We start from the raw sequence: 143,104 nt of genomic DNA, 5'->3' as shown, positions 1-143,104 counted from the left end.
TGTCAGAGTAACGCGCGACAATTTTCATTGCTAAATGGAGTTTATAGATGAACTCGGGACATGAAAGACGCCGGAAATTTTCTTTGCCCAAGAAAAATCATAGTACGCTACTTGAAGAAAGCTGCATGACCTCAGTTTAAATCTAAAAGACCAAATCCGCTCAGGTAAATTGAAGGACCCTTAACTTCCACGCGCAGCTCTTCCTTAGAAGTTAGTGTTACTCAACTAAACCTGATTGAGCCAAACAAAAGGTGACTCCTGTGTAAAGCGCACTGAAAAGAAGGGTTAGACAGCTGAAGAAAGGAACGACAGCTCGGAGCGTTTTGGTGCCAGCTTCTTTGCCTTTCAACCTTCCTATAGTCAGCACAGACATTCTTCTCTGATTTTTTTTCCCACGTGTTTTCTGATTTTTCTGAAGTGAAGTTTCGTTCGAGCACTCGTTTTGAAAAAAAGAACTTCGTCGTACTAGCAGACTTGTGGCGACAAGTCCCTTTTCTTATATACACTCTGTGCTGCGCAAATTAAGAAAGTGTGTTTCATTATAATGCTGGTATGAACTTCCCTGCATGACCGGAGGCGCCTGCCCCAATAACCAGCCACGGAAGGCGTGAGCAGGCATAAGCCTAACTCACGGCAACATTGTCATCAGAGGATGAAAAATCTTAAAAATACGTTAGACACCAAGTTTAACATTATGTATTTTCGTGCGTGTGACTTTATTGAATTTTCGTGTCGGCGAAAATTATTATGCAAAATACGAGGAACATTCCCACTGACGCGTTGTGCGTTAATGTGTATGCAACGCATCAGATGCCAGAAGCTTTTGTGCGCAGAGTCGCTAATTTCTCAAACAAGATCACGTGGGATGAACCACTGCGTTATGCTTGAAAAAAATTTCGTAATAATGTATTTTACAACTGCGCAATTAATGTTTTTTTCTCGGCGTGGATGATACCCCCATCGATGTCCTCGCTTTCAGTGTGCTTTTTGCAACTGCATAATAGACGATGTAATTTTATCTGCCAAGTGTATATAGCATTTCGTAAAGCCCGGTAGTGGGCTAGAATTGGTTCCCGAAAATATATTCACATTATTTTTTAGTGAACATGCTTTCGGTTACGACCGTGAGCAACTGTAAGTCTGCGTTTACCCTTCCATCTCTGGCAAAGGTTTAACCAGCACCATCCCCATGTCTACTGCTAACTTTTCGAACTTTAAGAAACTTTTTTGTTACTGGTTGCACTTCCTTGCACCGGTGAAAATCCATTTACGTTTATTTCGCAAACGTCGCTACAGTTTTTCAAGGTGTCAAAAGATGCAGTCACCAAGGATAAAACAAAAAATTAGAAAACGACGTTTCGGGTCCCGTACGGATACATTGATCATAATGAAGATGTACGCGTGTGCGCGCAACACGGGCATGGGCGTGCCGTGCTTACATTTTCATTGTCATCAAGGGACACGTACGGGGCCCGAAATCTCATGTTTTACTTTTAGTTTAATTTTATCCATGGCGAGTGCATGTTCTTTTTATTTTTTTGCAGAAGTGTGTTTCCTCGCCAGACGAGTTTTCGTCGAACACTGGACTATACAGTTTAGCAGAATAGTCGCTACCTGGGTCAGTTCGTACATATTCTTGAAAGTTAAACCAGTCAAACGATGAAGAACAAAGCAGAGACGTGCAACACATAACGACTGGTGTCGTTGTGTGTGCTCAAGTATATAGTTTACATTCCTTATATTTTGAAAGTTGGCGAAGCAAGTTTTGCTTTGTCCTAACCTCTCTCTTCGTTGATGTCTTTTGTGCGCTAAAACAGTTTTCAAGGAGCAAGCTTTGCTTGTTTACGGGAACTATTTCTTTTTTTTAATTTTTTTGACAGTACTTGGTAATGCTGGCTCAAATGTTCTCGGAGGCGAAAAGCTGCGAATTGAAGCAGCGTCAGCAACTGCTTTTGTCAAGCGGCACAAATCTGTACTTTGCGAATGTAGCCAAGGGTTCGTCAAAACATCGTCTGGTCATGTAGCGTGTTAGAAAAAAAACACAAAGGCGTCCCGTCGCCGACTAAGTCAAAAGTTATTGGACCTTTCGTAGCCAATACGGTTTAAACTGAGAAGTGTGGAATCTCGGGTGAGTTTGTACGACTTCAGCATGTAGCTGCACTGTGCGAAAGAACATGGACACAGATGAAGCAAAACGGGACGAGAGGTGGTTTTAAACTAACGTTTATTACGCACTCGAAAGGAAAAGAAAAAAAAACAGTTATCAAAATTGCCAAAGCGCATACGCGCGCAATTTGCGCGCACGATAAGGCTCCGGAGAGCAGAAACACCGAATTTTTTTTTTCACCAGATTATCTTCGTCCTGTCTTTTCTTCGTCGGTTTGAATTATTTTCTCCACTGTACAGCTGCGTCATGAAACCATGCCGTTTCCTAGTTCACAATTCCTTTCCTGCTTTTCTTTTTTAAACGATACGTGTGCGAGCTTGCTGCCGTTGTTGCAAGAATGACAGCAAAAAGAAAAAAAACGGCAAACGCATCGTGTTTCCTTTGTGTCAAATCGTGGAATAAGAAATATACGAAGCCCTTTGAACACGAACACCACGCGTTCAGGCAAAACCTACGGTGAACCACCAAGGCACAAACACACCCGTAAGGTAAAGTGGCCCCGGAACACGCTTTTTTCGCGTTCTGTGAGCTTCTGCATATTGCATGAGCTGTCTTACAGTCCGCTTTCCACGAGCATCATTTGCACGGCGAGGATCAGTGCATGTCCTCGTAAGTCTTTCTTTCTTTCAAAAAAGACAAAAGGAGGGTCACACAGTCGGAGTTTCCCGGAGCACCCCGGCCACAGAAGAAACCGTTCCCGTGAGAGCAAAACCAAAACAAAAACATAATGAGTAGTAAAGAACCGACGGCGCACATTGGTTTCACCGCAGTCGTCACTTTGTGTAGTAGCCGTCTGTGTGTGTCTGTACGTGTGTGTTTTGTGTCGTGTCGTGCCGTGACGTAGTGGATGTCATCCGCCACGCCCTTTAACCTCACCTTCCGCTGTTTGGCGAGTCGTTGTCCGTCCTTAGAGAGTGTGCTTTCGTTGTGTCGTCTCTCCGCTTTGTCTGTCTGTAATTCTTGCCTTTTCTAACGGATTGTCCTTGCCAGAACGAGTGACAAATTCGCTTTCCAAAGTGCGCCAACGGAAGCGGGACTGGTGATCTAGCTTCCGTTTGAGCGGAGACGAAAAGTATGGAGCTTACCCTCAGTTAGTGCCGCGCGTTTTATAGACTACGACAATTGATGAATGGTAAGAAAGTAAGCTCTCCGTTCTTAAAAAAAAAAAATTCACTGTGACTGCACGTTTTGCTCTCTACCTTGTACTTGCCATATGTATCCATATATTACCATCATGAAGTACTGCTGCAGAACAAAGAGACGCAAAGGTGGTCTCCTCTTACGCTCGCATTTAGCGTAACGTGAAGTCGTACATGAATGTTCAGTCGAAAACACAAGTCCAGAGACCAGAGGATGGACCAAGAAAAATTTAATTTCTTCTGGCATGGCCCTTCAACGTGGATTTAAAAACTAAATTATGGGGGTTTTACGTGCCAAAACCACTTTCTAATTATGAGGCACGCTGTAGTGGAGGACTCCGGAGCTTTCGGCCACCTGGGGTTCTTTAACGTGCGCCTAAATCTAAGCACACGGGTGTTTTTCGCCCCCAGCGAAGTGCGGCCGCCGTGGCCGGGATTCGAAACCGCGACCTCGTGCTCAGCAGCCCAACACCATAGCCACTGAGCAACCACGGTGGGTAACGTGGATTTGTCTCGGTGCATTAAATTGGCCGAACACGTGCATCGTAGGCTGTTTCACTGGATTTCAGCGTACATGCCTACGCTGCAAAAAAATATCTGTTCACGCCATCTGTGGTCTCAAGACTTCTAGTTGTGACGGTACATGATCATATTACTCTCAGTTAGCGCATATAACCGCCTTAATAGAATGGGGGTAAAATTCAGATCAAGCTGACGTGCAACATGCTGCTTTTTACCTCACTTTACCGTGACGTAGCTAGCGCAGTAGCACTGCATCTGAATGGCTTAACACCTGAAGGTGTTCAAAGAAAACAGGATTTCGTTGCGTAGCACATTCAGCTATAGCTAGATCTAACCTAACTGCAGCGTGTTTTTCACGAGCTGTTATTGGCGCCGCTGGATGAAATCAGCTCCTTCGCCAAGTTTTCTTCTTTTTCGTGGATTTTCATTCAAGGATTTCACGCTGACACCCAGTGAGGGTAACCTCCGTACATTCTCGTAACTTGAACGTGGTTCTTGCATGGACAAGCCTTGAGCACAAGTGCTTTTTGACGCATTCGTTGTACGAGTGATTCAAACACTGAGCGCGATTTCGATGACTTTGTTTACAGCCTGACCGGAAATCCGAGCGGTTTGTTACACATAACGCGCTTAAGCAATCAGAGAAGTGTCGGAGTGCCGACGTGCAGCGTCATTCATAGGATGCACAATATTAGAAAGAAGTTTCAGCTTGCAAAAAAAAGGATCCTGGTACTCGGAAAGCATAAATGAACGCTTGTCCATATAACTAGGGCATGATTCTCGTGCATCTCAAGTACTGCTCAGATATGGTAACATATAGAAATCCGTTCAAAGCAGCGCCACTAGCACGACATCACTGTGTCAATGGTTTTCAGTTTGCATATTTACCTACGAGAACACTCGAAGCAATTTTCGGGTTAAAACCTTTACCATAATCAAAGCTGGTGGCCCATCCGTCATGGCTCATGCTTACAGGCCAGAGATTGTCGCAGCTGCTATGATTTGTAGCTAGAAACAGCACTCCAGATCACGTGCTCACTTTGTCAAACCTGCAGTCATAAACGCATTAAAATAATTATGCGCGATAGTGTCATCCATTGCAACGCAGTAATCGTTTCTGTTCAGTTGTACCTTGCATTAAAGCAAGCTTAAACGACGTACATCGCAGTCTTTGCACTTCATTGCAGGTAGGGTAGTTGTCTTAGTTGTTTCTTTGTCAGCATAAACTGCTCTATGTTGCTGGCTGATTCTTTACTCAAGGTAAATGTACATACGCGTTGCCAGCATTGTCCTAATGCTTCAGGTTTTCTGGTGTTCCCATATTTCTCTTGTTATTCTTTTGTCTTTATGAACCTGCGTGTAATCCATTCGCACAGCGTGCATTTGCAGTACGGATAGTCAAACCGTTTTTTTTTTCTATTTTAAACCACCCAGCATAGCTCTTTATCTGCAGCGGCTATATTGCCTTATTTAGCACGGAGTTGTTTAGATCCATTTTGTTATCGTGAGACGAATCGGTGCATCGTTCCTCCTAAATTCCCACGGCACTTTCTAACACGTGACACTGTTCCCACGCTCTTGGTTGGGTCGCATATCGCTTTCGACTCGATCATTGAAGCTTTGTTTCTATTGGTTTAAATCGTGTCTTCTGCTTTAAACCTCCGTTTTCAAAAATGGTCGTTTTAATTAAACAAGTAAACGAATTGGAAGATCACCGTATATGCGAAGGGAAATTTTTTTCTTCGATTACCTTTCGCGGGATGACATCGCAAATTTTAATCGCAAAGGAAACAAGAAAAGGGAGCAGCATAACATCACGCCGCAGTAAACATCATAATGCAACCCAGAACGTCCCAGCAAAGGTATCTTTGGGCATCGAACGAGGCACGCTTTCACAGCCCATCGATATCGCAGCGCGGCGGCACCGAACGTGTTCCTGTTAGAGGCAAATCCGTTAGTCAACACACTGTTGTCATTTCTAAGCGGTTACGCCGTCTGCAGGCCTAGCTACGCCGTCTGCACAGCTTGTTCTAAGCCTAGACGATCCTGAGCAAACTTGCTGCGTCAGAGTGTTTGTGTTTGACGAATGACTTAGCGAACCTCATCGATTTCACAAACAGTCTTATCCAAGCCGCACAGAAACACGATACTCTGTACTTCGACTGACAAAGGTGTTCTTCTTTTTTCTCCCACATTCCCTTTATTTTTTTTTTCGCTCGCAAAACCTTCGCTGGCTTAACAGGAAAACAAGCTGGGTGACATCTGCTTCTCACTCCGCTACGTTCCCACGGCCGGCAAACTGACTGTAGTTATCCTGGAAGCCAAGAACCTGAAGAAGATGGATGTTGGAGGACTCTCCGGTAAGCAGCACCCCCGTTTTACTGCAGAGATGTTTATGGCTAGGATTCTGTGGATTTTTCATGTCTGTCAACAAATCTGTGTGTGCAAAAACTCAGCTCCCGAGCTTGATGCAAAATCGCTTCACTGGATTCGTTATCAATAGGCACCACTTTCAAGATCACTACGCTCTCAAAAAGAAGAAATTTATTGAAGAATGGACCGACAGTTTTTGTTGTGGTGGCCTCAGGTGGCGGCTCGAAGTCCTTGGACTCGGGCGGCATCTTCGGCTTGCCGGACGGCCCAAAGCAGATAATCTTTTTTGTTTTTGCTTCCTTACGGAGGTATCAGCCATTCATTCTCTTACGTCACGTACAAATTTCTCGTTAGGTAGGCAGAGAAATGCTTACGCATTTAATGACAGAGGTGATACAAGAATGGGTGTGCGTACCTATCACCACGGTGACCACCGATCAGGACAAAGAATAAATGCATATCCAAGTTATGAGACATGTAAGCTTTGGCATACAAAGAAGCGAATGACTGTCTTACAAAGACCACCGGCTAAGGCACAGCGATCAAGGAAATGTGTGAATGTGTGTGTGCCGCCGATCAAGACGCGCCGATCAAATAAATATGTGGGTGCGTATGTCTTTCTTCGGGAGGACCGCCGTCACCGCTGAAGAGAAAAAAAGATTTGCTCATACGTTTGATCGAAATTCCGTGCCACTTCTACCTCGCGTGCTAAACAGCTTCGCTGATAATCCACCATCACAGCAGTGAAACGGCTCACCAGTTTCTTTTTTTTTATTATTATTCGCGTCGCTGGCAGCGCTTTCTTGTGCCCAGCGAAATACGTCGTGCTCGACTTCGTCAAAAGTTCCTTCACGACTTGCATCACCCGACGTTAACAATAGCGGGGATGTATGCTAGGATTCTGATTATTGTTGCAAACTACGTAAGAAGAGATACTATTACCGGGGAATGAAGCCGGTTGCTCTTTAACGCCTTCGAAATTTTGAAATGTCGCACATGCTCGGGCAAATAATTGATCAGACGCAGTGCACTAAGCAAAAGTTGCACGCACTGAATGATGCGTAGAACGTAACAAATGGGCAAACGGAAACATGAGACGATATGTCAACAAGAAGAAAGCCAAGAGAGCTAAATATTTATGGAGCAATCATTTTCAAAATATAAAAAGAAAAACACAAAGCTGCGTTCGCTTATAGCAGTTTTAATTCTCGCGTGTATTAACTCATGTATACCTCAGTTTCTTGATGTCGAGAGATCTTTGTCGTAGTATTTTACCGATAGGAGCCCTAAATTTCAAGCTTCAGAGTAGGCATAAGAAAAGAAAAACGCGTTGATTGCCTTTAGTAGTGTACTCTATAGATCCCTTATCAAATGAACGCATCAAACAATCCGCATAGTTTTTTCCCCCAATATGACACACTCATTTATGCAATATTCATTGGACCCATTGAAAGCAACACTTCAACCTCTCCACAGACCCTACGCGTGAGCTTTTCTTTTTCATTTTTGCGCGAAGCTGGCATTCCTTTATTGAACTAGCTGAACTAGTTAAAATATAGTGCATTGGCATTAAAGTGAGCACATTAAGTACAGAAACCTGCATCTATAGTAGCGTGGTCTGCGCAAATTAGAAATATTCAGGATTGTGATACAACCACAGTAATCATTTTCTTTGGCATTTCAGCGCGTACGATCAACAAAGCCACAAAATATACACTACTGTATAATATTGGACAAAGGGGCGCATTAATAACTAAAAAACAGCAACTCATTCTGACTGCTGCGTTATTGGGAATAGTATTTCGGGTTTTTTTTTTTCTTGAAAGATTAATATACATCTTAAAAACGGCGTTTTGTGAAAGTTGAACTGGTCAATAGCTCTTCACACAGGGCCTCCAAAAATTGTATTTATTCTGCGACAATATGGAATGAAAATGATGCCAGCATGCTTTATTCAACAAACTTTCGCGGCATCAATGCCACTTCAGTATGACAGACTCATTATCGGCGTTGTACTCTGACAATGACTATATGGGCGGAGTTCTTCCCTCACAATGTGTTCTGCACCGCTCCGTTTCGCAGACCCGTACGTGAAGATTGCACTGATGATGAACGGCAAGAGGCTGAAGAAGAAGAAGACCAGCATCAAGAAGTGCACCCTGAACCCTTATTACAACGAGTCCTTCACTTTCGAAGTCCCGTTCGAACAAATACAGGCAAGTCCTCAGCGCCTGTCATGTTACCGTGAAAGATTGGTCTAGTGATTTAAATATCGTTTGAAATAACGTGACGTTGTGTGATTTTGTGCGCTTTAACAACGATTTAAGGCTAAATGTAAGTAAATTAGCACCACCTAAAGGGTGCCCCAAGGAAGTGCTTTACACCCATTTATCTTCCTGAAGTTCCGCCTAGTTATTAAACGAGCAGAAAAAGAAGCTCTTGAACCACAAGTACAGTGGTAAATATGTACCTGATTCAGCATTCTTTATTTTGCTAGTTGACTGAAGAAAGCTTTCACAGAGTAATCACTTCCTTTGCTTTATATGTGCATGTAACTTTTGTAGGAATTGGCATGAGTACAACACGGGTCTCTCAACTGTGGTATTTAGCATCCCCTTTATATATCGTTTGAGATAACGTGACGTTGTGTGATTTTGTGCGCTTTAACAACGATTTAAGGCTAAATTAAGTAAATTAGCACCACCTAAAGGGTGCCCCAAAGAAGTGCTTTACACCCATTTATCTTCCTGAAGTTCCGCCTAGCTATTAAACGAGCAGAAAAAGAAGCTCTTGAACCACAAGTACAGTGGTAAATATGTACCTGATTCAGCATTCTTTATTTTGCTAGTTGGCTGAACAATGCTTTCACACAGTAATCACTTCCTTTGCTTTATATGTGCATGTAACGTTTGTAGCGATTGGCATGAATACAACACGGGACTTTCAATTGTGGTATTTAGCATCCTCAAAGCAACTCAAAAGACAGCAAGTACGCCGAATTGAAGAGCTTCGGATTAATTACGACCGCACGGGGTTCTCTAGCATGCGCCCACGGCATGACACGCGATCGTTTTTGCAGACCGTCCCCATCAGAATGAGGCGGTCGTCGCCGGGAACGGAACGTGCAACCTCAAACTCAGTGGTACAACACCATAGCTACTAACTTCAACAATTTTAAGCCACGACAATCGGCAGAATATCTGTACCTGTGTAATCTGTTCGTGTTACAAATAAATAAAGATTAAGTGAAATCCACGAGTTTTACGTATGAAAATCACCATCTGTTAATGAGGCACGCCTCAGTTGGGACTCCGAAAATTTTGACCACCTGGGGACCACCAGCAAAGCACATGTACTTCAACGTGAACATTAGAATTTCGTGAGGTGCTGAGGAACATTACTTTTTTTCTGTATTTATGTTGAATGTGTTGTGTTCTTGTGTGCATGAACATTAGAATTGTCTCTATTCTTTTTTTATTGATTGTTTGAAGTCTTTTCCGGGCAGATGCAGGAATTATGAGAACTATTTGGCGCCGTATAACAGGCACCAACATCTTTTTCAACATGCGTATTAACCAAAAAGCAGTGTGAAACAATAAATGAAATGAATCAAAGTTGTCGTTTCCGTTGAATTTCCCTTTACCGCAAGCATTTCGGTGACTTTCTCCTTCTCTGCGTCTCCCTCCCCACCCCCGCCCCCTGAGTGCAGAAGGTGCAGTTGGTTGTCACGGTGGTCGACTACGACCGCATCGGGACGTCGGAACCCATCGGGAAGGTTGTGCTGGGCTGCAACGCTACGGGCACCGAGCTACGTCACTGGATGGACATGTTGGCCTCTCCACGCCGACCCATCGCGCAGTGGCACTCGCTCAAGGAGCCCACGGACGGACAGGACAACTGAGCCAATGCAGGTGCGACTGGGTAACACGGACTCGTCAATACCACTTGGTGTAGCAAGTGGTTCTAACGTCAAAGTCGCCACACTGGTGCCTACTGTCGTTTAAAAGCAACTGCAGTGTGTGGAAGCCTAAGAATAGAAGATCATATGTAAGCTGTCCAACTCAAGCACAATTTGCATAGGTGCGCTAGTAAAAGGAAAGGTTTACTCTACACATAACTTCTACCGACAGTAGATAAAGAAACCACGTGTGCTTCACACTGCGTATTACACTGCGTATCCACAAGCACACAAAATTCGTGAGGACGCTAGAAACCGAAGTTGATTGGTTTCCATACTGAAGATGGTCACATGTATGCAGAAGGGGCTGGTTAGGGGTCGTGGAGGTTGTACACAAAGCATTTTCTACGCACCAGCCAATTAGGTTTCGCTTGTTTTCGTAATGTCAAGCGGTCTTGCGTGTTGAAAACTACTCCGTTCTCCGCTCACATCTGTCGTTGGGTGACTAGTTTTAGGACAGAATCTGAACGTTTTGGCAAATGTTATGGCTGATCCTGATATCAATGCTCAGCCAAAGCTAATACTTTAGCTTGAAATAGCAAAACTTTTATTTCCCATTTAACCAAGCGTTTACAACGGAAGAGCACATTCATTAAGCTGTGACCGCATTCCAACTGGCTCGGATCTTTCAGAGGTGAAAGGCAGGTGCCTTGCGTTCTTGGGGTGGAGCTTGCACTGAATTATTAAGTTGTCACTAACTATGACTACTGAACATGTCTAGCCGTATTAGTCGTATTAGTGCGTTATGCTTCTGGAGTTACAAAACGTGCACTTTTACCGTGAAAGGTGGCTCGGTAAACAAGAAAAGACGAAAGAAAAAAACAAATAAGACTGGACGCAACACAGAAGTTCCCGCTCTTGGTCACGGGACGTCACTAATGTAGCTATTATTTGCTCGCGTCTCCATTTAACTGTTTATCGGTCAACAATGTATATATTGCATTCTAAATGAACGGAAGGCCCAAATTTCTAAATTTTCGGAAGTTTTCTTGCGCAAGCAGCCCAGGGCATCACACTGACGTACCGGCGCTGAAGTTGTAGGGGGACAGTCAAAACAGAAAAGTGTAGCCTCCTTGTTCCACACTGATTATCACCACCTTTCCGATAAAGTAAGGAAAATTGCATTTCTCAGTGAATACCACTGTAAACTAACATAATATACCGGGGTCGAATTCACGAAGCTTTTCGATCGGTAGTGTTCTTTTCATTGGACGGTCGCCTTCGAGAACAATGTTCCCAGTATCAGGATTGGCTGATGTTTTCTCTTTCGGAGAATTTTAGCCTAACAACTTGTGTGATAACGGACACTGGTTATTAGCAACCTTTCGAAGACAGTTATTATAATGACGTGCCGAAATTTTTTAATGTTTTAAGAAGTTACTTTGAAAGTACTTTTCTGCTTTTCTTAAAGTCCTTGTTTTCTACTAGCGAGCATACAAAGCTATTCTTGAAGACGCGTGGACTTGAGATGTCTTAATGAAAATCCTGTCATGAATTTCTTTCCGCTGTTCTAGTGCGGCTCAGACTTCCTTCATTATTCAATGTTCGTCAAGTCGCATCGATTACTACATTTAATTATGTGCCTGTATTTGTGTAATGTGCCTACTGTATACAATGTCTTTGAGACAATAGCACCTTGTGGAGCCCTTAAATCAAGGGTCCCTTAGAACATCTTGGAAGCATCAGTCAGGAAACAGCTTAGTTTCAGGGAGAGCTACAGCTTGAGCATCTTCAATTGTTGTCATTTGCTGTCAAAAGTATGTCAATAGAATACAGCTGGTGATAACGTTGTACTTCCAGTCACAGCCAAATGCGAGAATCTCGTCATGTAGGTTTGCAAATAACGCTGCAGAAGACATCACAAAACCAGTTTCTAGCCAGTGATGTTTGCAAAACAACGAACTTGAAGTTCCGGAGAGCTTCGAGCGTAACACCGGGTCACCTTATGAATACCTCTCTTCATGTCGTCAGTGAGTAACAGACAGATGAATATCTAGTGAGTTGTAGGCATTAAAATCATCGTAGATTGTGCAAATGATTTTGTCTATGTGAAAAAAAAATAAAGGCAGTGCTGGCCACTCGGAGGGGGGGGGGGGGGGGGAGGGTAGTTATTCCAGATTTTACTCCAATTTTCGAGTGTTCGTGTAATTGCCTAATTCTGCTCCCTGATTCACTCTGTTCGGACGGGCACACTGACTTTAATGGAAGGGTCTACATTAGCGACCACATTGACTCTCAATATGGAGTCACGTTGTGAGTACAAGACTTTCGAAATGGAGTCAGAAAACAGAAAATAAGGTTACTCCTAGAAAAGGGGCCATCAGAGTTCATTTTTATGTTGCTGATGCTAATGCGTTCAGAGAAATTAACATGTCTCTTTCTTTCTTTTCAATTTCTCTTCTTTCTGCAGGCCTCAGAGGTGCAAAGCCAACATATATAAAGGCCACCCTTTCCCCAGCACTTTACCGAGCGACTCTCAGCGTCGCCGGCCTAAGGCGTTGGCGAGTCGTTTGCTGTTTATTGCACCGTTGTTGATTGGTTCTTTCCCTCCCGTGTACCATTGTTCCACACATATTCCTTCGTACGTGATAAATGTGTGCTCCTTGGTTCGAAGGCAGACGGGAGACGTGTATATAAAATGTTACGCGGTCCGGGCAGTCAACGGCCGCATTTGCGTTTTATCGTTAAGCTGAATGTCGAGCTCATGTATAACGGCTTCACAGTCGAAACGTTGCAAATGTGTCCGTTTTATCTCTGCTGCTGTGACGAGCTGTGTGTTCATGCTGATAATTGAAACATGACGTACTGTCCAAGGACTTACGAGGACGCCTAAATTTAACCTAACGCAAGGAAAAGCGCTCAGCGCTAATCCTGGTGCTTAACGTTAAAGTATTAGGTAGCCAACGTACCCTCGACTAGGCTCGGGGCATCATATTCTCCAAGTTTACGCGCATCATAGAAAAATTATAGTTATGAAAAAAAAATTACTTTCTAGAATGTCCTGAGATTACCTTATTTAGTCCGTGCGGCTCGTGCGACGTCGTCAGTGAACTTTTGTAAAGTCTGAGTCGAGTCCACTGTCAGTGTTATGCAAAGTTGTGCAGTGTGACAATGCGTTGAGATTGTACTGCCGCACAAGTGAAAGCTTTGGTTGCTCTGCTCAAGCGAATTTCATGACCAGGATATAGTTTTATTGCTTCAGGAGCTTGTGTTTCTCAACTGTTCACGCACCTGCGGTCGTCATTTGTGCCCTAAGGATGTTTTCTTGTATTTTTTAGTACGCACGTGTTTGTACGCTGTGTTTATGCCTTCGTAGTTGCTTTCCCAATTCGGACTGTTTTTATATAAAGAATGCAGCAGTGCCTGAGTATTTCTTTTTCTTAAGCCAGCCAAGACGAGTTAGTTTTTCTGACTGAACTTGTGCTCTCTTTCCTGTTGCGTTATGGGTTCACCGCACTTCATAGCACACATGCTGAAGTTTCGATTTCGAGAGATGCATTCGCTGCTTCAATGCGTCTTCGTTCATCGTGACACGGGTGTGATAGGAGAGAATCAACGTCTTGTGAAGAATGTGAATCACGTGGAGCGTGGAAGGTGATGCTTCGATGCTCGGTTGGAAGTTGTTAATTATTATTTTTTCTTTTCCAATGTGTAAAAAAATATTTTATAAATTATTGGCCGAGGCATTTGCCTATCACGTTAGAGTTCAGAGTTGCCTTTCTGGTGGGATTTCAAGTCCTTGAAATTCTTAAGCACGTCAGATTGGCGCACGTGGAAAATGTCAAGCGCAGTACTAGATCACTGTAGTTCACTGTAGCACTCTAATCATCAAGGCATTTTTCCATACTGGCATCATCTGCCGGAAGCTGACGCAGCAAGGATGTGTTCCATATGACTTTTGTTGGCCAGGCGAGTCACCTGTGACTGTAAAGGATTACGGCCTTTTTTAGTGGAAGATATTGTTCGTCTCGCTTATGAAAAAAAAAAGGGAATCACGTAATAAACTGCAACATCATTCTTGAATGTCTCCACCGTGGCCGTTTCGCATTTTCTTGACCCTTGAATCCTTTGCTCACGAAGGTTATTTTCGTTCCAATACTTGTCTTTCGTTTTTGGACGCTCCACGTTTATGTTCATGCAGTGCGGCTCACGGCGGCTGCACTATAGAGCTAAGCATATATCGACTTTTGTATATCGAAGTTGACGACGCGCGTTATTTATCCTAGCAAGTCTAATAGGTATAGGCGCACGCGCTTCTTGAACAGAGTGTATCGTAGATGCAGTGCTGTGGTGTATAATGTGCGATAGGATTCGAAGTATGTGAAGTATACGTGAATTCTCGAATGTTTCTCTCAAGTTTTTTTTTTCGTGAATACGCACTTGTCGTAAGTTATTCGCACGTGCACTGTGTCTTCTTGGAGAAGCAGTAAAAAACCGTGAATGATTCTTCCATGCGTGCCATGTGTCGAGGTCAATGACCCCGTATCGTCTCGTCGGAGGAACTTGACTTGTCTCGCGAACGCTGTAAAAAAAATTTTCTTGATTTCATTTTATTGTTAGTTGAGGTCATTATTCTGCGGTAGCTACAACGTAGTGACTGAGTTGACTCTGTTGAATGCAGTGTTTTTGTTTTGGAATGGTGCGGGGCGCGTAGAGCCTTGTGTTTTTTTATAACTGATGTGTCTGCAACACATCGCGATGCTGTGCGTTTGCTTTGTACATTCTGCCTTTCTCAACTCTCCTGTGGATGTGAAGGCGCGCATAATTATGTTTGCACAGCTGGCTGATGCTGATTTGTCCTCTAGGCATTGTATTTTCGAGATTGTTTTCTACGTATGTTTACACTCTTATGCCTTTTGTTTTCTTGAGTACACGCCACAGTGGTTCTCATGTCTGTTACAATGTTTGCCTGTCATTTTTATTCTAACTTGAGATCCTGTCACCTTCTGGTCACCTCGATTCACGGTTCTACAGAACTGGGGTTACCACCCAAGTTCGGCGAAAAACCTTCTAAGGCTCTTGACACGGGAATAAAAGCAGCCTTTAGATTTTTCCAGACGCTATAAATTTCAAAACACGCAGCTTCACCGAGGAGCTAAAAACAAGTTGTCTCCTGACAAGTCAGTAAGTTCATTCATTTGCCAATATTAGATAATTCCTCGGCCCTTCTTGTAAGCCGTAAGGTGGACTGAATATGTGGTGTAACTGTTTCTTTTGAGGAAGTACCGTGAACAGCAGTCATTCCTAATTTCTGTACGGCCACAGCTGTTTTTGTCGTCACAAAAGCTATAGTTTGACATCAACGCCTTCTTCTCGCAAAATGAGAGCGTTGCTTCTTCTACCTCCCTTACGGCGCCCTTCGTGCAAATTGCCCACTTCCGTGCAGTTAAATTGCCTCGTGACACTGCTTTCCTTCCAGAGGCTCTGTATGCACAGTAGCACGATTGCACATTTCAACTTTTTATCGAGTGTGCCTGTCTAGCGTGAACTGCGAGAGGTTGTTGAAGATGATTTCCTTTTCTTGACCTTTGAATCTTGGCAAGATCACGTGACTCTCTCTGCGAGAGTTTGCCGAAAGCACTGACGCTTATATCTATGCCTGCTGCGTTTCCACGCTTCTTGTCCGGCGAGTAACAGCTACCCTTCCGCTACCCGCGCTTGCCACTGCGGCGACCATGGACGACGTCGCTTCTGGCCTCCATACTAACGACAAAACAACATTCCAGCTTCATACTGATCTCACTTAGCCGGAATCGCCTCATAACGCACGAATCTTGAGTGAAAATGCTCACTGCGCGGCTATGAGTGACCTAGTCGCTAGACTACGAGGGTAAAAGGAAAAAAGTCAGCAGAGACCCCACTTCGAGCGCGGGTGAATTACTGCCTCACATCATGCGTACGAAACACTTGAGTATCAAACTTTGATGCTCTTGCTTTGGTAGCAAGATTTTCGAAATCAAAGGGTCGTTCATGCGAGGTCTAGATCATACACGGGCATTCACATCACACAAGTCTAGAAGCGCGTTTCTATCATTTCTTTATCTTATCATATCTCGCACTCTATTGCGTTTTTGTTTAAAAGCTTGAAGGCGCAATGACGCCGCCGGCTCATTTGCCTTCAAACCAGCAAGAATCTCAGAAAACGTATGTTTAACCCTTAAAATGTGAATTTTAAACAGCTATTACCTAACTATTTTTTGTGTGAAGCCGTTAAAAATTGCTGAATCAATCTTTTGCAAAATGAGAGATGCTCAGCAATGAGGCGCCAACTAAGTTGATCACGGGCTATTTGAAAGCGCAGTAGTACAAAATTTTGGCTTGTGTGGCATTTTTACAACGCCAACGGCTCTCTACTTACAAATAACTTAAGGGCAGTTCGCTGGCTTGGCTTATAACGGCTTCTCGTTAGCCGGCTTTGAGCATTTCCACTCGGGTATTCCCTCTTGTGGCTTCTGGGCAGCTGTAGGATCCTAGCGTGCTTAGTGCGTTGCTGTTAAATCTGTCATATCACGTCACAGAAATGCAGTCTAACGGTGTTAACATGTCTGTTGGTGTACATGTTTATTGGTTTGTTAACCCTCGCGTGCTGGTGTGATAGCACCATTCTTCGCCTTCGCATGCACATAACTGTGTTATCGATCCCTAAACCCCTGTGCAAAGTGCTGCAACCTAGAAGACTTTTCTTGTTCATATTATCCCTTACGCTGTATTACTGACACAAAGACCTCCAATTTTCTATTACACGTAACGAAGTATAGGGTATTTTCACAGCTATCCGTGATGGATATTGTTCACAAGCGATAACCCTGTTAACGTTCCCTTTGTGTCAGAGATTTCTGCGCCTGAATTTTCAGAACGAATCATGGCAGATTTCCTTCTTTTTAACTTTCAGGCGTGATTAAATGAAATAGGTCCTTAAACAAGAATATTGCAACAATGTTTGTTTGCTTACTCGTGCATTAGGGCCTTTTTTTAGAATGCGAATTTATAGGAGCAGTGCTTCGACCATTTCTCTCCTATGTGATGCAAGGGTTCATAATTTTATCCTTATCACTATAATTTCCTTGTGATTTCATAATGCCAGACGAAACATGAGACTCACATGAGCATCTATAGATCAGTGACCGCTTTCAGCTCGATTACGGCGCGTAACATCTCTCTATGGCAAGCCTAGGTTTTCAGCAACGCTCACAGTGCAATTCAGCTGTTCCTGCTAAACACAAGTGTCTGCTTCAAGCTATTTCACGTTTGTTGCAGTATGTTACTCATTGACCACTTGTACACTTGTCGCGTTTTAGTATAGATTAGAAACAAGCTACACAATTCGTAAGATATTCAAAGCTAACGAATGGTAAAAATGTATAAGCATTGATTAGGGAGCACCGTTTACCAGGTATGTTGTGCAGGCAGAACCAGCTCCTCCAGGAGCCATCGAACGATCTGCAGTATTACACTTACACTTTCTCGCCAATTAAACTATAAAACAGACAGAGAAAGTTGCCCATAATATAGAGAATGAAAAGCGAATGCTTGACTCTGCAGCTTAAAGCAGCATTCACCCTGCTGAGCTGAAGTCTAGCGCAGTAGTTCTGAATTTAATCTTCCTGCCAGTGTAGGCTGTAACATACGCACCCGCTTTCTTCGTCTCATGCAGTAATTGCAAAGACTGCACAGTTGTGCGTGCCTGTCGTCATAAATGCCTTCAGCAAAGAAAGGCTTATTGCACACTCATTTAGCTTTTCTCGTCTTGACATTCTAGGCAGAAATTGATGCACTCATACGTTTTGATGGAACTAGAAAACTTCGACGCCTGGACTGACCATGGTACACTCCATTAAAATATGTAGTGCTAAAAACTCATTTTGCCGGAGTTATAACTCCATCTTCGTGTGTTCTCATACTCACTGATGGCGTGTGTGCACACTGATTGAGCAAAAGAATATCCAGCGTACTGTGTCAAAACGGTGAACATTCTCTGTAGGGTATAATTAGGTTTCTAAGACGCGTAGTTAAGTTCAGGTTAAGCAGTTATCCTCGCAAAAGGAGTTGTCATAACATTTTTTTTTCTGTTCTCCGAGTGCGATGTGACCTGTGCTTTTGCCCGGCTCGATCACAGATGGTTTATTTCCACAGATTCCGAGACCATCTTGAAAAGAAGTGGCACAAAATACGACCACACATAAGACTAGACGACAGGTGCACCTGTCCTGTCATCTGTCGCCTTTCTTTTGTGCCATTTCTTCCGAAATGAACCCATACCAGCTAGGCCTTGCTCCGACAGCTTTAAGAAGTTTCGCAAAGGCAACCTAGCAAGTGATGCACGACCTTACGGCATTGAAATGAAGGGTATTGAAAAGATTTTTTCATTTCACAGTGGTTTAGTTGTCCCCACGTTTACAACCACGGTTGTGAGCCGCTGTACCCGTCAATGGATTCTGAGGTGTTCTAGTCAAGTGCGAGCACTTTCTTGTTTATTTTCTTGTTTGCGAGATGTATATCTTGTATCATAGTGGAATGACGCCGTACCGTGCAACGGGTGTCCATCATCGCCCGCAGTATACTGACGTAAACACCTTCTACGCAAGACCCCCCCTACTCAAACGTCGGACAAGGAGACTTGCACCTACGTGTATCACTGCATACTTAATTCTATAGGGCGGTGTAAAGTTATGTACATAATCGCATCTTTGTGTCATAGTGTCTGCGCCTGACCGGTTGACTCTTCGTGAAGGTTGACTCGTTTCGTTATTGTTTCGTTTTTGGTTTCCAGCTTGTGGTCAATAAATTTACTCTGAGAAGAAATCTCTTACGTTGTCACGTTGTCGTTCACTGCGTTCAAGTTGTCTTTCTTCTGGGGTGTGCGAGGTGAGGGGAGCATCGCGGTGAAGTCACGGACGGCCGTGCGATGCAAAGACATGAAAGGAGAATACAGTGTCCAAGGCGGCATCGCAAGTTCAAGGTTCATCAGCTATCAAAGTTTTGAAAATGAGAATCATCAGGCTGGCCATAACAAATAATCTGTTCTTAATGTGTGACTGCACCTTTGTATGCGGCATACTGGGAGAAAGCTATGCTTCCCTTTAGCCTCCGTCGAAGTTATGAACACTTGTAAAAACTATTTTTCATTCTTTTTTAGTTCTAGGACGTGCTAAAAGCTTTGTGACGAAGTCTGCCATTACCGACGCTGAAGGTTTCTGTGATGTAACCGATATAACATCACGTCACACTTCATATCGCTATTTTTGTATACGTGTTGCAACCGTAAGAAGCTAAATACTGAATACATCAGCTACACGACGCTTCTAAAGCACCTATTTTTTTAGTGGTCTCCCCCCTAAAAGTTCAGATCACGCAAAGTGTGCTGCAAATTCACCTGTGCAGACTTATCTCTATACATAAGCACATATACCGACAAGTAGAAACATGCAGGTAGGTAAGCTTATACGGGGTGCAACTGCAGAGTTTGGAAGCAGTACGCCTTTGGATTTTTTATTTATGTGCGTCCACAGTGAAATAGTAGCGCTTGGTGAAATTTCTGTGACTGCAATGACAGTTGGTCAGCATGAGATACACCCATGGGTCCAGTTACGAAATCATGAAGGAACGAAAGGACTACCAGGCAGCATTGCACAACATATTGCAGCCAAGACACTCTGGCCATCAGGGCATCATATCGCTGTACGTTTTCGTATTTTCCGCCGCGGCGCTAACAGCGCTTAGCGCACGCTCTTCCCCAAGGACAACGGGTGCGACGCCAACTTGCGGCGACCGCATTCGCACTTAGTAAAAAATGGTAATAAGTGTAGACGATGCAATATAAACGACTGAAGCATCAGGTACATATCGCGAGAAAATCTGCGCAGATTGGTTGGCTGGGCAGCCTAGGGGAAGTGCACGTCGAATAAAACCCACCGTGAACCAAGCACGCAAATCTGGACCAAGTCCGCCGAGTAGGGGTCATGTGTAGGGCCTAATTTTTTGAGAAAGAAAATGGCTTCATGAAGGCTTGGCTTGCGAAGGTTAGCTGCGTGACGTAGCACTCCCTCGTATAGTGTATTTCCTCCCTCCATGTTTTAAATCGGGTCATTGAACTCAACCTTCCGAGACTTTGGTGACCGTGACTGCTTCTGTCTTGTGGAACAGCGCGTGTGTCACGTCCCGAAGCTCGTGCAAGAACACGTGAGTGCCTGCTCCTGTTACGTGAAAGACGAACGAGTGAAACACGCGAACACTAGTCAGCCTTACCAATGTCTCTTGCGTGCGGCTTCTCTGTGCAAACACATCTGTTCCCCATCTTTCCGTCTACAAACGTCAAACATCACCTTCGTCTCTCCGTGCTTATGGCATCACTGTGTGGACGTCTGAGGGCATTCTCTTGAACTGCTCACTGCAATTCAGCGTAGCTAGTGGAAGTTGTAGTGCATCGAAAATGCATGACATTAAAGTTGAAACCTGTTTGGGGTATTAACATAAACGTTTTGTGAGATTACACTTTCAATGAAATAACAGTAAAAGAAATTGCCGCATCGCTTTAAGTTGTAATGTATTTCAGGAAAGATCCGCTTTGCGTAGGTTACATCTGTGTTGGATCTGCATAATATTTGCATTTTATATATCATGACCCGAGAGCAAAGGCATAAAGTTGCTTTCAGCAGCAACGTGACGAAGCAGGCGTCCCTGTATACACAGCAGTGCACTGATGAATGTCAATATTTGGATATAATCTGAACAACATATAAAACCTTCGATACGTATACGATACCTAAAAAAACGAAATATCCAAATGCACATTTGGGAAAGATAACCGGATTATACGTGTCACCAGGCTGGCACACAAATAGAACATATTCGGGCGCACACTTACACAGGAAAAAGGAAAAGTACCAGCTATCACTGTCATTTCGACAACAATAGACATACAGCTGCTTCTGCAAAACGTACGCAAAAAGTAACACTACAACGTATTCAGCATCTCCTGCAAGTTCACTTACAAAACATGTATGAGTTGAATATATAGAATAGCTGTTGAACTTAGTGGTTATTTCCTAAATGGCGTGCGATGTTGAGTGCAACATTCGTAATCCTCCTGAGGTAGATTAGAGAGTGCAAATTTTTCAAGGGAACCTCGGTGAGACATTCAAACATTCCGGGTAAGTACGTGTGTCGGTCGGCAACTGCCAGCCATGCGCCCTTACAGTTTGAAGGCGTCAGAACGAGCCAGAATTCGGCACCAATTATGGCACGACGCGTTCCAATACAGACCTTGCAACTAACATGAATGCTGAGCCCAAAGCATCCAATCGTTACAGGTGAGTACACGGCTGCTCGAAAGTCGGTGCTTAAATGATTGTTCTTTGAGGGAGAGTTTTATAACAATAATATTGTTAGAACACAAACGTTTGCGTAAAAACTTTAGGAAGTGACTTGCCACTCCCATAGCGCATAGCACCAACAAAAAAAAATTGCAGAAGAATGCCACCGCACAATGACTGCTGACGATAATGCGATTACCGTTCAAGCAATCTAGCGACGCAACATATTGTTGAAGAGACGTGCATTTGGAACCTCTAGGGATGAGTCTAAGACTTTCGTTGCTTCCGGTATGTGTGCACACGAACATATACCCAGGAAACCATGTCGTGCCCAGGAACCCATGTCATACAAGTGTAGGGGATCGGAGTGCTGCGGTGCTTCAATATCTTTAGTGCTTCTTTCGACACACGACCCTTAGCGTAGTTCCTGACAGCTGCATCAGAGTCAGAAAAGACAGCTGTGCTCATACACCTGGCAGTTGTTAGGGCGATCGCCGCCTCTTCTGCAGTCTCAGGATTTTGTGCGCGGACTGTGGCAGACGCTAGCTCTGCGCTCTGAGAATCTACAACAGAACAATAAACTTTTGATATGCCCATCGACGGCATTTGAGTGGTTTTCTAAAAGCTTCGCTGGCCATCCCTTTCGCAGCGTCGGGATGGCGAGTTAAATTTTTTTCATTGCGATAGCACTTACGTGGACAATCCAGGTGAATTTTCGCTGTCGTCGTCACCATCGGCGTCATGGTGAGCTTTCGTTTAAAATCCGAGTGCGATACGATCGTGTCCACGCGCCGTATGCAGTAGGAGCGAGGAAGAGCGTGCGAGGGATAACAGAGAAGGAAGGATTGTGCCGATGCAGGCTGTCGTCTGGCTCGCGCAAGCGGTGATGTATGGGGGAGAGACGTCTCCATTTTGTACCTGACCACGTCTGCACATAGCTATGCTAAGCGTGGCCGCGCGCGTCCTTCCTTTGAGCTCATTTGTGGCGGATGCAAAGTTTAGGCGAGCTGAGATGGCTACAGTGGCTTCGTGTGCGCTGTGTTCTCGTGCGTGTATTGCTCTTTCAAGCGAAATGCAGCACGAAGCTGAATTCGATCGACGCTGCTGCCACTCTTCCTCACGCCAGCGTTGTGATAGTGTCTGCGGTCGTTGAGTGAGATATACTCATGTTGGCCTGTGCGTGCGTGACACAAAGCTTGTTGCTATTATTTGCAAGTGAATGTTTATTCATTTTCCTACTATTACTGCTTTCATTTTAACATGTTTCACCTACACATCACCGCAGGGGCGTCTGCATAAGCGGGCGTTTGGTGTGTTGCGCCACCACGTACCCGAGCACACGAGGGTTGGACCCTCACGGGTCTAACCGTGCGCAGCTTAGCCTTGTCCGGAGAAAAGCGGATCCTGGTGGTAGAGCCGCTGCTGAGTGCTCGGTCCTTTATGGCCCCTCGCGGAGGCAACATACCCCTTTGGCCTCGGCTTCACGTAGACGGCACCCCCGGATTGATCCACCTGGGGGAAATCGTTAGTTGCCTTTTACTGACTCTCTCTCCCTCCAGTCTTCGTATTTCTCTCTCGCTTTCCATCTTTCCTGTTCACTTGGTTTTACTTCCAATCTTCCGGGCAGCAGGGGTTAACCGGGTGTACTTCATCCAACCTTAATTCTATTATATTAATTTATAGTAGCTATGTACAGTTGTCGTCTTCCCTGCCTTCGGGTTTCGTAGCGTCCCCTTGTTGGGCTGGGTAGTTGGCGGCTGTCACAGCTATCGAAATTATGGTTAGTTCTATGAATTTTTCGTCCTTCCCATGGCTTCTTCATCGCCCTCAGAAACGAGGGTGCACCTAAGACGTTTTTAAATTTCTTGGCAACAAATTACAAAATTTCCCCCGATTCTATGCCATCCATTCTGATAACTGGGAAAAGACGATGAAAATTATCTCACCCTTCCTAGAGTCAAAGTGTCTCACCGAAGCTCTTGGCGCAAGCTACAGAGCGTCGAAAATGACTGGCAGCCTTTGGGACTCCTCGATGCAAAACACCATGAAAAGCTTCCTGACGTAGTCATATCACAAGAAGCCAACAAACACTGACACCAAGGACAACATAGCGGAAATTACTTGTGCTTAATAAACGAAATAAAGAAATGATAAATTAATAAAAATAAAAGTGGATGAAAAAACAACTTGGGGCAGATGGGCAAGTTGTTTTTTACCCACTTTCATTTCCATTAATTTATCGTTTCTTCATTTCATTTATTAAGCACAAGTAATTTCCCCTATGTTGTCCTTGGGTTCAGTGTTTGTTGGCTTCTTATGATATGACTAATAATAATCGGGCCCTTCGGTTGACTCCCTTTCTTCTCGTTCCTGACGTAGTGTTATTCAGGGAAATCTCAGTGGCAATATCCCCCCACCGAACTAGGAACACCAGCCGTGTTGTTTTCTCCGACGATGACCTGATGAAGGTGACAGAAGCTGAACAGTTGGAAGGCTGGAATGAGCAAAATCTGATCAGTGTTAAACCAAATATGCTAAGGTGCGACGGCAAGGAGAACAACACCAAGCATCTAGCACTTACTGTTGGCCCAAGCATCCTGCTTGAGACACTCGAGGCAGGCTATGCAAAGCTACGGGTCAGGTCGTATGTTCTGAGTACTCTTCGATGCCTCAAATGCCAGCGTTTCGGTCACAGTTCCCAGAACTGCCGAGGCCGACAGACATGTGCTAAATGTAGTTCCGGTGACCATGCCTCTGGAACTTGCGAAAACGCTCCACACTGCGTGAACTGTGATGGCAAGCATACCGAATTTTCACGGTCATGGCGTCTTGGAAAAAAGAAAAATGGCCAAAATCAAAGTAAAGGAAAATATAACGTCTAAGAAGGCTCGCAGGCGGGTATCATACCTGCCCAAGAACAGCTTTTCCGAAGTGGAGCGGCCCCCTGTGACTGTCGAGCCCACATGCATGGTGACGCCATGTGCCCCCTTGGCTGCTTCAGCTAGCGCTGCTCCGCCACCTCAGCGGAAGGGGCCGTCGACTTCCGGGCTGCTGGCCTCAAAGGTCTGTTCCGACGTGTCGACACCTTCACGCCAAACAAAGCATTTGCAAGAGTGCCTGTCCAACGCCTCACAAGAGGGGAGCGACACAATAGCCAGCCAGACGGCACCGTCAGCGCCTAAGGAGTGGCGAGATCCTTGCGATCGGTCCAAAAGAGACAAACCTTGCGTCACGGTGCCTGGAAAGGGCCTGCGAGCTAACCTTCATCTCTTAAGGCCACAGCGCAAACACTTTATCTCATTATGGAAACACAAATGCTACAATTGAATGTTAGAGCACTTATTCATAACTTTGACGATGTCAGACAACTCCTACACAAACATAATTCAAATTAGCTGTGGGTTCAAGAGACACATCTATAACCTACGAACACTAATTTTCTTCTTAAGTTCACCATCTTTCGAAAAAACCCTGAGGAGGCTAAAACCTCCGACGGTGTCGCAATAGTTGTCGACAAGTCTGTAGCTTGCCGACACGTTGTCCTTCAGACGTCCCTCCACGCACGTCAGTTCGGGTCATTCTTTTTAATAAATTGGTCACTGCATGTTCCATTTATATACCCCCGAATGATAACGTCGAAGAAACATACCTTTATAACCTCATTGGTCAGTTTCCAGAGCCTGACATACTCGTGCTAGATTTTAACGCATGAACACGATGTGGGAAAACTCACGATGCAACGCAAGAGGTCGACCCATTTAAAGCTTTCTTGTAAACTCCGGTGAGTGCTTCTTCAATAAGAAGCAACCAACATATCACAATCCTCATCATAATTCATACTTATCAATAGACATGCAATTGGCTCCGCTTTTACCTTCACTGATTCAGAATGCGTGTAGTTCCAACTCCATTCGGAATTGATCACGTCTCAGTAACCTTTAACTTACTAACCCAACATGGCTCCCTGCCGCATGTCCCTCGCTGAAAATTGGCCTCGCCTGGCTGCGAATATTTAATCAATCCACCTACTTATCAAGAGATTTTAAATATAATTTGATAATAGATCATGCTGTATCACACTTTACCGCTTTTATCATTGAGCCCACTGAGAAGATCATTCCTCAAATAAGTGGTACTTCATTCAAAAAACGGGTCCCCTGGTATAATGACGATTGCAAACAGGCACGAAGGAGGCAAAATAAAGCTTGGGGCAAACTGCGTGAATGTCCTACGGCTGAAAATCTAATTTAAAGATGTTAAACCCCCGGGAAGAAGGACGCGATGACAGGCGAAGAGGGCAAGCTGGCAGATGTTTTAATCTCAGGTATAAATTCGTATACTCAAGACGCTAAAGTATGGGACGGGCAAAGAAGGATAAAGGGCCAAGAAATTCCCTTATTGCCCATAGTGAACGATGGAGTGAAAAGCTCGGAAGACCAAGCTGACGCTCTTGGCGAACACTTCGTTGCGTGTTTACAGTTCTAATCGTTATTCCGAGGCATTCCTAAGGCACAAACAAATAACAGAATGCAAGGGCATCGACCGCAAATGCAGACAGAACGAATCTTACAACCTGCCTTTTAACATCGCCGAGTGGGGAGCCTTGTGACTGCATGTCAGAACTCTGCACCTGGACCTGACAGGATCATGTACGACGTGATTGAACACCCCACACAAAGATGTTCAAATAACGCTGCTCGCACTTTTGAATGCTATGTGGGCTGCCGGGTACCTTCTTACTGCATGGAAAGAATCCAGTGTCGTTACGATTCTGAAACAAAGCAAACACCCTAAATTAGTAGCTTGTCACATCCGGCACGAACATCACGTAGCACAGGTCATTCGTTAGGTGTCGCCCGCCCCAAAACGCGCACTGTCACTTTTTCGTCTTCTCTTCTCCCTCGTGTAGTTGTGGACTGGAACGGCCTTCCTCACGACATCGCTGCCATCACCACTTCATCTTCATTCACGGAAGAAATGTCAGCGATTCTCTCACCTTAACTAATTTTGTTTTAACTGTTGTTGTAATTCCCCCCCTTATGTGCTACCCCTGTGTGGGGTCTTTAAGTAAATAAATAAATAAAGAAAGAAAGGTATTGCCCAATAGCCCTCATAAGTTGTATTTGCAAATTTTGGGGGAAAAAATGCAAATACGGCCGACGCCTTTTACACTTCCTTGAGTCAAACAAAATTCCTGGTCTATATCAGTGCAGCTTTAGAGAAGGATGGTTTCCAACCCACCATCTCGTGTGCATCCAAGCAAACATTCGTGACGCCTTCATACATAAACAATCCTTCTCATCCGCGTTTTTCCATTTGGAAAAGGCGGACAATACAACTTGACGTTACGGTACCCAGTGCGACCTGTCGGCCTTCGGTATATACGGCAATATGTTAAACATTATAGAAAGCTGCCTACACAACCATACATTCCGTGTGAAAATAGGTAATGCACTGTCGCGTGCATTCATACATGAAACTGGAGTACCTCAGGGAGGCGTGCTCAGTTGCACGCCCTTTATTGTTAAGCTAAACACGCTTCCTGCATCATCGCCACCAGCTATTTTTGATTCCCTCTACGTAGACCACATACAAATAGGTTTCAAATCCTGCAAATTACAGTGTGTGGGAGACAAGTATACAACAGTGCTTGAACAAGGTGTCTAAGTGTGCACACGAAAACGGGTTCGAGGTGAACCCCCACAAAGGTTATTGTGTTCTTTTCACCAAGAAGAAAGGGCTTGTTGCAGATCCCAGTATCGAAACTTATTGGCAACTAATACCCGTGAGCAGAGAGCACAAGTTTTTAGGCATCATACTTGACTCTAAGCTTAGTTTCATTCCACGAACAAAATATATCAATGTGAAATGCGTAAAAACAATGAGCTTACTAAAAATTTTATCTCACACATTCTGGGGCAGTGATAGGAAGTGTTTAATGAGTCTTCACAAGAGCCTAATTCGATCATTATAGGACTATGGTGCCGTGGTACATCACTCTGCCGCCCCGAGCGCGCTAAAGTTGCTAGATCCCATCCACCGTCTACAGGTATCCGCCTGGCTACTGGCGCATTCAGAGCAAGCCTTATCGAAAGCTTATGCTAATAATCAAATGAATTATCAGTTCAACTGCAGAGAACATACATCAGTTTCACCTATTTTCTCAAAGTGCACTCTAATCAGGAACGTCCATGTTCTAAAACCGTTAACGACTTGACCTGTGCAACACTTTTTCGTGATCGACCCTCTGTGAGACTATCTTTTTCACTGCGTGTGAGAGAACTTAGCGAAGAAGTGGACGTCCCCCTTGTCGAACGTCGCCTAATGCCTCTAGTTAAGCTGTTACCGCCCTGGAGTGACAGATGATACAATGTGATGTATCATTTGTAGTATCCATGTGCACTCTTATGTACCTGCCATGTGGCTGAATAAACTCAAACTCAACTCACGCCCCTAGCTCGATATCGCAATACATTTTCGTGTAGTTCAGTCGAAGTACTCTTGCTCTGAATTCTACACCCACGCGTCAAAGTCAGATGCTGTCAATTTTACGCGGCTGTGGGTCTCTCTCTTTCTAAATCCGACGTATTGAACTCCCTGACAAGTATATTCACTGGAGTGCTTCAAGCAGCCAGTCGCGCGGCAATTTTGCGTCTATTCGTGGGCTTCTTTCACGCTCGGAAAAACTCTTTTATGTAGCACGTATTGAGCTACAGAAAGCTGTATCGGCGAGCTTTTCATGTCGCTCTACAATTTTCTCATTGACACTTTTTCATCGAAATATAAAGTTTGAGAAGTCGAATAATTGATTAGGACTAATTATCTAGTTAGGCAGAATGAAAAAATAGTTTGAGTATCTCCAAGCGACGGCAAACAACATTACATTTGTTCTGTCCAGCTACGTGGCGTTTGCGTGTTTTTAAACTCTGGCTAAACTTAGCTGGGACACCCTGTATAAGCCGATTCATTACACATGAACCACAACCCGTCCTTTATCATGTGCCGTCAAAGGCCAGACAACCCCTCACTGTCCGAAGGATTGGGTCGCCTTAAATGGACTAACGCTTAAAGTTGCGTACATAGAATAGCTCCTGTGTAGTACACCTAAAGGCGTTCGCAAATATATTTACTACGCGCCAAATGGAGAACGGTGTGCGACCTACCTCGCGCCCTATATTTAGAATGCCGGAGAGAGCAAGACTCTATGCGCGACCCTCTGGAGTCGTTTACCGATACCCTCAAGGTCGCAGACTTGCGGTGCCAGTCGGGAGGGGGGGGGGGGGTGCGCAAGTTGGCAACACGCGGAAGCTGTCGCGACCGCATTTGCATGCCGCCGCCACCGCCGGGGAACAGCTCTTGCACTGTCTTGCGTAATTTCTCCCGCGCACAAAAGCTCGGTACACGAGTGTTCTCGCATTCTGCTCGTATCAGAACGGAATCGAATCCCCGAGCCCAAGAGCAGCACGGCTTATATCCCGTGAGTCACCACTAAGGAACGGTTCCATATATTTTTGTTTGTTTGTTTGTTTGTCTGTCTGTCTGTCTGTTTGTTTGTTTGTTTACCTGTTTGTTTGCCTGTTTGTCGGTTTGCCTGTTTGCTTGTTTGTTTGTTTGCTTGTTTGTTTGTTTGCTTGTTTGTTTGTTTGCTTGTTTGCTTGTTTGTTTTTTTGTTTTTTTTTGTTTGTTTGTTTGTTTGTTTGTTTGTTTGTTTGTTTGTTTGTTTGTTTGTTTGTTTGCATTGCCACCCCCACTTTCATATAACGCAAGAAAGTCGAGCGGGAGAGAGAGGGGGGAAACAGAGACACATTATCACAAGCGGTCCCCATCAGGCGTGTCTGGCACCGTTTACAAAAGTGAAATGCGCCACGATCATCGCACCCTATCCGAACGTTACGCATTTGTATCAGGTCCGGGTCACCACACGTCGCAAACGGAGTGACGTGCTCGTTCACGATACGTGGCCGACACGTATGCCGAATATACATGCATCAGTTCGCGGAAGCTCCAATAACTCGTAAACCTTGGGCAGCCCCCGCAGAGCATCGTGATCGAGATAGCGCCACGAAAAGCGATCTTTGCAGGGCGCCCCACAGCGGCCCGCTCTGCGCATGCTCCGCCCAGCCAGGTGTCGCCTAGCAACCGAGACGCGACTCTGCTGTAAACGTGTATATCATTTTCCCCCCTTTGACTTCTGCAGTACATGTTCCACTTTCCTGTGCTTTACTACCAAGCCTGACACCGAGCTTTATTTATTTATTTATTTATTTATTTATTTATTTGTTTATTTGTTTGTTTGTTTGTTTGTTTGTTTGTTTGTTTGTTTGTTTGTTTGTTTGTTTGTTTGTTTGTTTGTTTGTTTGTTTGTTTGTTTGTTTGTTTGTTTGTTTGTTTGTTTGTTTGTTTGTTTGTTTGTTTGTGTACCTGCACATCGCCCAGTCGGCATTATTGTAACGGCGCGGGAGGGGAGGGGGGAGGTGGCAAGGCGTCATAGGATTGCGAGGTACAGCGGCTATTCATGCTCAACCAAATTCAAAAGAGGCGACAAAAAAAAGACAAAAGAACATACAAAAATGTAACTATAGTGCAACCAGGGCCAGATCGCGTGACAACGACATTTCATTCAAATATGTAACTTACGTAGCACAAGCACGACATCGAACAGAACAATGGTAACCGTATGCGTATGCTGGCAAGCCAGACGTGCAAGTACCTACCATTAGCGTTGCCACAGTAAACATCCGTCCATATTACCGAACATAGGCTAAATACTTCACACCATGTGACATATATTGTAGGAGTCTGCTTATAGCAGTGGAGTAGCCGTCATTGGATAGACGCGTCCGTTCACGTAAGAAGTCGTCGCTCCTAGGCACGACGATTTCGCATTCGCACCTTCCAAAATAAAGTTTTTTTTCCTCCTCCTCCTCCTTATCATGATTACCTGTAGTGGCCAGGGCGTAGTGCTGCCAAGCCCGAGGTCGGGCGATCAAATCCTGGCCGCGGCGGCCGCATTTCGATGGACGCGAAATGCATAAACGCCCATGTAGCTTGCTTCGAGTGCGCGTTTAAGAACCTCAAGGGGTCAGTATTAATTAAGAGTACCCCGCTACGACGTGCCTCATAATTAGATCGTGGTTCTGGCATGTGACACCCAGGAATTTTCTTTCAACTGCGTTGCGATTCGTGCATTTTTTTTTTTTTGCCTTGGGGAAATATGTATTACGGTTTAGTAAACTACATATGTAGCTTGCAGCATAGACATGCAACACGCGTAGCAAGGTTGCGTTTTGCTTTGGTGAGTTTGCGTCTAGCGTTTTTATAAGATATACTGACGAAAGTTAAAAGCATCTAGTGTAAAAGTGCATCTAGCACCTGCGTGGTTTCTGTGAATAAACTTGTCTTTGATAGCTCCATTAAACAAAAAATTGTGCTGCGAAAACCATCGACGATGATTCTCAATGAAAGCGATTAACCGAACGGCGCAAGAAACATATGTATGCTTCCCTTTATTACGGAAATGATGCGCTTAAAGGCGCATATATATGTATATATATATATATATATATATATATATATATATATATATATATATATATATATATATATATATATATATATATATCGACCGGTGAAAACACTAAGGTACATCGTCAAATAACCACCGCGACATACACCACAAAATAATGGCTTTACTTGGAGAATTACGTGCACCAATTATATATAAATAAATTTTTTTTGTGCAGAGGAGAAGGGGGCGGGGGGGAGCGGGACATCGTTTGCCGTTTGAATGCGTAATTCGGTAGCGAGCAGTGCCGTTAGTAAGCAGCAGTGGTATTCTAGGCACCGGCGAATTCCGCCATATTGTCAAAGCCGCCATCTTGTCAGTTCCGATTGGCTAAATAGAAAAAAAGCTGCCGCCATCACAGAATGTCACAGTATGGCGGAATTCTCCCGGTGTCTAAGATGCCACACATCTCTAGTTGTATAGAGTGTAGGAGGACTTCGCGTGCGTTTCAAAGAGCTTTGACAGTTGGGGGTTCGGCAAGGGAACGTGCTCCGCAATGTATGTGCGCGCGCCCTTCGCGTCGGTGTCTCCGTTCCAACCTTGAAAGCGGCCGCGAAACTACCACAACTGGTGAAAGAGACAGCTTAAAGTCATTCGCTTTGAAAATGTCAGCTTCGTCCGAAGGAGAAGCATCTGAAAAATTTGGCGGACACTTAAGCTTCGCCTTTAAGAGTGGAACACGATAGCGTTCAAAGACCCCTTACTGCTGTTCATGCTTGCCGGCAGCTGCAGCTTATGTAACTGTAACGTTTACCGGGAAACGCTGGCTGTGAACGCTATGCACGAAGGCGAGCTTTCTGGTAGAATGGCGGTCTCTTGCGTGGGCCGATCTCCTGTTACTGTTTCGCACTTTTAATATTTCAGTCTGAGAAGAGCTAACATAAAAGATATGCGCTGTCAGTGTTTTTTTTTTCATTAAATTTGTTGGTAGGTTGCCCTTCCCAAAATTCCGAGGAATAACGAGGAGTAAGGAATGAAAGACAAGATATCAGCAACTTTGTTGGTAGAGAAGTGGTCGGGTATGCGTGGTTCAGAATTATTTTTGCCGAAGCGATGTCGAACGCTGAACGCCGGACGCGGGGCGCCGGATTTTTCGCGACACGGGCTCCTTAACGCTCTCGCGTTAACATTGACATAGCTGAAGGTGTCTCAAAGCTCAAGACAACGCTGCAAATGCGCCTTGGGCGTCCGTATAAGTGCTGTCGCAATGACTCTTCCCATATGTGATATATGCACCTGCTATGGTCTCAGTAGAGACTGGCAGTATTGTAAATAAATAAATAAATAAATAACGTAAAAATAATTACTTCGTCAGCCTTCCATATAGTAGAGTATCAGTCATAGGATCGATGCGTGACTTCACTTCTGCTAAGTAGTCCTCGAGTACCACAAACACGCGTTCCCCTGTCAGCGCCCCTGTAGCATTACCTTTACGAAACCACTACTGTTCAGAAAGTAAAACATAAAATCCAGCTTCGTGGTAACGAGGTAACAAATTAAAAGTCATGCGCTTATGTTACAATTCATTATTGTAGAGCGGCTGTTAAAGTTTGCGAAAAAGCCGAAAAAGAAACACTTAGAAAAGTTCTTAACCACACCCAAAACAACTATGGTGGTTCAGCAAGGTAAGGTAGTAACCGTTTCACTTATGAGAGCGACGGACTGGTTGCAGTCACACCATATATGGTCATATTAAGAGCGTACCTGTACAAACTCGACGAAGCCTAGTTTCTTCGCCGCTGGTCTACGCTGTACCTAACCATCCCTTGAGGCAAAGCCTTCCTACAGCCAGATGATGTCCAAATCCTGCTTGAGTAGAAAGACTAATGATGCGTTTGCATGTATACTGTAACGGTGTTTTCTTTATGCGCGGCAAAGCCAGTGTGAAGCAGACACTATTTACTATTTTGTTTGTTCATCTGTTTGCATCAAGTACGATATACTGCACGTGCGATACGTCATATTGTACACTACCTTCATATGCGTGCTACGGGTGAGTTATACGCGTACAGTTATACGCGTGCCTACGGATGAAAAAATTTTCTTGTCACCAAAACATTCAAAAGACAGAAACAGAAATACATAAAGGATAAACAGCCCGGCAAAATAAAATTTTGCAACGACTAGAGATAGTTAAAAGAGCAGAAGAGCAAACATTTGCAGCTCTAGAATATTCAGAAACAAAGAAAGCAAACCGGAACACTAGTACTCGAACTGGGCGCAGAAACTCAACAGACTAGAAACGCAAATGGAATGCAAGAAGTAATAACTAAAAGAGGATGCATTTCAAGAGACGTAGAAGACGTGATTACATTGTGCGCACTCTACGAAAATGTAATGACCTCGGAAAATCAACACGACACCAACGCTCAAAAAGGAAAATGACATCATTGTCTAGTGACCTACCGAAGATCCCGAGAGCACCTGTATTCCAAGCTTGTCGCTCCTGTCGCAAAAGACAAGATAAAAGAGACGCCGTCTGCTGTTAGTCAAGCAGCAGCACCAGGGCCAGACAGATTACTCGCAGATTTTGACAACACCTCCTTAAAACGAAGTTCTCTTCGCGGACCCTCCCAGAATTTCCTGACCTCCGTGTCTGGGCGGTGCAGTCTTACCCTAATAGCTCATACGCAGGACAGCGCTACCATCCACCAGATGACACGTAAACATTATCATCGCAGCAAATACACGCAGTCAAGAGCACAATTCCAATAATGAAGCAAACTTTTCCGTGCCTATTTTCCGAGAGTTTGGGGTATGGCACATCTGCGTGGTCGACCTATCGCCGAGCAAAGTGTAATTTACGGTCGCAATACTGCAGGGACCGGCCATCCCTAGTCGGCGCGCCGACCTTGGACACAGTGTCATAGCTAAAGAGAGGAGAAGGCGGGACAATCGAGGACACAGTAAAATGCGTGGTCACGTGGGCAAAGGGGTGGGTGTCCCGGCATATTGCCATCTTCGCTGGCAGACAAGCAGACTTGCACATAACGTATTACATGTACTTAATCGCGAAAGAATGATTAAAGAATAACATGTAATTATTAACCAAAATAGCCCATTTCTGCGGGATCTCTGCTAACGCTATGAAGCGCCAGGCTAACAGAATTGCGAAAGGTCGACAGCACGTTACACTCCTGTGACACGTGAAGGCGAAAGCCCGCTGCGCACTCGGTAATGCGCCGTTTCGCATCGTCGCGCTGAAGCGGCTCGTTTTCGACGCGGCTTGGCGCGCTCGTACAGCGGGGTCCGACTCGCGCCAACAACGTTTCTCTTCCATTTTACGTTGCGTCCTCTCAGCAGGGCATAGAAACGTATGCTGTTCTGTTTGTTGTACGGGTGATTTCAATGAATGTATGTACTGTTCGCTTCACTTTGTTGAGCGCTTGTAGCCTCAGCCTTACGGGGGCATGAGCGATTGAGAAGGTCACGTGGTTTTTATTGTTGTACCCGTCGACTTGACGCTGCGTTTTTATACGTTGCAGGCGTGATTTCAACGAATGTATGCACCGCATGCTTCACTTTGCTGACTGCCTCTACATTACGAGAGGGAGGAGACATTGAACATTTTGCTTGCTTAGGGGGGTTATAATCCATTGCTAATGATGATAGTTTTTGTACCACTGAACCGGACGACGCGTTCTTTTTTTTTCATGGCTATTGGGGGCATGAGCCACTTAAGACTTTCGCCTTAATAATTCGATCCCGGTGGATGCCACTGAGCATCATTTCAACATTTGTTCTACCTTCAGATCTGTTATGATGAATTGTTTTGGCACGATCCGGCCATATACGTATGAATATACTGTGAATATAAGGAGTAAACCTGGTATAGTGCACATTGGTGCGCAGTTAGCATGAACATATTTTGCTTGCGTATTACATCCTCGAATGACATTTGTATTCAAAGTGTTTACAGCATGCAACAAGGATAACTGAGATCCGTTCTACAAATCTCAAAGCTAGGTAATACTGTTATGTAGTCCTCAAGAACATTGTGATTTCACTTGTATGGAGGACAATGGAAAAGTTCGCGCCACGGGACGCAAACAGTGGGTTGCACAGGCAGCCCGAGTTGGTTGAACATGTCCTTATCGACTGCTGGGACACTTTGCTGGCATGTGCTCGAACGGATGCGCCACGAGTGCTCGAGCGCAGCGAGCCATTGTTCCTCAGCTTTAGCACGCGCCGGCCAACCAGGCATGTCGGAAGCCACGCAAGAGCAGGGGAGACATTGCGCCTAATTCGCGGACGTGCCGTTAGGTGGCGTAGCACGTCCAGAGACAAGCTTGAGACAGGAGTCCGGCTGTAATGCACGGCTCATAGATGTGACACATTTCGCTGGCGGCCATATGGTGTGTGGCTACATTGCCTAAAAACTAGTCCCATTACCGTCGGTAGTCATCGTACCTCCCCATGGTGGATGCGGCTTCTACCGAGGGCGCGACCTCCCAATACTCGGGTCGACCGAACGCGGAGCTTGATGCCGACTTCACCACGGAAGAGATCATACAAGCGCTCAGATGTCTCAACAGCCGATCACAGCACCGGGGCCGGATACATCACCGACAAGGCCCTCCACAATCTGGACGAGAGCGGCGCGGAACAGCTCACTGCGACAGTTAATGAGACGTGGCGTTCAGGCAAAGTTCCCATAGAATGGAAGACGGCCAAAACGGTCTTAATATCAGAACCCGGCAAACCTCTCAGCATGGGCAATCTGCGTCGAATCTCACTTACGTCGTACGTGGGTAAGACCATGGAGGGTGCGGTGCTTAACCTTAACCATATGAAGCCTAACCTGGAAGAGAACGAGATATATCCTCACATCATTGGCTTTCGTCAGGGGCTGGCGACGCAAGACGCTATGAAGCTGATCAAAAGCCAGCACAAGACAGCACTACAAGAGGCGTCAAGGCCATCTTAGGCCTAGACCTAGAAGAGGCCTTTGATAACATACGGTACTCCTTCATTATACAGCAAATCTCAACACTAGGACATGGTCAATATGTCCATGACTACATCCATGACTTCCTGAGGGGAAGGCAGGCCTGGCTACGAGTCGGGTCCCTGCAGTTGGAGCAAGTCGTAGTGGGCGACAGGGGTACTCCACAGGGCTCGGTAATATCCTCTATACTCTCTTCAACCTGGCGATGATAGGACTGTCCAGGCAAGGGTCTTGAATCGAGAACCTCCAACATACCAGCTATGCAGATGACGTGACCATGTGGGTGGCAAAGGGGAACGAAGGACAAATCGAGCACACTTTACAAAATACGATATCAACCACTCAAACCAACGGGCCTGCGGTGCTCGCCGAGCAAGTCTGAGCTGCTCCTATATAGACCCAAGAGACGAGGCCCCAAACCGAAGAGATGGGACACAGGCGCCGACCCATGCGTCCGCCTGTACACCGCTGAAGGCAACACGATTCCGGTTGTCGGTCACATCAAGATGTTGGGCATGACAATAGAGGCGAACGGCTCGAACACCATCGCAGTGGCTAAGCTCACCAGGAAGGCCGAACACGCCACACGCCTACTGAGACGAGTGGCCAACCGGCATCACGGGCTCAAGGAGGGCAACCTGCTTAGACTGGCACAGGTCTTCGTAATCAGTCACTTCGTGTACATCGCGGACATGCACAATTGGTCCAAAATGGAGAGAGACAAGTTTGAAACGCCCCTGCGTACGGTCGCCAAGAGAGCCATGGGTCTACCCATGCACACGAGCAGGCACTGGATGCATCAGGCATGTACAACAGGCTGAGTGAGATTGCGAAGGCACAGGAACGGGCACAGATCACCAGGCTGTCCGACACACCTGCGAGCAGGTGGATCCTACGTGAAATCGGCGTCGTGCCTCGGGAGATCAAGTGTAACAGCCACGGGAGAACATCTGACCACAGGAAAAAGATCTGGGCAGCACCTCTGCCCAGGAATATGGACCCAGAGCACAACATCGACAGAAGACTTGCTCGAGCCAAAGCACTCCTCCGACAGGCAGCCGCCTCCGGGAAAGCATGCTGCTTTACGGACGCAGCCAAATATTCTGGCAGACGAGCCTATGTAGCAGCGGTGGTCAACAAAGATGGTACGGTCATCAACGCGTGCACGGTCCACACTGATAGTCCTGAGGTGGCCGAGCAGGCGGCCATCAGCCTTGCACTCCTTGGTATACTGCGACTCCAAGAGGGCAATTCTGTCCTTCGGAACAGGAAGCATATCCCCGACCGTCGGCAAAATACTTGGTACTCATCACGTCGCCACACAATACATCAATTGGTTCCCGGCACACATGGGACCATTGGAGGTGCCGCTCCCTAACCTCAACGAGACGGCACACGAGGCCGCAGGAGACCTAACTCACCGTGCGAGCCCGGACTCCCTCTCGGCAGGATGGAAGAGCAAGCGCGACCCCCTCGTTACCTACAACGATCTCACCCAGCATTATAAGTTAGTCAAGAGAACCATGCCGTTACCGCACAAAGCATTCAATAAAGCACAAGAAGTTATATACAGGCAGCTTCAGACGGGCACCTACCCATGATCGGCCTTCCTCCGCAAAATCTTTCCGGACGCACACCCTCACAATGTGTGTCGCTACTGTAAGGATATAGCTAGCCTTGCTCACATGCTCTGGGGTTGCCCCCTGGCGCCGGGGGCCAGGACCACCAAGGAAGAGTCGGACCGAGCTATACTCAGCTCGGACCTTCTGTGTCCCGACGTGGGAGCGTCCCGCTGCGCGCTGATCGCGCTTACCGAGGGACCTCAATAAAGTTATTCATCCATACATCCGTCATCGTAAGAGTGGTTCTGCAAGAATCTTTGTGCTCCATGCACACACACGCACTTAAATTCTCATGCACGTCATTCATGATGCATCCCCGCTTTTTCATCATATTTCGTCTCAGTGTCTGCTACAATGATTGTGCACAGCTGGGTAAATTCTACACCGTTATTTAAACGCATTTGTAACGTTCTGAAGCGCCTGCTTCAGTAATTTACTGCAAATGCCTCAATTATTAGACGTACTTTGACCTTTGCAGACACGTCGCCCATAACGTGTTCCCGTTTTTCACCGAATATAAGCCAGGTGCCTAGTTTAGTTCAGCTATATAGCACACCGTGGAGACCTGTACCTCGTGGATAGAGTAACGCTTGAAAATGGGGTGAAAACGAAGGTTCAGTGATAACTATGTTCTTGATTAAGTCACAAGCGTCAAAGTTTAGCCAAGCATTACACTTAACATTACACTTAACCTTTTTCACCAATGCAACCTCAGGCAGATATAGCGGATAATGCTTATAACGGAGTTAAGCACTCGATGAAAGGCTCTTTTCATAAATACTATAAATAATCTGCACATATTTAAGATCGCATGCACATTGGTAGTGTACCGCCCACTTTACTTAAATTTGACCTCAAGGGCAGTGATTTTTCAGCCTTCTTTGATAATAAGATAGTGCTAAAACTCTCTATTATGTACATTCTTGTTTCTTCATGTCATTCCGTTGAGTTCCTTTACTCATCAAACGTCCCGTAAAAGCCGGCCCACGAAAATTGGCAACATTTTCAAACATTCTCAACTGCGCGAGCGAAATGAAAGTCGCAGGTCGTCGACGCGGCCTTGAGAGAGGTCAGTGAAAGAAACCGTCGTTACACTTCCTCCCCCTTTCATTGCCGGCATCTGTCGACATCTGTCAGCGGGCGCATTTATCTTTGAGCTCGCAATACCGCCCCGCTGCCACACCTCCTCGGCGCCAACCCTCCTCCTCCTCCTCCTCTCCCCCCGCTGAGTTGTCCCGTAGCGCGGAAGTCGCGCTCTGTTTCGCCATTCATACACGAGCGACGCGTCGCACTTCCGATCGCATCGCGGTCCGGCGCCTTATCACACTCCGCGTTTTTTTTCGCTGGCTTCCATCCTTTCCTGTTGACTCTTCGGCGCGTCCTGTGTGTCTGTGCGTGCGTAGTGCGCGCGCTGGGAACTCGCTACTGCGCACGCGTTCGAGGCCACGTACGCACGCGTTTGTCTGTATGCAGAATTGGGCGTGTGTTTGTTTGTGTGCGGCGACATCGATGCGTCAGCGTGAGTGCGTCTGTCTCCCGGTCTCTCCGTACGCGCGCAACCGCGGATGTGCGCTAGTTCGTTTACGATATGCGTGTGTATAATTTAGCACGTGTACTCGCCGCGTGAGCACGATCGCGCGCGCGCCCGCGTCCGTGTGCGTCCAAACATTATTCCTTGCGTACTCGTGCGCTTGCGTTTGGGAGACCGCCGCTACGCATTTATAGGCCTCACTGTGTGTACACATCTGCGTCAGAACCCGAGCTCCCGAGTTAGTACGGCCTCCCCCTCACCCCCCTCACCCCACCGCGCCGCTGTTTGTGCACTCGCGTGCTGCGAGCTTGTATGTGTCAGCACTTCGTTGTTCATGCAATGTTTTCTTTGTTTTTGTTTTCTTGTAGTACGAGCGCAGGAGCTCACCGTTCCACGCAGGATGCAAGTTGGCGCTTGTTCTCTGTGTACCACATTTGAGTCACAGCGAACGGCAAAGGGAACTAGAAGAGGAAAGAGAACAGCGTAGTACACGGCAACTACAGTACACTGTAGTTGCATGTATGAGTGTGTGTGTGTGTGTGCGTGCGTGCGTGTGTGTGTGTTTGTGTGTGTGCGTGTGTGTGTGTGCGTGTGTGCGTGTGCGTGTGTGCGCGTCAGTGTTTGTGTGTGTGTGTGTGTCAGTGTTTGTGTGTGTGTGTATGTCAGTGCATTTGTGTACGTTTCCCCGTTCGTGAGCCGGCGTTCGATGTCTGCATTCGAGCGAGTGCGTTGATCTCTCCCGCCACGGAGTTGGCGCCGAGAAGAAAGAAGAAGACAAAGAAACAAAGGCAAGGGAAACGCAGCTCCTTCCCTTTCCTTCCTTCAACCACCCACTATACTGGCTTCGACAAGGCGTCCGCCAAAAGCACGGCAGAGCGGCGCTGGCAGGCTGCCTACATGCGCGAGGTTGCTCTCCTGCCGGTTGAAACAAAAAACGTGTTTGGGGCGCCAACGACGACTGACGCATCCCAGCCGACGGCGGCGCCTTCTGAAGCGGCGTCGACGACGGCGGGACGATATCTTCGGAGGAACGCTTCGCGCACGCTTCGCTGTCCAGGCGCTGCAGGCCGCTATCCCATGAGGTAAGAGTTAGGTACGTGATCCATTTCACGGTCACGGGATCCATTTCACCGTCACTACGCCTCGCCGTAGCGATTGCTCGTATCGAACGATACGTCTCAATAACTTCACGCCGATCTCGCGTTCGTCGTTAGGCACGAGCGCTATGCGAGAGTTGCGCCAGAATTGGCCACCGCTGAGATCGAACGGTTTCCTCAAAAAGAAAAGAAGCATCATTCGTTTGACTGGTACTCGCACTCGGTGATGCAGAACGGGCGCACCCTGTCGACAGCGTTAAGGCCAGGGCGCTAGTTTGCGGACTTTACACTGGTACTCTCACCCTCGATGCTGCGGAAGACCGCTCGAGTACAGGGCTGCGATAATGTAAGAATTTCATTGCAATGGCTATTCCTTTCTTTTGGCTCTTCGGATATTCGGATGCCGCGGAGCACGTGTTAATTATGCGGGATGGGCCGGTTGTGAACGCTGGATCGTGGGAAGGAAATTGACCCGAGCAGTAGGAATCGTTGCATTACATCAGCCGAGTCGTACTCGCGCTAGAGGTTTCCGGCAGAGTTGGAGTTTATTTTACGATCGCAACTCAATAATCCAAAGACTGCTACAAACCCTTGTCGGCTTGACGAAAAACTGCCACCCTTTGAGCAAAAGTGAAGCAAAGCATTTTTTTCTCTAGTTTCGTAAGTAAGATACAATTTACCTTTCTCTTATCTTTCTTTTATTTTTATTTTATCGATTGGCGTGAATCTCACTAATCATCCTACATCGCAAACCGCAATGCAGCAATATAAGGTGACACGTTGTTGTGTAGTTCAAAACGGGGTGGCTGCCGGGCTTGTTTTTCCACGCGGGAGGCACTTCAGCTTCGACAACGTCTCGTCCGCCCCCTTCGGTTCTAATGTGAGCATCTCGACGCAATACAGGAACTGCGCAGTTTTTAGACTCCGTGGCCGGAGGTCTACGGGAGAGCTTGGCACCTTGCTCCTTGTCGCAATTTTCCATCTTCGACCTTGGGTCTATAGCTGCTGGTCTCGTAAGTGGCGATCATCTCACTTTTCTCGAGCAAGCAGCCGTAACTAATCTACAAAAACAGAGCTATTGTAAGCCAAGAAATACGATGAGAAACATAGAGCGGGTGACAGGACAAACCACGGACTTACAAGTTGTTAGTGTAGCGTTTGTTCTCGTCGCTATCATTGTCTGTGACTCCGTATTAATTATGCTGTTTTGAGTAACGTAGCATACCATCAGGTCCACGAAAACACTTTACGCAGTCATCCCAGCTACGTTGGAAAAGGGCACTTTGATGGCACAGAAAAAAATTCTCCAGGACAAGTGTATTTATTTATTTTTTGGTGAGGGGAAGGGGCGGGGGGACGTATTAACAAGATGTAAGAAAGACGTTCTGTTCATAAGTCTATATTTGTACTAACTTCTTGTATGCAGCGTTATATTGTCATTTTCGTACGCCCGGTTGAGCCTGCCTCTTTTTTTTTTTGTACTATCGTTGTGCTGCTTTTATTGATGGTCAATTGATATCTTGATATACAGATCATCAATACAAGTAATTATATATTTGACATGATTTATAGATGGTCTGTCAGAGTTACAGAAGGGGTACCAAGGCAAGGGACGCAAAGTCGATGAGGGCAGCAAACTAGTTGGTGTGATAAAGTTAGGAAATTTTCAGGCATAAAATTAGGTCAACGGGTCCGGGGTATTCCTGTTCCAATTGACTCCTTCGGTGTCCCTGAAACACCAAACATTTTGTCCAAGCCGCTCTCCGCTACCTACCCGAATAAAAGCCACCATAGGGTAACAAGCACAGGAGCGACCATCTTCCGTGAGATCATCGGGACGAAATCATTCGCAAAGCACCTGATATGATTGGCCTGTTCATCAAAGCTATTCCGTACGAAATGACAACAAATGCTTTCCCCCGTTCGTAGGTCTGTTAAGTTAAACGTCCCTAACCATGCTAACCCTTACTCATAACATCAGCAAGCTACGCAGCCTCTTAATAAACAGCCGTGAATTTTATAACATGGTCCGTTACTTTGATAAACCGGCGTTCTTCGATTTCCACGTGAACGTCAAATCGAAATCTTATATTTCCTTGTCGCAGGAACGCGACTGCGAATCGCACCCGCGACCTTGTGCTAACCTGCAGAACGAAGGTCGGTGAACGCAGCCTTGTACGAAACAACATCGACGCAACGCGCGGCTGATAACTTTCACAGCTGACGAAACGTGGTCTGGTTAAGGAGTCTTCGAATCCATCTGATCTTTAACTGCGCCTGACAATATGCAGAGACAAACCTAAGCGGCTCGTATTTTTCTCTTCGCACGAGGAAAAACGACGTCCATTGCCTCGCGACAGCGGTACGACCTCGTCTGGCATGCATGACAATGAAAGCACTGTTACGTCAAAGCCCGATCAAGGTTTCTCCGCAGTAGACGTCGGCGGGAACCTGCGGCGTGATGCGTGTCTGGGTTTCCTTTAAAACTGCACTCCACAGATGAGGTTGTCTGGGGGCTTTCTTACTTTTATGACGAATGGCCATTTAGTTAGCATTCACTTCAGTGAGCCTGTGTAATGAGAAAACAATATTGATTGATTGATTGATTGATTGATTGATTGATTGATTGATTGATTGATTGATTGATTGATTGATTGATTGATTGATTGATTGATTGATTGACTGACTGACTGACTGACTGACTGACTGACTGACTGACTGACTGACTGACTGACTGACTGACTGACTGACTGACTGACTGACTGACTGATTGACTGACTGACTGACTGACTGGTCAGTCAGTCAGTCAGTGACTGGAGACTGACTGACTCCAAAACAACACATCGCTTAGGAGAAACGCCGTAGTGCAGGGCTCAACATGAGTTTGGGCTTTTTACCGTGCAAGTGTATCCAAGCGTACGAGAGCTTTGTTCCGCTGCAAGAGGAATGCCATCGCCACCGCCGGAAACAGAACCAGTGACTTGATACCTGGCTGAAACGTTCCACAGGCACTGATACTGTGCGGCGGGATTACTCAATGACACCGAATGCTTCAGAATGCATATTCGCCTCTCTCTTTTTTTCTCTCTCTCTTTCTTTTTTACTCAGGTCGCATGCCAGGTTGCTGTTGGGGGAACACGGTGCGATACCGGTGCTCCAAAAGATTGTCCCTAATAAACTTTTTTTTCGCTTCATTATGTGCTGATAATTCTGGCAACAATTTCGTGCTGCATGACGATATCTCACAGTAGTAGCTCCCACGGTATTGCCGTTACGTCAAGCGGAACCCCAGCTTCTGATGGCACGTTTGTTCGTGGGGCGCAATGCGTGACGTTTACGGCGATATCTGTCGAGGGTGTTCAAACCGATATTTTGCGGATTCTGTAGGAGGCAGCGTCACCATTCTCATCATAATTAACTTTTCTAGGTAGGCGTCTGAAAAAGACATCTAACTCTACGCAAGATTCGACATCGAGCACAAACGTGCGAGCCATTACGCCACCTTCGATTCGCTCACGTCCTGCCGTCATCGCAGTGACGTCATCGTTGTCTGTCCTCACCGTTGTCGTACACCTATCGTCGTTAAGGTCGCCGTCCTATAGTGAGGCCTTCCTCAGCGCCATGTCCTTTGCGTTGTCCTTTCCTGAGCTCGTTGTACTTTCCTGAGCTCGTTGTACTTATCTTGCCGTTCTCACATGAGTTAACGAAATTTCGAAGAGGGCTTCAACTAATTCCACAAAACCTGGAACACCGCCCTCCCCACTACTTTCCCTGCAATGCCCGCGTCTGGTTTCTATATTTCCTACAGCCATGGTTCACACATTTGTGTACATGATTTGTATATAATGCTAATAGCATTCTTGGCATTGTAAGACCAGTTTTCTTTCTTCCGGCTATCTAGCTATCTAGTTATGCCACCAAAAATATAGACTAATCACAGAGATATCGCAGTCTAAAAATATTCGTCGATCCCAAAGGTAACGCCGTCTAAGAACGCGGGTCATTGGCGGGGGCACGTCATTATGATCATCATCATCGCCATCATTATCATCATCAGCCTATTTATGTCCACTGCAGGACGAAGGTCTCTCCCTGCGATCTCCAATTACCCCTGTCCTGCTCCAACCGATTCCAACTAACACCGGAAAGTTTCCTAATTTCTTCGCACCACCTAGTCTTCTGCCGTCGTCTACTGCGCTTCCCTCCTCTTGGTGCCCATTCTCTCACCCTAATGGTCCAACGATTATCTAATCTGCGCATTACATGACCTGCCGTGCGCCATTTTTTTCTCTTTACGTGTATTAGAATATCATCTATACCAATTTGCTCTCTGATCCAAACCGCTCTCTTTCTGTCTCTTAAAGTTACGCCGAGCATTCTTCGTTCCATCGCTATTTGTGCGGTCCTTAACTTGTTCTCAAGCTTCTTTGTCAGTCTCCAAGTCTCCGCGCCATATGCCAGCACCAATAAAATGCACTGATTGTATACTTTCCTTTTCAATAACAGTAAGCCCCCAGTACGCTCTCTGCCATATGCGATCCAACCCATTTTTATTCTTCTGTGAATTTCCTTCTCATAGTCAGGGTTCCCTGTGATTAGTTAACCTATAGGTACACGTACTCATTCACAGACTCTAGAGGCTGACTTAGGATCTTGAACTCTTGCTCCCTTGCCAGATTATTTATCATTATCTTTGTCTTCTGCATATTAATCTTCAGCTCCACTCTCACATTCTCCCTGTTAAGCTCTTCAGTCATTTGTTGTAACTCATCCGCAGTGTTGCTGAATAGAACAATGCCATCGGCAAACCGAAGGTGGCTGAGGTATTCGCCGTCGATCCTTACTCCCAAACCTTGCCAGTTTAATGCCAGGTCAAATACAAACTGCTTTGAGCTGGTCAGACAGTTCCTTCTTATCAAAGGGAAACTCGACGTAAACGACAGCGCACTAAAATTACCGTTCATTACTTTGCAAGTACAAGCACTCACTAACTGATATGCAAAGCATTACCTTGCAGTTCTTGTTTCTTTCGTTCAGTAGAGTCTGTGGCGCCTCCTAATACAATACTTTAACGAAGTTATCATCGCTCCATCATAATTTCTGAATGAAGGAGATATATACGTCGTTCCTATACGCTCGTGTGATTGCAGCATGTCAAACATCAATTTAACCATAACCTCAGTCGCCATTCTGCACGCCTGAAGGTGCAGCCGAGTTCACAAAGGGGAAACTACGTCACCATTACGACAAGAAGTTCTCGTTGCTTCGCGCGGAATCTGTAGCGGCAATATCGTATTTAGGCAGCTTTTGTTTTCGCATCTCGGGCTTCTGTAATAGCGGCACATTGTACGAACAGTGCTTCAAAAATGAAACGAAATTTCATCGCTAGGAGGTTATTTTCATTTAATTTCATTTCATTTACCCTAAGGGCCCAGAATCGGACATTACATCGGGAGGGGGGGGGGGGCTGATAACAACGAGAAAGTTCAAAAGGGGGTTATAAGCATAAAGATCAAAACACAAATAAAGAACGGAGCTGTTTTCAGCATTAAAGAGATACAGTGCATCTAGTAGTAGCATGACGTAATGATTACATAACGCAATAACACAAGGTCGAACTACAACACTATTAGAAAAATGCAACATATGCATGACAGTCATCAAAGGTAAGGGGTGCTCAAGCAGGATAGCATGGTAGTGTAGAAAAGATCAGCTGGTATGGCAGGTTTGCTTATTAAGATAGGTTAGTAAAGCCTATTGGAAAGAAGATAATCCTTTAATCTTGGCAATCAATTGCGGAAGGACATTCTATTCATTTAGTGATAAGACTAAAGGTGAGTGTGAATATTTCTTAGTCCGTGCGAAAGGTGGGTGTACCTTGAGTTCGTGGTGATTACGGGTGGAGATGTGGGCTGCTGGATGAGTGAATTTGCGTGAAAAGGCACTGTCACGGTAATAAACACTGTGAAAAAAGGATAATCGCGAATATATTCTGCGTATTGCGAAAGGTAAAATACGAAGCGTTCTTTTTATAGATGACACACTGTGATAATGAGAATATCAGGACAAGATGAATCTAGCGGCTTTACTTTGAATTGATTCCAGCATGTTGGTAAAATAAGGTTAATGTGGATGCCACATGTTATAGGCGTACTCTAATGGTTTATTTTGCGAATCAAATGCCTGAACTTTAGTGTCGGAATTATCGAAACATAGGCGATGTTTTAGACGGCCAAGCTTTCTAAAAGTTTTGGTAGTGTTTAATTTTATATGGCTATTGCATTCTAGATTGTAATTCAACAGGACTCCTAAGTATGTAATCGCCGAAACTGTTTCAACTGCGTTAATTAGGTACTCGTTTGGCAAAAAATGACACTGGGACCAAATTTGATGTGTTTACTTTCCTCTATGTCAATTTTCATCTGCCATTTGCTGGACCATTCTGAAAGAGTCGTTAAGTCGGATTGCAGAATAGACAGGAGCTGTCATATTTCATGGCTCAACATGTCATAACGATAGGAATGTCCGTCGTAGTAAGTTCAATGTTCCCGAAACGACCACATGGATTTGAATAATGTTGGTTGGTTGATTTCCTTTCTCTTCTTTTTTTCTTTTTTCATTTTCTTGTCATCTTCTGAGGGTAGGGTGGTAGGGGGGCTGGGAGTTTGCAAGTGAGGGTGAGGAGAAAGGGAGCGGGGAGCAACAGCCATATGCATTTTTGTCAAGCGTGGCATTTTGCGCGTAAAAAAAGAATTCCGCTAAATAATCTTTCTTACCTCACTGACGCTATCGCCGGTAAAGAGACAAAGGCTCCCGAGGGTGGTGCATTCCAACTTACGCAACTGTTCAGCCCGGGGGAAGGTAGCTACGTAGGCTTGCCGGTACGGCACTTTCTACATTGTTATGGTGCAGGCAGAACGACGGGAACATTAGAAAAACACCTAGCGCTGTGTTTTTTCTCTAATGTGCATCGGTGTGAACGGGCTGTTCTGCCTGCGGTATGGCAAAGTAGAAGCGTTCCACCGATGAGTCCAGCCGACCTCTCACTAATTACTGCTCGCACAAGGGTGGCTGAACTGGGGCTCTTGGGGAATGTCGTGAGCAATTGCTGTGCCGTGCGCTTCTTGCGTTCAAAGGGTGCAACCGCCAAACTTGAGCGAAGTTTCTCGGGTGCTGACAGAAGCGAATAGTTGCAATGCAAACAGCAATAAACGGAGAGAAAACTCCCTTGGATCCTTTCGACACTTGTTTGTAAAGCGCTCTTTCTAGAACTGACTCAACGGCGAAGAACGAAGCTTGAACTGCTTGAACTTAAGCTCGCCTTAATTCTTCCTTGCTTTCTTTCTCTCTTTCTTCCCTTGCTTTATTTTATTTTTTATTCATTCATTTGCTTCTCTCCTTTTCTTCTTCTCTCCTTGGTTCCTTCTCTGTTCATTTTTCTGGCTTTCCTATTACATTTCTTTTATTTGTGTTCTTTGCTAACCTATTTCTTTTGTGCTTTCTTTACTCCATTCCTGCATTCTTTGGACCTCATTATTTTTTCCCTTCTTTGCTCCCTCTTTCTTTTCCCTTCCTTTGTTCCTTCTTTCGTTTCTTATTTTTGGCCTGCATTCTTTTCATCTTTTTCTTTGTTGACCATTTTTATTTCCTTTCTTCGTCATTTTTCTCCGCCTTTGCCGTTTTCAGGGAATAACTTGCACCGGATGCAGCCAGTCAACACTTGCTGCGGTGTAACTTTTGTTCCCACTGCACAAAGAATTCATCCGTTCATTTCCGCGTACGGTCCTAAGTGACAACGACCACTCGTCACCCGCCTGCTTTGCAACTTTCGCGCGCAAGTGGGCAAGCGGGCGTATCACTATTGATTCTAGCTACAGTTTTGGTTGACTTATTTATTGTTATCCCGCTACCAAGTACCCGTGGTTCTCACTCGACTATAAGCCGGCATACCCACTTGTAAGTGAAGGCTAGAGGAATAATCCGGCACAAAAAAAAAACGTTTGGAACGAAGAATGGAGATGGAGCAAAGAGTAAAATACCGGCGCCACACTGTCGTGGTAGATACAGTAATCAAAACAAAATAGGCCCGGAAGCGAATGCCAGCACGAAGACTATGGCCGTACTTGAAGCCATAACCATTGCGATACCCAACGGAAACCTGATAAGATACACTGCGCAAGGACGGGAAACTAGACTGGGGGTGCATTTGCATCGCGAGTCCCAGCAGCTCAAAGAGGCCACACACAGAGATAGAGAACAGAGCAATAACTATTTCTAATTACGTGATTGGTCTTCAATAATTACTTGACTATGCAAATGCACAAGGAAAAAAATTGTTTCAGTTAGCTTACGGTGACTACGGACAATGTATCATTAGCTGCTAAACTATTTGTTTAGGACGCACCAAATTTCATTATCTTTTTTTTTAAGTTTGCCTGTATTTGACTACGTTGTATAACTACAGCCGCAAAACCGTTTCAGAACTTAGCGCAAGACACAAAGGTGGCTCTCGTCTTCCTTTCCTTCACATGCTGTACACACGACGTAATTGCTGTACACAAACAATTACGTCGTACATCTAACGATGCACCACATTATTTCTTTATTCAGGAAGTTCGGTTCGTACTACACGAAAACCACTTTGTATAATACCACCTTTATAGCTCCGGAGATCCCGCAGTTGGACACGATGGGCTACACATGATGGTTACTCGCGTCTTCCTCCCCATTCACAACCTGTACACAAAACAATTCGGCCCACACCCACCAATCACAACTTATGCACAAATTCGTCCTACGCCCTCCGTGCTCATCACCATCCTCTCTCCTTTGTTTGTGTCTTCCACCCTCCCCCAACTTCCTTACACACCGTGGCGGCTTGTGCTATATTTCTTACACACGCTTCCTCCCTTCGCATCATCGCATCTCGCTGCTATCGTGTCAGCGCATTCGAGGCTACGTGCGGAGTTGGGCCACTAAGTCTTCAATTCAGGCAATTAGCCCTTCTCTCAAAGCTCTTCTCAACTCCGCCGCTTCTCCTCATGGCGAGCTGCGAGGGCTGCTCGCTTCGTAACGACGCGTACGAGAAACTCCAAATGATCGCGCAACTATGCATTTGCGACTCTCTAAAAGGAAGCAGAGAGGACAAATAAGAAAGCCTTGAACAGCGGCCGGCTCGAAGGAAGAGTCGTCTGAGCACAACTGCTCGCGAAGCCGGTTTCCGCTGGGCGAAGATCGGAGGCGACAGAAAAGAAGATAAAAAAAAAGTGGGGGGGGGGGGGGGGGAGTTTCTTTCGCTTGACCCTGGCGGTGAAGTGCGGTGCCAGCAAGGGAGCTATTTGTTTATGCCGATGGCTACCGCCGAATATGGTTGAAGCACCGTCCAACACTTGCAGCTCGGGGGCGAGAGATCGGAATACAAATTAGGTGTGGAAGCCTGTCATTATCGCCTATCTATACCCTTTGATACCGCGTGTCGCTTTGTGCGATTTTTCGAAGATGTTCCCGAGCGGAAGGCTAAACGCTACTACTCGAAGTTTCTTCAGCTGACCAATTATAACCGTGAAAGCACACAAGGAAAGCGACGGGATTCCACGAAGCCGAATATCGGAATAAGCATGCGTTGCTACTTCCAGGTGGTGGTAAGGGAGATGTTTTGAGTGTCTTATCAGTGCTACCCATAGAGGCCTTCTAATGGCGGCATTGCAGCGGGTGGAGAGAGTTGCAGTAAGAAAAAAAAAAGAACCCCCCGGTGAAAACAGGACAAACCGAACAAATGGAAACATACTAAGTCATATATTTCACGAAATAACACACACTGCTGGTAGGCAAAAAATTATAGTCAGTAACCATCACTGGAAATTTATATAGAAACTAGGATACAAAACTACCTATGCGCAACAGCTGGTAGAGCGTACATTACAACACACTAAACTGATGTAACAAGTAAAAGTAATGTTTGAGCAAGTGCATCCACGTGGTTGAACCTGAAGTATGCGGAGCAATAAATTATATATACATAAAGTTTCTACAAAATCAAGATGTCTCAGCACTTAGCACATGCTTGTAAAAGTATGCGAGATCGATTTGTGTGCCTATGGCATGGCAAGTTGTTCCAATCGATAATGGTACGATGAATAAATAGCTGTGCATAAAATGTGCGTCGTATTGAATACGTTTCACATTTAAACAGGGATCATGCTCTGCATGGACTAATGATGGTGAATGAGGGAAAAATGAAGCTGCGCTGGGGTAAATGTTCATACAACTTATGTATTATGCAAGGGCAAGGTAGTTTTGCCGTGAAATATTAACGGCATTGCATAAAAAAATATCCATAATGATTATGGCGATGAGCACTATGATGATGGTGTTGACAGCAACCATTATAATAGCTTTCTTTTTACTGCGCTTCCTGTTTTCAATAGTGTTAACAAGTGCTTACGAGAACCCGACGGGATTTCACCACAGATTTTGAGAACGTCCATATTGTAACAGGTTCTAAGCACAGGACGTTTTCTAACTTGAAATTACTAGAACACTTCTCAGTTTCGGTTGCGCTAAACTTACACGTTCTCCAAAGGGATTTACGCGGGAATTCATTGATAAAGTTTTTCAATTACCTAACATCATTCCGCGGTTTCTATGTCAAGTAGTGTCCCCTGTTCCAGCAATTCAGCCAACGTGATATCCTGGCGATATGCACCGCACAAGAACCTTATTATACATCTTTCTGTTAAATTACGCTAGCGGCGTATAGGCTTCCTCAGCACAGGTGAAGACGTGTACAGACGAACTGATCATGAGACGAAAAACATGCGTTTCGTACCGTTCTAGTGTCGCTTCGCACGTTAACCTCTTCGCAACGCAAAATCAATCATTCCAGTAAATGACGTTACGAGCGTGACACAAAGGCCAGCTTCACCACAGACCCGCCACGATGGCTCAATGGCTACGCCGTTGTGCTGTAGGTAGAGGGCTCGACTCCCAGCCACACCGGCCTGCAATGCTGCAGGGGCGGAATGCAAGAACGTTCGTGTACGTCGGTATGAGTGAACCCCTAGGAGTGACCAGGAAGTCACGACTAACCCGGGGGTCTCCTCCTTACGGTGCCTCGGCCTTCGGACGCAAAGCCTCATCAATTACTATTATCATTTTACTTACACAAAGTGCTGCGCAGTTTCGCCATAAACACAGGAAGTGTTTCAAGGTTGCAGCCTTTGACGCGTCATTGCTACCGGTCAGCACCTGAGTCAGGGCAGTCAATGTTCGACAAAGGAGGCGAATGGTTTCTAAAGAGCAAGTACTAAGTAAGTTTAGATTAGTCAAGTATACTATTTTTTTTAAACTCTGTTTTCATACCTTTGAAATAAATTGGTAGATTATTAGTAACGAAAATTGAAGCCACACTTTATTTATCTTCTTATTTATTTTTTATTTCCTGCAGAAAATTCTGCGCCGGTACGTTAGTGTGACGTCATAATTCTCAAGGTACTCTCGTACTTAGGCCGTTTTAGCCTAGAAGATCTGGAGACTTGCTATACTTTGTGCCTTTATTTCCTTTAGAAGTCAGTGTAGTCTTTTTTTGCCAAATAGATAGTTAACAAGACCCGAGTAGAGGCCGCCAAAATTCGTGACAACATCGCTTGCTAAGTGCAGGAAGTTGGGTACAGCATCGGCTGCCGTCTCTTATTTTCCGCGGCTTTCGTGGCGTACCAAAAGAGTGGCGGTTCTTCTATTGTGTAAGCGCGGTTAACTAATACAGCCTAACTTAATGTATTCCTCTTTAATGACCCCCTTAACGCGGGAGCTAGCTCAAAGACTAGCGCGCCGGCGCTTGCCAATAAACAGGCGATCTGTGTTTGCCGTCATCTGGACGTGTCATTACTAACTGCGCAATTCAACGCATATACGAAAACACTTGTTTTGATTCAACGCCCGCTTATTTCCCATGTATAAGGTGCGCTACCTGTCGTCGATGTCTACTAAGTGGTTTAGCAAACGAACAATAAGCCCTCCCCATTCGGGCCTTTCGAAGCAATACCTGCTGGGGCCTCACGACTGGCTCGGGTCTGTCTGCAGAAGTAATCATTGTCGTCAGGCTATCCATTGCCGCCGGTGGCACGGCCATCTGTCGCAACACGTTCAATACAGCAATCTGCACGTGTACACTAACAATATTTAAAGATACGCAGATTCAATGCGCGTCTTGGAATAAATTTGAAGTGAAGCTTTTGTGAAGTGTTTGAAGAAATGTTATAAAACGAAATCCCATACATATATGTAAGTCTGTCCAGCGTCGACGCAATGATATCTACAGGACGAAGGCTATGTAATTGCCAGTGCAACCTAAACTGACGATGTTTGCTTTTTTTGGTTATTTTGGGACTGCATGCCTTAGTCAGGTATGAATAACGTCCCTAGCCTTGATCTCCGTGGCTTGTTTTCTTTTGTAAATTAATAAAAAGAAAACAAGAAAAAAGGAAAAATGGTTATAAGAGCTTCATGCACCGAGAATTGCGACGCACATGGATAATCCAGGATTCTATATCCTTTATGTAACAGTAATTGGCCAATTATAGACGCACGCCCAGTGGCAGTTACCAGGGGGCGCGATCGGATATAATTGTTCGAAACGCGCGATCAGCTTGCGTTCACGTTCCCCTCACGTGATTGACCTAGGCCGTGCCTAGTCGGCTGGATGGATGGATGGATGTTATGAGCGTCCCCTTTGGAACGGGGTGGTGGGTTGCACCACCGAGCTCTTGCTATTACAACGCCTAGTCGTCAATCGCACGAGGTGCCCTCGAGCGGCCAGTCGCGCGGCGATCTTGTGCGTGTTCGCGTGCTTCTTTCACGCTCGGAAGAACACTTTTATGTAATAATACTCTCAGTATCTCCAGGCGACGGCAAACAACATTGCCTTGGTTCTATCCTACTTCGTGGCGTTTGCTTATTTTTAAATCTTGGTGCATATCAGTTGGGACACCCAGTACGTAGCACGGGTTCACGGATGCTATGAGTGAAAAACAAAACATAATATTAAGGGCATTTATTGCCCTCATTGCCTCATTTATTGCCTCACATGTTCGTGCTGCGTTTCTGTTTACGTAGAAAGCACAACGACCGACACATTGTGGAAGCTTGCAAGAGAGATTTCTTTTTTCTTGCGCACATGTGCTAACCACATTGCGGGCGTTAATGGACACAGCTGCGCAGGTCTTTAATGGTCGGTCACGTGAGAAACGTTTTGTGTTTGCAAACGCGCTGACCGATCGAGGCGTTAAACTAAGCGCTGTTGTTAGGCTGCTGCTCAAAATTCAACGCCGCGTTGCTGGCGCGTCCATGTCCTGCGAGCATGCGTAGAACAACGCGTCGTAAAACCCGATAAGCAGTGAGAGGAGGTTCACTGCTTTCCAAGTTAGTCTCGAGCTTGTTACGCTGAAGACTGTAGTGGGAACGCGTGAGTATACTCTATGTTTAGGCCGTATAGCTGTGCGGCTCTTCTAAGAACAGACTGCAAGGATAGTTCGCATGTAGTCAGTAATACAGCCTTGTATGCATACGTGTGTATCTCCAGTTCTCCCATTGTCTGTCCCGCTCCCGTACGCTGCAAGTCATTGAACTCTTCAAAGGCCTATATTAGATCTGCGTTTATGATCATCATAATTATAATGAATTTTATATGTATGTCCACTTATCCAATTACCCCTACCTTGCGCTGGCTGATCCCAAGTTGTGCCTGCGAATTTTCTAACTTCATCACACCTACTTTTCTGCCGTCCTCGACTGCGCTTCCATTCCCTTGGCACTCATTCCGCAACTCCAACAGCACAATACTTATCTGCTCCATGCACTGCACGACTAGCTTCATGGTTTTCTGGTATTGTCAACTAGAACATCGGCCGCGTCCATTTGCTCTCCATTCCGCTAATCTCTTCTTATATTCCACCGATCGCAACTTTACTAAAACATAGTAAAGATAGGTGGTATAATTTTATTTACATGATACTGCAGACCTCTTTGGTTCAAGTAGGAAAGTTTAATGCGATTTTAGTTTTAATGCGATTAGAAAAATTTGGACCTTTAGGCTATCTCTGGCGCTCGGCGGAATCGACCCCATGCCGCGCGCGGACTTCGAGGCGGCGCCGCCAGATGCCGCACAGTGCGCAGTGGGAAGCACGACATAGGATCCCGGCTGCATACACGTTTCAGCGTCGGCACTACGATGTGTCGTTACATTGTTTCAATACCAATACGTCCGTGAGATATGGGGTTCTGCCAGAATTTTTTGTTCCGTCGCTCATAGCGAAGTCCTTAGCATGTTCTCGTGGTTCTTTGTTGAAGTCCGACTTCCTTGCCCGTGTGTATGTTAGTACCTATAGAATGCCGTGGTTGTACACTTGTCAAGGATAACGGCAAGCTTTCGCTCATGATTTGCTAAGTCCTTTCGTATGCGCTCCAACCAGGCTACCACCCACTTTTATTCTTCGGTAATTTTCCGTACATTTGACTTGCCTACCGTGTTATACTGCGAAATTAGGAACCTTCTGCTTGTACGCTACCTTCGTGTCTTCTGAACAGTTCTAGTTTAGAAAAAAAGTAATTAATGCATCCCTGAGTGTAACGACGCTTCAATTATAAACGACCCGCTTTAGAGGTGGTCCAAGCTTTTGGCACAAGTGCTAGGCTTAACGTGGTTACATGCTGTAGTGATCGTCGATTCGATGTCGGTGTTGCAGCGTGTTGCACTGCGCTTTTCTTTTATTTTGCGTCCGACGTTTGCCGCAGCTTTATGAAACAACGTCGACTTCAATAATGCTATTGCAACTAAGCATTCTTTCATAGTACTATTTCAACAGCCCTACTCTCTGAAATGACTGATGGGCTGAAAGTTCGAAGATAAAGACCCTCGGAGCCGTCTGTGGGGTGCACAGAACGCGCGCAGCAATCGCTGAGCGTTCCTTGGGCCCAATAATATAGCTGTGCGGGATCGGGACACCATTGTCGGAGTCACTCCGGCCATCGAACTTCGACGCGGAGCTATAGCTCACGCGGGCGAGCCTCCTTTCATTTATAGTCTCATAACCTGCTGTGTTCACGCAGCGGACACGACCGCTGTTTCAGTCGGCGTACGAGCGCGACGTCACTCAGGCGCGCCTAATCCCACCGCGAGTGGCGCTACTCTCCGCATGTCTGCTTGGCTCTTGCGCACCAGCCTGATTCGCTGCCACTGAGACGCATCACGCTATTTCGCATGACACAGTCAACAATTCGCTCCGTCGTGTGACTCAGTCTTTGGTGGTGATTGCGCTTAGGCACCGTGATTCGCCATCCCTGGCTGAAGTGCTCGTACAGCGGACATCACTTTCGCGCAAGCTCCGATGAACTGGAAGTGAAGGGGTAATACGTAAGTATGTAAAAGGGCACGATGCTTGTCCTCAGATGCGGTCCTCTAGGGAGACGGAAATTGATTACCGAAACGTAAGGACCGTCAGTCAGACGCGTGCCCAGTTTTCTACCCTAAAAACGGAGATCTGTGAAGAAGGAACAAGATCCGAGGAAGGAGTCACTTCTGAAAACTTGCGCGACTTATTTGTTTTTCTTGTTTCTTTTGTATTCTTTTTTTTTCATAGCACTATGTATGACACGGATACAAGAGACACACGGAAGAAGGAATTTATCCTGCTTATGTGTTGTATAGATAGCGCAAAAAGAAAGTATCAACAGCCACAAACTTGGCCCTTTCATCGCCCTTTCCAACTGGTGCTGCTCTGGTTTACGAGAACGAGTGTAGCGTGACACAAGAAGCGACATCTCGCGACATTTCCGCACAAGTTATATATATGTATATATATATATATATATATATATATATATATATATATATATATATATATATATATATATATATATATATATATATATATATATACGGTAGCAAAGGATGGAGTGATGTACTAGGCATACAGCAAGACGGGTGGAGAAAGGTCCTGTTCGCTAGAAGAGAGAGAGAGAGGAAATGATAAATGAAAGGTAGGGAGGTTAACCAGGACTGAGCCCGGTTGGCTACCCTACACTGGGGAAAGGGAAACGGGGACGGAAAGATTAAAGAGAGAAGAGAAAGTCCACCGGGGATATCGTTCAGTCACTCAGTCCGGATCACAGACGCTGACTCAACCCTGTATCTTTCAAATATCGCAGCAGCGCTTTTGTGGCCTTTTGTAGCTGCGATATGCGAGGCCATGGTCCCAAGATCTTGTTCAAGGTGAACGGTTTTCGATCTAACTGGTTCAGAGCTGTGCAGAGTTCTTGTCTTTCATTTTCAAATGATGGGCAGTAGCACAGTAGATGGTCTATAGTTTCTTCGACACCGCAGGCATTGCACTCGGCGCTATCAGCCATTCCAATTAAAAACGTATATGCATTCGTGAATGCGACGCCCAAGCGTAAGCGGCACAGCATTGTTTCCTCATTACGCGGAAGCCCTGGTAACAGCCGCAGTTGCATAGATGGATCGAGGGAATGCAATCGATGTTGAGTGAAATCAGGTGTGTGCCACTTCTCCAATGTCATACGGTGCGCTAGCTTGCCTAAGTGTTGGGCTGCGTCAGTCCGCGATAAAGGTATAGAAACAAGGGTTGCTCCTTCATGTGCTTTCTTAGCAGCTTCGTCAGCGACGTCGTTGCCGGAGATACCGCAATGGCCAGGCAGCCACTGAAATACGACGTCGTGTCCTTTCGCTATGATACCATGGTGCATTTCTCGTATCTCCGACACTAGTTGTTCACAGGACCCGCGACGAAGAGATGACAGAAGACATTGTAAGGCCGCCTTTGAATCACAGAATATTGCCCACCGATTAGCCGGTTGGTTGTTAATATAATCTACGGCACCTCGGAGGGCAACAAGCTCCGAACCGGTCGATGTTGTCAAGTGAGAAATCTTGTATCGGATGCTTAGTGATCGTGATGGTATAACCACTGCCCCGGTGGAGCTGGTCTGGGTAGAAGAGCCATCCGTATATATGTGGACGCGGTCAAAGTAGAAAGTGTGCAAACAATCCAGAGCTGCTTGCTTCAAGGCCAAGGTAAGCAGGTCGGTCTTCTTTCTTATCCCTGGAACCGTAAGACGCACTTGAGGTTGTTTTAAACACCACAAAGCTGAGGTTGAACGTGCTGATGGTGTGAAGCCCGATGGTAGGGAGGCACGATGCTTGCTGACCTCGTTGGAGAAGGATGCCTGTGGTCGTCGTTCTGGCAGACAGGCAAGAAAGCTTGATTGAATCCGTGAAATATGACGAACATGGGCCCTAAGCGAGTCGGTGCTGATGTAAGTCGTGATCGGATGGTCTTGAGCCATTATAATGGTTCCTGCTGTTGAGGTGCTCCGCGGAAGGCCTAGGCAAACACGTAGTGCCTGTGCTTGCACGCTCTGAAGTTCTCGAAGATTTGACTTGCATGTTTTAGCAAGCACGGGAGAACTATAGCGTAGAAATCCGATAAAGAGTGCTCGATATAACTGTAGCATGGAGCCCAGTGACGATCCCCATGTTTTGCCGGCGATGAACTTGAAGATGTGAACAATAGATGTGAGCCTCTTCTTCAAGTGGGCAACCTGAGGGCTCCAAGAGAGGTCCCGGTCAACAATGACACCCAAAAACCGATGATTTTTCTTGTAGCAGATAGGCTGGCCATTGATGTACACTGGATAACCAGACATCGCTTTTCGCGTAAAAGCGACTAACGCACATTTTTCTGTTGAGATGGTAAGCCCTTGTGTCCGAAGATAGTCAGATGCCTGTGTTGCTGCTTGCTGTAGCCTTGCGCGAACCTGCAGGCGAGTGACTGCTGATGTCCAGATGCAGATGTCGTCGGCGTATATTGAAACACTCACTAGTTCCGGTAGGGATTCAGCCAGCCCAAGAAGCGCGAGGTTGAAAAGAACAGGGCTTAGAACACCGCCTTTGGGAACGCCTCGGCATGTGTAGTGGTCGGTAGTCGGACCATCTTCCGTACGCACGAACAAGGACCTTTGTGTCAAGTAGTTTCTGATCCATCGATATACTCGCCCTCCTAATTCAACTGTCAGAAGTGCGTCTAGAATGGTTTGATGGGAAACATTGTCGTAGGCGCCTTTCACGTCAAGAAAGAGTGCTGCTGATAATCACTTCCGAGATTTTTGTTGTTCTACAGATGATACCAGATCGATGACACTATCAATCGATGAACGGCCTCGTCGAAATCCCGCCATTGAGTCAGGGTAAATTTTGTTGTGTTCAAGGTACCATTCGAGACGCATGAGGATCATACGTTCCATGAGTTTCCCGACGCAGCTGGCAAGTGCTATCGGCCGATACGATGCCAGTTCGAGCGGTGACTTTCCAGTTTTTAGTAGCGGTACCAGGCGGCTTCGTTTCCATTCCTGTGGGACGACACCATCTCGCCATGAGCTGTTAAAAAGGCTGAGGAGTTCTCTTCGTGCTTCTTGACCTAGGTGGCGCAAAGCACTATATGTTATCCCATCGGGCCCTGGTGAAGATGAACACCTACAGAGCGCCATAGCAGCTTCTAACTCTTCCATAGAGAATGGAACGTCCATACTTGTATCTCGTGGACCGGGGATGTCACCTAATGTCATGTCAGAGACTAAATTTGTGCCGCCGGCGACTTTCGCACAAAAATCCTCCGCAACTTCTATCTCGCGGCGGTTTTCATAGAGAGCAAGGGCGTTGAAAGGGCGTCGTTGCTGGGGGCTTGAGCTAAGACCCCGTAGGGTACGCCACACACGGCATAATGGCTTGCGGGGGTCCAGTGACTCGCAAAAGCATTTCCATCTTTGATCCGCTAGCTTATCCATTCGCCGCTTTATCTTCTTTTGCATGCGCCGAGCTTCTCTGAGGTCAAGAATTGACTTCGTGCGCCTGTACCTCCTTTCAGCTCGGCGACGTAGTGCACGAAGCCTTTCCAACTCAATGTCATTCTCTGTACGCTTTGATGAATGTGTGAAGCAACGCGTGCAATCTTGCATTGCGTCAGCAATTATTTCTTCTAATTTGCGTGCAATACGTTTCTTGCATGTGTCTTCTACACGAGCTTGAAAGACTGACCAGTCGATTTGGCGAGATACAACCGGTAATGCGGCGTCTAATCCATCGATTCTCACATAGGTCGGAATGTGATCACTTCCGTGGGTTTCAATATCGGTGAACCACTGCACGCTCGAAGTCAGGCAACGTGACACAAAAGTCAAGTCAAGGCAGCTGCTGTACGTTGTTCCTCGCAGAAATGTCGGGCTTCCGTCGTTTAGAAGACATAGGTTGTGGCCAGATGCAAAAGATATTAGAGACCTGCCCCTCGAGTTTATCCTGGAGCTTCCCCATATATGGTGGTGAGCGTTGAAATCCCCTGTTATTATCCAAGGACCGGGAGTAGCAGTCATGATATCTTCTAGTCTTTTGCTATCAAACTGACTGGTTGGGGATAGGTAGACGCCAATAAGAGTAAAAGACAGCCTCTTCTTTTTCACAGTAACACAGACATATTGGTTACCGTCGTGTGGCGCTACGGGTTGGGAAAAATACGTAAGGTCTTTGCGGATGTAAACCAAAACCTTACTACTTCGGACACACGTGGTTGAAACAAAAGGTTCATACCCTGATAGTCTTACGGAGGCCGATAAGTTCGGTTCACAGATAACCAGTATAGGGAAGTGGTTGTCAAACACGAACTGCCGCAACTCCGAAATACGTGACCTCAAGCCTCTGGCATTCCATTGGAATATGGAGGCACTTCTGACATAATCCCGGAACGATCGCTGTTGTTGTCGATGAGCCATGGTTCCGCTGTAGAAGCCCTCAAGCACTGGACTTCTGAAGGCTCTCAAGAACCGGATTGATGGCATCCAGCACTTGCAACGCACTTCGAGCTGTTGGTGTCTGTAGCTTGTCCAGGAGAATACGAATAGCACTCATCAGAGAGCTTATCATGACAACAACTTGTTGATCCTGGTCTGACAATTTATCAGGAACAGATGAGGTATCCCTTGCTGTAGAGCTCTGATTTCGCTCAGTAGGGGCATGTAGCCGCGGGAGTGCAGGCCAAGCGTCAGCAGCCGTGCTGTTCGATGCACCTGTGTCCTTTGAGCTGACTGCGTTTGGCCGGGGCGGAAGAGCGGGTGGTAATGTCCGCGGCTGGCGTTCTGCAGAGGCTTTGGAGGTTCTTGATCGACGTCGGCGACGTGATCGTCGTCGCTTAATAGATGCTGCTGCTTCTCGGTGAGACGAGTGGTCTCTAACCATTTTTTTCAATATTGCCATTTCCTTTCGTATCAAAGGGCATTCCTTCGAGGATGCATCGTGAGGGCCGCTACAGTTTGTGCACTTCAGCACATTGGCCTTGCACGTGTTAGTGGTGTGGGGCCCAGTGCAGCGAGAACAGACGGTAGTGTTCTTGCACACACTACTCACGTGTCCAAACTTCATGCATTTCCAACACTGCAGCGGTTTTGGTATAAATGGGCGAACTGCGTGTCGAAAGTGGCCCACTTTTACATGCGATGGGAGGGATTCGCCCTTAAATATGATCTTCACACACCGTGACGTGCCGAGACGAAACGCGTTTGTGATGACGGTTTTTTCGGTAGCCGGCTTGATTAAGATCGACAGATCGGAGTCGACAATGGTCTCGTCAACATCGTAAATTACGCCAGTACTGACTTGTTTGCCCAGCGGAATATAAGGGCGGACTTTCATCCCGTCAAGTTCCGTGACATTGCGCAAAGAATCCAACGCAGCTGCGTGTTCTACGTCAATCGCAAGGACGTTCTTACGGGTGTTCACTCTGATGTCTTTGATTTCATTCGGAACTAGCGCCTCTAGATGTGAAGACACGGCTTGCCTGTTGAGGCGTCTCAGGTTGTCAGTGGCGAGAACTGGCGCGAACAGGATGGTGAGCTCCTCGGTATTGCGCGAGGATCTCACGGTGGACTCACTCGAATTCGATGATGCGCTGAGAAATCTTCGCTTTGCTTTACGACTCCGCACCAGCTCGAAGGTGTCGTCACAAGAATCTTCACCGCTGACATAGTACTGCATCGTGTCGTCGCTGTCAGTGTCGCTCTCGGTGCCGTTGCGCTTCCTTGAGGCAGCCGTCGCGGGCACTGCCGAGTCCGGCGGACGCGCGTGAGACTCCATCTCCGTCGCAGTTAAGGAGGAAACAGCAGTTCAAGGCAGAGTCCAAGAAATTCACAAAATGAGTAGAGCTGGAAGACTCGGCGTTCTGCCTGAAAGGCACTTCGTCTTCTTCAGTCTGTTCGCTAGAAGAGATTTGCCTGCAGTACCGGCATAAATGAGATTATAATTATAGTCATCATGCTACATCGGCTGTGCTCTAACGATCATCTCCACCGGCCACGGTGGCTCAATGACTAGGGAGTTCCGCCGCTAATCAGCAGGACCCGGGTTCGACACCCGGCAGGAGCAGCCGCAATTCGACGTCCGCAAAATGCAAGAATGCTCTTGTATATATACATTCACGTGCACGTGAAACAGCCGCAGCTTGTCAAAAGTATTTCGTAGCCCTCCACACGTCGTCCCTCGTAACTCGCTGCGCAGTTTCGGGACTTTACAATCCCTGAATTGAAAAACAAGTTGATCATTCGTGATCACGCAACGCACAGCTGTCGCTGCAATGAGTTAATGAGTAGCAGTCGCTGTAATGAGTTAATGAGTAGCAGTCGCTGCAATGAGTTAATGAGTAGCAGTCACGTATCCGCAAGCCTTCTCACGCCCTTTTCAAACGCGGACCCATCGCCTCTGACATCGATCTGCAGGTGCGACCGCCCGTCGCATTCGCTCCCGTGACGAAATAATTGAGTTCGCGCGCTGAGCCGTTCTCTCCCGCCCTCTGATGACGCGCAGGGCCCCCTGAGAAGAAGAGAACGCGGACAGCGAAGGACATGCCGGTGTCGTCGTGGAGCGACGAGCTCGTCGAGTGGGACGACGAACTGACGCGCGAGACGGACCACATCCAGCTGGGCCTGGTCGAGCCCTGGCTCGACTCCCACCCGCTGCCCGAGGGCGTCGAGGCGCCTCACCCGTCCCGGCTGCGAATGGGACAGGACGCGTTCATCGCCAGGCGACACGAGCTGGCCGCGCACCGCTTCGCCTTCGCCACATTCGCCGGATGTGACGCCTTCAGGTATCGTAAAGCCGTACTATAGTAATACAGTAGTGTAAAAAAATTAAGAAGGAGGCGTCCAGATGGAGTGCCACACCGTGGTATAAATGTTACAAACAAGGGTTACGGTGCCTCAGAAAAGGCTGGCCAACGTTCAGATAGGAGGGCCTGTCTTCGTATATGTGTCCTGTCGAAACGTTGGCCAGCCTTTTCTGAGGCACCTTACGCCTTGTCTATAACCTTTACACTATAGTGGTAGTATTAGTGGTGGTGGTGGTGATGGTGCCGCAATAGACGAGCTACTAGGACGCGATGTTGGGGTAGTTCGAGATCGCTGAAAAGCGCTTCCCCCTGAGTTAGCTATGAATTAGCATTATGTTGATGATTACCTTCGTCAGCGAACATATCTGTTAAATATCTTTCTTGCGCTGTCCTTGTTTGTCTCACCACTTCAGCACAACATAGTTTGTACGGTGATTAAATTTTAAAAATTAAACTATGGTGTTTAAGCGCCAACGTCAGTATCTGATTATGAGGCACGTTGTAGTCGGGGACTCCGAAATTTCGGATCCCCTAGGGTTCTTTAACGTGCGCCTAAATCTAAGCGAACGGGTGTTTTCGCATTTCGCCCCCATCTAAATGCGCCCTCCTTGGCCGGGATTCGACCTCGCGACCTCGTGCATAGCAGCCCAACACCGTAGCTGCTAAGAAACCATGGCGGGTGCGAACGGTGATCAAGTATCTCAAACGCCTGCCCTTCTCTAAAACGACCACTTTGTGGAGTGCAGTCGTTTATTTTACAGCGAAGCTGTTAGCCTCTAGTTGATTTTCATATTGTGTGTGTGTGTGTCTGCGTCCGTCAGCAGAAATATGGGCCGATGCCAAAGGCAGCCCAGAGCCAGGTGCAGTGGCACGTACCCCCGTAAGGCAGAGACTTTAAGCAGTCAGCAAAGTGAAGTGAACAGTGCATATATCTTTGGAATCACGCATACAGGCGTACAGAGCAGCATACATTTCAATAAAGAACAGTCACAAAACAACCACCCGAACCAGATAATCGGTGATAAGACGATCCTGATAACAATGCGAAGCACGTGGCGCTCCCCGCACACGTTTCCCGGATAAGATTACTGTTTCGCAAGCCGCCGCGGCGACGGCAGCTTGTGGTGTGGGGAGTGACGTCTCTAGCCTTTCGTATGTAAAAGAACCAGCCTAGCAACTGATTCGATTGTCTTAGCAGCGCCATGGGTGGCGGCGTGGTGTCAAAATTACCGTTACTCTCATTACTACCACAAGTCTAAATTGCCATTACTACCATTATTCCAAAGCGATGAATATTCTAAAGCACTGCACACGTCTCTCAGAAGTTGTAGTGGTGGTTTTCAACGACTTCGCTGGGCACCCACTTTGGCAGGGCCAGCATGGCGAATAAATTGTGTTTTTTTTATTAGCCGAAGACAACCGTCGCTGAAACGCTCGGTATGCACATGCCTATCTGCGTGGCCACTAATAAGCTGCCGTTGTTGCCCAGCTCTCGGCCGGAGTTCGCCGAGGCCGCCGCGCACGTCTTGGACGGCACTCCGGCCATCTACGTGTACCACAACAGGAACACGCTGTCCGAGCTGCTGGAACTGTTCCCGCGCACCGGGCGCATCACCCTCAAGCACGACCTGAGCGACAGTGACGAGGGACTCGTCTACGCCACCAGGAACGAGCCGCACCACCTCGCGCACCTGGAGGGAAACTTCGCCGACCACGAGGACACCGGGCTGGCCGTCTACGGCGACGCGGTGACCGACCTCCTGGTGGCTTGCCCGAACGTGAGAACCTCGTCGTTTGGGCTACATAGCACGGCGTCGTGAACGCGATGAGCGCTTTGACATCGCACTGAGACTGCTGCGGCCTCGTGTGGTGGCGAAATTGCTGTGTATTGAGGAAAACATATTTGCATGCTCATGTAGGTTGCGCTCTCAGTCATAAATCGGCGAGATAACCAGAGATTCATGTGTACTCGCTCACCAATATTTTCGCAGGCCATGTACTCACTCACACTCGTCGGTAGTAACTCACGTCCCTACTCTCGCCCACTCGTCCTCACCGTCACTCACTCGCGTCCATAGTCCCTTGCATTTACACTTACCGGCACACCCCAGTCAAGCTCACAGTAATGCATATGCTCCCACTCACCGGCACTGAATCGCATGCATGCTCACGTACGCTCACATTCACGAGCAGTTACTGGCGCTTATACTCACGTCCTATCAAACTCATCAGCACCCACTTCAACTCATAACTGTGGTACCGCCGCTCACCCTTGTCCGTACTCACTTCCATTGACACTCTTCGTAACTCACTAATGCTGTATCCCACGCCTGTTAATTAGTGTGTACGGTGTATGAGTGAGCGTACTCGTCAGTGAGTACGCCAACCTATCCTCTCGGTGGACATTTATCGGCAAAACGTGTGGGTTCGACTCCCACCTGCAGTAAGTTGTATTTTGGTCCACTTTCATTTTCATTTTCCTCGGAGAGGTAGAGACAGAGCGAAATATATAAATACATTTATTCACAGAAAGGCAGAGAAGTAGGCCTGGGCCATAGCTTGCTAGGGCCTGCTACTTTACACTGGGGCTTTTTCTCGACATTTATGCATCTCGGTTAAGCATGAAAATGAATTTCCCCAATGCTATCTCTTGCTTTATTGCCTATTTTTGTTCATGTAATATCTACAAACAAAGAAATTGAGCCCCTCGCATCGACTGATTATTCCAACTCAGCTGTTGAGAGAGGCTTTCCCTTAGGCGGTCCTATCTAAATACATGTACATGGTAAGGCAGACATCGTTTTCTTGTATATCCATTGGACTGATTCGATAAGGCTGAATCGAAAAGAAAGAAGTTGGAACGTACCGTTATTAGGGAGCATATTTTTTATCTGGGCTAATAATTTCTACGCACCAAATTTCGAAGACTAGAAAAGGTGTCTAGCTTGTGCAACTCCGCATAAAAAAATAATGTTCAATAATAACATAAATTCGGGGATTCGACATACCAAAACCACGATGTGATTATGGGACACGTCTTACTGAGGGACTGCTGATTAGTTTTAACCGCTTGCGGTTCTTTAACATGCACCTAGTGCACGATGTACAGTCGACCGATTCTTTAACAATACCACGCGGGCGTCGACTTGGCCAACCGGCCAGAGCCTTCTAACGGTGCGAAGCGACGAGATCAGCAGTAGCGCATGCGCACCAAGTTCACTCAAAGTACAAGGTTAATCTGATTGCCTCTTCCTACCAGCATGACACAGCCTCTGGTACGATTAATTAGGCGCAAGCTTCCCGCCTTATTGGAGATAGCAGGAGCGTATGCCCCTGGCTTACGTCCTTTTTTAGAGCACAGCTCTTTGGCTGCCGTTCCTGTGGCGAGCGTCGGCGGCGCCGTAACAGAGCGAACGAGCGCAGCGAAAGATGAAAGCGAACGCGGAGCGCAGCGGGGGATGAAAAACGCGAGGAGGAAAGCGGAGAGGAGGGTGCAGCGAACCATGAGGTGGAAAGCGGAAGAAGGTATGGCGGAAGCCTTTACAACACCGCAGTGCGGCGACGACGGCTACGAGATGGCGCCAGAGTAGCGCGCGTCGTCTGGGAGGTCTGTCGACAGCAGCTGCTGTCACCCACGCGTAACCAACGCGATGGCTCTCGCGGTCTCCAGATTAGTTAAGCAGTCGCGCCACCCTTCGCTCCGTTTGCAACGTACCGGACGAGACAGCAAATATATCGCGAAATGAAAACACATATAAGATTGCGCTAAAATTTCGCATTAAGGAGTATCATAATCGTCAGTGAATTTTTTAGCGTGTGCTGGTCTAGTATGCATGCACAGGAAAATAATGAACAAAACCTGCGAAGTTGCAATGTATCTGTATCATATCATATTGCGAAAATTGCCATAGCACACTAGACGTACATCACTTGCTCTGGCCGTGTGGTCGGACCCACGCAAACAAGGATCAAGACTCCGCCAGGCTACAAGAAGCATTACGCAGCATGAACCTGGCGCAGCAGCTCTGGGCCGTCCAGCGAGCCCACGATGCGGCCAGGGTGTTACAACTCTCGGTCCCAACGTGGGAGTAGCCCGCTCTATGGGACCTTGCGTCCCGTAGCTCGCAGGACCTTTCATTAAAGCTATTCCATCCATCCATATCTTTTTTGCGCGCTTTCTTCTTTATCTTACGGTGCATGTGGACTACAGTGGCATATATTATAAAAACGACGCGTCTGGATTCACGCGCACTTGCGGTCTCTGATAAGGAGGGAAGCTTCCATTAAGTTAATCGAGGCAGTGACGTTATCATACCAGTGGGAAGAGTCTTGCAGACGAAACTTGCGCTTCGAGTGAACTTTGTGCGCATGCTCTACTCTTTCTGATCTCGTGGCTTCGTGCCGTTAGAAGGCGCTGACCGGCCGGCCAGTCTAGGGAGCCTACATGCATGTAGGCTACCTAGGCCAGTCGACGCTCGCGCGGTGCTGTTAAAGAATTGGTCGACTGTACGTTCGTTTGGGCATTCCACTCCCATCGGAATGCGGCAGCCTCGGCCGGCGATCGAACCCGCAGCCCTCGTCGTGTGTCGCCACCTCAACAGCTTTACCAGGGAAATATTGTAGACCACCGAAATAGCACGAGTAGGAGATGAGTGCGTCAATTGGCCGTCAGTGGCTTTGTCAAAGAAAGAGGATGAATTCTTGGCATAGACGGCACGTCGCACTTTAGCTTATTCCTCTCTTTTCTTTCCTTTTGCAGATACAGAAGGGTGCGTACATATGTTCAGGATCCTTAATAAAATCTTAGTTGAAAATTAGCACTTGTCCTGTCTCAACTTGACCTTTGCCCTTACTATGTTTGCTTTAGAGCGCAACTCTTAATTACCCGTTCTTGCGGCGGTGGCGGCGTGACTGAGCGAATGAGCACAATAGCGAAAGATGAAAGAGCGAACGCGGAGCGCCAGATGAAAGACACGAGCCGTGAACGGCGGACACCGGTAAGAGCGGCCCCTTCAGTGACAGGCGCGCGGAAAACTGGTTTCATGTGGACCCGCCCGGCCGCTTGATGCGTCCTTGCATCTGGTGACAGCAGTACCATTACTTCCGTACTGTTGTCTGCTCGCGTCAGCTCTCGCTCGCGCTTGAGCCGCAGATCAGATTTTCGGCGATTACCGACTCTGCTACACGTCTTTCTCAAATTCTTTGCCTCAGTTTAAATGGCGAAATGAAGGCACGTATCTAACTGCGCTCAAATTTCGCATCAGAATGTATCGCACTCGTCGGTGGATTTCGTTTTTCTTTATTACGCAGGACAAGTCAGGCCTGCACGATCTCGTTGTATGCTTATCACCTTTGCCTTTGTATATGAGGTTCATCTAGCTTTCACACCCTCCAAGTTAAATTTTCTGCGTTTTAGTCACTTGCTCTATGGCATTAGTCAGCAGTGCCTTGTTCTTTGGACCGAGGTTGTTGATTAGCGATATTGTAATTTCGTCGGGTCCTGCGACCGTGTCATTATGGACATTTGCTTCTGGTTTTTTCCAAAGCTTTCTTGTGCTAAATTTGGATCTCTAAGCCTTGAGTCTGAACTTGAGTCTGAACTACGCCTTCTTTCGTGCCTAAGTTATCCCTAATAACGAATCCGATGTACCGCACAGCATCATCTCCTTCTAAGATGGTATCGAGGCGAACTTGTGCATCGGATAACTAAAAAAAACACTTGTCTAACCACAGCAGCATTACGAACATCGGCGGTAGTCGTCGAACACAGAGCATCGATTATGTGTGGCCAGTATTTAAATACTGCCAAAGAACAGGAGTGGAATTGCCGTGAGATATCGCCCTGCCTGATACAATGGGCCCATAGAACGTACGACACTGGTATCGTGGTAGGTTTGCGCGAATCAAAACGCTATAACACTCGTCAGTTGAGGGTCACAACTGCGAATCCCGAAAGGCACGTGTCAATATATTGAACCACTTCATAGGTATTTTTTTTTCATTCATCATTTCGAGTCACCCATCGCGCAAGTGGTCCATCGCGCTGATAACGGCAGCGCGGTGGCATCGGATCCAATGACACTCGGCGAAATGAGGGGTAAATAAAACCAGTCGTTAAAGGACCCGGCCCTAAAACTTTGACTTAATTGTCACGCTTCAAGAGCCGAAAGAACGTGGCCTAGGTGTATACTTCTCGTCCAATGTTCAGACGCGCCACTGGGCTCGACAAAACATTCACCGAGTTTCCCCATCCTTTTCTTTTGATGCCACGCTCCCTGCGTTTTTCGTTTATGGACGCCTTGCGGAGTTTCTCAGTTACACGCCAAATATCTCGTATTTCACACGGACAGAGTACGCGCACGACAATACGTCAAACCTCGATATCGTCCAGGAAGTGGCAATCGGCCACACAGCGAAGCTTGAAGCATTCGAGTGTAAGAGTCACGTGGTCGGTATCCCACTCCCCTGCCGAAGGTAAGAGTGCGAGTGCTCGTAAATTTGCTGCGCCTTTGATGGCTCAAGCGGCTCGGCGCGGTGGTTCCCGAAGCTTGCATAGATGCCCACGCATTCGAAACATTGCCGACTCGTAAGCATTTTTAACGAACTCCAAATTTTCCAGTGCATTCGAGCGGAGTTAAAATGTCTCTGGCTGCTTTCTAATTTTGCTTTCCTTGGTTCTGCAGCTACGCTTACTAGCGGCAGACATCCTCCCTGCTTTGGACGCCGCTCAAGAAAACAACGAGCTACGCTCAGTCATCGGGAACCTGCTCGTCGTCGTGCTTGGCGGTTACGCCTATGGTCACGATGGCGGCGTCGAGTCGTTTGTTCCCGCCAGTGCCGATCAGGTCAAGCGCGCCGCTGAAATGTGTCCCGACGCTGGACTCGTGTACCTAGCGGTCGATTCCCCGGACCCTGTCCAGGAACTGACCGAGTTCAACGCACCCTCCAAGTTGTGCGTTTCCTACGAGCCCGTCACGACGGCCTTCTGCCCGTTCTCGAGCGTCGTGCCGGCCCTCAAGAAGTTCGACCTCTCGGCGCTTACCCTCAAGAACTTCAAGGACGTCGACCTCAACAAGGTTGCTAAGACGGGGGAGAAGACTCTGCGCCTGCTGTCCCTGGACCACTGCCACGTCCTGGACGAAGAGGTCAAGTCGAGCGCATTTCGAAACCTGGTCGCTCTCACGATCACGTGGGCGACGCCCGTGACCCTGCAGTGCCTGCTGTCCGAGTGTCCTGAGCTGGAGTACCTCAAGCTCGGTTCCACCGAGGTGTCTCGGATGTTCCTGTCACGAGTGTTCCCCAAGACGTCGCTGACGTCTCTCAGGAGCCTGGAGCTGCGTCTGGACCACCCGTTGGAGCACCACGGACTCGGCGAGGAAGACCTCAACGTGATGGTGGAATCGTTGCCGTCGCTGGGATACGTGTCCACGAATTCGGCCGAGGTGCGACTGTTCCTCAGGCGGAGCGCACCGCACGTCAGGATAGGAACTCTTTTCTGCGCGCTGTGCGCGGCAGAGTTTTGCCGCAGGACAGGAAAGTGCAGTGTGTCGAGCATCCTGTGATAACGTATCCTGCGTAAGACAGGACCAGAAGACATGCGCAGGTGCTGAAGTAACTGTCCGGTAGAATCGCCACACGAAGGATTCACCAAACCCTCTGGCCGCGCTGTTCGCGCAGTGTGTGCGCTACGATTAAGCTTTGCCGTGTTGCAGAGAGCCCACTCCCAAGCATCTGCTTCGTTGGGGTTTTGCGGTAATGGGAAGAGCTGCATTGATTCAAAGTGCTGCTTTAGTACGCATGACGTTGTTGGTCGACCGTGCTTGTATTGGCCACATGTTCCACATTTACTGTCTCCCATGCGCAGCCTTGTCTAGGACGGTGTCATAGAGTGCCGAGAGGGGGAGGAGAAAATAAACTCCATTATTTAACAGTCAGCCTTCTGCCAAATGGCTTCAGTGAAGCACTTATACCTTTTCCTCTAGTCAACTAAACCCCGACTCACTTAAGTCTGCTTCCTCAACAAAAAAATTGCGTTTGTGCGAAAATGTTACCATGTCATTCCCGCAGCGACCAAAGAACGCAAGGAAGTGGATGTGTTGCAAAGCAAAGACCTATGACTTGCCTGTTTTGCTGCGCAACCACAACAAAGGGTATATCATCAGGCGGTTTTCCTGCCCTGTCCTGTTCCTTAAAAAACACTTATACTGCGTGTGTCGCGGTGCGAATTTGTGATCTGTGTTCTGGCTTCAACGCCAATGTCGCCGTTATGGCTCAATGGGATTGTGATAATGATGATCCCAGACAGTGGCACAGGCCAACGTCAGGGGATAGGCCAAAGTGAATTCGCGAAGCCAGTAACCATCAATGGCATTTTCTTCCTTCACCGGAGCATCTCGCGAGACGAAAAGAATTCAACGCTGAAAATTTCCTTCTCGGTCCTTTTTTCGTAATTCACATTTTTATATTTTCTAGTATGTAGTTACGATAGATTTTATATCGATACCACGAAAATTTAAATTTTCTCGGTTTGCAGTTATAAGTTGCGTTCCCCACAATTCGTATTATTTTTTTAATAGTTGCAGCACTCGATTCACGGCCGACTTCCCAGAGTGGGTGGCTTCAGATTGCTGAAGAGCAACATTACTTCACTGGATTCATTGGCGCATCATTCTGGCATTTGAAGACTTCAACAAACTTTGCACCATTCCACTATCCTTGTAGGCAGTTCGGCGCCGAGACATGTATCGGTAGTATCGTGCGACAGCCTCACCTGTGCGGGACGACCAGAACAACGACCGTTAAGGGAACAGCTGAAGATTTTTTACGCGTAAGAATTTCTATGCCTACCCAACCAGAAATTTGTTCGTCACGTAAGACAATGAATGTATCATACCCCCTTAAGCAAGTAAAAAATGCAATGGCTCATACCCACGTAAGCCGAGGTACAAGGGCTCAGCAAAGTGTAGCGAACAGTGCAGACATTCATTGAAATCACCCATACAACACACATAACAGCATACGTTTAAATGAAGAACCAGCTCAAAACAAACATGCGAACCCTCAATAAGCACTGCACACCCCCTTAAGCAAATTTAGTGCTGGTTTTGCAGCAGCTTCGCTAAAATAATCATAATTCATCTTAACACCATAGGTCTTGGGTTCGACTCCCACCAAAGGTCGAGGGTTACATTCGCCTAATTGAATCTTAGGTACCTTTGTATTCGAGTGCCGTAATGAACTGTTTTAATTAAACCTGCCTTATCATGTTCGCTATTGAACATTAGCGAACGACCGGTGATGGTTGATAAGGCTTAATACTGGTGGGATTAAGTTCCATAACATTAGTAATATCATCCGGGCTGCGTGGAGAGGAGCAAGTGGCACAATGCTTACGCACACTTGCGAAATTACCAGAGGAGTTCCTGCGTGCTGTTTTTAACGTAGCGCATGGCTCGCGGTTCCTAATCCAATGATCATGCCCGAATTTGTTGCCCTTAAACGTAAATCGTGCCCGTTGTGATAATCCTGGCCTACGTATGTCGCTTCTAAAGCACATAGATTACCTGTCAAGCTAACGGATTCACACATCCTCGGGCACGCTTGCTGATCTGATTATTTTTTTCGTGATTTAGCACGGAGATCATCTAACAGTGTCTTCAAAAGGCTAGTCAGTTTACGAGATACGTATATTGACATAGTTAAACGCAAAGACAATAATAACGACCCTGCAGCGAAGGCTTTATTCTCGCTTCACCACAGCTCGCAACGGTTCTCCGGGTTCATGGGCGCGTTGTGCTGGCACTTGAAGACCTCGGCAAACTTCGGGTAGTTCTTGAGAGGCACGTTTACGCGCAGTCTGGCCGGCACTCCGTCTTTGTAGAGCACCCGCCGGCGTTCCAGGTTGGGGCTGATGCGGTCGCAGTGGGCCACGGCGTAGTTGACGAAGAACAGCTTGTCCATGGTCATGGTCTCCAGGCCCGGAACCCGGGAGTCGCGTGGCGTGTGGCGTGCCAGGTGCATCGCCTTGCGGTAGACGTCGTGCAGCGGGTGCAAGACGGCGTTGTCCGCGACGTTCTCGTCCAGAAAGAAGTCCTCGTCGATGTCGAGGGCCAGTGCGCTCTGCGCCTCGGCCGCGTATTGGTCCTGGAAGCACTGCAGCTTCGAGGCGAACCTGAACCGGCTAGCGTTTGACCACCAGTTCACCACCTGCATCAGAATTGCTCGTTTAACGCAGCGCTACACAGGAGCAGTGGTCCCGATACTTTTTCTTCGGAAGTGCAAAACCTTCATGCTCTACAGCGGCAACAGAAATTATTCAGGCTGTAAAGTGGCGTTGCGGACGTGTATGTGTTAGTTTGGAGTGCAACTGCCATATGCATATAGCTTTGCTGTCTTTTTTTTTTCAGATGTTATCTTTGAACGCTTGCAAGCTAAAAAGAGGAAGGTATGACAATCTTCACACGAGGGATCTTAGAATGTCTGCAGTTTCAAGGAAGTGACTCCAGGAATTTTAATATAAAAATGGTTGTACTCTAGCGCGGGCTGTGGAAGTGGGGGCGGAGTAAAGAGAGCATTACATCACCACCCCCTTCTGACTTCGTAACGACTGCCACTTCAGGGAGTCGGCAAGGCTACACCACAACGGGCAAGCGAGGTGCAAAGAGAGTTCCGGTCAGAGGTATGGTCAAGCAACTTGAGGACATGCAGTCACATGATTGACCTGTCCTGCACGGAAGCAACCGATCACGAATACCAGAATCACTTGCACACGGTAAGGATACAAATATGTGACCACTCAAGTGTACTGAGCAGAAAGGTCGCGGGCTAGAACTTTTCTATATCGGTATCTTCTTGAACTGTCTCCGGCGCTAATTTCAGTTCCACCACTACGGCTGTCAGCCGCTCCTTACTCTATATTTTTGGCGGCAACTATTCACTCAGTCGCTCCCGTAGTTCAATGGCGAGTACGAATAACCCCTCAGCACTAGCGCCACATCTCATTTGAGAAAGGGTTTTAGAGAAGCTACCTGTTTCTGGAAGGTAACGGTCGAGCCGCGCCGGTCGATGGCGGCGAACATGGCGCGCAAGATGGCGGGCACGATGAGCGGTACGAACAGCGGGTCGAACGTCGGCGTGATGTTGCTGGCGAACGCAATGAGGCCGTGCGGAATGAAGATGAGGTTCTTCTCGGCGACGTACTCGACCTCTCCGGCGACCAGAGAGGAGGCCTGGTAGCGGGCGTCCAGGTCATACGACGAGTTTGTGATCCAGTAGAAGGTCATGGTCTCGTTCAGAAGCTTGTAGTAGCCCAGCAGTGCGTCGCTGGCCGGGAACGGGCTCACAAACTGCGGATAGTAGGCGTTCACCTGCTCCTCGCTCTCCCTGGCGGCCAGAAAGTCAACTCGAAGCTTGTCGATCTTCTGCGACGCAGCGTCCACTTCGGCCTGACTCAGCCAGGGCGCCCTCTGTACCGTCTGCTTCATGCTTTCCCTGACGAGGTAAATCAGCTTGTGCATCTCTTCGTCGTAGTGCCACTGAGGCGTGGTCGCGTTCTCCCGGCCGATCGTCATGCGCGCCATCTTGCGGACCAAGTACGGGCACAGGTGTTCGAGCATGTGGACGCACGCCTGCAGGCGCTCGGGCACTGTCTCGAGGTAGTTTTCGTGGCTCAGCGGCACGACGAAGTCGACGTCGCTGGGGAGGAGGGGGGAGAACTTGACTATCAGGGCGTAGCCGAGGTAGTTGAGTAGCGTCTTGCCCGAGAACTTGCTCAGCTGGAGGGAGAGGCGTGTGACGTACTCGCGGTCCAAGACCACCACACTTGACTGACGGTGGAACTGGACGCCCGCGTCCTCCAGCAGGAAGTTCAGGTAGGTCAGCCAGTGCCATGCATTGCGGCGCTGGAGCTCCTTGATGGTGGCCGTCCGGTTGTCGTACGGCAGAAACCTCCGAGGCGCCTGCGAAAGTGGAGCGTTTGGAGTTGCTTTAGTCAGTGTCGGAAGGCCAATCGCTAATTGCCAGGACACCAAATTCACCCCGATATCACAACCTTTACTCAGTTCTCTTCAGTATTATGTCACCTAGAAGACACGAACAGAACCCTTGGCCGTTTTAGCGGAAATACGCTGCTTCTTCGCATATATAATCCATGTACGAGGGATCGACGTTGGGGTAGTTGCTATTGCATGTATGAACGGGGTAAACAGCGCGTAAGGCGAAGACAAGTGAAAGAATGGCAACACAAGCGCTGACTATAGAGCAAGGAAATTGTCAAAACCATTGACCTCATGCGTTAATACCACGTTTCAGTTCCTAAAATCTACGTTGTTTTTGAAACAACTAAAGGTTTTCTAAGTGTAAGCTTAATAGAAGCCATTCACAGCATTAGTTGAAGCTTTCAAGCATGAAATTCATTCTAATGCTACCTCAGAAGTGCAGCCATAGCGATACTTGCTACAGAAGCGCATTGTGGCTTCAACGCCTTCCTTGTGTCCTTCCCACAGCATACAGGGACGAATGCCCATGGTGCGCGGCCACTCCAACCGTATACAATTACGTGGGAGTGCACGCTACACTGCGTAAAACACCACGAGGGAGCAGTGGGAGGCACCGCTGTCCAGCTCGGCCCTCGACAACCAGCTCAAGCTGATCCAGAAAGCTAAGATAGCAAGAGCCAGCGCAGCCCTGCACTAGGGGCCCCTACCATTCTTGTCCTATCCTAATATTCTCTAGTGCTAAAAATATTATCGAAGTTAGAGTACCAACATACACCAGAGAGGGCAAATTCACATCCACCCGTCTTATTGTAGCGCGAAGCTACAAAGGAAACCCGTACGGGTTTCTCAGAAAAACAGCTTCTCATTTCAAGCTTCAACATATTCGTCCTGCTCCTATTCCGGGCCAGGACGAATTTTTCTTCACCAGCCGTCGTTGCTTAGTGGCTTTGGTGTAGCGCTGATAAACTCGATGTCGCTGGAGCAAATCCCGGCCGCGGCGGCCGCATTTCGATGGGGCCGAAATGCAAAAACGCCCATGTACAGTGAATTGGGTGCAGGTCAAAGAACCCCAGATGGTCAAAATTAATCCGGAGCCCCTTACTACGGCGTGCCTCATAATCAGATCGAGGTTTGAGTCTGTAAAACCGAAGAATTAAATTTTTTAACTTTTTTTCTGAGAAAGCTGTATGTTTCCTTTGTAGCTTCGTGCTACAAGACGGCTGAATGTTAATTTTTCCCTCTCATAAACGTTCCCCCACCTTGCGGGCTTCCGCAAAACTGAGTTCCCATCTATTAAACGGAGCTTAAATATGAGTGCCTGCATGATGTACAAAGCTGTTCAGGCTAAACCGCAAACTGGTTCGGTTTCAAATTTTGCATATAGATATTATGCCGCACTGACTTCATTTGACTACCACGTTTGGTTGCATTACTTGCCTGTTCCGCGCACAACAAATCGAGAGCACACGTCGCCTAGGGCGAAGCCGAAAGTGACAGTGGACAATTTGCGAGAACCAAACCCTCGGCACCTACTGTTGGCTCAATGACAGAACAAGGCGAGCTTCGTGTTTCACACACTTCCTTTGGTTTCACACGTTGCATAGATGTAGACAACTTCATTCTACACGAAACGAACAAGCAACACACCCAAACTTCGCATTAGAAATAATACCCCGCGAAATGCGAAATAGCTCCCTCTGCGCGAAATTTGAATGGGAAGGAATCAGCAACTGCAAGATAGTGAAGGGAGACGAGGCCAGAGAAAGAGAGAGTAACAAAGGGACAGCACCTTGATCTGCAGGAGTCTCTGTTCCAGCTGCACGACGTCCTCGGCGGCCTTGACCATGCTGGCATCGGTGAAGATCGACATGAGCCTCTCGACCCGTTTGGCGTAGTCGGCCACCGATTCGTTCGGGTACACGAACTGGTGCCTTTTGAGGATCAGCTCCGGAGCCTCCAGGTGTACTTCGTAGTCGTCGTCTTCGAGGTCCTTGCGCAAGGACACCTTGACGAAGGCGAACAGACCGACGTACTTGTCCAGAACCATGGCCGTGTCCGAGATCCTCAGCACCTTAGGGTCCTTCTTGAAAGGCCAGCCTTGGAGCTGGTTCTCGACGAAGATATTCTTCAGCGTTGCCCATACTGACTCGTTCTTCTCCGGTTGGGTGCAATTGCTGAGGAAGAACAGTAGCTGAAAAAGAAAGGTCAGGCAACGGTCACACGTAATCCGAAACGCAATTAGAAAGTTCTAGGCGCAGCGATCCTGTCCACGCCACGTGTCCCACGACGAAAAAATCCTTGACATAATTTTCCATCACCTTCAACACATTTGGGAGGACGCTTAAGATTCTGCCTTAAGAGTGGAACGCGATAGTATTCACAGATCTCTCACTGTTTCTCAATTGCTGCAAGAGCAGAACGGGCATTCCACTCTTTCAGAAGGACAGAGTATAAAGAACACTTCACTATCTCGCTGCTGACGCAGTGAACAATGCATTTTACTACGCCCGACATTTTGCAGAGTAAAACAATGCCTTGAATAGTAAATCGGCCCTTTACTCCTGCGATACTCTCCCTAGTTTTTGGATGTAGCTTATGTAACCGTATTGTTTTCCTTGAAGCGCTGGCGGCGAATGCTATGTGCAAAGGCGGGCTTTCTGTTTTTTTTTTCTTTTTTGGGTGGTGTTGAAAGAAACCGAGCGGACCGCGCCGCTCCTACTAAAACAGACCTCAAACGGCAGGTGGAAAAGGGGTTTGTGCTTGAGTTTCCGAGTAACAGAACTATGTTTTATCGTGGACGGTGGCCACCGACCACTGGCCAACAACTTCCAACCAGCGACGAGTGATACATCGCCATGTTCCGGACCAGCTTCCTGCAGTTGAAACAGGAGTATACGCTAAGTTTTGCTCTCTATTGCCGCAAGAGCAGAACGGGCATTCCACTCTCTCAGAAAGGCAGAGTAACATTTTACTCTCTCGTTGCTTACGGAGTGAACAATGCATTTTAATCCGCTCGACATTTTGCAGAGTAAAACAATGCCTTGAAGAGTAAATCGGCTCTTTACGCCTGCGATGCTCTCCCTAGTTTTTGGATTGGCCGAAAACGGGAAACAGTGACAACGAATGCTGTTCGCTTTAATATAGCGTCAGGCATTACGCGTGGATGCCCCAGTGCCTTCCATCCTCCGTGCCCTGACGAGCCACGCCCATGTCTTCGTGCCAGCGAATCATCTAAAACAAGAGACAGATTCCCAGGAAAGAGCAGACTCGAAGTGATGAACTGTGGTAGAACAGGCAATGTCACTGCAGCCAACGTTCCGACAAAACAACTAGTCTTCGTCAAGGCGAAGACAAGTTCCCTTGTCGAAACGTCGGCTCTGCAAAGCCGCTTCTGTGGAGAATCCAGGTCCCTTAGGCATATATAGCAGGGGGTTGCAGATAAGCACCACTACAACTTCCAAACTCTTCTCACACCAACGAGTTCTGGGAGTGAGCCTTGAAAACCCTTGAAAAGCAACGGCTGATCGCGGGGTCCCAGGGCACAGCGCGAGCTCAAGGAATTCTTAAATGAAGACGCCGCTCCAAAGTTACATTCACATAATATAGAGGTTCTCTCTCTCTTTCTCTCTCTCTCTTTCTCTCTCTCCCCCCATCTCTCTCTCTTTTCAGCGACATGCCTTGTTCAACCACATCGAACCATCTAATCATTCAAAACACTTTAGTGGCACTAACAGCGGCAGCTCGGCTATCATGGTTAAGGCAGCAGAGATGCGTGGTGAAGCCTACTTTCCGAATTTCGCATATGGTTCAATGCACATGCTAACAAAACATTTTAGCTCCACTAAAACGAACTCATCATTTTTCATGCTCTGACCTTGACACCTCATAATTCAGATTTAGGTTCAAGAAATTTGACGCAAAGCTTGTGGTACCATTTCTGATACGCTGAAGCAATGTTTCAGTTGTAGATTACTTCAGCAAACCAATTAATTTCTGACAAATACTATACTCAATATTATTTCAATAACATTTCATTGATTTCTTTCTGCGGATGCGTACTTCCAATGGCCAGAAAAAAAATGAACAAGTAGTTCTAAATTTCCTCAATGTGGAAGGGTGTTTGGGCTTTCTGGAGTAAGGAAAACAAGGAAGTGCTGACTAGCAGGTGAATTTTTATTGAAGAGAGAAGAATATACTTAGGGTGCCAAGCACCAGCACGACACACCATACGCATTCTTCTTGGTAGTAGCTCTAGAACGTCAGATGCGACCTAACCAACGTCGCCTTGTTTCTGTTCTACATTCCTCAGTATTTCTATGGTAATAACAGTATATCCTAACGCCTTCCTCTTCATGGTTGGAAAGGCCTAGCCAAGCTACTTAACCAAACATTGCCCCCGCTCTGACATCGTTATTTTCATAGTGTATATTGGAACAGATAAAGATGTTTGATTAGTCGGTATGTATGAATTCTAACGCCTGCCTCTTCATGGTTGGAAAGGCCTAGCCAAGCTACTTAACCAAACTTTGCCCCCGCTCTGACATCGTTATTTTCATAGTGTATATTGGAACAGATAAAGATGTTTGATTAGTCGATATGTATGAATTCTAACGCCTGCCTCTTCATGGTTGGAAAGGCCTAGCCAAGCTACTTAACCAAACTTTGTCCCCGCTCTGACATCGTTATTTTCATAGTGTATATTGGAACAGATAAAGATGTTTGATTAGTCGGTATGTATGAATTCTAACGCCTGCCTCTTCATGGTTGGAAAGGCCTAGCCAAGCTACTTAACAAAACTTTGCCCCCGCTCTGACATCGTTATTTTCATAGTGTATATTGGAACAGATAAATATGTTTGATTAGTCGGTATGTATGAATTCTAACGCCTGCCTCTTCATGGTTGGAAAGGCCTAGCCAAGCTACTTAACCAAACTTTGCCCCCGCTCTGACATCGTTATTTTCATAGTGTATATTGGAACAGATAAAGATGTTTGATTAGTCGATATGTATGGAGTTGAGAACCGCGCAATGAGTAGTGCAAAGAAAATGATAGCTGCAACGTTAAGAGACAGGAAGAAAACAGCGTTGATTAGCAGGGTAAACAGGGGTATCCTATATTCTCGTTGATATTCAGAGGGAGAAATGGGGTTGAGCAGGACATGTAATGAGGAAGGCAGATAATCGGTAGCCTACTAGAGTTGCAGAATGGATGCCAAGGAAAAGGACGGCACAGAACTGGGTGGTGGTATGAAATTTCGGAAACCGGCCTGAATAAACTCTAGTGCTACTTGCGGTTGGGCTAGTTGGTGCATGTCCAAATATTGACGAATTTATTGCCAAGGACAGGATCGCAAAGAGAAGGGGACATAAGTACAGGACGAGAGAGCTTAGAAGTAAGCCCTCGGCCTTGTCTTGACGTCCGCCCCTCTCCGTGATCATGTGTTTTGGCGCTAATTTCATTATTATTAGCATGGATAAGATGGTGTCAGCTGGCACAGGAAATTGGCAGTTGGAGATCACTAGGATTGTTCAGCAGCGACTATAAAGAGGGCTGGTGGTGCCGACGATGGAGCAGTGACTTTCAAAGAAACCAACACAGAAGTCGAGCGTGCCTTGCCTGGTTGGTGAAGAGCGTCGGCCGTTCCCGGTACTGGTCACCGCGAAGTCGGTACAGGCGCTGCTGCAGGTCGGCCAGGTCGAACATGAGCTGTCCGGGGCTGTGTATGCGGTAAGGTCGAGTGTCGATGCGCTGGCTGTGCCGGTACCAGCTGCTCGAGCCGCAGACGTAGCCGTAGAAATCGTTGCACGGGTTCACGGACTCGTTGAACTTCTCGTACAAGTTGCGCCCTGGGGACAAGGTGCGCGAAGTCGTTCGGCACTTTTTTTTTTCGTGTACCAAGTGTAAGAATGTAATCGTGGTAGAACCCCATTTGACATGAAGAGGTGCCATTGGTTTTGCCAACAAATTGTTCAAAGTACGATTTATGCGGCATGCAATAACCGCGTATACCGCTAGTTCTCCAATTTCACCAAATTTATGACAGTAGTCGAAGTCGAAGATTTTTTTTAGTCACTAGTAAAGCTTGCAATGTCTGAACGTTGAGCAAGTCGGTGGGGTTTCATATCAGTGACAAAGAGACAAGCAGGACTGTGTTTTACTTTTTAGTCCTATACTCGTGAGCCTGTTTACGCGCTTGTATTTCAGTGACTTGAGTCACAGCTGGATATCAAAGCCAAATACATTCACAAATTCACCCAATTGTTTCCGTCTATCGGCGTTAAGGATTCTATGGTAATCACTAATAAGCACGACATCAAAACGAAATATATTCACGGACTTTTTTTCGCGCATGTTGTGGCCCCTGATGAGTGGCATGCTCAGCCGTTCCGCGACTTTACTCACCACGTGTAAGAATGAAGGGCGTTGAATCACTTCTGATGACTTCAGTTACAGAGGAGGGCCATTGGGTTCGGCAACGAAATATTCAGAATAGTGGACGTGAAGGACTGTGTGAGAATCACTAATGAGCTTTATATAAAAAACCAAATATATTCCCGAAATCCCAAATTTAAGCAAATCATTCACAGTAGCTGGCGTGAAGGATTCTGTCATAATCACCTATAATTAAGCGATACAGTGGACCTAAGTATATTTATTTGCTGGCATATTATAATATAGAAAAAATTCGGAGCCGTTCCACTCTGTGGAGGTGGATGACCAGTGGAGCTACGTATATTGTGATAAATATATTGATTATAAGTATGTTGATTGAAAATAAGACACATACCATATTGAATTTCGTATTTTCGGGATTTTTCGTTACCTTATTCAATTGCATACTCAATGCTTTTATTATATGTAACCTTCATTTGTTTGCATTTATGAATTTATTATTTTGTCACCAAGGTGCCTATCGCTTTATTATCGCTATGATATACGGCCAGTGGCTCTGTGGCGACACTGGAAAGGTTCTTGGTCAATGTGAGGTCTGTATACGACCCATGACGCACCGTGGGCACACTGATGTTTGTGTAACATTGAATGCCGAACCTTTCCAAGAGAAACGCCACGAACCCCTTTCCGTCTGGCTGAGACACGTCTGTGTTGAAATCACCGACAACTACGACGGGAGTGGAGTCGGTAGGAGTGGTCCAACCAAAGGTCCATACGCTTAGCGTTTGCGGCACGATTTTCGTCCGTATTACGTGCCGCCCGCCGTCACCGCGCACGTTCCCGCTTCGTTCGCGACGGTGTTATTCGAAGGCATGCTGTTCCTCCACAGTCCTCACCGCACACGACCTATCCATTGCACTGATGGAAGGAAACTGAGATAAGGTTACGCGGCTTGCCTATAGAGCCCGTGATCTCAAATGGCAATCCGTACTAAACAGTGTCTATTCCGTTTTTACTTTTATTATTACGATATTTTTTTAGCACAATACATTTTGACACTTCTCGCGATTGAACTCAGCTGTGTATACCCGGTGATATGCTTTTGCTTTATGCTTTGGTTCTTTTAGCTCTGGGGTGGCCGCCATCCCTTTAACCTACACGCACACAAGCCGCCAGAACCTAGCGCATAACAGCTCCACTGTAAAAAGATTCCTTGGAAGGGCAAATCGAGACCTTTTCATTCTGTCGTAACTGTCTGTATCTTTAAGCTGACGTGAACATTGGTCAGCAGCAATAGCAGACAAGGAAAGGATTGAGGAAGGATCATTCGAGGGAATTTGGTAGCACCGAGCGTACAGACTGCCCGCGAGCGTTCCCAAGGCATATACGCACACTTTTGAGTACACATATCATTCGCCGATTGTTTAGATCCAATGAATAATTCGCAGATTTTTTTTTTTTAATGCGAAACATTTGTTGGCGAACATTTGCCACTTTCTCACTATCTATCTAGCCGCCTACGTCTTGGTGCTCTCATAGTCGTTTCGTTAACTTTGTATGTACCAAAGAGTGTATGACGAACATAAATGATCGGTCATGACATGAATATGACATGTGTCATGTACATCACGAAACAGCCGCCTACGTCTCGAATGTAACAGAATTGGCATGTATCGCGATAGTGTGTTACGAACATCAATGATATGTCACGACATAGATGTTTACATGCGTGTCATGTAGATCATAAAACAGCCGCCTACGTTTTGGTGCTCTCGAAGTCATTTCGATAACTTCGTAGGCTCCACGCACACTGGTTCCCATAACATCGATCCCCACAGGGCGTGGGAGCTGCCAGCTTTTTTTTCCTGGGAGGTACAATTTCGGTCATGCTTATTTGTACACGGCATTGCGTTCACGACGCTTCTGTAAACGCGTGCGCACACCGTAAACATCCTGAAACATGGTTTTACGGCGCAACTTTAAACGTGATACAGCGCGATACATTAATTGGACAAATGCCGAACTTCAACTTATGTTTTACTGCAGAATGATACAGGTGCAGCAGTAGCTGCACAAGGGTGAAAGAAAGACATGTTGCCACTGCGCACGTTATCTAACGTTCACAGACGTCGCCCACGCGGACTAGACACCATACTAGATAAAGCTCTTTCTTTTTTCCACGCGGTAACGTACGCAGTGCCAGCCCAGCATTCGCATTTTTCCTTCGTGCAGCAAACCTCACTATTCCCTTTGATTCTGCGTCCTAAAGGTCACGCGAATACGTGTTCCAGTGAACGCTGGAGCACACGGGTGGTAAGCGCACGCGAAGCGCTCGCACCTTCCCAGAGGCAAACGTCCGAGTCGCAGGTCTCCACCGGTGTGGCGTCGACGCCCTTGTTCTTGACGAAGCCCGGCGAGTCCAGGTAAGAGCCGTCAGCGTCCAACCTCGGCGCCGGGCGGTAGCTCCGGGCGGGAGGTGCCACGGGAGTGCTGCGCCCGTTACAGTGCACGGTATGCGATTTGAATGACCGGGTAATCGGCACTGACCCTCCGTCAGAGCGGGACGACTAGGTGACAGTCACAACAAGGCAGGTCCGCATGAAGTTAATGACCTAATGTGAACTGTGGTCGAGCAGGAGATGCACACTTTCCGCAAGGGGACAGCGCCTTCGTAGAAACGTTGTCTCCAGCGGCACCCCTTGTTCGACCACAGTTGATCACGACAATGTGACATTGACGTACTGGACGATTCTGCAGATATTCGTTAATGCGAGGCCATTTAAATAACAATTCTCGACCCGCGCCATATAAAAGCAAACCGACAGATAGACCGCAACACGAGCCGTCGACGGCAGAACATGTAGTGCCATCTCGCGACTTTCAACCACAACGCGTTAAAGACAAATTTGTGTTGCGTTATTGTTCTCGTAGAAAGAAAAAAAAACTAAATTTAATGTACGCCAGTGACGTAGCGGGAAGGTAAAGGCACACCGGGCACGTGCTGCCTCCCCCCATTTCTGTCTTAGTATTTGGCCTGCCCGCGCCCCCCATCGCCTAATCGTCCCCTCCCTGTCCCCGCACGTCCGTCTCTCCGCTGTTCCGTTAACTGTGGTGCAGTAACGGGCCAGCTAAAGCGTCGCACTTCTACAGATTAATACGCAGACAGGGTTTTAAAAGACCTGCCGTGCAGCGCTAGGTGGTACTCACGCCACGCGCTGGAAGAAGTCGGCGTAGCGCACCGCCAGCACGCCGATGCCAACGCCCCCCAGGACGGTGAGCAGCGCGGCCAGGAGCCAGGCAGCGCTGGCGACGGCCAGACGGCGTCCCCTTTCGCTGCGCGATGAGGAATGGGAGGCAGAGGCGGAGCGCCGCGACGTCGAGCGTCGCTTGCGACCCTTGCGGCCGCCCATTCGGTGGCGTCGCGGGGACTTCGACGCGGCGGGGCTGCGGTCCTCGCGGTCACGTCGCCGGTGGCTGCGGTCCCGCCGGCGGCCTGGTTGGCCCGTCATTGTGCTCGGTGGGCGCGCGGCTTTTCCTCTATCTGGTGGGCCCCGGCGAACGGGACGGAGGCGTCTGCGCTGCGGCTGTGCGAGGCAACCGTCCTGCCTCTTCTCTCGCTTCTTCTGCTTCTTGCCTCGTGGCTCGCGTCCCTGTGACGATGGTGCTGATGATGGCCTCACACGGTGGCCCGTACCCACACTGGGGGATCGTATTGGAATGGCGGATTCACCAATGTGCGCTAAGTGCAAGTGTGAAGAGACCATCAGTCACCTTCTGTGCCACTGTTCTCGCTTCGACAATCAACGTGAGAGTCTCCAGTGTGCCTTGAATAGACTGGATGACAGGCCATTTACGGAAGCGAAGATCATGGGAGCCTGGCCCCACAGTTCATTAGCGCAGAAAGCAGTTCGAGCGCTTTTTCACTACCTGAAGGCAACAGGCTTGAGTGCCCGACTATAAGCATCCTACACCTAAGTTCTCTCTTTCTCTCTTTCACTCCCCATTCCCCTCCCCACGTGTAGGGTAGCAAACTGGACTCAGTCTGGTTAACTTCCCTGCCTTTCCTTCTTCGCCTCTCTCTCTCTTCTCTCTGGGCCAAGAATTCTGTGCTCGTGTTTGGTCCGGTTATGTTTTCTTTTGCTGATTGACGGAGCATGCCCACTCATGATGATGGTGATGATGATGATGATATCCCCGACAACGGCAGACACTCGTGACTGGCTAAGAAGCAGGTGATAGAACATTAAGAAAAAGAGGCTGTGGGGGAAGGTGAATAATAGTCATGAGAACAATAAAGCTAGAAATTATTGAGAATATTGCTTTTCAGGACCACGTAATTAAATATAGAGAAATAATAATGACGTGTTATTTGGTATTCAGTCTACCTTGGAGATAAACAGAAGGAATCCAAGGCTGGAGAAAGAAAAGGGAAATGGTGCAGGATAGTTTTCTGATGGATAAAGCTTGGAAGTGGCATGATAATATTAAAGAAACAAAAGAGGTTGATGTCAAATAGGTGCACCAATTTTATTGTGCTGCAAAGGAAATTGCACACTCAAAGGCAAACACCTCTATGGGTGCTTAGGTAAGAGCGGTGGTCGCTTCGCTTTTTCGGCTCTAATATTTGCCCCAAAAGAAGTTCCCTCCCGACCGGACACATGTGCTGTTATTCCTTGGTGCACCCGCTTCCTATCCTGCAGCCGATAGCAAGTCCGAATAATAGCCCGAAATCCATAACATCTGCAGCCGTAAAACAAGTTGCACTTTCGCCCATAATGCCCAGCAGAGACGTTATACAGCTGGCGCAATACTTGCGCAGTAAGTCTTGCACTAGCATCAGCCGTCCACATCGCTTGCACAAAAAGTAATTTCTGCACTATAGTGCAGTTCAAGTGCACCGGCCGCAGTGACCGCCGATAGTCTTCCTGCGCATTCTCCCGCCTGTACGCAGTGTTCCCTCCGTGTTTTCCTGTTTCTATTTCCCTTACCGCCGGCGTAGGGTAGCAAACCGGACACTCATGTGGTTGACCTTCCTGCCTTTCCTCTGCCTGCTCTATTTCTCTCTCACTTTCTGGCACTAGCACTATAGCGCGTTTTCGACGAGAACTAAGATGTGACCGGACACACTTGGTGACAGCTGTGCCCTAGGCACATGACAAGTGTCTACTATCACCAAAAAGTAGCACCACAAAGCACCGTGCCGTTATAAATCGAGAAACGTGCGAGCACCCGCAGCGAAAGTTTCGTCGCCAAAACCGGCCAAAAGGAAGGTTTTTGAAATTCCTTACACATCTAACAGGACGTTCGTCTGTTCTTCGACGGCTGACGTTAAAGAACCTTAGGTGGTGAAAATTAATCTGAAGCCCTCGGCTATACGGTGGTTCTTTAGCCCCATTTTTGCTTCGGCATGTTAATACCCATGAAGGCAGCAATCAATCGATAACTATTTCAGATATGTCGGTCACAAGAGCGTGAACACGCGTTATTGCACGTGAAAAAAAATGTAACGATGACCTCAGCACCAGCGTCACTCGTGGCGTGCTTCAACACTGGGCCGAAGAAATCCAGTGAGGAATCCAAGAACGCTTGGCCATGAAGGGTGGATGCGACTGTCAGTCATTCGGCAATATGTATATACGGGTCGGTGGGATGAGGGCTTGGGCAAGGCTGTTGGACGGCGATGCCTTAGGAGGTGTGGTCTGTCGGGATTGTCGCCACAGCGACATTACTAAAATGAGGAGGTTCTACTGTGAGTTCACCTCTGAGGAGGTGCCCGCGCTCGGGCAAGTAGGGTGTTTGTCTAATCTTGTCAGGTGATTGCGTTCTGTTGTAAGGTCGAAGTAGCCTGAGGAATACCCAGTGCTCGACTGGTGTGGGTGCACTTGTGACGTCGGTCACGAGTATTCAAGAGCTACTGGTAAAATTAAGAACTAAACAAAGTTGAGCTGGTTGGTAGCAATTCATGTTGAAAATGTTTAGGCGTGCAGACTCCGACCAAAGAAAAGGGAAACTTGCAGATAAGTTTGACGTGTGGCTAAAACATTCCTGAGCTTGCGCCGATAAGTTTTGTGTCTACCTTCTTCTCCGCCACTGTGCGACCCTTCAGTTGATAGCGTTGTGTTGTCCATTTCCCTCTCCTCGTGTCCATGTCTGCCAGTTTTTCTAACATTCTAAAACTAACTTTCCGCTGAAGGTCCGCCGCATAATTTCGCAGTTCTGAATAAAATCGCTGAGGAAGAGACGCGTCAGTCTTCCACAGAACGTGTGTTGGTGAGGAACGCGGTACATGCAACACCGAGAAGCAACACCCACTTCCAACCAAACTACATTTTCTGTCTCAACAGAAAAAAGGTTATCGACTTCTCGCCTCAGCGGGTCATATACGAAAACGTGCACATGCTAGAATTGAAACAAAAAATTTCCGCGACACAATTACGAAGAGCAAGCTCCCTCGCGTGAAATGATTCACTATGAGAAATTGGACTTTCAGCTGGCTTATGTAAATAAAGTACTACATGCTTTTTCTTGTTCTGAGAGTGCGAAGTCGCCGCGTTCAAAAGGCACGGCAGAAAACTGCCGCTGTACACGTAGGCTGTATCAGAATGAATACAGGGTGTTCAAAGACTTGAGATGCAGAATATTCTGAGCAAAAGCTGCGCAGAAAACATAATTCTGCACTAACTTTGGAGCCGAGTGGTACGCATGTCAGCGGGATGGGGATCAACAGTAGTCGAACGAAGAATATCTCAAATCATGAAGGCTTTCGGTGTAGCACAGCTATAACACATGGATGCAGATGGAAAGCAAGACAGACACCAGAAAGCGCTGTGTGTCTGTCTTGTTCTCTCTCTGAATCCATGTGTTAGCTGCGCTATGCCGAAAGGCCTTCATTATGACGTACCAACAGTGGGCTTCTCACCCGTGCTCTTGGGAGAAATGAACGACCACACAGTAGTGCAAACAATCACAAGGGCATTTATTGCACCTTTCATAGACTAATGCCTACTATCTGAGTTGCTATCCACGAACACGCCGATGGGCGCGCGACGAATCGCGGAAGTCCGACTCACCGCTACCGGATAACGAGAGAATATGTTCGCCCCATGCTGGACACCAACGCCTCTTCGTTCGCGCGTACGGTCCCGCGAACGGTGGCGCATTGGAACGATCGTGTTCGTCCATTCCGGGGTAGGCCTCACGAGACGCTCTCGCAGAAGCATGGATCGGCGCACGCGCAGAACGTCCGCGCTGCTTGCCGAGCCCGAGCCCAAGAGGAAGAGCCTTCTCTTTTTTGCGCCAAAGTAACCCCGCTGTTAGGTGGCGTTAGCAGAGCAACACTCACGCCATCTCTCGTACTACCCTGCAAGCATACAGACTGCCGCAGAAAAACCATGCGGCGAAGCCGGATTACAGGAGACGGGAGCTATGCGAGAAAACAACATATCAGGGGACGCGTGAGAGTCGCGCATCCCCCACAAGCTCTAACATCAACACTGAATGTCTGTGGAACTTGAGGAACTTGTCATCAGAAACACCCCTTGTTCGATCGCTGTAATACGGAGGTGTTTAGTGATTTCTCGCAATCGTATTTAGAACGGTATGATTCCAAAGACTCCACTGGCGTGAACTGGTATTGAGTTAACCTATGCAGTTTACTGTTGTTTTTTTTATTTAGATGCGCTCTCGCGTTTACAGTGCTCTAGTGGCGCTTTGCATAAGTTATCTTTACCAGAAAGCTACCAGAACTGGAGTCAGCAAGCGCTAACATTATCTAACATTTCTAGAAAGACTTTTGCGTAATTTAGCAAGTCTCAAGAAAATTCCATAATCTGTCACCTAGTCCTTCGTAGTCTGTCCTTATTGAAAAAATAACAGCTAACACCTTGCGCACTCTCGGCTATCTAAAACGCAACATTAGCTACACTCAGCGCAAATCTTCCGCCACAAAGACTGCATACGAAGAATTTTTGCGACCCTGGCTGGAATTTGCGGTTTCTGTTTGGTCACCCTACCAGCCATATATAATTCTCAAGTCGATTCATAACCAGACTGCAAATTTCATTGACATTTCAGCCCATAATTGAGCTTAGCTAACATCAAGTTGTCATTGTCACTATTACCCTTGGAATCTCCGAAGAATGTAGCATTGCTTTGGCTGCTACATAAAATTATGCGTAACGTGCATGAGTCTACCTTGCCACACATTGTTCCATCCCTCATATCTTGGCGCCTGCATCTAAACTCAGATTCCACCTTATTTTCGGTTGCTCCAATGCATTTAATTCCGGTTTTGTCACGTGCCTTTAAACGTGGGAATGGTCTTCCTGATATGGCTGACATTATCGACCTGGTAACCCTCAGATAAAATATACTTGGTTCGCTTGGCTGAAGCCTAGTGTGCTGTTACTTCTATTTCTGGTGTAGTCAGCACAGTTCATGCAATTGTGTAACGATTGGGTTAACCGTATAACTGCGCAGTTTACTGAAAGGCTTTTACCATATAACTTCGCAATTTGGGTTCATCTTTGGAAAAATGGGTACTTACCCATTTCAAGTTCAGTTTATATTTGCATCATTGTACAACTTGCTTTTTTCTCACTCTTTGTTATTGTATTTAACCCACCCTCGCGCAGTACTCCTTCTGGAGCCTGTGACGTTACCTGAATAAATGAAAACTCAAAGTTGAGTATACTGCAAGTATACAATGGCCATCATTAGAATCCTTGTCACGATCAGTTTTCAGAACACCAAAGCGTGTTTCAGGCGACATAATCAAACACACGCTCAGGCCGGACTACATTTGCTGGCACAGACAGTTCTACAGAATATGAATAAGTGACGCAGGCTTCTTGATATTTGAGTCACGTAGGCTTCTGAACACGTGCCAGTCGTGCCTCCGACTTCAAGCAGTAGAAGACTCGAGTGCGATACTGACTAACCAAAACTTAACTTACATCGATTGTCGTAATGGTTTCCCAAGGTCAAATCACAATGAATACATCAGTTGGATATAACTCCCAATATTCTAATAAACCCAATAAAACGGCGCTTCAATTCTTCGAATTCATAGTAAATTTGAGGAGTCAATCCCTGTAAGTATATAATGCTTATATTCAACATAATCAAAGCAAAAATATCGTTATTAAATTACTGAGCCACGGGGCACACTGACGAATTTGTACTACGTACGCGGCGTTACTCTTCCATCACTTTACGACCAACGTTGTGGGCTTCGTTCCCACCGTGGTACTAGACGCCCTCGCTGCATTTCCGGAGAATGTCAATTTCGCAAGCCACAATTCCTCGCCAAGAGCGACACCATGGCGATGCCAACGCCCGCTAATTGTAATCAGCGCCAAGTTCATTGCGCCGCTCCAGCCGAGCTTCTCCGGTAGACTTTAGTCGTGGTTGTGCCACATGCTGGTACCTCCTCACAGGAGCGCCTTGAACTGTTCCATGTCGCGCTAAGCCAAGAGGTCCCCTCGTCCAGGTTGCGGTTCACCTCTGGCCACTGTCCGCAATCGCAGCAAGCCGGGACTATCAGCAAAGAGCTGCGTGTCCATGGCCGCCATTGTCCAAGAACAAAGGCAGGCGCAAGTTTCTTGCACCCCCTTGCTCTGGTTCCCTTCGTGGTAGATCTTTACTGTGTCCGGTCTCGTAGATGACACTGCTCGCCCCCTCAACAGGCACGTCCCTCCCTGCTGGGGCCATCCTCAGTACGGGATCTGGTTCTGGTAGTACTGGATCATGTCGTAGGTCCTGGTCCTGATGTTCAGGTACGAGTCGTTGATGATCTTGATCATGAAGGCCGCGGCCTCGCGCTCCGTGGCCGTCGGCGCGAACCGCAGCCGCAGCAGGCGTACCGTCTGCCCGCGGAAGCAGGGCAGTCCGGTGTCCAGCATCAGGGAGACCAGGGTGACCACGTCCTCGCGATAGGGTCGCACGGCCAGGAAGCAGCGCACGCACAGCTCGGTGAACCACTTGAAGGGCTCGGCCTCCTGCTTGCCGCCCATGATCATCACCATCTCCTCGGTGAGCTTGATGTCCGGCTCGAAGCCGATGTTGCCGCCAGGAGAGCTCTCGAAGAGGAAGCCGAAGTCGATGTGGATGATGTGGCCGTCGTCGTCCAGCAGCAGGTTGCCGTTGTGGCGATCTTTCACCTGGTGGTAAAGAAAGAAGAAAGTTGCGCAGACGCCATTGACGGTCGCGATATTCAATTTAAGCGAATTACCGAACGCTCCCACAAATTTGTTCGATTTATTAAGCAAATAATGTGCTTGAAGGCGTGTACTTGTTACGGTGAATATGTTTAGGCAGAGTTCGCTGTTTCATCGCGTATCGTTCCGAAGAAAACAGCCCTTAGCCAGCATGTCTGTAGCGGGAGCACAGGTCGCTATACATATGAGCCGGTTTCGTCATGCGTGCGTTGTCTTAAAAGGTGGTGTGAGCGCCGACGAGTAAGGCGACCTGTTAAGCTTCAGACAAAGCTTCAAAGCTCTTGCGCAACTGCACGTGCGTCTCAAACATATCCGTCCCTGGGTGACGAACGCGGCCCGCAACTGGGACGCGCGAGAGCAGGCGCCATTTTGTTTCAGCGGCGAAAGTCTGACCGCAGACCACCGACGACCAGCCACCGACCATTACTAAAAAAAACACGCGAAAAGAGCCAGAGAAAGCTATTTGCTTTAAAGATCGAACGTGGTCAGGTGTTGAGGTTGAAGCGAAGATTGTGCCTCGTATCTTGTCACGTCGCACTCTTAATGGTCCGAAGCACCAGAGAAAGGTGTAGCTATTGCATCATTAAGGGTGTACGATGACGCCGATTACATTGAGAGAATGACAACGCGTGAACATCTAACCATCAGTTATCGAAAGAAAGATCACAATAGTTTGACTAAGCACGGAAGAATGTATTGTAATCTCCAATGAACTGCTTCTCATATCAAATAACTTTTCACGCACCAAAAGAATAACTCTCAATCACGACAATCGCTTAACTGTAGTGCTCAGTCAACTAAATATAGTATTGCCGTAAACTCACCTCTGCATGGAAGCATCTTGCGAATATTCTATTGTCAAAGAGCTTCCAACGTTCTAGAGAGCCTTACCACCGTCATTTTTCTTCTGTGCCATACTATTTCATATCTCATTCATTAACTGATAAGTTATCCCCTATTGGTCTTCGCACGCAAATATAATTACCTTGCGCCTATATTATCACAGGTTTCATTACGCGCAATAGGAAAGAATAGCATGCGCACTCGCTGAATTAGAACGTGCGAGAGGTTTAGTTCCCTTTTGCTCCGATGCACTCTCCACCTTAGACTTTAGGAATGCGTGTCGAGGAATCGAAATCACTTCGTAAAATCAACTTTCATAAAATAAGGTTTTCTGAACTCGAAGTCTGACAGTGATGCGTCGCAGAAAAAAAGATAACTCGTTACCTCAAACTGCTGTGCTTCGGGCATTATATTTAAAACTTCGCTGAAACACCAACGCCCGTCATAACATAATTCTCTTACGCTGGAACTGTTAAGAAAAATTTCAGCCAATCATCGTGCTGGTCATATAATTAGCGAAGGCAGCCGACCAGAAGCAAAAAAAAAATCTCGTACGCACAGAGAGCTGCGCGAATTCGGCCCCTTGAATACACACGAAAAGATTTAGGTGAACTGGCCTGCAAGAGGAACATGGCGACGCTGTAGGCGGCCATGCTCTTGACGAAGTTGCTTCGCGCCTCCTGGAAGCCGCGCGTGGATTCGTCACCGTACTTCTGCAGGAAGTACTCGTACATGCCGATGTCCGTCTGTCGGCCCAGCTGGTCCCGAGACGTGGTGTCCGGAACGCACTCGATGACGCCGCAGCCGGGCGAGGTGGCCACCACGCGGTACGGGAACAGGTACACCTCGATGCCCGCGATGCAGAAGACGTGCTTGAAGAGTGCTATCACCTGGAGCGCCAGCATGTCCTGCCGCACGTCGTCGCCCACCTGCGAAATAGAGGTCCCGGAGAACCCGCACGCTTGTGTTTATGCAGCGTGGTTTTAAAGCTGTGCCCGGAGATCTCAATTTAAACAAAGCTCGTGTCAGTCAGTCAATGAAGCTTTTCTTTTCATTTCGACCATTCGGGGTAGTGTCCGGTTTCGTGAGCGCTAATTTGAGCCGAAAATTTCGGAGGAAAGTAGCACATGTACTTGTTAAATCAGCCTTGGAAATATGAGGTAGCTCTTACATATCAATACGATAGCATATTGCTCTAAACAAAACATGCCACAATCTTAGAAAAAGTTTGTTTGACCCGAGTGCATGGGAAATAACACAAAGCAGGACGATCTGTTTTGTGTATCCTTTGTTTTTTCTCATGAACTCGCGCTAAACGAACGTTTTCTAAATAAGTCATACCAACAACTCCCCACAGTCCCGATAGACCACAAGTTTTAAAATCAGTAATCGCATGTCAGGATATATATGGTAAGACGGCAGGCAAAGAAACCTTCGCTATAATGACTTTTTAAGCGCTGGTGTCAACCCACGTTGAGCGCTGTAGTATGGACAGCCGATTTCCTCGACTACGGCATTTTTCTTTAGAACGGCTCTGTGCACCGACCTTGAAGATAGCAGCCTGCCAGTGCTCCTTGCGCAGGTCTGAGGCGGTGAAATAGCCGGCGTCGCGCAGGTCCTTGTATCCGGCGGTGGCGATCTCCTGCACCTTCTCGATGCCCACGCTGCGCACCTTGAACTTTGCCCGGAAGGGCGCCTTGGCTGCGCTCTGCATCGGCGCGCCAGACGCGTAGTCGATGTCCACGATGACGGCTTCGGGGCTGGAAGGCAGGTACGACCCTTGCTCCACCTTGATCTTGGACAGCTCGCAGAGGCAGGCGCGTTTGCGCTCCGGGCCCTGAGCGAAGGAGAAAAGACGGAAGGCCTCAGAACGGGAGCATCAAACAAAGCAGAGGCAACTGGGGCTTCGGATTGGATTGCGCCAGTCACTTTATAGCCAACTGGTGAGAACGCGGCGAAAAACGTACAGTGCACTTGTACTATGTCTGTGCACATGTATACCGATGTGGCAAAGGAATTTGGTGCTTCATTCTACTTTCCGAAACAGACCCTTGTTTGATAGCAAGTAATTTACAATGCCCTTGGTCGCTGCCGTAAATTTTAGTTGTGAAAAAAATCAATTACAGCAACCAAGCAGGCGAGGCTCGGGACACAAGCGTTGACTCCCAACTGCCCTATGCCTGTCGCCATGATATATAGGTGACGTCTAAAGCATCACCTCTATTACGTGTTTCCGGCAGCGCCAACGCTTCCGACGCATGCAGTTAGCAAAACCATGGCCTTCATAATTGGCTTCTCTCGCCCAGAGAGCGATCACTGGGGCGTGGATTTGAACACCACCAGCTCATTCATTGTTCGTTTCTGCGCAGTTGTCGCTTTCGTTATGCTTCGCCAACTAGCCCGTCTTTACACATAGCTTAGTTACCACTACGGTAGAACTGGTTATTGATCTTGCACTGCGGTTTCGCGGGCTAGCTAAAGAGAAAAGCGCTCGCAAGAATCGCCACCGGAGGCAAACACTGGCTCTAAAAAAGCACCGCTGGAAGACAGATGGGCAAAACGTGGTATCGTTGGAACAGGCGTACATCAATTCCGGGAATTGAAGAGCTGTAGCCATGTTTTGGAAAATGGTGGCATGAGATCGTTTAAGTAAATGGGGAATGGTTATACAAATTTGTATAAACGACAAGAGCTCAATTTGGCGGTCTTTCAATTGATGACGCGGAGACAGTACTGTGGTATATTACGCAATGGCTGGCTTTGTTCGAAACTTGCTGTGCCACGCCTCGGCCGCAGTTTGATGACAGACGCATCATTCTGCGACAGACAGCGAGTGTTCGAGCGATAGCGTTGTGCGGCCCTCATACCTACTACGGCGATACCTTGCGGTGGGCTAGCATGGCGCGTCAGCCTGAAGGCAGTCACGGCTCGTCTGGAGCATTTCCGGAAAGAGAGACCGGTTCGAGTATGGGAACACCGTAACGGATACGTGATTCCATAGAGCTTCAGCACGCACGGTGCGCTGTTGCTCGCGACTCAGGCACGTCGGCGAAATTCACCGCGCGAAATGCGACCGGAGTGGAAGCAGCCGAAGCCTCGAGGATAGAAAGACAGGAAGCTGAGCAGCGAAATGCTGAACTTTGACGGCGTTAGGACGACCGCTGTGCTTTATGCTTGATGGCAAGTATGAACTGATGAATTACAACGCCTACGGACGTTTACGACTTCGCACAACTAAACTGCGTCGAGAAATCTGATGCTTCATTCGAGATACCGCAAAGAGCAGACCTCATTGTAACGTGAGATAGTTAACCGACAGTAACCAAGCACCTCTAACCAAGCGGCCGCTATTTCTATCGACAATCGGGAACCGATGTCCTACATTTAACGCCTTCGTATCACCACGTTTTCGGTTATTCTTAGCGACAAGGCCACGTGGGATAAATTGTGAGACCACTACCAATGGTTGTGCGCTCATTAATATAATATAAAAAGGTGTTCTTGGATATAGTACGTTCCGCTCAATTGAAGGGTACTGCGAAGGTTGAAGCAGTTATACTCTAACACCACAACAAGTGCCGCACCAAATCCACAAAGTTATATACTTATAAGGCTAACCAGTGCCGGTGGAACTGAGCACTCATCCGCACAACCAGTGGGCAACGGCCCACCCAAGCTCAGTCACCTTTGGGAAGTGCCTCAGCACGCCCGAGATGGCGGTGATCTTGGTGAAGAAGTCGAACTCTGACTCGTAGAACAGCTTCTCCTTGCCCGTCAGGTTGCTGACCATGGTGTCGATCATGGAGTTGAACACGTCGTACAGGTCGACGTCCTTCTCCTGGCCGTCCTCGTCGCGGAACATGTTGGTGCGCATGTTCCAGATGAACTGGTGCGTCAGCAGCTGGCTGATGTTGGCCGACGTGATGATGAAGTTGCGGATGTAGCCCATGGTGTCGTATCGCACCGCCTGCGCCAGCTGCGGGATGTAGAACATGAGCACGTCCGGCGGGCACGCCGACAGCACCCGGATGGCGTACTGCGCGGTGATCGGGTGCGGCGAGTACAGGCGCGAGAAGTAGGCGAGCACTTTGACGGGGGACACGGGCGCCCAGGCCTGCAGGTAGGATAGGTCCGGGTTGTCCTCGAGCACGAAGTCGGGCGTGATCATGTACTGGAGGGCCTCGGGCATGTGGCACACGAGGTCGGGGTTCGCTTGGACCAGCCTGGTGACTTCGTTGCGCAGCGCCTCGGATGACCTGCAGGAGAAAAAGGCCAGCGATGTGTTCAGCCGAGAACAGCTAACAGACCTGTGTATAGTCAACTTTTGACGAAGTGGACAAAGATACAACGTAACATTACATGAATGTATATCGGATGACGTGTCTGACGACAGCAGCGCTGCCGAAGGTATCAACCATATCGCACCTGGGGGCGGTTTTCTGTTGCGTGACTCTCCTGTTTTAAATAAAAACGTTGCAGAAATACATTCGCATTGATTATCTCGCTGCCAACGCACCTACAGGAGCAGCTAAGTGGCACAGAGCCGTTTGCCAGTATAAAAGGTCTGCCCGCTTTGGTTAAATATCACAAGGTCATTCGTAATTATGGGTGTCATGCCTACACGTTTTTACACCTGTACGATGATAAATAGGTCTCACTCTAGTACAGCGTATACAAATACCAAAGAGCAATTCCTCGAGGCAAAAAATGATAATGTTCCATTCGTTCAACACATCAAATGTTGTGTTGCACGAATTATTAAATGTCTTTAAGGAGAGGCACCAACCTCTCCTTAAGTACATTTAATTAAAGAACATGAAATGTGTAGCTGCCTCGAGCAGTGTTGTCCCACCTGTAGATATTCTTTGGCATCATGATACTACGGCAACCATAATACGTACGCTGCTTCACATTTTGCCGGTGACCGCTTTCCCCTAATCACCACCGTTACCACGCGCTGCCACTCGATGCACGTGCCGTGTCGCGGACGTCGTTCCCGTTCTCCCCACGCAGTCATCTTATAATAAGCACACCATTACCGAAAGCGGCTTGGCAGGTAGACGGCCAGCATGGGCGACAGGTTCCAGGCGCACTGGGCCATGTCGACCCAGCCCCGCTCGGTGATGTGCTGGCTCCTCCAGGCGCTGATGATCTCCTCGCCGGGCACGACCCTGTCGGGCAGCGAGAGCGGGTTGTACCACGTGATCAGGAACTCTATCTCCACCGACAGCAGCGCCAGTATGAGCGAACGCTTGCGCAGGTACTCCTTCGAGTACGCCGTGTCCGAGATGAGCGGCGTCTCGCGCATCTCCCGCGACGTCGTGGTGGTCGTGGTCGTCTGTCGCGTCGTCGTCGTCGAGCTCTCGGTCGACGGTCGGCTGTAACCCTGCTGCTGCCAGCCGGCGGGTGTCGTGGGGAACGACTCGGCCTGCGTGTAACTGAAAGACAGTGGCATATTGTCACTGAACTACCCTGGCCCTGCAATACACTGGCCTTCTTATCATACCTCTCTATTTCGCAAACTGTTTACAATATATGGCGTGTGAAACGTTTAAGCATGTGTCTATTTTTTTAATGATAATTATCAACCAATCAAGCGGTTGTTATACTACCGCTGTGTAATAACTATCAAAATATCCTGGAATGCTTATGTCGTGTGCAGGCGTCGTGCGCGTAGCTGAGTGGTACAATGAATCCTCGCACACTTCGCTCATCTTAACACGAGGACTCTCATAATTTGTGGCGCTTAATTTTTTTCTCCCTAAAGAAAATATTTGGGTAGGTATACATTACTTGGAGTATTATGCAAAGCAAGACCTTGCACAATAAAGCGCAATACAGAAGCTGAAGCCAACCAGGATTATTACGTAGGCCTTCGGAGCACAGCTCAACTAGTATCGCGTCCACATACTGAAGTCTCAGTTTCGCTCTGGAGGCGCAACATCGATTGCGATAGCAAATTATTGGAGATTTATACAAAGCAAGGACAGTAGTTTTATGGGCCGTATAAACTTATAAACATTCGCATAGTAACTGAATTAACAAGCCTGGCGCCACGTGCGCATGGGCAAACATGAGCACATCTCACTCGATGACCGCGGACACTCGCCCTTCAAACGCTGGTGTGAGAAAGTGTGGCAGCAGCAGCGAGCGAATCGACCTTCGTGCTGCCTCTCGCTTCAACACGAACAAATCGGCGAGAACACAGCGGACACGAAGCTATCAGCCCTCAGTGCGCTTAGATTGTACTCATCGCAGGTTAGTTCTCATCGCCACGTGCAGCCACCGCCAGGCTGAAAATCGCGAAGTGAAAACATATGCATACGGGTCGATCGTCGCTTCACTAGCAGTACCGCGCAGTGCTGGTCTTCACTGCATAGGAGCGTTCGTTGAGGTAAAGTTGTAATGCTGAGTAAATATGAGAGCACAGAATTATTCCGGTTCGAGCGTTTTCGTACACATTTCCCTGTTCCGAACTATCAAATGCGCAAGCTACCGCGTTTTTGCTACGCACATCAGGGTCATAAAATATGATTTTCTTTTTCTCTCTTCCATTCTCACTCCCTGACAAAAATCGATAAAATTGAAAACACTCAAGCAACAAGTTTGCACCTGAAAAAAGTAATCCAAGACGGATGTCGCAATTCTGCAAGTTGCATCTATTGTGGCATCTAAAGTGTAGAAAATTTACGGAACACTCTTCTTCTACAAGTTGCTAAGATATAAATTTCCTCACTTAAACGCACAACAATATTCATTCAGACTTTATCGGTTGTTGCGACAGTAAATGTACCTATATACGGTACATACGTATTTCGATGGGTAACTCAGTAAACCCAAAGCTGAACCTTCCTCTTTGCGTTTGGCCACTTTTCCGGTAATGCTAAATAAAAAAATATATGCTTCGTTGAGCGGACCGGTACGTGCTTTGAAAGAACTACAAACACTCACCAATGATCGCTTCAAGCGTGTGCCAGCAAGCATGCAATGACACTTGTTTGGAACGCCCATTACAAACGCATTCAACTGAATGTACAAAGCATATATAGACGAATACGAGCGGTATATACATGCATTTTTTGAACGACACGTGCGCTTACCCACTCTCGGTCGCCGAGCTGCCCGCCGACGACCCCTGGCTGCGATTGGACAGCTGGTTGCCCACGATCTCCCTGCCAAAGCTGGTTCGGCGCAGGAACTTCTTGTCGTTGTGCATCGCCATCCAGAACTTGACCATCATGAGGATGTTCTCGCGCAGCTTCCCGCCCCGCTCGGTCGGGTACAGCTGCGGGCCGCAGAAGTAGTCCAGGCAGGCGGAGTAGATGCGCTCCCGGAGGATGCTGCGGATCATCTGACTGCTGAGCGCGTCGGCGTCGCTCTGCAGCAGCGACACGGCGCTGCTCAGCAGGTTGAACCGGGTGCCCACCACCGAGATGTGGCGGCAGCTGAACTTCTCGTCGCCGATGGTGGGCGAGAACGAGCGGTAGATGAGGTTGGTGAAGATCTCTATCTCGGCCTGGCTGCTGAACTTTGCCGACTCGATCTTCTCGACGATGAAGTTGACCCACACCTGCGACGGAAACGGGGCGTTTGGTTCCGCGGCGGAAATTATCTTCCTTCGGGTACGGTGCGCGCCACTCGGGTACACGCGACTTTTTTTCTGCCAGTTCTGTACGACGTAGGAATGGGGAAAAGTGCCGGACATCATGCTTGGACATTATGATGCGAGTGCGGCGCCTTCAATTTGCCAAGATTTGCATACACGACCACATACCGAAAGAACTATGCCATGTTTTCAAAGATGTTTTACGTGCCGAGTTTCGTCAGTAATGGCAAACCAATGAATTATTTTCCTTTCTCGTAACGCATGAAGCCATTATTACTAACTTGTGCAGACGCGTTGTACTAGTGATTCAATTATCCTTACAGAACAAATGCGACGTTGTCCGACTGCACAATAAATCAATGTTTAATTTCCCTAGAATGTCAATTTTGACTATTTGTCTTGTTTAATTATGCCTGTATCTGTGTACGTTTGACATTGTGCCGCTTCCAAGCACTGACTTCAGGGGCGACGGGCATCGTCAAGCTGCCAAGAACCTGGTTATTCCGCAGCCTAGACATCTGTATCAGTGTAGAACACGAAGTGTGGAATATATATATGCATATGAGCAAGCACTAGCATACACACAAAACACCATTCTACCCTACAAGGAAGTCGCCCCACTTCATTAAGAATAAATGTTCTTTCTCTCTCTCTCTCTCTCTCTCTCTACTGCTACTACTACTACTACTACTTTCTTTTTCTTTCGATGGAGTCTCCAGCAGCATAAAATAAAATTTAGCTGCCACATTGATCAACGGTAAATCGTAATTTGTGACTGAAGCAGCAGTTGTGCGTGACAATGTGCTAGCCTGTATACCGTTACGGTCCCAGTGCGCGCGAAAAAACAGGCGCACAGAATAGCAAATAAGACGGAGGGTTCGCAGAAAGACAAAATTTAACTGGATCACAGTGAACCGACGTTTCAAGAGGTGGACTTGCGTCCCTCAGTACTCCGACAATCACAATTCCCCCTCGTGAAAACGTTGGCTCCAGGCTGATGCTCTTATTTACTATATTGGCAGTCATATGCCTCATTATACAGTCAGCGCATTTGGAAATGACTCAAATGTTCAACGTTCTACGATTTCGGCCAAATGATTATTCCAGTTGAGAATTCTTAGCAGAAAAGTTTTTTGGTGGTATCACCAGTTACTAAACGCAAACTTTCTGTAAGGCTGACATCAGTGACTGAGACGTTCAATGGCTGGTTTACCATGCACTATTTTGGTGATGCGAATTTATATTATAATCCACAAAAACTTCAGTGTTTCCGTAATGGCTCTTGTTCCTGCTCGTCTGGAGTTTCACGCTTTGTAAAACAAATCATGGCAAATTCTGCCGTTGTAACACCTATAAAAGTACCTAACTGACATTGTTTGAATGATAAATCGTACTGCTTTGCGTTGTATCACATAGAAAAAAAAGAATGACCCCAAACCTCGTGCGGGGCTATGTACGGCGCCTTTGGGCGCAGGTCGCTCTTCTCGCCCACGGCGCACGGATCCGTCTGAACGGGGTCCTTCGAGAAGATACCCAGCTCTCGCTCGACCGTCGCCTGCCACGCGTTGGACATCTCGTGCAGGAAGCGCAGTTCCTCTTCCGGCTTGGCCGCCAGCAGCCACTGCCAGCAGTAGATGGCATTGCGCGTGGGCTCCTCAGAGAAGTACTCGACGGGCGACCAGCAGAGCGCCCGCAGCAGCCTCCGGTCGAGACCCTTCATGCTGACCAGCAGGGCGCAGATGCGGAAGATGCACCGCTTGTGGAGCTTCTTGTTGGACGTCTTCCAGCTGGTGTGCAGCTGGTTGAGCAGCTTGGCCGCGAGCTCTTTCCTCGTGTAATCCGTGTTCTTGGAGCTCATGAGCAGGCCTGCCACCTCGCCCGAGTACCGGCAGCGAATCTCCATGGAGCACACGAACTCGGAGTAGTCCTTCTTCACGCAAGCCGGCCACCGCTCCAGCAGGGACGTCGACTGGGGCGAAGAACTGGCATTGAGGCCCGCGAAAAGCATGATGCTCTCGATGGCCAGCCCGACGCCCGTGTGCTGGGTCAGCGCTTCTACCAGTTCCGAGTTGGTGACCATGTACTCCTGGAGGTGGGAGCGAGTCGCTATGGGGGCCCACTTGACGGCCTCCTGGACGATGCCCTGGCAATGGGCGGCCAGGTCGCGTACGATGGTCTCCCGGCCGTCCATGGTGTCGGTCAGGGTGATCGAGTACGGCGTGAAGGGGACTATCACCTCCTGACCGGTCTCGTTGGCGTCGAGTTCCAGGGAGTAGGCCAGCGCCTGCAAGATGTCGAGCATGGCCCAGAGGACCTGCCCGAATGGCGGCATGGTTGCGAAGCCCGTAAGCCTGAGACAAGCAATGCAAAGCATGTGGCGGTTTCTGAACCGTGATGGCTCCCACCGGCATCAGCCATTTAGTGACTGTTTCCTTTTGCCAGAGGGCAAGTTATTGGTCTCTCTATCAACCACTGTACTATTTTTCAACCTTATGACTCACTGATAGTAGGCCAGCACTTGTCAGATGTCGAGCATGGCCCAGAGGATTTAACCAGTAGACGGTACGGATGCAACGTGCGGATAAGCTGTCCTACACAGCACATTTCTTTTCGAAGCATGACATATTACCCATAAATACAATTCATGTTTTTTCCTTGTCTATAGAGATGGACGTCTTACGAGTTGTTTCTATCTGAACAAGCAAAAGTATGCACCATCTTAAATTAAAATTAATATTTGATTTTCGTGCCAAAACCACGATCTGATTACGACGCACGCTATAATTGCTACTCCGAGTCAATTTCGACTGTATGGGGTTCTTCACCGTACACCAAATTCACAATATACGGGTGTATTTGCATTTCACCCTCATCGGAATTAGATGTTTTGAGGAACATTTCAGTAAGAAGATTACGTGCGGTGACTGGCTGAAATTTTCTTAGATACTACCAAATAATATAATTCCTCTTATTCAATGAGGGTTTGTCTATTGTCCTACTTTCTGTCAACAATGCTAAGTTTTGTCATTAAACAAACAGCATATGCGCTTGTTTCCATATTTCCACCGTTAACGACTGGCCGTTTTCCCGGAAGAACAGCTTTCCTTGGAAACGAGTAATCTTTTTTTAAAACCACGGCTTTTCAAGTGTGCATTTGCACACGGAACATAAAATTCGGCAGCATTTTACACTGCTGTAACACGTAAAGGCGAAGGCCTGCTGCACACGTGGTAATGCATTAAGTTACACAATGAGAGTGGTCAGACTTCTTGCAAGACATAACGAGCCGCAGTGTGAAGAATGTATGGCGCTATAGGCCGACCTCCTCAATGCCACACGCGAGCACCTAATACACTACCTAAAGGTTTTCATTCTTTGCTGTTCCAGCCTTTGTTCTTTCTTTCTTTGTTCTATTCTTTCTTTCGGTTCTTCATTCATATTCAACCATTGAATCTTTGCTTGCTTACGGGCGTATGAGCCATTCCTAGTAATGATATTCTTTGCTTTACTGGAGTAGACGCCGCCTTTCTTGGGTACGAGCCATTGCAATGAGTCACTTAAGGCCTTAAAAAGCTTCGATTCATAAGAGAAGCGATAACAATTGACTGCTTTCAGGATTCTATATTAAGCAAGCACTGCAGCTCAGATGAAGGCCTGTGTCCTCTATGTTTTATTGTTTCGTATAACAGATTTTGGTTAAATCGCAAATGGTCTTTCAGTCATGTCTAAAAATCAAGCACTTCAACCATACCGCGGTTCGCTTTTAACAATTGCATGCTCTTACGTGTTTCGCTTCAGTTCTGTCTATTGCGAACAGTGTCGGTAAGTTCAGGTGTCCTGTATAAAGCCCTCACGGGCAATAATGCAAGACTAGCTACAAATTAGCTCAGAAAAGCACACCAAGTACTTCATATTTCTACTTAGTACGTAGTCGCTGAATCTCATCAGGCTGTCTTGAGTATTTCTCGTATATACTTACCGTCGCAGTATAACAAAACATTAGGATGCATAGTGGTTCATCTATACTTAGCCACAATATCTGAGTACGGCACAGGCCAACCCTTGTTACACATGACATTATAATGCATGTTACGAGCCCTGCACAAGTTTTCAAGTGTGTTGTGTCTCGACGTGTAACACCGAACGCGTTGCTCATCTCATCTAATGGTGCAAACAAACTTGCTGCACGTCTCACCTTGCGGCTCCACAGCAAATGTGGGAAGCGATCGATGAAGTTCGAAATAAACTTGTCGGCTACACGCCGAATCTGCTTCTCGGGGTCGACGAACTTCACAAGGAGAAAGACAAACGCCTCCTCCAGCTCGGTTTCGCGCTCCTGGTGCTTGGGTTTGTCCTGCATCACGTCGAGAAACATGTCGAAGACCTTATCGGCAACCGCCGACATGCATATGAACATTCCACCCTTGTCCTTCTGTATGAGCGGGAATTCGAGGTACTGCATCATGGTCTGGTACGGGGTCTTGGTGGACACCGAGTTCTGGATCCTCAGCGCTTCCAGGTCATTGACCGACAGCAGATAGGTGGCCTGCTGGAAGTTCATCTTGTACAGTATGGTGCTGATCTCGGTGCCTCCCTTGAGTTCCTTCAGCAGCTGAAACTTGACGTCGTTGAGGTCGACGATGGCCGAGGTCTCGTGGCGCACGGGGTTGTTGAACTGCAGGATGGGTCTCAGGTGTTCCTTGCACACCAGGATCGGTGACTTGAGCGCGATGTCGGCGGTCCCGTAGTACCAGTCTATGGGCCACACGCCAGACAGCACGGTGAAGCCCATGAGCGAGGCGTAAAGCCAGAAGTCCCAGAACAGTTTGTGCATCCTCGGCTTGGCACCCACCACGGGGTCCATGCGTTGCACCAACGCCGAGATGACAGGTATGAGAATGCCCATGTTGGCGGCGCAGCCCGAGTCCTTGAATGCTAGCTGGTTCTCGCAGTAGCGGCACCCGTCGAGTCCGATCTGCACGAAGAGCTCGAGGAGAGTGCTGAGCAGCTCGAGCTTCTCGTCGGCCCCGTCAATGCCCGAGGCTACCTTGACAAGGACTTTGATGACGGGCAACGCGACGTGCTTGTAGCCGGGAAACCTGAAAGTAAGCGCTCGAGGATGTTCGTTTCGTTCTTTTCAGTGGAAAATATTGGTATCATATTCAGGCAGAACTGAAGTGACTGAATAGTTATCTGAAGTGTATAAAGCACAGCGTTTGCCGAGAGCAGAGCATTCGTAAGTTGTATTATCATGTAAGCCTACAAGATTAAGCGCCAGTGCTGCGAAAACATGGTGCTGCTCTCCCGGTGTACGCGTGCCATTAATAAAAACAAGGCAAGAAGGTGAGTAAATTATTTCTAGGGCTGGAGCCAATGTTTCGGCAGGCGGACCTGGCTAGTTATCGAGCTGGGTGTTGAACGCTGAAACCAAACTTTCGAAAGAGAGAGGAGGGTTGCAAAATTTTCGACATGTCCTCTTGTTGAAACTAGCCTGATACTAGCTTGAGACATCCCTTGTTTGACCACTCTTGATGTCCGACATCCTGTACGGCGGACTGAAGTCAAATACTCAATAACAGCAAATCTTCATTACGCTGCATTTCAGCTTGAAAGAGCACCAGCTTCGGCCAGTCTTACTGCATTTCTGCTGAGCTGACGGACGTAAGACGATATACTCATAATAGATCAAGAGCTTGTTCGATTAAACTGAGACATCATAAACGTTTCCAGTTCTTATATAAAATAGACACATCAGACGGACGCAGGAAAGATTGCAGGACCAGAAAGCACGTTGGCTTTCAAATGATGGCGAAGATCGGCATTAAAAACTAGCCTCCTCCTTGTCCTGTCATCTCTTTTTATGTATGCGTGTTTTATTCTTTCCTAACGTCTTTATTTTAAGCTGTCCGAGTTCCAACGAGCCCAAATTTCCGCACCAAGTATTTATTCTCATAAGCCGCTCTATTCCCTTTTACTCAACAATGCCTGCCGCGCGAGCTCACTTGAGGCCGGCGTCGGCGATCTTGGCCTGCATGGAGTTGGAGACCAGCGTGACCATGGTTAGCATCTTCATGATCTCGTCCCTGACAGACCTGTCCACCTTGGCGACCAGCATGCGGCCCATCTGGTCCACGATGAGCGTGTCCAGCGTTGAAGGGGGCTTGCAGAAGCGCTGCTGGAAGAACTGCAGCACCGACTTTTCGGTCCTGGGCGTGCCCCTCAGAGCCACCGCCATCTTGCCCAACGCCATCACCGTGTTGATGGCGATCAGCGCTCCCTCGCCGCCGCTTATTTCGGCCTGCCGATAACACACAAGGAACACGGACGTCACTTTTGGTGCTGCGACATCTACTCCGTGTGCGTGCTGTGCTAATTCGAAGGGGAAGCTGTCAAAGGGGCTCAATTGTGCCATATTCAGAAGGCATGCCGTATTTCCTGGTCTATAGGCCGAGGTCTACATGTTCAAAGTTAACATTTCATTGCTACGGATTTTGTGTGTGTGCGTGTGCGGTGTCTGCGGTGTCTGCGGTGTCTGCGGTGTGTGCGGTGTGTTGTGTGTGTTGTGTGTGTGTGTTGTGTGTGTGTTGTTTTCGAACCTTCTCTAAATCGTACGGCACATTTGAATAAAAGAAAAGATGTCCAACAACGCCTGGAAATTATAAAGCGAGGCTTTCTTTTTTTTTTTCGTACCCACCCGGTGTTTCGCGTGACAGCTGCTAGGTCGGACGGTATCTCGGCGGACATATTCGAGGAAGGAGCATGATTATATATGCAAACATATGTATGCGAAAGCTTTAAGGGCGCCGAATGTAAGTTCCAACAAACAGTCCTATATACTGCACTTGAATGATGACCGACAAAGTAGTGCCAGTAAGCGCGCCTGTGTTCTGCGCGATAGAAAAATTAATGACGGCATAAAACCTGGCAATATGGTGCCAGCTCACAGGTATCTCGAAAGCAGACCGACTTCTTGACAAAATAGCGCATTACATTCAACGAATTACTTTATCTTTTTTTTTTCTTTTTGCCATTCGGTGCGTCACTGGGTGTTCGCCTATTCTTGGACAATCATGCAGGATGGGTACGATTTTACGCATCGCCCTTAGAATAGTACAGAATTTGACACACACCACTTCACTAAAGCATCGCTTTGCGTAGATTTCGGCATGTGCTTTGCATTTGTATATTTTTAACGTCTCTAATGTTCTGCTGATATTTCCACAACTGACCTATGTAATCAATTTTTACTGAACCAGAAACTAGCCTTCCTTTTCTATTGGTATTGATACTTCCGTATGGGCATTTACGTTTAATACTGAATTGCATTTATTTATTTATTTATTTATTTATTTATTTATTTATTTATTTATTTATTTATTTATTTATTTATTTATTTATTTATTTATTGAAGCAACACTCAAATCGAACGTATGCTGGCGAAACTGACATAGCCGACCCGAATGTGTACAAAGCTTAAAAAATATTTCAGCCGACATTTGTACCGATCCGTACAATGGATGGGATCGGTGTGGAGAATCTAAGGAAGGCCACTTTATTTCATGAGCAAATTTGCTCATAAATTGCAGTAAACATTCCCTTACTAATTAAATTACCAAGCATGGTGCCACGCGCGCACAGGCAAACATGAACAGCTCTCACTCGATGCACAGCGAATCGAACACTCACTCTCTCAACGCTGTCTTAAGAAAAATTATACATCAGCAACTAGCCCCGCAATGTGTTTTGTTAAGGTTCCTTCAAAGCAACGATAACTTCAATGCCGTGCTTTCGCGCACCGCACGGCGCCGGAAGTAATTGCGGCAGCCGGGAAAACGTCATCGCTGCCATGTTTTGAACATAACCGTCGGGCCAACGAGAAACCATTTTTACGAGCAAAAAGCTTTGCGAGTCAGCGTCACTTCTTTCGTTTTCGCACTTACCTGGAACAGACGGTTTGAAGCAGAAGCCAGGTACGCCTGCACAATCTCGGGGTCTCGCTCAATGCCTACCCGAAGCACTCCGCACAGGCAGTCGATGCCTGCGTCGCGCACCTGCGTGGAATTCGGTTAGGAATGTTTCGCCGCAACCCGTAGAGACGTTTGGCGCGAATAATTGTCGATCAAATGAACTTCCCGATTTAACGGAGAGCATTGCCCACCAACTGATATCAAAGATCCGAGTGCATGAGAAGTCTCAAAATACCTGGTATCCCCAATGACGTGAGCAACGCAGCTGTCTGGCGCATGATTAAAAAAGACAAACACGGCATTTATTTTATCTGCGAACAACGTTTTAGCAGAGAGAAAGCGCAGAATCCCCCGGAATGGCGTACCACTCGGTTCTGACTTAGTATAGCCGTCTCGTGTCCGTTTTAGCATTGAATGGTTAGGCTCTGGCATGCCTGCTTCGACTGCCGGGACCGGCCTCCACAAAATGAAAGCGCGAAAGCTGTCATGCACACGAGAGTAACGTGATGATATGCAAAATAAACCCAGACGGATTTCTCTGAAAGAAACCTTCACGTTTGAAGAAAAATTGTGCGAATCGACGACGATTGTCAATGTACGGAAACAGCCAAACGCTTCTAGAAAGCTATTGGCTTTATCAAAGTAGCTGTTCGCTCACATACATAAATTTCTGGCAGTGCGGATATTCATATAGTGCTTGCTGTTTCATTGCGTAATTACGAGGAGAACAGAGCTGTTAAGCAGCATATACGTAGCGGTGTAGTGTAGGTGGCTTCGCATATAAGTCAATCCGTCATACGTGCGTTATCTCCAGCGGCGCGAGCGCTAGCATGAAAAGCGACTGCCATCCTCCTCTCCCGCAACCACCACATGGGGACATGCGACAGTAGAAAAGGACGTGATTTATGATGATTTCTGGTTGATGTTTTGCCAGTGCTTGTGTAAATCTTTTTTTTACCCCTCCTGCATGGGCCCTAGCTTGGGCCTGCAGTATTTTGTAAGTAAGTAAGTTTGTCCTCCCTCAGTTTCACCGCAGCATCTAAACCTTCAGACGACCCAAAAGGCCCGTGCGTCTCGGGGAGCTATAACAGTTGGCGTTAGGTGACAAGCGCACCCTAAAACCGAATTTAACCACATCACGAGCCTCTACATCGGTGCCTTTGTATCCGGGTACTATTGTAAAACCACGAAAACAGGCGAAAAAGCGAAAGAAACCCATTCGGTCGAATATTTGTCGTGGTCCATGTATCGGGCGTGGGAATGAAAGAATACTTTCTGCAACGTCAGCTGTAGCACCTGAAGCTTAGATACTGCGCCAGTTGTTCGGACGCACCTGTCGGAGCGCCGCCTGGCAGATGGTTCTGACGCCGGCGTTGTCGCCGCTGACGAGCTCTTCCATGCACTGGTAAAGCTTGAGCAGGACTGGTGCTGGGGCGCCCAGGAAGTCGCGCGCGGCAAGCATGCAACCATCCACGATCAGGGGAAACATCTCGGCTAGCGTCCTGATGCCGTTCAAGCAACTGATAAGGATGGGCAGGTGACCTGCACGGGAATCCAGGGGCTTACTAATGTCTGCTCAGTTTTCCTTATCATCATCAGCAGCAACAGCAGCACAATTGTTGCATAAACTTTCGAAGATAATTGTCAAAATACGCGAATAGGTTATGCCGACTGCAGAAACTAAATGCACACACGAACAATACTTCCAAAGCCTAATGCTGGCATCGTTAAGGGTGTTTGACGGTGGCGGTTCAAATTATCATCTAAGCGATTTGGTTGGTGAGATAACAGGGGCATGGTGGCACCGCTACGACGGCGTGACGATGGTGCGGTTGAAAGGCAAGCAAAAAGAGGGGGGTCACAGGAACACTGAGACCACAGAAATATTAGGCAGTGAGCAAACAAGGAAAGCCTCAGCATAGAGCCAAGGCTTCGACGCAAGGACATTGTTTTTGTAGGGTAATCATCTCCCAATCTCTAGTGTTACCCGAACACTGTGGGTGTGTGTGTGTGTTGTGAAGCGTCTTCTTTAGCGCCTCCGGTGTTGGCTGTTGTGTGGCTATATATACCGTGACCACCTGATCGGCTTCCCACATATCATACACATACACCTTTAATCCCACTTCGACACTTCTAATGCTAATGCAGTAAAGAACTGATAATCATGCTCACCCAGCGTCTATTTAAATGCACTATAGAATAGAGGAATGTCTCTGAAACAACTCCTCATCTTCGCGGCATCTTTATTCGGGAAGTAGCGCTGTGCTCCACGTGGTAGAATCCAGCGACAGTGACAATACGAGATCCAGCTGGTAAATACAGTAGTGAGGAATGACCGACTTGCATATGCATTCTTGTTCAATACTTGCTAGCGAGAGCATGCTTTATATTAGACTATAAAATGGTTGTCCATTTGGCGACACACTTGTGAAATAGTGACACGATGGCGCTTTCTATTAGACTATAAAATGGTTCATTTGGCGACACACTTGTAAAATAATGACACGATGGCACGGGCATTGCTTGAGGCGCCTTTCACATTCTGCAAACCAGTCCGAAGTGTGTTAGTGACACGTCCACACACCTAAGAAGTGAATCTGATTTTATCAGCAGATATCTTTGAGCGCGCGTATCGTTGTCGATTGACCAATGTACATGAGCATGTCCGAAGTGCAGTGTGCTTTATATATTGATATACTGTCCAGAGTAAAGACTTAAATGAAACTAAGCGCTCGTAAACTCGTATGTGTTGTATTCACTTCTCTTCATGGCGGCTTCTTTGTTCGGGCATGTTAATTTTCTGGGCGACAGTGCGCAAGTCCCGAAACTGCCACTTGAAGCAGAACGCGGCTCCAACTGATTAGCCAGCACTCTTAGGTTACTAAAGACGAGACATTTGTTCTCCGCCATTCACAGCTGTGTACCGCCCGCAGATACCACGAGATGTCGACTACACAAACGCATTATATATACAGATATATATGCAGCCTGAAAAGTTTTCAAGAGAAGCTGTACGTACCAAGTGCAAGCTTGAGACCATGCGCAGCGTTGAGCTTCTCGGCGAGCTTGCCGCAGAGCAGGTCGGCACCGTTCTCGTCCACCTCGGCCCAGACAAGGATGTCCACGCACGTGGCCACCGTTTGAACGCTGGCGCGGAACCGATGCACGCACGTGTACTGATTATCCTTCTGCTCCTGTTCGCTCGCGTCGTACGCCCTCACCTGCCACCGTCAAGGACAGAGCACGGCGCATTGCAGCATAACCGCACTGTTTGACGTGCAAGACGACGGAGCCATTCTGATGCCCCACTGCCGAGAAAGAAAAAGCACTGTCCTGCGAGCGTTACCATCCGCAGACTGATCCAGCAGCTGCGAGGACTGCACCACTTCAAGAAATAGTGTCCTGCTAACGCTACAAGTGATCCGGAAACTGGGAAGAGGGCCACCTTCAGAAACGCCTTCCTGTCAGCTTTGGTTAACACGTATTCCCACAGCTGTGAGGAGTGTACCATTTCCAAGAACACCGTCCTGTCAGCGTCATCATGAAATAGGTATGCCTGCAGCTGGGAGGAGTGTACCACTCCCAAGAACACTGTCCTTTCAGCGTTGCCATGCGACAACCACCGACGCAACTGGAAAGAGTGGACTTCACCCACGCGAGCATTCGAAAAAGTGCATGATGGCTGCATCTCGTGCGGCCCATGAAGACTGTGCTGGGCCAGGTTTTCTGCGCCCGCCAAAGAGGCCTAAACATGGGCTCTAGTCTTAGTGAAACTGATAAGTTACTTCGTCCATATCCCCCCCCCCCCCCCCCCACGTTCGCCAATGCCGCACCCTATACTCACCTGTATGTCCTTTTGGCCGGCGAGGAATAAGTGCTTGGCAAGCTTCTGGATGTCCTTGGCGAGGCTACAGAAGAGTGGGGAGTTAGTTTTCCACTCCTCCTTGTCGGCGAGCGTGTAAGAGCAAAGCAGCTCGTAGAGCAGTGTGATCCAAACGAGCTTGAGTACCTCGCCGAACGAGAGGTACGGGTTCACGGTGATCTGGCCGCTCTGGTAGGCTTCCATGGCGCATTGGTCGAGGTACTCGATCATCTCGTCAGACAGGATGCGGTCAGCGTACGCCAGGATCACCTGAGAGCCGAAACAGAGATAGTCTGGGAAATTAACTTGAAAACACAATTTCAAAGCGCGTGTCTTAAAGTGGTAGTGTTTATGTGTTTATTTTTTCAGCTCTCGATCTTGGCAAAGAGCAGGGGGAGCCACTTCGTTCTGATCAATTATGTACAAAGATTCCTTAGGGGATAAAATAGAAATATCGCTATACAAGCCCTTGAGCTATGAACTTTGAGATTAAGTAAACGATGAAACGCCTACCATAAAACCGAACTGTATAAAAGAAAAGTAGAAAAATAGACTTAGAAAATAAGTTCTCATATACCTGACCTCACGGCCTACGCATTTATTGAATTTATAGAGCTTGTTGCTCCTCATAAAACCAAGAAGGCTCGTGTAGACGAGACGAATTGTATAGGCGAGCATACAGAACAGGGCGAAGTCTTGCAAGACAGACGAATTAAATATTTCTTAATCATCCAGAATTTTATCAGTACTTTAAATTTGTCGAACATATTGGCAATGAAGAGTTTTGGACCTGTAAAATACTTAGTTTGCACATCCCTTCGTTGTAAAGATTGCGCACCGTACCGCTCACAATAAAGCAGAGTAAGTACAGTTAGCAAAATAAAACTTATTTAGAATGAATTCAAGCGATAATTAGCGAAAACCTTTCGCGAAGTATTTCTTGAATTTCCGTGAGTGCTTCATTCGACGGATTGCGCAACCGTTAGCCTACCTTGTTGCAAGATGGTTCAGGCATGATAGCGTTGCGCAGCTTGCCACTTACTGCTTTGGGGATACGCGGGAAAAAACCTCGGGAGACTGCCCTGGAACTGGTTCTGGACAATGTCAAATTCCGACCTGTCCGTGTTTTAACCTCCTCAGTCACTTGGTACCCAATTGTGTACCTTGCTGTAATTCGTTTTCAACCTTACCTCGGAAGCGATGACGCCACATATTCATCTTTGATATATAGTCAGGTACATTCGAAACGATATGGAAGTGGTTTAAGTCCGACATTACCGTCTGCTTTAGCTGAAGTTTCGAGCAATTTCTTGTGGACCATTGTGTCGTCACAGACGACGATAAACCCCATGGAAGTGTTTTTCGAATACTGCGAGCTGACACTAAAAAACAGAAGGCAGCATCAACATGCCGACCTACCACTTTATGTTACGTCTTCATCCTTCTGTTTAGGTCAACAAAATCGCACGACGGTTACGAATGGGCAAAGCGAATGCTTAGGCGTCAGCTGTGGTGTGGGCTATAGGCGCTTTCGCTCTCGATATCGAACTCGCCGAATCGCTTCTAGTTCTGAAGGCCCTGCTCCCTCTGTGAAAATTCAACGTACAAGACGTTTTATAGCTTTCTGATTTAAGCTATTGCGCTTCTCTCTGAAGCTGAAGTGCTCGCCGACTTTGTGAGCATACACTGGCACAGCCGGACGCGCAACAGCATGTTGAGCGAGCCACCGGCACTCCCGTCAAAATATAAGCGCGCCGTGATGCAAAACTCGTTAACGCCAAGCGGCGGCGGCAGACGCCCGCGTCACCACCGACTCGCCAGGGGCAAATCTTCCTCGATACTCGGGCGCAGTCGGTGGGTACCGCCATCCAATGACGTGCAGGGAGCAACACTATCTGGTGGTGTTGCAGGGAATCGAGCCTTGCGTCACGTGACCGAACTGGCCTCTCTGCGGACGGCGACAACAGCGCAAAACTGATAAACTAGGTAAGAAAAGTAAAGCTTTTTTTACGACAAAGATCATGAGGAGACGGTTACGTTCTCCACTTGCATAAAAAGATGCTCCTTTCAGTTTCTAACCAGGAAACTGTAAGAAATCGTTATTGCCGTTCGTAACATTCCAGTCGGTTATGAGAACCGACTTGAGAAGCAGTTAGGTCCCTGTGCCGTTCTCAGGTCCAGGAGGCTAAGCCAGTCGGAGAGCGCACCCTGTGAATAGAGTCTGAGTTGGCAATGTAGCGAATCTGACATGCCAGAATTCGACTGCATATACGTCATCCCCGCATTAGCGCACCTGGATCTTATTGGCCGAAAACCTCGCGTGGCTCCTGCGCGCGACCTCGGGCTGCTCGGCGATGATTCGCATGAGGCTGAAGCTCGAGCCGAACGTCCGGAACAGGTACGTGGACGCCTTGAACGCGATGGGCGTCGTGATGTTCTCGTACGGCAGCAGCCCCTCGCGGCGCTCGCGCGCCCCCCCGCGACACGCCTTGGCCATCCAGTAGTCGACCATGGCGCGTCGCGACACCATGACCGGGTTGTACGTCTCGGCACGCTTCTTTTTCTTGGCGTAGTTCTCGACGCCCAGCTCGTCCTCGATGAAGTCCACCTTCTCCGGTGCCGGGAAGATCTGGGAGATGAGGAACGGCGCTTCGGGGCTGGTGCGGCCCAGCGCGCGGCACGTTCCGAGGATCAGCGGAGCCACTGTTTGGCCGACCTGCAAAGTCGGTATACGAGGCGGTTGCAAAGAATGTACCAGTTCCACGCTTCCGTCGCCATATTGTAGCGATAGCTGTGCGGGCTCCTGATCGGCGTGAGCGCCGATTTACGCTCGAGCCGCACGCCGCACCGCCCGCCTGCCGCACGCGTGCGGTCGCGCGAAAAATTTCACAAGTCGCACAATGGTGCACAAATTTCAGTTTACACTGGGCCCGTACATGCAGTGTAAACCGAAGTGTTTGCCCCCAGTGTGCGACATGTGCAGTTTTATGCGCGACCGCAAGCGTGCGGAAGGCTGGTGGTGAGCCGTGTGGCTGGATCGTAAATTGGTGTGAAGGAAGCGTGCAGCAGTATAGGTCGCGTAACGCATATCCAAGATGTAAGGTCTCCTGAAAACACTTCAGTCTCACGAGGTCAGACTGTGTGACGCTGCCGCGACTAGTTGGATGTTGGAAGCGAGATCAATCTTTGCGAGTTTGTCTTTCCACCTTGTTCCATGGCCCAGACAAGCTGTGAAGCGTGACGTCGCAGAAACGCGGCGGCGCTGCCACCGCTTTAAGTGCAGGCAAAACAAGAATTTGCAACAGAAACTGCAGTGGCGTAAATTTTTCCGGAAGGCAAAAAAAAATCACCATGTGACCAAGCAATAAAGTGGCTTGGCAAATATCCTTGTTGCAAGCAGACAACAAGGAAGAAAACTGCCAATATGTCGTAGTTTGGTCTTCTTTCCTGCACTGTGCGGCACCATGCATGCGATCGTTTGTTTAAAAGCATGCAGCCGGGGACAAGGTGGGCGAATCGGTTGACCCAACTTTTCCAGCACTGTTATAGCCTTGACTGCTAGGTCAAGACACGTGCATCTTTGACTACTGCAGGCATTTGCCCGCAGCACAAGCTGCTTCGTCCCTATTATGTTTCCAAACAGTTACACTAGAACTTATACAGTCCCGCGCTGTCTGTGACTGCACCCATGGCGGAATGAAACTGGCAGCGAGCGTCAAGTCATAAAATTGAAGCCAAATAAAGTCGGACCAGCACGTCATCGGGTCGCGATAGGCTTTAGTGTGAGCCGCTGCCGCGCTCAGCGCGCGCGACATCCATGTGCGGCTGTTGCACTCGTGCTTTGAAGCGAAAAAGTGTATACGAGAAACGATCGAAGGTGCACAAGCATGTCAAGAGAACATGTGCTTGCAGCGGTTAGCAAAGAACAGAATAAAGCCTATACCGGGAACCAAACATACTGGCCAGAGTTCGCCAAGCGCAGCCGAGACTCGGAAGCAAAACATAATGGGCAGACTTTTGGAGGAACGGGAGAGTGAAAACGTCGCGGTTTCTCCCGAAGCACGGAGCTTATTGATACCGATGGAGCGAGTATTAGAATGTTACGTGACGTAATTAAGGCTCGTGCTTGAGGCGAGCAGCGAAAAGACACAATAAGAAGTCGAGAACGACAGAAAAAGTGGTGGCCCAAGCCTTCGTAATGTTTTTAGCGCTTCTCGCCTCAAGTATAGAATGCCAACTCGCTCATAAAACCATCCTTCTTATGTAAGACTCGTACTTTTACGGGCGGTATGAACTGCAATGAAGATTCCCCAGCAGAACATGCGCGTTGACATGTGTGCAGAAGGGCAGGAAAAGAGCATTAACTCGATCACTGCGACCACTCGCCGTCACCACACCGGTGTCACAAGGGAGAGAGAGAGATATATTTGATGGGAAAGGGCACATTGCTGCTTCCCTGCAGCGAGCGCGGCTCAGCGCCCAGTGTCATAAGCGCAGGTAGCGAGGAGCGTGCGTGCTCGTCACCCAAAGCGAACGTTCCGTGTTGCCGCTCCCTCCATTTCCCGCGGCCGCGCCTCCTCAACTCAGCAGAACGTGGGACCTCCAACAATCGGCATGCGAGCCGCGCGTATCTGCCGTCGCAATGTGGCACCGACGGCACGATCTCTTCTCGAAGGTCCTTATAAGTGTTATCGCTGTGAAAGCCAAGTGCAACGGCTGCAAGGAAAGTTGGCTCAACCGTTTAGGTTGCTTGCCAAACGTACGTCATGCTCAATTCTATTTCCTTGCTCCACACAGCTACGCCCACGGAGCTCGAGCTCTATATAGTCGGTGTAGAAACTAAGAATAAAAGATCATGCGTACTGCCGTCCAACTCAAACACAATTAGCTTAGATGTGGCAGCCAAATAGGTTATCTATCATTGCTGTGATGTCAAGCGGTACCGCGTGTTCAAAACGACTGTTTTTTTCCGTAGAGATCTGTCTTTGAGTCACTTGATTTAGGATTAAACCTGACCGTCGATCCTGACTAATTTCTATGGCTGATCCTGATATCAGTGCTCAGTCAAATATTCCAGCTTCAAACATTTAACGAGCTATTATCTTTCAATCAATCTAGCATAAATATTAGCAAGAGCAGCAAAGTATATAGCTGCGAACGGACTTCAGCGCGGGCTAGGCTCTCCTTCAGAGCCGAAGTGCACACGGGTTGTTTTTCAGGGCAGAGATCGTTCCGAATGCTCAGTTGTGGGTACACGTGCTGTACAGCGGCAGGGCGTACCTTGACGTTGAGCGCGGCTGCCGTGCTCGAGGGCTCCGGGCTCGCCGAGCTTGCGGCGTGCGCGCTGGCGCAGATTCGCACCAGGGCGCCGAGGAAGTCGAGCTGGCAGTTGGTGACCTCCTCGCCCAGCTCGTCGCAGTGGTGGGCGACGTCCGACAGCACCGTATGCAGCAGGAAGCAGAAGCGCTCGCGCACGGGTAACCGCTCGTCGGGCTCGTACTTGACCTCCTCGACGAAGCTCGCCTTGAGCAGGCCGCGCAGCAGCTTGATCAGGTACGGCACGATTCGCTCGCGGTGCTGGAAGCCCGACTCGACCAGGTACACGCAGAGCGACACCACGGCGTCCTGGCCCCGCTGGTCGATGCGGAACACGCCGCGCGACAACTCCACGGGGCAGGCGGCCATCACCTTGGCCACCTGCGGAAGTGTGCGGGACGCGTTTCGCAGCGCGCCCAAACTGTTAAAGGGGACACCGCAACGCCCTTTTATTCAAGCTTGAACACACTGATACCAGTACATTCTCTAATTATTTTTTATTATTATTGCATATAAATGGAGATGTCAATAGCGCAATGTTCATAACTTTCTACGTTTCCCCTCAACTGAACGCGTCCGGGCGTGCTGCCTGCCTTGACTCTCTAGCTGTTTCATACACGTTGATTTCGTTTCGTTAACCATTTCGTTATGCTGCCTAAACTGTCAAGGATAACATCGAAAAAGTTTCAAAGCATACATGGAGCTCGTTAAGCAAGGTGCTGCGCACTACAAACATGGACGAGAAAAGCACAAGGACGGGCACACGTCTGCGTCTGTCCTCGTGCTCATCTCGTTCATGTTTGTATTGGGCTGTACTCTGCTTAACGATGTACGACCCACTCGCCCAAGAGCATGCACTGTTGAACATACGTAGGGATTGAAGGAAAATGGTGCTCCGCGATTTTGTCCTGTGCAGGAAGTCTGCAATCCTAGTGGTGGCATTCTTGCTGTGAACGAACTGGCAGGAAAGCGGCCGTCGATCCAGCGAATCGTGCGGCACTCAAGCGCGCATTGCTGCGATAACGTGCAAGTGTGTGAACGCAGCTCTATTGAGTACCACGCCTTCCGATGGGCCCACAGCAGAGATGAGAAAGCCAGCAAGCCACTCGTACGCTGTACGTGGCTGTACCACGCGTAGCAACATAAATAAAAGTTCACCCTCGATTACAATACTCCTTAATGCGGAATTTGATCGCATCTCTATACGTGAAAGTATGTGTGTCGATATTTTTGTATTATAATTATATAGGTAAGCGGTTTGTATTAGGAAGAGAACGCTGCGAGTAGTGTGGCTGGTGCAGACAATGTCTTGTGCGGCCCACTGCAAACGGAGCGAAGTGTGGAGCGACTGCCTCGCTAATCGGAAGATCGTGAGAGGCAGCGCGTGGGTGACGCGTAGACGCAATTCACAGCAGCCGCCGCAGACAGACCTCCGCTCATGCAGCGCTTTGTATTCATATATGGCATATATATGTGGACGCGCTCGCCAAGTGCGTTTTCGATGGCGTCATCGGTGAACAGACGACGGCGCGCTACTCTGGCGCCATCGCGTAGCGGTCGTCGTCGCCGCATAGCCCGTCTTGCGCGGCACTACGCTTATCTTCTCACGCTTTCGCCATGCCCTCCTCCGTTTTCCTCCTCGTGGTCACTTCGCTATCGTTGTCTTTCATCCCCCGCTCCGCTCCACTTTCGATCTTTCATCCTTCGCTGTGCTCGTTCGTTCGTTTACGCCGAGGACGCCGACACTCGATGCAGGAACGGGCTGAGCTGCGCTCTAAAATGAAACTTAAGGAAATCTCCGACCACTGCCTCTAGACAAACGATGCGATTTCCCGTCTTGCTTTAAATGCACCTTGCCCACCGCTCCTGGGTATAACATGCATGAAATGGTTCAGAAGAAACAAGTCCTGTCGGCATCTCGCGTTCGCAAGGTTTGAAGAACTGAGTCCAAATGCGACATGCATTTGGTCTCTTCAATTTGTTGCCCCGAACTACGTCGTGCATGTCCATGAGACATCTGGCCACACATTCATGGTACGATAAACCCTGAGATCGAAAGACCAGCTCGTGCTCGGCCTTCGCTCTCCGAGTCCGGGATAAAACTGATGCAATTGCTTGTGTGCCAAGCCAACCAAGAGTGACGCTGCGATCGTCTTATAGCGCCAATCGTTCGGTCTCTTCGACTTGTCGTTCCGGATTGTGCAAGACTGTCCGAGAAAGCCAACGCTCATTGGGCACTCTTGGGCAGTCCGGGAAGACAGATTGAATAGACAGATCGTCCTCGTGGACGGCCAAACGGTGGTAACGTCGCGAGCTTCAAACCACATCTGAGGTCAAATTAATATTTGGCTTCAACCCTATCCGAATCAAACCATCCAGGTGGAGGTGATGTCTTCTAGCTGAAAACAACTCAGCCTCACGAGATCCGCTTGAGTATAAGGCTCTCAAATTTGGTTTGAGGTTTAAAGGTGGAATACGTTGAACCTCCTAAGTCAATTCCCCTAATTTTAGTAGAGGATTCCCGAATGCCAGCTGACCACAGAGGAAACGCTGTTCTGTACGTTAGGGCAATTAAGTTTTGTAAATTTGGGCCCGGACTTGGCGGGCCGCCTGCTGCTGAGCAGGGGTGGCTTTAAAGGGGGGTGAGAGGGAACGGCCGACAGCCCAATAACCCCTAGTGTGCAGTGCGGGCTTGTCGGTAACCCACCTCTCCCAATCGATCTCCGTACTATAGCAACGTGATGTGCCAAGTGATAGTGCCTTCCTGCACGCCCAACGAAATGTAAAAATTGGGCTCCGCCCATCCAGCAGGCAAATCTTAGCCCCACCCTTGCTTCCGAGCCGTGCCCTATCGGTCAGCGGTCACCTTGGTCCATGGCGTCGGCTGAAGGTGAGCCAGGCAACGGGACAATTCCATGAGGCCATGCCGGAACGCCGCGCGCTCCCGTTCCTGGGCCAACACGCCGCTGCCGCCGCCACCGCCGTCACTGCCGCCGGCGACGGGAGCTGGCGTTGGCGTGCCTGTCGATGCTGGAGTCAGATCGGCCATGTCTGGGCCGCGGGTAGGCCCTCAAGTGAGGGGGGGCCTTTCCGCGCCGCCTGCTTGAACGGCGTACCCGCGGCGCCCGCGTTCGATGACGTCTTCTTTGTCCACTCCTAAGCGCCAGCTGCTCGGCACCGAAGTGGGCACGGAAACGGCGTTAACGTACGGCGACGTCGCAGGACAAGAGCTATCTGTTGCGTGGAGCACTTTCATACGACCAGCGCTAGGCAAAGCCGTTTCAAATCCGTGACGCAGGGTTTTCGCCCTTAACGAGAAACGGCTGACCCACAAGCATGGAGATACGGCGAAGTGCAAAATATATAGATATACACAGTCGATTCCTTGGAACATTTTACTACGCAGCAGCTAGCACGAAAGCCGAAATTTAATGATTCCGTAGTGCCTCGCTGAGAATAGTCACCGGTCATGCGGGCCAGAGAGTTTCCTCAGTTATTGTATGAAATTCGACGCTACGAGCCATCTCTTTCACTCCCTTTCTGTAAACGATAAAAGAAGCAAGAAACCGTTCTTTTCAGGGTATTTCCAAGCTAGTGAAAACGTGTTGGCTCAAAATGAACCATGCGAATGCAGCAAATAATAGCAAACAAGTTTATTATTTAGTGTGGTCGGAGGCTAGTGTGTAGACCGGGGCACCTTTGACTTCAAGTGGGAAAAGGATCGAAAGAAGCGAATTGTGCAACTGCAGGTGGGAGATTGTTCCGACAACTTCAAACCACAATCGATAAGTGTTGGCACACTGTTCAAACGTATTTCCTTCGTCAAGGGCTACTTCCTTTCCAGGGGGGGGGGGGGGGGGGGGGTTCATGCGTGCTTCAGAGAACGACGAAGCACAAAGGAAGAGTGGGCTAAAAGCCTCACTGCGAGGAAAGTTTGCACCCTTGGATACGCATCTTGTGTTCAAACTACAACCACTATCTATCTAGCTTGCCTCTTTCTTTTCTTTAGAGGTGTATCGACACGATATTTTCGAAACTTCCTGTTTGCTTTAAATTAAGCTTCGATACCTCTAAATCTGCCCGCCCCCCCAAAAAAAATTGTGAACAGCCTCAATTTATTAATAGAATATTACAAGGCTCAATAAGTTAATATAATACTTTTTCTACAGTAAGTTCTGATTTGGTTTCTACCGTGTCGTGACGTCATGACGCAGTATGTGGTCACTTGAGCCGCTTGGTAGCAGGACGGAGTAGCGCTTCGACACTCGCTCGGGCTTGCTTGGTCATTTGCTATGCTAGTACATTAGCCCTTACAAGCAATAGCAGCATACGAGGCGACCTAGCGAGCCAGAACGAGTGTTAAAATGTCGTGACGTCCGGCTTCCACGGGACCACACACTGTCTCATAACGTCATAGCACAGTATCGTCCTGGGCAACGATCGAAACTGAAACTGGCTGCAGAAATGCGATTGTAATAAATTATTTACTGCACGTTGAGTCTTGTTGCAATTTTTCTAGGGTTTAGAGGTCTTTTTAGAGGTCTTTTTAGAGGTCTTTTTAGAGGTCTTTTTAGAGGTCTTTTTAGAGGTCTTCTTTGAGGCCTTTTTTGAGGTGCGTTTAGAGGTCTTTTTCTTTTTGAGGTGCGTTTAGAGGTGTTTTTAGAGGTCTTTAGAGCGGCAGTAAATGAGTAGTCGAAAATATCACGTCGGTACCCCTCTAACGCTACGCGCCTGGCACTTCCTGGTAACGAACGGCGCGCACGTTATCAGCGTGACATATGGCATTCTTGACTGGAAAGTAGTGAGCAAATAGTTTGCAATAGAGGAAACGCAAGCAAGACACACTGAAAAACGTTTGCAACCTTTGGGGCTTATCTTGCCGGGTCGATCCAAATAAGTCGCGAAGCTTCCGGCGAAAGGCGGTTCAGAACGAATTGTTACATCAGCAAGGGACGTTATGGTAGCAGCGATTGAAGCGCGGCTATGTAAGTATAGGGAACAAATACTAGAAGAAGAAAAAAACGTGTTTTAACTAAAATGAAACAGTTTGACTCATTCAGTAAAAATAAAAGGCCTAGTAAGTATTACATACGCGTGGGGAGAAAAGAAAAGACAGCTCTATTTTACTTTATCAATAAATACCTTTATTCAGCGCCCACTAAGAGCGGTGGCTATAACTTATTGAGGGGCTTTAGCACCACCATCCACGTTTTCGCTGAGCAAACGCGGCAGTGGCGTGGGCATGGAGGGGATTTTGGTTTCGCTATAATTTTTCTATCACTTACTTTAGATTTATTTTCTTGAAAACTTGAACACTAAATGTTGTGTCACGTTGATAACGCGCAAGCCGTTCGTGACTTGGAAGTACCGGGCTCACAGTTGTAAAGAAAGTAAATGCAGGCAGGACAGATGGGGATTATTGTTGTGGGAGAAGAAACGACACGAAGGGTGTAAGCTTCTTCTTAAAAGTGTTGTTTGGGGACAAGATATGCCCTAAAGAGCATGAATGTTTTAAACTACAGGGTGTTGCTTCCCTTCGCTTGTCCGCTCAACGACGCAACATTCGAAAATGAAGTCATACTTTTCCAGTAAAGTGAGCTTAGCTGTTCATATATTTACTCTTTATTCTACAAATAGGAATCTATACACGTCTCGGTAGACCGGTAAGTGTTCAGCGATTACTTAAAATTTCACGGCACCTCTAGAAACGTCCACAAATGACTCCACTTACACCGTATGGAGAATGCCTACAGCCTGATGGCGCTAGAGAACCTCCCAATACGAGTTTCAGTCAGTGCCGTAAGCATCATCGGCATCATCATCGCCGTCCTGTTGAGCGAGCGCCCGCAACCAGAGAAGAGCGTGTGTGTATGTGTGTGCGTGTGCGTGAGTGTTTTTCGGGAAAGTGTGATACGAGTTTGTTATAATATGCACGTATCGTGAGACCAAGCGCTGGCGTGGGAGCGTGTGCCTTAATTTTATTTTTTTGCTGCCCCCTCGACATCGTTTCCAAAACCGGGGGTTATGTTTGCACTTACCTTGGTCCGCCAGTAAGTATGCCATACACTGGTTCCGCTGCGCGTTGTCCGGCGCCTTCAAAAAGCCTTTGCCATTCGCCACATAGGCACTTCAGTTTAACGCCTGTAGCTCGGCGCTACGGTGTTGAACTGAAATAAAGATGTGGCAGTCGGAGAACTTGAGACGTGACGCGAGTGCATAAAATTTTTTTAGTAAGTCTTCGTTTGCAGCACAGCCAAGTGTTTGTTTGTGCTGGCGAGAGGCCCCGGCGTTTTTCCTGCGAAAAGAGCGGCCCCTGAAAAAGGCGAAGCCTCGCTGCGGCAACGTCGGCATCGCCTATCGCGCGGTGTTTGTTTCTTCGGCGACGCGGACGATATGTAAAATGATCTCCAGTCAAATGCCATTCTCAGTGAAGTTTCCCGGATAATGCAATGGGTTTAGGCGCCCTGCGTTGCGAATTTCGTGCTGCTAAGTTGAACGCCTCGCTGGTGATCGTCGTCTGACCCAAATCGTGCAGTTTACCCGGCACTTCTTTTCCTTTTTTTTTTCCGATTTTCAAGGCATTGCGATGTATGCTTTTTGCGCTGTTAGTTGCAGTGATGTAGACTGCAATGCACGCGAGTGTTAGTGTAAGGTAAAGAAATGCCGGTGCTAGCGTGCTTTGTGGGGGGTATTTTGACGCAGCCTGCGTAAATGTGCGGCGGTGCCGTGTTTCATGCTTGCATTTTTCTCTCCTCTCTTGTAGTGGGGAGACACTGCACAACAAAGACAACGTCATTCAAGGTGGGTTACAGCTGCCCTAGCAATGTGCGGAATCGTAGTTCCGTGCACTCGACGTGTTGTCACTTTCGGGCAATCTAAACGTTTTTCTGTAAACCCCGAGTTGCTTTGGTTATGTTCCGTGATGTTGGTTGATGCTGATGTTGGGTTGATACTGACCTATCACACTATAGTGACGCAGACAGAATCAGCTTACGAATTGGCTGGCGATAGTGAAAGTCCAGACTTTGTCAACAGTGAAAAGCTGTTCATGCTGTTCTAAATGCGAGTCTACAATTCTCTCTACGAGTTTGCAGACTGGCGTTTTGAAAACATTCAACATGGCGGACTGTGTGATCAGTCCTCACTCAATCCATCAGGGTCTTGGGTATCAATGTTACCTAATACAATATGCTGTTGACCTGCCAATGCAGCAGCTCTGCAACTGCTTAATTGGTGTGGCTACACATGACGCATGCAAATTCAGGGCAGTCCAAGAACATTTCAAGTTCAAACAAAATGGAGCAGATGCAGCCTGAGCATGGCTGTTGAGTTGACCCGGCAGGTATTGATGTATGCAGCCCTTGCACTTTTTCTTTTTCATTGTATGAAAGCTTACGCTTGTTAGTGCACATTGTCTCGGAGCAATGCGGTGTTGCATCATCCCGATTTGATGTGCAGTTGCATTGTTCCAGAGTGCATGACTGCGGCGAACCAGTATTTGAGGGCTTCTCTGACTCACTTGTCGTGCTTTTTCCAGAAACTCTTTCGTACACCTAATGTTCTCAAGTGGAAAATTTGTAGTGTTGTAAACTTCTGGTGGGATGTATGAAGTATGCCACATTTCTTTATTCTTTGAATTTAAGACGAGTATATAAATAGTGCGCATGTTTGTGACTTTCGAATACAGTTGAATGTATAGACCGATTGGTTTGACTGATGTTTTACTGACATCAGACTGGTCGAAGTGAACTGGCAGACCAAAAATGGACGACAGTGTCGTGACAACACAGGTTTGCACTGCTTTGTATGTGCTTAGCCCACAAATTCCAATGTATTATTTTTGATACACTCAGTTTTATGATTAAAATGATTTCTTGTTTTTCAGTGCAGGAAATGTAATGCGTAATCCGCAATGAGTTTTTTATTATCCAGGGCAGTTTTTGTGTGGATGGCTTAGCAAAGCAATTACTAATTAATTATTGCCAGAATTACAATTACTTACTCCAAAAATGTGATTCATTGCAGTTAATCAATTACTGTTATGTAAATTAATTAGTCAGTTACAAATATTAATTGATTAACATCACTTTTGTCCTGACATTAACATTGCATTCAGATGCTTATTTGGGTGCAGATGCTTAGAATAGTGTTGCAATAACAGAATCCGTAAAATTTTTTTACCAATTGTATGGCCATACAAAACATCGAATTCTCCCCTTCTATGTACGTTAATAAAATGTTGAAAATTCTTAAATGTACAGAGTTTCTTCAGGATGGCATTTGGCTGGTTATACAATTCACCAAATGCACTTCGTCTACGAATAGGCTTTGCTCAGTCTTCATCCCTCATCATTTCATAGAGCTGTAATCATGTCGTAGAACCAATACTTTGTCTCCTACCTCAGCCATTGCTGTGGTCTGTGAAATTTATTGTTGCACACTGATCGTAATGCTAACAATAAAGTGTGCAAGTCAAAATCATGCCAGCATTGCACAAAGGGGCAGAGTCGGAAGCAAAAGATTACTTTCTAGTTAGCCCAAGTTAGCCCTAACCTATTCACATTATGTGGAGTTGGGCAGGTTGGTCTTGCGTTGTCGACTTGGTGCAACAAAGTGGTGGACCCGCCGTTGTAGCTCAATGGCTGTGATGCTGCGCTGTTGAGGGCGATGTTGGACATTCGACTCAGGCCACGGTGCCTGCCGCCTGTCGAAGGGGGTGGAATGCAAAGGTGCTCGTGTACTTTGCATTGGGCACACATTAAAAGGGCACTAGGAGGAAATGATAAGTTGACACCACATTGAAAAGTTGGGCTTCTGTAATAACAAATAGGAAGTGGCACCACCTGTCTTAGACTAGTCATTAGGCGGCACGCCTACCCGACTCACTAGCAATGAATGTTCTTGAAGCTTGCCGAGCTCAATTTCTGTCTCTTCTAAGATCCAGTGTAGTCATTCTCTACTGCCAAAAAATTTATTAGGCTTGAGTAGATGCTGTCAAACTTCATGACATCAAGGCGAGCTGGCGCATTCCTGCGCCGGCTCGCTGAACGCGCCAGCTTGCCGTTAAACCGTTAAACTTCAAGGCGACAGTGCCACCCAACTTTCATTTTATTGCGTTAGCAATTCACAATAGTGGCAATAGCGTCGTAGTATGAACACTCCAGGCGAGTTTTCGCCATCGCTGCCAATAAGTGCCACCATCGCTGTGATGTTCCGTATATATTTATGTATACATGCGCTATATATGTACTTATGCTGCATATGCAAGGTAGATGGGTTATGATTCAACTGGCAAAGTTGCTCAAGTGAGGACTATGTTCTCGGGTGAATTGTTCCTCACAATTTTTTTACAATTGCAGGGCACTAACGACAGTAATAAACATTTCATTTGCACATGCGTGTATATTATTTTGAATCTTCTATTAAAAGGTGAGAAAATTGTATATATATATATCGCAGCTCACAATCTGAAAATGACGTAATTTTACTGGTGCTGCTTTTTAAGGGCCGCGCAGTGGCGCCTGTGCGATGCCATTACAGGTGTTACACGACATGTTGAAGCTTTGAAAGGTGCTAGAAATTTTAGCACATTGGTCTGTGTTGTATCCACGTATAGCCAAACCCGCACATAGTTGGAACACTGTTTGAACAATTCGAGTGCAGTGCTAAACCTTGCACCCGCTGTCAGTGCTTCGGCCTTCAAGCGAAACTTCCAAATTTTTTGTCTTGCTTAACAAGCTTTCTCCCACAACTGGCCGTTGTGTTGCGTTAGGGGACTTTACAAATGCAGCCCAAATGACTGTTCCTTTAAGGAACCCCAGGTGACCATAATTGTAACCTATAGCAATCCACATTGGTGTCTCTTATAGCACCTGTGCTGGATTGGGACTTAAAGCCCAATCACTCACTCTCTGATCAAAAGTGAAAAAATGGGCGAGTCGGTATGGAAGCACGATCAGAAAGTGAGAAATGGCAAGTTGGTGCGGAAGCATAGGAGTTAAGGCGAAGAAAAAAAGCCCCTTGAAGAGCGCCGTGTCCCGTCTTTTCTTGTGCCTTAGCTTGTGTCCCAGTAGTTCACGCTCTGAATTTAGCCATTATCACTCTCTGGTGCGCAGGCCAGCTGGATGTACCGCTGTCGAGCATCGGCCTTGAGCAGGCCGAGCTGCTGGGCAAGCACCTGCAGCAACAGAGGTTCACCCACGTCTACAGCAGCGATCTGTCGCGTGCCAAACAGGTGCGGGCACGCGTTGGAGAAGAGGGCCCCTTACACACTAGCATGCTTAGAAATGCTCATCTTTTGATCGTTTTGTTTTCAGAAAAAATAGAATTGCGTAGGGCAGTCGGAGCAAATCCTTGCCACCGCCATTCTCATGATTAGGCGTACTGAAACTTGTCCTTCAATGAGCGGCTTTTATGATTGCTGTAATAGTAAAGTACAGCACGGGGAGAGGGGAGAAGAGTGGTGACATCTTTCACAGTTAACACAGGCACAGATATTCTCCTTCAGTGGCCTTATGTGATGTTTTCTCAACTCCTTAAAGTTGTCAGTACGTTCAGAACACTGTGTTTGCTGATAACACCCGATTTTGGTTAGCTCGCGTCTGAGCACACATTGCTTCACTAATGAAACTGCCTTAATCTGTCCTGCCTTGCCAGTTACCATGGATTGAACAGCTGTCATAACCGGCAATCTATACCGGTAAATGGCGCCTGTGCAGCAGTGTTGGAGCACTCTAGATCAGCATGCTCACGATTGTACTGTTGCGTTCAGTAGGACTTGCAACGTGCAAGCCTTAGCCGAAGCACTTTCTGGGTCAAGCTGGTGGCACTAGCATGCAAAGCTCTCTACATTTACAGCAATACATGGGAACTCTCCCATGCTTGCAGTCATCCACCAGTCATCCGCTTTCTTTGGAGGTGGCATGACCTTGTCTTGAAGCAAAAGTACCGTGGTACGCCCAGGAATGAGACTTCCCCTGCTTAACACGGCGTGCTTTGCCATTATGTGTAGGGGGGTGCGAATAGTGATTCTTGAGACCAAATTGAATGCAAATCGAATAGTGCCAGAGGCAAATTGAATCGAATATTGAATACTTTTCAAATAGGTTTCAAATAGTGAATAACTGTTATCACAATATGAAACGATGTTCAGATCCTAGCATCGCTAAACTTAGCAACTTTATATCGTTATATAGTACGTTGTGAAACATTCTGTATTAAAAGCACAAATGAAGCATTAGGAGTAAACAAGTTTCTTCGCATGTATGGGGACCCGTCACGATGGCTTAGCGGCTGTGGTGTTGCGCTGCTAAGCACAAGATCACAGGATCAAATCCCGGCCATGGCAGCCGCATTTCGATGGGGGCGAAATGCAAAAACGTATGTGTACTTAGATTTAGGTGCACGTTAAAGAACCCCAGGTTGTCGAAATTAATCCGGAGTCCCCCACTATGGCATGCCTCATAATCGTACAGTGGTTGTGGCACATAAAAACCCCAGAATTCAATATACGCACAGGGCTCTTCAGAGAGTGCGAGTGATCGCTGTACAGCCTCTAAAGTATGGCTACCTAAGTTACGTGACATACTCCACTAGGTAAGTTCACACGTCTTATGTGTATGCTATGCCCGTGGGGGAGAAAATTTTGCATACTTTTGCTCCAATTTTGTTTATTTGGGTGTAGTTGGCATTTTTAAATATTTAAAAAATGCTTGCATTTACACATAATGACTATTCAGTTCGGTTGACAAATCGAATAGTCATTATTCGTAAGTGCAAATATTTTTTATTTTAGTTATTTTATGAATATTTTTCCATTTCACTTGACAAATTGAATAGGACACTATTCAATTCGTCGTTCAAATGTTTCGAATTTTCACACACCCCTAATTGTGAGCCGTTGATCTTCAGTAGGGCAGTGTACTGAGAAAATGAAGAAAGATGAGAAAATGAAGATCCAACTATCGGTACTTGAATTTCGCGCCGAAACCCCAGCGCCGGTACGTCAGCGTGACGTCAGGGATTCCAAAGTATGTTTTCGCATTTGGGCCACGTTGGCTGAATAAAGGTTCCCGAAACTTGTCATGTTTAATATTTCGTTCCTTTAGAACACAATGTAGTCAATCTGTACCGCTATATACAATTAGTAGGCCCTAGAAGATGCCATCAAAATCCAAGACGTCACAGCCCCCAGGTGCGGGAACTTAAGTAGGCGTCGCCACCCGTATTTCGTTCTTGCGCTTCTTCTGGCTTACCAAACGCCTTATCGCTGTAAGAGTGGTGTTTTTGGTGTTGCAGAAAGGTAATTTACTGATGCAGAAGAAATCATTTTTCACTTTAGTGTCCCTTTAACACCGTAGGCTGCCTATGTTAGTCACTCGCACTGTTTGTAAGACAGATGCATAATTTTGCTTTCTTTGAAATTTCTTTGGGTCCTATTATGTAGCAGTCACCTTGTGGCCCTTCTGTGATTGCTATTGCTTCAACATCACTGCTGGCAGTGTTGAACACGGAACTCCGCTTGGTGGTAACAATCGGGTTAGGGTTAAAGAAGGGTGCTTGCCTGGAACTTCTTATCGCTACAGCTAGTGCTTTGTTACTGTTGCCAAGTGTTAGAGAAACACATAGACATACTGCAAGCACATGACCCAAAGCGAATATGGAGAGTGAGAAAATGTATTTATTAACATCTTGCTGTAGGATATAATGCCATTCTCTCTTTTTGGCATCTGTAGAGGATGGGAAATAAGATGGGAAAGGGAGGCTGGTATTTAAGGTTGTGCGAAGCAGCTGGCTTTGTGTTACTGCTGGAATGGAACTTTGGACATGTCGGGATTTGAAAGACCCTAGAACAACCGCTGCTCTTGAAACTATAATCGTTTATTTTTATTCGTTTTAAAAAGAAGAGGTACTTGAGCTGCACACGCAGTGACGCTTGTAATTGTAAGATGATAAAAACAAGAGTAAAGCCTTAGCCTGCACTTTATAAGAAATTTGGAGGACGCTTACGCTTTCCCTCTAAGAGTGGAGCACAATAGCGTTCAAAGATCCCCGACTGTTTCTCACCTTTCCCGGCAACTGGAGCGTATGTAACCGTAATCCTTACCGGGAAATGAACGTGCTGCAATGAACGTGCTGATCAAACTGCTCATTCAGCTCATGTAGAGGACAACCGCCTATCGATCCCACTGTCTAGTACAGATGCTGCAAGGATGCTCCACCTACTTGCACGCCAATGCACTACATCAAAATGGAATGAACCACATTTTACGCACGCATGTTTGTACACCTTGGGTCCAACCTTAAGCCTCTGACTTCCACCAAGACTTCCCCTAAGCAACACAACCCTTTTGTGTAGGCTATGGTTGGGTGTTGCATTTACCAGTGCCTACATGTTCCGCATAGGGATCGCTGACTCCCCAGCATGCGGCGATTGCGATGATGCGGAAACAATTTTTGTTGCTCTTTGCTAGTGCCCGCTGTACAGTGTGCAGAGACAATCGCCTTTCGTCGTGCTGAACCAGTTGGACGACCAGCCTCTGTCGGAAGAAATAATTTTGCAACATCAATGTGACTTAGCATCGCATCAGAAGGCCGTGATTGGAATGCCTTTTAAGTTACCCGTTCTGTTACTTTTTTCTCCTTTTGTGTCTTTTTCTTCCATTATTTTCCCCTCTTGCTCTGTGTCATCTTTACAACCCCTACATCCCCAACCCCAGTGCAGGGTAGGAAACGAGAAATCTCCCTGGTTAACCTCTCTGATTAACCTCCCTGTCTGTCCTCTCTCTCTCTCCCTATTGACGCGATTTAATAAACAAGCTGAAGTAAGCAAAAATGTGCGTTATGAATTTTTATAAAAATTTAGCACGTCTGGAAGAAGCGAATTAATGTCTGCTTACGCTCTACCGTGGCCGCCCACGCAAGAATTAAACATTGGCCACTCTGCTTGTCAGTGTCATAGCCATTGGGTCTCACTAATTAGTTAGTTTTGATCACTCAACTAGCCTCGAACCACGCAGTACTTAAGGTCAGATCACACGTATGCTAGCCAGCACGTGCTCACTATTGCACACTCCATGCTAGACACCTGGGCAGACATCGCTTCGTATTGAGCTATTGACAGCACTTCAAGATGCGCAAATGTCTCGGTCGGTCAAGCTGGCGCAGGACAAAGCTAGTCTGCACCCCGTAGCACGGCCAGACTAGAGCACTTGAGCGCAAGCGTACACGCTCGTTGTGCACATAGCAAATACTGTGCATACGCACCACAGTTGCATGTAGCTGCGTCTCCTTCATAGCGTAGACACCGCGGGGTGTCGCGACAAGTCAGCTCGCTGTGGCTCGATTATGACTGTGTTTGGCATGTCTTGGGTACCAAAATTGGGAATAGTGTCATCTGTGTCAGTCTACGCGAGCATCCAAAAGGAAATTTGAACTGCACACGTCAGTGATGTTCTCTAGGCGGAATGTTCTGGATCACCCCGCTCTGCTGTAGCCTTCGCAGTGCAAGACTTTTATGAAGGAAGGAACAGGAGCTCCGCAAAGGGGATCAAATGTGGTCTTTGATTGTCAATAGCTCTGCTTCTCGTGAACTTATTGAAGTACATTTTGCTTCAAAGTATTTCTGAAATAGTCTATTATAACTTCAATTGCATTTCTGCACTTCAATAAAAAGTGTTTCAGGGCCCCTTCAAAGTATAATGAAACCAGAGTGCTGGCGGTGCAAGCGGGGAGGCAATTCCAACTGGACACTACCCTTGAGGAGGAGGAGTTGGAATGTAAACTCAGAGAATTTCACTTTACACCCTTTGGGGCATATCTTTGTACCACAATATTAATCCCCATCTATCTTGCATTCCTTTCCTTTCATTAACGCTGCATACCCGGTACTTACAGGTCACGAACACCATGTGTGTCACCAGCGTGACATAGCATCCTTAAAAGGAAAGTGGCGAATGCAAAGTTTTCAACAAATGAAACAAACATGGACGATGACAGTTGCATGTTGTGGCACAACGATGCACTCCAAGTGGTCTCAACTCTATTTAGAGTGTAGATCTGTGCGCTACTGGGGGCATGGACTTGGGACGTGCTTTGGCTTTGGGCCACTAAGCACCTAATGCGTCTTTCTCATCTTGCAGACTGCCATGTCGATTCTGGAAAAGAATCGGGTGACTCCAGGGCCTATTATCGAAGACCAGCGGCTACGAGAACGGGTGAGGTTGCACCGCTGAAGTTTAAGCAGTGTCTGTGCTTGAAGAAAGTGTTTAAACTCTTTTGTGGCCATTTGCACTTGCACTAAAACATTCATTTTAGTAGAAGCTTGGGCTAAGGCTTTCGTTGTTGTAAGCCAGCATTTCTCTGGCACAGGGAGTGGCGGAGTTTCTCAACATGTTTGTTGAAATTGTCAAGGATCTGCAGCTGCCTCTTTAGAAACTTGCCTTTGGTACACATTAACTCCAGGTTTTCACACTAACCCAAATGAAATTGAAAAGCCAGAATCAGTGTTAAGCTCAAAGGAGCCTGGTACGTTAACAGTATTCGGCGAAACTTGTCATCAGGATCCCCATTAATTGCGTGCAACACCATTCTCTTAACTGTGAACAGTCTAGACTGAATCTATGGACTATATAATGGGAGTAACATACAGTTACCAATCGATTTTCCAGACCTCGTGGGGACCGAAAAATAGTTTAGAAAGCTTGTTCACCCAAAAAAGTAGCATTTATTAGGCTTAGAGTCGCATAAAAAAATCTAATGATGCCCTGCCTCATTATGCTTGGAGGCAATCAGGTTTGCTTGGATTTGAGTAAGAGTGACGTCGTCTCTGTATACAGCCGACAGGAGTGTCACCGTGTTCGTGATCTCCGTTGCCAGAGATTACCACGGAGATTGAAGAAATGAGGAACCTTGCTTCACACCACTTGGCTCAAGTGAAGCCGCACAAACACTCGCAAAAGTGTGACATCTCCGAGACGCACCTGTTCTCTGGACACTCCACTTGCAAAATAGCAACAGAAACTTTCAACAAAACAAAAAAATTATCCCACAACAAGTGATTTTGATAATAGTGCTGAGTGAAAAGAGAACGAAAAAAAGTGTTGTCCTCTCATACGGTTTGTCAGCTAAGACTGAGTGGGCATGGCCTCCGAGACAGGAGGGTGGCACACAGTGTACCAATCTTGGAGGCTATTGAGCGGGCCACTGGAAGACAAGCCTGGCCAAGCCTGTGGAAAATCCACCATGGCAGCCTCCACAGTCATGTAGCGTGGCTTGGAACAAGCGATTTAGTCCGGAAAATGGAACTTTGGGGCCTAAATATGTCCAAAAACTCGGTCGCCAAAATACATAAGCTCTATGGGAACTGTGACGGTACATTTATGAACTCCAGAATATCGATCAAGTCTGAAAAATCCGTCAACTACTATACAAGCTAAATAAAGTAGGATCTGGGTAATACGATCACTTCTGATAGGAATTTCTGGATGACACAAATTTTTCAAGTCCTGGCACAAGTGCATTAGCTTACCACATGTTAAATTCCTAATGTTACGAACTGCTTCTCATGCTGAGGCGGGCGATACGAACAATCGAGCTGCCACGCGATGAGGCCCCAGCATACCATTGGTACCTGGTACTGGCTGTTGTTGTCTACCCGTCTTGACTCCAATCCCTCCTACCCAGCAAAAAAGATTTCTTCGTGTAGTACAGTTGAATCTCGTTAATTCAAACACACTTAATTCGAACTTCCTGTGTATTTGAACTGACACCGTGGTCCCGTCAAAGTTTTGTGTATTCTGATGGGCGAAAATGCCCGGTAACTCTAACACACAAGCGTTTGTGACGATTACTTCGAACATACCGCGCTCCAGCAATGCTTTCAGCAGCGCGCCAAATCACACGGCAGCGCCTCCGACCAGCATTGCTCTGACCCCGCCATAGAGGAAAGGCTACCCTCAATGCTAGGCTACCCCTCAATGAAAGGCTACCGCTCAATGCTGTGCGCGAAAAAAAAAAATGAAAGGAGGAAAACCGTCTTGAAAATTGCACCCTCTTGCATATCACAAAGTCAGTGTTTCTGGGTCGTGCCATCCTGCCCCAGCCACACTAGCCGTAAAACGCGTGCAGCGGGGCTCGCCGCGTGGTTCGCCGTGAGCAGAGGAGACAAATAAAGGTGTTCCCTACACTAACATGTGTTTGGGAAACTGGTATCATGCGGACCCGCTAGACCGCTTGTTTCACACTATCGTCGGCTCGCGCCAGCTCTTGCTTGCACCTGTTTTGGTTGGCTTCGTTGGTCTCGTTCGCATTTGTTTTTTTTACAATGACGCATCTAAACCAAGATGTCTTGTTGGAAAGGTTGTTGGAGACAGCGCGCCATACGCGATTCTGTACAAGACAGATCCTGCATGAGTACAAGGATGCTAGGGTAACATCCAGTACTTCATTCTCCTTGTCTTTCGAACGCAGCCGCGTCGCAACAGAAGGGAGCACACGAACATGATTATGATCAGTGGCTACGACTTCGTCATCTTGATAATACATGAATCGCGTTACGAACGCAGGACGAAAGTAAACACAGTACCAGTCTGTCGCCGGATGAACAAACAAAGCGCGAGCATGCACAGGGAAGCAGCGGCGGAGGCCCAATCCTGGCCTCGTCAACGCCGCTGCTTCAGTGGCAGCAGGTGGCAGAGCTCGGCATTAGCTTAGCCCGCTCCTCAAAGTTTCGTTTTCTGCCGTTTCCAGGATGCGAGTGTTGGCCAATGTGGGCAGTTTCATGGTCTTCACTCGCTGTGTGCTTGCACATCTCTATATTTCACGACTCTCACCATTTGTGCATTGTGTTATGGTGCACAAATACTTCAAAAACAAGTCCTCCTTTTAGTTCGAACAAATGTTCTGGCCCCTTTCAGTTCTAATTATCGAGATTCGACTGTAGCCAGCAAACTCGTGTGACTCCATCTTGCCGTGTTGGCAAGATCGGAGGCATTTGCTTCATGGATAGCCTTATCTCTATTTCATGCCTTACGTCATTTTCAGCGGCCGATGACAATGCGAAAATCGTGCTTGTCACCACCAGGCAACAGGTAGGATACAGCAACAAAAGAAACTCGAGCTACTCGGGCAGATCTTGAAATGTCGGCCTCAAAACATGCAAAGTGCGCAGCTCGCTGCTGCCAAAATGTTCGCGATGCTGTTAAAATATCATTCCGGAAACCTCGCAGCGCTTGTTTAGTGCCAAGACTTAGTTTACAAGAAAATTGCGTCTGAAAATTGCATCTGCAGTTATCGTAATTCAAATCTCCCACCACCCACCTGCAATGTAGTGACATTCCCTATGCCATCACCGCTTACTGCCGTCAGGGAGTAATACTGCGCCTGACAGACAGCGCTACGTCTTTCTGTGCTAAATGCAAACACGCGGCCATTAAGAAGCCAGGATGGAGCGTTGGCATAGACCGTTTGGGAATCCTGCAACATCAAATGAACGTGGCATTATGAGTTTCGCGAGCCAGCAAGACCGGTGCTGCACTACATGATAGCAGAGTCCTTTCATTGTTTCCTGGTCCTGAAACTGCTGCTTCAGCTTCATATAGAGCCAGTGCCCGCCGCTATAGGCACAGCGGTGCATGAGCGGGTATGTGAACGCCACTACCACTGTGGGTGTTTGGGGCAGCCTTGGTAATATAGCTTTCTAAACTTACGCAACCGTTGCTCTAGTTTCACATGACTACTTATAATATTCCACATGCATCAATAATTGCCTAAGGGTGTCTTCTGCCATGAAATGAGCGCCCGTGGTAAAAAAAGTAGCCACTCATAACATGCAGCTTGCGGCGGTCTAAGTAAAAAAAAAAATTCTGGGATTTTACGAGGCAAGACCGTGATACGATTATGGGATGCGCTGTAGGGGGAGACTCTGGATTAATTTTGACCACCTGGGGTCTTTTAATGTGCACCTAAACCTAAATAAATGGGTGTTTTTCGCATTTCGCCACCATCGAAATGCGGCTGCCATGGCTGGGCGGTCTGTCCAGATTTCTTTCTCAGCGCTGTTCGACTCAACGCTTCGATAGGTTCAGCTTTTTAATATTTGCCTGAAATAAAACACCGCACATTCGCAACAAAGCGCCAGTGGTGTCACTTGTAAACAGAGGCAAACAGCCGGGCTGTTGCACCCTCACTCACACTTAAGTAAGCGCCTGCTCTCGGATGTGCATAATGCCAGATTGTTTAAGCACAGCTGTTCGCCATCTGTTAAGCTGTGAGCAGTATCTTATCAGGAGACCAAAACAATGAAGCTGTTACTGCAAGGGCTGCTTCCGTAGAATCACTTCGTTTAATGACAAAGAAAGGAAACTGAGCTGGTCCGTGCATTTCAGATCTCTTGGCAAAGCGATGGCATTTCTGATAATTCTAAGACAAACCTCACAACTAAATGTCTTCGGAGCGGCTTTTAGCATAGGATTAAGGCAAATGTGAAGTGTTAGGACCTGGAGAGTTGGAACTGTACTGCAATTAGACAGTACAGTTTACTGACAGACGAGATTACTCGGTAATCTCGGCACTTATTCACGCAGCTTGTGGTTTCGACACAGAAATGAGACTGGGTATTTTGTTTCTTAATGTGCAGCTGTTAACAAGAGTTAAAATAATATAATCACCGGTCCTGATATTCTTATTATGGTTGAAAAATCTGAAAAAGAAAAGCTGTTTTGTAATTAAATCAGAAAAAGAAATAGGACGTGTTGGTGCAGTAACCACATACGGGCACGATCATTTATTTATGTAAAATAAGAGACAGACAGACGAATGGTCCACCATTCACAATGCAAGAAGTTTGTTAAAAGCATGTCCCTGATATAAGAAGCTAAAGAAAGAACATCAAAACATATAGATGGCATTGGGAGGCAGGAAACACCAGCAAATGAATGGCAGTAAATACAGAATGCATAATCGACTGTTCTTATACACAAGAAAGCGTAAAGCATGAGCATCTCATAACACGCCACATCGCGAAAAAACTCTTAAACGAACCGAAGTAGCCTCGGGACTCATATACCGGATTTTCTTTTCCTTTTTTACTGAGACAATTCTTTTAAAGTAGCCTGTTAGCCGTACCACCATTCTAGTTCTTCAGCTGTTACTTAAACATGCGCACATTACTTGCTCAACAAATCATAATGCAAATATAGCTAGCAACAGTCTGCTAATAATCTAAAAGCAGATGTGGTTCAAGAATTGTAGCCCATCAATAGCCAAGACAAAAGGACAATGGAAAGTAAGGCAATGCATATTACCGTATTTACCCGCATAATGATCGCACTCGCGTAATGATCGCAGCCCTGAATTTCGTCCTCAAAATCCGATTTTTTTTTCTTTCCGGTGTAATGATCGCACCCTGAACTTGTCGCAGTGATATGTCGTGTGCAAAGTCTAGCTAATGATTATCGCGCTTACCATCTGTCGAATGCTACGCGAACGACTCTTGAAGACATACCAAGCGGTCTGCACGCACCCAACATTCTTAAGCAGATGCCCCATTTCGTTCCTTTCATCACTTTCCGCACTTCCATGAAAAGAAAGCTACAACCAAACTTCCCTCGGTTTTATTATTTGTAGGCTTCATAATGGTTCTGGTCAACAACAACATAAAGGGCACCTTTCGATTCTTCTCGTCTGCACTCGTGGGCACGCAACAAATCGCGAGCAGCAACGATAGTGGCCACGTTTACACTGATACGTTAGAAGTGGACCCTATTTATACGCCGATGCTTGTAACGCAGCCAAGATATTCGCCCACCCTTAGCGGAAACGTGCCGTATTAGGATAGCAGTGAAGACAAATGCCGCAGTTTCCGCAGCATGCCCACCATGTGTTTCTATGTCACTGGCAGCTTAGCGCGCCAATCTCCGTTTCTGTGCCCTCAAAGCGGGCATGGCTACGTTATTGTCGCAAACTTGCTGATATTATTGATATTATTCATTATTGATACAGAAGAAACTGTTTCAATGCGCGTAATGTACTCACGAGAAGAAAAATAATTGCGTTTGGCTTGCTCCGCCGGCTGCCATTTTTGCTTTGGTGTCCTGCACTGACAGTGGCAGCTGCCTGCTTGTCATCCTGCAGCAAATGCGGGATGAAAAAAGGAAATGGTTCTTTTCATGGGAAATTTAACCCGCATAATAATCTCACCCCTGAATTTGCATCAATTTTTTAAATAAAGTGCGATCATTATGCGAGTAGATACGGTATCCTATGTCATTTAAAGGCATTCTAATGCCATCCCTTCTGTAAGTGATCGCCCCTACGCGATAATCATGCTTTCCTGCTTACGCCCCTTCAACTGGTACCCCTTTAACTGGTTGGTTTTCTACCATCCGCTGCTAGACATGAAGCTCACCCTTTTGCTCGTATCTGCTTTTCTCTCCTGTGAAAAAATGCAAGTGGGTCATAAGAAAAAACTGTACTGCTGCAGTGGTGCTTACAAAAAGTGGGATTTGCAGCCAACAGCAGCTGTAGCAGTGCGACTGTCCATCAAAACATTCTCCACAATGTTCATGCACAAAAGAATAGCGAAGCGCACGCACAGAGCGCACCCTATCAACCAGCTTGTCTCAGAACGCGCAAGCATTTCGATATGCGAACGATGCCCTCCGAAACACAGTCGCGGCGCGGCAGCTTTGAGCAGTATATGAACCTGTCCCATAGCATGACAAACTAGTTGCATGACCAGAAAGCATGGAAGGAATCTGCTGATAGCGAAACTTCTGAAACGCAAAAGTGTGGATAGCGCAGTGGAGAAAACAAAACCTTTCGGCCAACCACGTCGTTGTCACAGGTAGTGTCAGTTAGTTCCTGTTTTCTAAAGATCTATTTGAACTTGACAAGTAGCATTTACTTTCGTCTCATTATGCAATGCAATAATGTTTTTGATATGAGTGTTTGAGTACCAGAGGCAGAATTATAGTGAAGAGTGCCTTGGTCATGGGGCTAGTATTTGTGTGTCCTGGGGGAGTTTCTAATTATGCTGCGCATTTACCTCAATTTCTTGATTACTAAAGCTCTGTTCGTGATAACATTGGTGCCTTAAAGGTTCTTCGGCACTGACCTACCACTTTAGCTTGACTAAATACAGTCGACTCTTGTTACAGCAGACCCTGATAATCCGCAAAAAGAAACATCCGTTTTATCCGAAGTCCGTAAGATGCGAAACACCTCACTTTCGAAACTTTCATTGCCATGTCTAATAACTTTATTGCATAGAGTGAGTGATGAACATCCAAAGTAAAAAACAAAACAAAAAGATGTCGCAGTTTTGCCGGAAAGGCGAAGCATTGATGGCAATACCAAATTAAGATAACTGCGGCAGCAGCAGTGAGCGAATTGACCTTTGTGCTGTCCCTCGCTTCAGCGCGAACTTAACATCGAAAGCATGGTGCATATGAAGCTACCAGCATTGGGTGCACCTTGTCCACATAGATAGCGTTCAGATACTATGGCCACGCTATAAGCAGCAGCCACCGGAATAGAGCCCCTGCCCCCCCTCCCCCCGTGCCTCACGCATAAGAAAGACTGCGCCTTTCGGCACGCCTTCCTCCCTCGCGTACATGATATTGAGTCGCAATCGCCAGCTGACCCTTGCAGGTCAGTTGCCGGCCCCTGTTGACACTGCAAAAGTACTTTATATGCCCGATTTTGGAAAAAATGGCCGCTGATTTCGTCCGCTGTAGCCAATAGTCCATTGTGGCGTGGTCAATTAAAAGCTAACTTCGTTGCAATTATAAAATTTGTAGAACAAACCAAGGCTGAAATATGGTTGTTATGTACGAAAGGCTGTTGTACGCGGGTCCATTGTAACGAGTGTAGACTGTATTTGCCTTCAGTGTCCCTTTAACTACGACAGTGTTTCTCATCAGCTGGTCCAGCCACATGCTTCTTCCCGAAAGGGGCCAGCACCGAGTGAACGACGGGCCCGTATGTTTGAAGCTTATTAAGCTTTATCACTCTGTATGTAGGGGTCGCTCTGTTTATCTATCATAAGACAAATATCAAAAGAAGGCACGCCAGAAGAGAAATGCACAATTTGACTCTGGGTACAGCGCGGTGCTTGCCTCATCTGTAAATTTCTCCAAAATAAGCAGTTTCATGAGCTGGTCTTAGTGTTCCATGATTTCGAGGCTGTTGAGGCACTGAGCAGCACAGAAATGCCATGTACCAAGCTTATGGGGTGACGAAGCCACACTTGCTGAAGTAGCACAGTGTTCGGTAGCACGCACTGCAATGCGAATGGGCGCACAGTTGCTCCGACTGGAAAAAAGGCGACCGGTGATGTTGTATTCTGTCCACTAGGGCAGCAATTGGCGCTTGTGTAACAGCGGACACTCGAGGTTGTTTCGTCAATTGTTTTAGGACGGCGACGGGAAACCAAGTCGAAATTGAGGTCGTTGGTGACACTGGAATACGATGACACAGGAGCTTACATGACATTCATTTTGCACTGCCTGCAGCAAGGAAAGGCGACACATTTGGGTTGTCGCCTATTAAAAAGCATACAACACACTTCCAGTGGCACTAAGCCACACGAGCTGCGACACAGATAGGTGAAGGTGCTCATCGTAGTACTATTGGCGGCAACAGCTGTGAATGCGGCGTGTGACAACCCGCGAGGAGGTTTTCTTGTGCCAGAATAAAAAAAACGAGTGCACACCGGCATTTTCACTTAGTCCAAGCAGGCGAGTACTGTGGGGAAGCTGCTGCGGTGAGTAGCTACTGTTCACAACTGCGCACGTCTTGTGCCTTTTCTTGTTTACATGGGATCTAGCAGCCAATAATCTCATCATCCAAACATAATTTGCTTATGTTCACGCGGGAAGGTCATGTTTTCTGGTAATGTATCAACTGGTTAAAAAGAGGCGCAATTGATTTTTTTATGTGTTCTCCATCGCAAGTATTGGCGCCTGGAAATGACAAAACAGGATCATATCAACGTGGTTCTACTGTACTTGACAGTCTCCCATCTGACGTTCTTGCAGGGGCTTCTCGCATGGAGTCTAGAGGCTTGATTGTTACGCAAGCGGGATCGGCACATTTGGTGTCAGTGGCGAAGTCAGGAAAGCAGCTGAAGTCATAAAAGATGTCTCGTTGTCGACTGTCTAACTCGAGCAAGGTGCAGGTTATGGCTAATGGGCTGGACCAAGTACAGAACAGAGCATCGTGTCAATTTGCTTTCTTTCTTTTCTACGAGTTCTTTCTTCACGCTGTTGAAATGTGGCCTCGAATGGTGGCGGCACCGTCTTCTCGTGCAGAAATTTGGCACAGTGGAAGGCCAAAGCTTCGGCTACCTGAAGGAGGCATCCAACAAGGCCAACCAATCAGTGAGCTCCTTCACACCACCAGGTGCCGAGACGCTAGACCAGGTAGGTGATGCAGCTATCGTCTACACTTAACACTTTCCTGCCCACGGGAAAAACATCAGTTTTTGGGTTGTGTCTAGTAAATACTTAATTTGAGCTCTAAGTAAGGCAAAATGAGCATGCTGAAGTGAATCAAATTTTTTGTGACTTTGCTCAGATGTTCAAAAATATTGTGACATGTGCCACGGTGCTGCTTACAAAATCTAGCACCTTGCGCTAGATTGAGCTTTGCACTTCAGGGCAAAATTTTTTGCCTAGCTTAATTATTCCACACTGACTAAACATGCATGCAGTCAACGCAATGTTACACAACAAAGAGTCCATGCATGCCCCTAGGCATAACTTCTACAGACCAAAATCTGACCTTGGATACATTCATTCATTAAAAGATCAAGTTCATTGTAAAATGCATCATTATAGTGATAATGGCAATACATGTATAAAGTATCTGGCCATGTTACCTTGTTACCTTTATTGCACATGTCATTTCACAGTAGAGGCGGTTGACTGTAGTCACCATGCTCAAGGAACAGGTGAAAGTCTGAAAAAGTGTCTTTTGTTGTGACTACATACTCAGAACTAGTTATACCTTACAGTATACTGATGTTACAGTACTGAAGATGTCAAGGTAAATGCAACCTCTTCAGTTTATTTCAGTTATAACTCCCCTCTCTTGACCTCCCCTCTGCTTAATACAGTAGGATCACAGGTGAGTAGGCAACAAAGAGAAAAGAAAAGCAGGTACCCAGGACTAGAACTGCTTTTTTGTCGTCTCCTTACTATTTCCCTTGCCCAGTTACTTTGTACACACAAGTGAGAGACACTACCACCCTTAATCTTGATACAATTTGAATGATTAGACGTCTGGCATAATACACTGACTCTGAAATCATTATGACCGCATTTGACTAGATTGCTGTTCACTTCTCTCTATCCAACGTGGTTGTAAGTAGGTTTGACAGGATTTCAATTCTGCCTTCCATAATGCAGGTACGGAAGCGTGCCGTCTCCTTCTTCGAAGACCTCTGCCAGCTTCTGCGCGGGGCATATTTGACAGAAGACCAGGAAAACCTGAGCCCCAGCAAACGTAAACGCGAAGAGCAGACTCCTTCACTGCCGTCATCGCTGAGCAGCTCGCCGTCTGCGTTCCCACCTTCCCACAATTCTCCATCATCAGCTACGACGCCCTCTTTTGCCGACGAACTCATCCGCGCAGCGCTCGGCCCAAGCACTGATGATGCTAGCATTGCGGCGACAGACCCAGCCCCCAACGTCTCTCTCTCCCCACTCGTTGAGCAGTGGCCCGCCACCAACCCACCGCGGAAGCTCTCGGCTTGTAGTTCGTCGGACGAAGGCGACGGTGTTGGGGGTGGGGGAGCGCTGCTGGCAAGCATCCTCGTCGTGAGCCACGGGGCCCTCCTCCGCGAGATGGTCCGGCACCTCGTCGAAGACCTCGGCTGCTGCGTTCCCGGCGGCCGTAGCCAGGCCCTGCGCATCAGCCCCAACGCGGGCATCTCCAAGTTCACCGTGTCAGGCCCACGCGACCGGCCGCGCATCGTCTGCCACCTGATTCACGACAGGCAGCACCTCATGGGCGGAAGCGCCTGTCCGATCGTGAGCAGCGGCGAGTCAATACCACGGCGGCGAGAAATGCCTCCGGCTGGCCTTTCGGCAGATGCTACGGCACTTTAGTAAAGGTGTGGGTGACCAGGGACTGTGAACGGAATTGTCTCGTTTTTGTGCTGGAAGCACCCTTTGATTCTGTTTTTCCTTTTTGTGAAGTGGCAGCAGCTGCAGCATTGGCATGAAGGTCTTGTGACACTTCAGCACAGAGCTGTGGGTATGGCTTCCATGTGCCTCACTGACGGGGGAGGCAGCGAGCTTGTCTGCTGACACAACAGTGCTTTAGGAGGCAGGCAACAGTGACGGGTCCGTGTTGTTTTTATGATGGATGTGCATTGCCTATTTTGTTTTTACATTTTTGTGCTTCCACGGGGAAGCAGTATTTTGCACTCTAAGGAAACAGGACG

At 47.4% G+C, this 143,104-nt stretch overlaps 6 protein-coding genes across 11 annotated transcripts in view; 4 read left to right on the top strand and 2 right to left on the bottom strand.

Annotated features, from left to right (window-relative positions):
• Positions 1–18,965, top strand: part of Syt1 (Synaptotagmin 1) — a 181,074-nt gene extending 162,109 nt beyond the window's left edge. For 3 of the 4 annotated variants that reach the window (XM_050191700.2, XM_050191698.3, XM_055062539.2), the window contains exons 7-10: positions 6,071–6,188; positions 8,284–8,417; positions 9,911–10,112; positions 12,570–18,965. In XM_050191700.2, coding sequence (XP_050047657.1) covers positions 6,071–6,188; positions 8,284–8,417; positions 9,911–10,102 — 444 coding nt within the window. In that variant the 3' untranslated portion in view covers positions 10,103–10,112; positions 12,570–18,965. The remainder of the gene's footprint in view (positions 1–6,070; positions 6,189–8,283; positions 8,418–9,910; positions 10,113–12,569) is intronic. The other variant, XM_055062540.1, reaches the window with a different exon arrangement.
• Positions 18,966–35,519: 16,554 nt separating this feature from the next.
• Positions 35,520–35,963, top strand: LOC140213473 (uncharacterized). The gene has a single exon (XM_072284723.1). The coding sequence runs from the start codon at positions 35,520–35,522 to the stop codon at positions 35,961–35,963; it is 444 nt and encodes a 147-aa protein (XP_072140824.1).
• Positions 35,964–39,672: 3,709 nt separating this feature from the next.
• Positions 39,673–70,388, top strand: LOC126544389 (uncharacterized). 2 transcript variants are annotated; one of them, XM_055062538.2, is made up of 4 exons: positions 39,673–40,219; positions 62,154–62,433; positions 63,944–64,232; positions 69,138–70,388. In XM_055062538.2, exons 2-4 carry the CDS (start codon positions 62,192–62,194, stop codon positions 70,014–70,016), a joined length of 1,410 nt encoding a protein of 469 aa, XP_054918513.1. In that variant the 5' UTR covers positions 39,673–40,219; positions 62,154–62,191; the 3' UTR covers positions 70,017–70,388. The 2 variants fall into 2 exon arrangements, with proteins under 2 accessions (XP_054918513.1, XP_072141055.1); XM_072284954.1 differs by lacking the exon at positions 39,673–40,219 and adding an exon at positions 55,551–55,643.
• Positions 70,389–71,800: 1,412 nt separating this feature from the next.
• LOC126543543 (neprilysin-1-like) lies at positions 71,801–84,445 on the bottom strand. The gene is made up of 6 exons (XM_072284722.1): positions 84,052–84,445; positions 83,183–83,334; positions 80,068–80,297; positions 76,227–76,641; positions 73,482–74,464; positions 71,801–72,660 (listed from the first exon to the last, which is right to left on the bottom strand). Exons 1-6 carry the CDS (start codon positions 84,351–84,353, stop codon positions 72,205–72,207), a joined length of 2,538 nt encoding a protein of 845 aa, XP_072140823.1. The 5' UTR covers positions 84,354–84,445; the 3' UTR covers positions 71,801–72,204.
• A 5,490-nt stretch (positions 84,446–89,935) lies between these two features.
• On the bottom strand, positions 89,936–119,761 carry LOC126543542 (phosphatidylinositol 4-kinase alpha-like). The gene is made up of 16 exons (XM_050190652.2): positions 119,522–119,761; positions 116,620–117,036; positions 113,633–114,055; positions 111,322–111,609; positions 110,497–110,698; positions 108,811–109,019; positions 107,451–107,561; positions 105,513–105,808; positions 103,706–104,609; positions 100,949–101,824; positions 99,005–99,474; positions 96,944–97,342; positions 95,590–96,160; positions 93,451–93,741; positions 92,522–92,833; positions 89,936–91,004 (listed from the first exon to the last, which is right to left on the bottom strand). The coding sequence occupies exons 1-16, from the start codon at positions 119,702–119,704 to the stop codon at positions 90,558–90,560; spliced, it is 6,399 nt and encodes a 2,132-aa protein (XP_050046609.2). The 5' UTR covers positions 119,705–119,761; the 3' UTR covers positions 89,936–90,557.
• Positions 119,762–122,497: 2,736 nt separating this feature from the next.
• LOC126544392 (fructose-2,6-bisphosphatase TIGAR-like) lies at positions 122,498–142,788 on the top strand. 2 transcript variants are annotated; one of them, XM_050191705.3, is made up of 6 exons: positions 122,498–122,705; positions 123,419–123,456; positions 126,771–126,889; positions 131,796–131,870; positions 140,967–141,077; positions 142,065–142,788. In XM_050191705.3, the coding sequence occupies exons 1-6, from the start codon at positions 122,680–122,682 to the stop codon at positions 142,764–142,766; spliced, it is 1,071 nt and encodes a 356-aa protein (XP_050047662.1). In that variant the 5' UTR covers positions 122,498–122,679; the 3' UTR covers positions 142,767–142,788. The 2 variants fall into 2 exon arrangements, with proteins under 2 accessions (XP_050047662.1, XP_054918512.1); XM_055062537.2 differs by lacking the exon at positions 122,498–122,705 and adding an exon at positions 122,972–123,307.
• Positions 142,789–143,104: the final 316 nt, after the last annotated feature.

The sequence above is a fragment of the Dermacentor andersoni genome, chromosome 10 (assembly GCF_023375885.2).
Source record: "Dermacentor andersoni chromosome 10, qqDerAnde1_hic_scaffold, whole genome shotgun sequence".
Taxonomy (NCBI): domain Eukaryota; kingdom Metazoa; phylum Arthropoda; class Arachnida; order Ixodida; family Ixodidae; genus Dermacentor; species Dermacentor andersoni.
Note: the sequence above shows the minus strand (reverse complement) of the source record. Positions and strands in the feature narration are given on the sequence as shown.

What these genes read in the sequence shown, in the direction of transcription:
- LOC126544389 (XM_055062538.2), top strand. Translation starts at nt 62,192, where the DNA reads ATGCCGGTGTCGTCGTGGAGCGACGAGCTCGTCGAGTGGGACGACGAA. An exon ending in GCCGGATGTGACGCCTTCAG is followed by an intron (nt 62,434 to 63,943) that starts GTATCGTAAAGC and finishes GTTGTTGCCCAG; the next exon opens with CTCTCGGCCGGAGTTCGCCG. An exon ending in TCCTGGTGGCTTGCCCGAAC is followed by an intron (nt 64,233 to 69,137) that starts GTGAGAACCTCG and finishes TTGGTTCTGCAG; the next exon opens with CTACGCTTACTAGCGGCAGA.
- LOC126544392 (XM_050191705.3), top strand. Translation starts at nt 122,680, where the DNA reads ATGTTTGCACTTACCTTGGTCCGCCA. An exon ending in GCACTTACCTTGGTCCGCCA is followed by an intron (nt 122,706 to 123,418) that starts GTAAGTATGCCA and finishes CCTCTCTTGTAG; the next exon opens with TGGGGAGACACTGCACAACA. An exon ending in GTGCCGAGACGCTAGACCAG is followed by an intron (nt 141,078 to 142,064) that starts GTAGGTGATGCA and finishes TCCATAATGCAG; the next exon opens with GTACGGAAGCGTGCCGTCTC.
- LOC126543542 (XM_050190652.2), bottom strand. Translation starts at nt 119,704, where the DNA reads ATGGCCGATCTGACTCCAGCATCGACAGGCACGCCAACGCCAGCTCCC. An exon ending in CAGCCGCGCTCAACGTCAAG is followed by an intron (nt 114,056 to 116,619) that starts GTACGCCCTGCC and finishes CCGACTTTGCAG; the next exon opens with GTCGGCCAAACAGTGGCTCC. An exon ending in AGCTCGGCGACCGAGAGTGG is followed by an intron (nt 97,343 to 99,004) that starts GTAAGCGCACGT and finishes ACTGTCTTTCAG; the next exon opens with TTACACGCAGGCCGAGTCGT.
- LOC126543543 (XM_072284722.1), bottom strand. Translation starts at nt 84,353, where the DNA reads ATGACGGGCCAACCAGGCCGCCGGCGGGACCGCAGCCACCGGCGACGT. An exon ending in GGACGTTTGCCTCTGGGAAG is followed by an intron (nt 80,298 to 83,182) that starts GTGCGAGCGCTT and finishes CCTTGTCCCCAG; the next exon opens with GGCGCAACTTGTACGAGAAG. An exon ending in GATCAAGGTGCTGTCCCTTT is followed by an intron (nt 74,465 to 76,226) that starts GTTACTCTCTCT and finishes CCTGGCAATTAG; the next exon opens with CGATTGGCCTTCCGACACTG.
- LOC140213473 (XM_072284723.1), top strand. Translation starts at nt 35,520, where the DNA reads ATGCCGACTTCACCACGGAAGAGATCATACAAGCGCTCAGATGTCTCA.